Raw genomic sequence first — 121,896 nt, 5'->3', positions numbered from 1 at the left:
CATCATTTAAAAACTGCATTTTGTTTTAACTTCGGTTATCTTTCACTAATATTACATTTTTTGATGATGTGAGACATGAGTGACAAATATTTAAATGTAGAAATCATCCATGGCTGCTTTGGAGTTTTCCTATCCAGTGTCCATCATCACCAAGTGTAACCAAAGAATCAGTGATAAAACGAGTCAGCAACATGTGATACAACTATGCAAAAACAAAGATGAAGAAGAAAAGCACTGTGTCGCGCCATAGTTCTACTTGAACCCAATTCCACTTGCCTTTCAAACTTCAAGTGCTTCTGGGCTTAGATAATCCCATTCTGCTTCTCTAAAGTTCAAGCAGTAGCTAATTTATAGCGCTGTATTGAAAAGGAGATGAAGTGTCCTTTAGGTCTATTTTATCATCTCTTTGTTTCTATTGACTTTAACCCATCAGTGTTTCTTCACTCTTGAATTAACCATTATCGGGAGGATGTTTTAATCTTGGGAAAGTGGGTGTAATGACCACTAATGATTTAATTTTCTGTAACATTTATTCCTTTTTTGCAAGTTGAAAATGAATTCCTTTTCATGTCTTGGCCCCCTAGATGGAACGTAACAAGGGGAAATTGATTGTAAGCTCCTATTGTAGTACCAAGCTCTAAACGTGTCTGTTTCTGCTGTGATTTGGGGAATTTTAACAAAACATTTTATGGGAACTGACTTGCTTTTGTTGCCGTGGAACTCTGAGGAACTGCAGCTTTCAACACTGACTTTTTTTAGCATACCAGCCAAAACACCAGTGAACTCTAGCCACTGTGAGGTGCCCATTGTGTTTCCATCCTACTGTCCATCTAATCACATTTCACAAGAATCACTACTGCATCTACAGAAATGGTCAGATTACAGCAAGCGTTACAAATAAATGTATACAATCACCTTATGATCTTCAACAAAAATGATTTGAAGGGGACTTTTTCACATTTTCACAGGATAACCTTCATGCATAGTACTTACAAATTTCACCAAAACTTGCATGTGCAATATGATAAAGAACGGACTTCACGAAACACCAAGTTATAAGATAGCTTGAAATATATCTTTGCCATATGTTGTAACCACTTGTTGCCTGTTGGCAGTAGTCCTGTTGGTTGATTTGCAGATCACCAAGGTATGGTTGGTTGGGGCCATTCTATCACCATTATATTAGCATCATGCTGATGTGTCAACATATTTTCATGCTTTTAATGGTCATGGTTACGACTGACCATGTGATCATAATACTGCTGAACTTGAACACTTTTGGTCCTGGACATGACACATTTGGGGAGCCTCTTTGACTTATTTGTAGATTTAAATTCTACTTAGACTGTGAAACACAGCCAGGCAATGACAAGAAAGCCTTTTACTTTGTTCCTGCACTTCACACATTGCAATAAGTCATGAACTGTGATGGATTGAACTGGATGAGCAATACATCATTAACATTTTGACTCATCCCTGGAGGTTGGGTAATATGTCAGGATAGGGAGATTCATCAGATTAACTTTTATTGTCTGGTCAGAGCCAAACTTCAACACATCATTTGTCAACATGCTCTGTGAAATAGGGGAAGCCACACCTTTTCAATTCCTTTCTTTCTTTGCTTATGCCGTCAAACCATACAAAGACATATGCACGCATTTGTCCAGATTCCCCATTGGTAGTGGCTGAATTACCTTGCTTTCCACCAGTGTTTTTAGTTCAAAGAGGACACCTCTGGGTAAGCATCTAGTTCAAAGCATTTTCAGCTTCATTAGACAGAAGTGAAACAATTTGAGTGGACGGATGCTACTTAGAGAGTTTTCACATTTTCCTTTATTGTGTTTTTTTAAACTAGGGGTAAAAGCTAATGAGAGAGTTAAAGATAACTACTCAGTAGAGATGTTGACCTCTCAACAGAGGACAGAAATAAATATCTTGTAGATGTGAGCACAGTCCTCTACCTATTCTTCCATACCATCTGAAGGGAGGTACGCATAAATCAAAAGACAAAGTGATATTTATCTGCCTCCTGAACTATTTACTTATTGACAATAAAGGTGGAATTTATGTGGCTGTTAGGACTGGTGTTTCTGGATGGTCAGGGGCTCCAACCGAGGCCACTTTATGGATTGGATGCAATAAAAGTGAGTGATAAAACAATATGGAAGCTGTGGATGTGGCCTTCAATCATAAGTAAGTATGATAAGTAAGTTCATTAATTTTAATGGAGTAAATTCCTCTCCATAATGCACCAACCAGGAGAGCCTAATCTGCATTTCTTTTCCTAATACAGTGCTTTAACCCAGGCAGAATAGAAAGTCTGTTTTTCTGGTATGTCATGAATCAAATAGTAAGAGGTGAGGGGGAGATGGAGGTAAGATGATGGGGTAGAGGGTAAAGAGAGGGTAGAGAGGCCTGGAACAGCTTGCCAAAAAGATTAGAGAGATGCCCAGGGCTTATTTTCCAGCCTTGTGGACAAGTTGATGTCACCACATGTTTGAGAGAGATCTCCCAAAGAGAGAGGGAGAGAGCAGGGAGAAAGAGGAGAGGAGAGGAGAGGTAAAGGGGGGGTGTTGGAGGGAGACTGGAAGAGAGACAGGCTGGAGGAATAGACAGAGACCAAGGGGAGGAAAAAGTAATAAGAAACCGAGAGACAGACAACAGAGAGAGCAAAGAGGAGGCGAGAGAGGGAGAAAGACACTTGGGATCAGCAGAGAGGGGAGGGGGAAAAAGTTGGACACGGCTAATCTTGCTGTAACTTTTTTTCCCTCTTTCCTTTCTCTGTGGAAGAAGACTCAAGAAAAAAAAAGGCAAGGGGACAAAAACTAGGCTGGATTACATTTGTCTGCATTTGCATCGCCCTGCAGGATTCCCAAGCCGGACCTTGGATCTATACACGCACAACAGCGGATTAATGTGGTCGCAAACTTGTGGATTTATCAGAAATTGAAGGTAAGGATTTTACATGCTCTCTGTCGTTTTAACTTTTCGTTTAAAAGGCGATGCTTTTTTTTTTTTTTGCCACATCCGCCGGAGATTTAAAGACAAGTTAGTGAAGTGCAGCGGAACTTTAGTGATGGAAGTGTTGTAGCAGCAAAGACTGCTTACAGTGGGCAACGTCACATGGGGATACCATACTGCGGGGTGTACCACACACCAACAATCTGGGATACTGAGCAAAAGTACTCTAAAGTTGCTTTCTCTCAGCGGAGATCATTAAAGTTGTATGTTCTCGGCCGCTCTGACTCGTGTAGTTGTAGTAAGCTAGTATTCCGTTATTGGATTTTGCAAGAAAACGACTAGCTCCTGGCAAAAGTGATGCTGATTTTTCCTTCACATCTAATAAGCCAGGCATGGGCACAGAACGGCTGAGGTGTTGCTGTTTTGTTTGGATGGCATCCAACCCCCTGTGGCATGGAAAAGCCTCCTAAGTACACTGGGGTTTTTTCCCCACTACATGCATATCATTCGAAAAAAGTAATCAGCTTTGGAATGATCTCGGATCGGTCTCTAAAACTTATTTTCACTTCTTGGGAAAGAAAATGAACGCCAGAGGAGTGGGGGCTTGAATACCGCAGTAACATCTGCTTTCCTAATTACTCAGCTATCCCCCATGTTTGCTGGATTTTGCATCCTGTCTGCACCCCACGACTCACATTAAAAAATAAATCCTCCTACTCTTTTTTTGTTTTCACCCTCCTCCTTCAAAATGTGGAACATTTTCCACACCTCCACGTTGTCCAAGTAGGATTCTGGTTTCATTTAAGGGTCATTTTAACTAAAAGAAACTTGCACATGTAAGCTTGGAAACCCTGGTATGTAACAGAACTCTCCTACCACCAGTAGTCTCCTCATAGCCCTGTTACAAACGTTACAAATCTATGCCCATTAAGTGTTGCTCACTTAACCTGCTGGAGGCTGTCTGTGCAATGCATAGCTGTAGGCCACAGGGCGGTATGTTCTCCCACGTATATCTTCCATACCAGCTTTTGTTGGGCCTACAGGAAATTGTATCATCTCCTTGACTCCTTGCTCATTCAGTTCAGCTGTGAAGTGAACATTAGGCGGAAATGTAAAGTCAAGCTGAAGAAAATCGGCAAGTCATCTGCTCTCTCCAGGCTGACTTCATCCACAACATAGGCTAGGAGCCAACCGGGTCATGTCATCAGATTAGGACTAACTTTGCTTCGTTGCGTTTGCAAAAGGGCCGTAGGTGTCCGTGGCATTGGAACTTCCAGGTAGCCCTGAGCAATCACAGGAAAGAGTTTTATGTATTTAGTGCTCAGTTCCTTTCCTGGTCTGATTCACACTAGCAAATATTCAAATAAAGCCCTTGAACACTGCCCAGAATGTAAGACTAGTAAAAACTTGCCTCAGTCTCTTTTCAGTGTTACACAGGTTTGGATATTACCTTCGCTAGTTTGAAGGTTTTTGCTCGGAGTCAGTTGATATTTGGAGTGTTAAGCCCTCGGGGCCCACTTCAGCTACTTTTATTTAAAGTTAAAACAAGTTTGTGAAAAGGTCAAAACTTTCAGATACAGAGTGTGCACGTTCATGTCTTCAAAGCAAAATGCATTTTGGGAAACAGCATGTTGACCGACGTCGACATCCAGCAGTAGTGTAACTAGTATTGTTTGAACCTATGAGTGTACTTAGAACTGCATTCAGGTCAGAAACATTGAGAGAAATGTAAACCTTACTTAGAGGGTGAATCCCAGACTTTGATGACTTTGCCTTTTTCCGCTTTTGCTTCAGCATAAGGTTCAGATTTGTGGTTTGGAGTCTCAAAAACCACCAGATGGATTTCCATGACTGATCCATGACTGGTCTGATCTACACACTCATGTTCCCCTCAGAAGTAACTTATTGTAAACTGCGAACCCTCTGATCCATCTGACCATAAATGACCATCATAGGGTCCAAGTTAAAGTTTTCCTGTTGTGTATTTCTACTTGCATGCATTTGTGTTTAGTTCTAAATCTCACTGGTACACGCTAAATGAAGATATTGAATGTAGTAAGCATCAATATTTAAATCAGCATTTTAGCATAACATCTGTATTACAGCTATGCAGAACTGCTATAGACGCTCTAGGCAAGTAGACTCTAGTTTTTTTCAGCCATGCATTCTCTGGAGGAATGCAGGGCTCACAGCAGCCCAACAATTATTTTAGTTTTCTCACAATAAGAATTGACCAACCTTACTCACACTAACAATTAGCAGAGCTGATTTTGAAGCACCTCGTAAACAGAAATTGAGTTTGTGATTGTGTTGTTGAACGGTAGCTTCTGGAGCATGGTGTTAAATGGCTTGAGTCACTGTGTGTGTGCTCATCTGCATAAATGAGCCTCTGTTGACTTCCTATTCAGTATGTCTGTCCACTCTGTATGGCAGCCCCTTTCGCCTTCTGTAGAACACATGTTGTACTTTACACGAATGCACACAGGCGGGCTACCTGACCGATAAGGCAGGGCTTCTGTTTGATGGCTGAATTCCATGTACAGCCTCTTCTCAGAGAGAACTTCCCTTGAGGATTTTGAGCCAGGGTGACAAACTGGCGGCCAATCAGGAAGTTGCTTTCACAACTCAGCAGCAATACCACTCTTGGATGTTTTCTTGTGTGATAGCCTAGAGTAGATTGGAAGCAGACTAGATTGTAAACTGCCCCTATCAGTCTTCTTGCTTCTGGATGCTGTGAGAGACAGCTGGAAAAGCAATGAACCCTCAGATAGTGAATGACAGACACATTTACACCGGGTTCTTCAATCTAAACAGATGCAAACTATTCTAAACAGTGGGCTGTTGGATCACTGTTATTTAATCATCCATGTCTGGGTGGCTAATAAGCAATAAAAGCAATTCTCTTGTCAGGCCATAAAGTGGACATGTTTCATTTAACTCTGTCAGAATGTGTTCCTCTAAACAGGCTTGTGCTAGAGATGTTGTTCCATCTGTAAACAGTGGCAATTGTGATGAAATGCAGGACAGTGAAAATTGCTAAGCCCTGAGCACAAGAGCCTCGGTTATTATGTGAGACTGTGTCAGTGGCTCATTCTGTATGTGTATTCAAATCCATAAAAAGTACTGGTACTACTGGGCTGGGCTGTGATTGTGGATGCTGGTCATTACTTCTGTCTGTCACTCCTTGTCTTTCGGCTTTTAGAGCTATAACAGTAAGACATCTGCTCCTGTTTTCCTTCCTGTGTCTTATCCATAACCAGTGACCCAATCACTCACAGGCCTGCTCACCGAGTCATGGCCGGGCCTGCGGCAAGCCCAGTGGCATAACCCCATCCTGGCTTTACTGTATCTGTTATTGCAAGCTATGAATGCAGTGCAGAGACAGAAATGGAAAGAGACACATCCATAGCAACTTATATCAGGAAACCTATTAAACTGTTTTGGATTATGGCCAGATAATAATAGCAATGAGCTGTAACTTTTCCCCCAGCTTGTGTTCTGTGGACTGTGATGCATTATGCATTATGTACTGTGTGAACTTTCTTATTATTGTGATCATGTGGCATGAAGCCTATAATAATGGCTGTAGCTTCAGACTGCTCAAACATAGCTGTCTAAGGCTTTGATTAACTTCCCACCCATCCGGCTGCAGGAGAAAACACGTTTTTTAACGTATTCTTCTTGTCGTTTAGCTAACTAGATAGTTTCACCTTAACAGTACTCATACTGGCAACAGTAGTGCCGACAGATCATTTGTGGCTTAGCATAATTGTACAGGATCTTGCAAAGACCTTGGTTCTTAAATAAACCGGTAACCTAAAATAAAAAATATGGAAGAAAAAGCAACCACGCCTGTGCTGTCTCAGGGTACTTGAATTTGTAATATTTCATGCATAATAGTGTTCCTATCATCATGGCTAAATGAATTGCTCCAGGAGCACGATGGTGTACGCAGAATGGGCCAAAAAGTTAAGAGCAAATTGTGTTCACTCTTACCGTCTTGACTACTAAACTATTTTTAGTCAACAAAACCATCATATGATATCACTATTAATGATGACGTCAGTGCTAGCTTAGCAAGCTAACAGCAGCAGCAGTTTAAAAAAAGAATTATAGGAAATACATTATGTTAATTTATTATGATATTGTTTGGTATTTATGTGCCTAATAGTGCCATCGTCCCTGCTGAAAAATGTAGTATTATGTGGGACCAAATTTAATATAACGTAGGTTCCGATAGTTACGAAAATGGAGCAGCTAGCATGACGTCGAAGTCTAATATTTCAAACATCGTCTTTTTCTTACTACACTGATTGTAGCGTATGTATTCTCAACAATAGTTAGCAATTTTTAACATATATATGTTTTTTAAAAGCATTTCTTACAAATGAAAATCTTTGGGATTTTCGTATTCGTTATTCCCAAAACAATGTTAGGTTCCCTGTTTGTTTTGCATGTTTTGTTCAGCTTACATTACCTGTGCATCACCTAACGGTCACCAAAATTAGTATCTGCAGCAGAATTTTGTTTGACTCACTAGTTAATATGAAATAAAGAAAAAGCACCACAGGCCTGGCAACACCCCTGTTGGCTATAGTTGACAGTGTTCGTATTCTTAGTTCCAAGTTTACAGTGTTTAATGTAGCTAACCTGTCAAAATTTCTTCGCAGTAAACTGTGCATACCAGCACATTGTGTACATATTATGGTACATGAAAATATACGAAGTGGAGTATTTGAACTGAGCCACACTACTTAAGTCAACGGCTCCCAAAGTGGACTGCATACTTCAAATGAAAGTCTGGGGCAGGTCAGGCTGTCTCTGTTTCTCCAGAACATAATTTGAAGCACCGTCCTCCACCATATTGTCTTTTAACAGCTTGCTACAGAAGTCAGGTCAAGCTGGATAGTATTCACACGCCACATTGTGTAGCCCCAGGGGAGTGTGGGGGTCATTTCTCCTGGCAGACAGCACAGGTGTGTGTTCAGAGATACAGTCTGCTTGCCTGCCTGCCTTGAGGGCCCTGCTGAACCTGTAAACACTACAGAATTATGGGGTCCTAGCACATGCCGAGGGCAAGTCCAGGTCAGCTGGGATGTGTTTACCCGGGTTATATGCAAGTGGGCGGGATTAGCATGTTTATGCACGTACATTCTTGTGTGCGTTTATAAATGAGCTACTGTAGTAAGGGAGAGAGACTGCGCAGCCAAGATATAATGATTATTTCTACGTGGCGTGCATTTTAATCTATGCATGCCTTTGTGTGTGTGTCTGTGTGCCTGTTGTTTGGCCACGTGGAAGCATCTGGTACAGCAGAACAATGGCTCCAGTGGAATAGTCTCCAGATGTGTTTGTGTGTTTTGGCCCCTCTGTCTGTTTGACTCTAGACCAACCGTCCTGCATGTAAATCATTTTGCTTTCATGTCCATCTTCTGCTTTGTTGTCTTGCATTTGCTGCTTTGTTTGCGTCAATAATGTGCTTAATGTGCGCATGTGCTCATGGTCAAATGTGGCTATATATATATATATATATATATATATGTATGTATGTATATATATATATATATATATATATATATATATATATATATATATATATATATATATATGTACACACACATATATATATATATATATATATATGTACACACACATATATATATATATATATATATATATATATATATATATATATATATATATATATATATATATATATATATATATATGTATATTAGTTATATTCACATGTATGTGTCAGAGTGTGTGTAGCAGCTGCCCAGTCGAAGGCCAACCAGATGGACAGGATAATGACTATGATCAGACATTATAGAGTTACACAACTTAATGAGGACCATTCTGGTTAATTCATATGCCACTAACAAAGCCCGCATCATACTACATAATTAACACATCAACTGTGACTGACTCATAAATATACATCAACGTCTATTTAGGAGTCAAGCATAATGCACAGCTGTCGGCAGAGTAAGCAAACTGGGTGGCATGTTGACAGAATGAAGGAGGGATTTGACTTTTTTGACTTTCCCTTTTTCTCTGTGTTTATCCATCAGCTGGTGGCTGGAGTGAGGTGAGGTGGTGTTTTTTGGAGGAGTGAAACCATGTGGCTTTTCTGCTCCTCTCTGGCTCTGCTGGCCATCAGCTTTGGATCGTGTGACCCTCTGGTGTCCGAACAAGGTGAGTCAAGCCTTTCCAAAAGATGTAAACCCTAGTTATTTATTTGCATAGGTAATGAAATGTAAATTTTTGAACAATGTTTTGTTTAACAAAAGGAATAATCTGATTTAAAAAAAAACCCCAAAACAATAATAATACTAAGAAAAATATCTAAAACAGGAGTGCGCCCTCTTGTGGCTGTGCATAAAAAAGCATGGACACTGTAAATCTAAGAAACAAACTGCTGTCTTATTTATGCTAACCTAAACCCTTTTTGTAATGATTTCTGCCTATTGTGCTTGACTCTAATGATGTTTCTCCTGTCTCTTCGTTACTTTTCAAATGAGCTTTTATGATTATAATTTAGTCTGCATATTAATTAAATTATTTTCATAATTTTCAGTCGATTTTTCATTGATGCTAACAGGTTTGCTAATAGCTAATATCGGCAGATAATATCGACCTGCCGATACATCAGTCAGGCTCTAATCATCAGGGATGATGAGATATTGTTGGGTAATGATTCACGGTTTGCTTAAATAAAAGTGGTTAGATAAAAGCTTACCTGTTACGTAAATAAATATTAAGCTAGTAAGTAAGCTTGCTGCTTTTGCAAAGATAAATTAAACTAACAAGATACTAGCTTTAGGCTCAGCTTGCATGGACAGAATGTCCCATTGAGCTCTAAGCAAAACAGTAAACGAGTGCACTGGAGAGTTTATTTTTCCAAATGGGTACTGACTGTACAAAAAGAAAATCAAGTGCATATCCTTTGTGGAGCTCTTTTTGTATCCTTCTTATTTATTAAGTTTTCCTGTTGTACAAGCTGTGAACAAAATGCTACTGAATATTAAAGGTCACAAAAAGGAACATGTTTAAATGTTAAAATGACAGTAAAGTTGCAAAGATGTGCCTTTATTGCCTAAAGCAAAAGTTCTAAACAGGATGTGTATCCTCTGACACGTGTCTGTCTGTGTGGGTATGTGCCCTGTAAGTATGAAGGCCCCAAGGCAACAAAGAAAAGAGCGTAATTACACCCTGCGTGTGCAACGCTGGTGGCTTTTGGTAGCTGTGTGGTCAGGCTGTGGCAAAGAGGCGTGTGTGTTTACCATGTGCGGTTTTGTTCCTCTTTATGATCCGTCAGTCATTTGAGGTTGTGTAGTTGTATAGAAGAAACATGTCTGCATGCATGATGAAACGCTAGCTTGACTGTTTGTCGGTGTCGGGGAGAACGTGCATGTGTTACCATGAGTATAAAGTGTGCGAGAAGGACACAGAAACCCCAGAAAACAAGCAAGAGTGAAGAAATGTATTTTCTTTCTTTCTTTCTTTCTTTCTTTCTTTCTTTCTTTCTTTCTTTCTTTCTTTCTTTCTTTCTTTCTTTCTTTCTTTCTTTCTTTCTTCCTTCCTTTCTTTCTTTTGCTTTCAACTGCCTTGCTCCCTTATCGCACTGCTAGTATTTTCTCGGGGCCGGATCTGCGATATCACTTGGGGGGCCGAGCAATCCTCCATAGTTGGCTGAGCTCTGAAGGGAACTTTGTGGAGGAGTGGGACCCCCTTGGGAGGCCCTAGTCGGAGCATTTTAGATGAGACTGAGTCAGCTCGCAGTTCCCCTGAGTCCTTCCTTCCAGTGGTTGAAAGAAAGTGCTTTTTCAAGTGCAGCAATAATACTTAGTCCCAGCAAGCGTCACATACGCACACACACAATTCCTCCGTGTCGTCCAAATCACTGCTTGCTGGTAATTTCCTGACATTGCAGCAGGAAAGCAGATTTAAGTAAAACTAGTGTTGAAGAGTCAAGCTGGAGTACTAGAGTCTAACCAGCTGTCTAGTCCACATAGTTAAAGTCAAAATGCTGACATTCTTCATCATAAAGTATTGACAGTATCCAGTCTGAAGCACATGAGTTATGTATGGATGGTTGTAGCTCCCTCTGTCTGTACCTGCATTGTGCTTTCTTGCTTGTGCCGTGCCTACGTACCGTGTTTTTAGTTGCTGCCTTTATCTCGTTTCCCTTCTTTGTGATTTTTACTGTGTTGGGATTATTTTGCTGGTTTACTGTAGGTCCTTAAAATCAGTGCTGAGATATTCTGAGTGGTCCCCTTAATCCTGTGATGCAAACTAATTTTTAGCACATAAATGTGAATGTGAACTGTATGCTTTGCACATTCAACAGATACTGGACACATAAGGAGGATTTTAAACAGATGTGTTATACACTGTACCATCATTAAAGCACCACATAAGGGAGTATCCATTGCTGATCACCTTATAAAATCGAGCCTGTTTGTGCATCCAGTGAACTTGAAGTTTCAAGGGGTCATTCAGAATGTGACTGCTGGCCTAGTTTGTAGTTCGAGCCCTGATTGTTTAACTGTGTTCTGCAAGGGGGAGTTAAGGAAGCAGTGGGATACTAGATTGCGTTCAAGCACTGAACAATGGATATGATCATAATAGTCATTATTTATCTTTCACACTTCTTTACGCACATGCACGTACAGGATGCCAAACGTTATTTAATCCGAATTGTCTGCGTTTATTGCTGTGCAGAGCTTGTAAATCTGCGTCATGATTCAGTTTATATCTGTGTGTGTGTGTGTGTGTGTACTTGTGAGAGCATATGAAGTTGAGCCAGAGGCCTACAAGGGGAAAATGAGTGAGCTCATCTCCCTGCAGTGCTGTGTTTTAAGTCTTTCCACTCCTCTGTACTGCAATTTTATCTCTGGAAAATAACCAGGAATGCTCTCTATCGTCTGGCTCGTTTGCCCGACAGGGCAAGTAAGACACACATCGTCTCCCTCTGTCATTGTTTGTTATATATTTTTTTTTATTACCACCATCATTTAGCTCTTTCCTTACAGGTTTACCTTACATTTATTGTGTTAGACTATCAAATGCATCACCCAGTATGTCTCTTTGCTTCCTATATGTTCCATGTCTTTAATCGACTGAGGAAGTGGAAGACTACCTCTGAGCCTGACTTTCTGCTGATCAGCAGCCTGGTCCAATTATCTTGCAATGCCACATTGTAAGGCACATTCAATAAGCACCACGCGATCTCTTATTCCAAACCACACAGCACATACTCTTGACACTGTGAGCAGACTTGTGACCTCCTTCCTCTGAAGAAAGTACCCTGCCAAGTCTCTGCTGCTCAGAAGACAAAACTAAAACACAGGCCTGACCACAATGAGGCACTGGTAGATAAGGCCACTGCTACTTTAACCTTTGAAAGTTTGTTAAATATCACACACAATGCAGAAAAAAAAGGTCAAATGCAACTTATTTTTACTGAAATATAATAGCAGGTCAGCGAAAGTCAAGTGAATAACTATGTACTTACGCATAGTTCCGTGTCATAATGAATGCCTCAAGGGTATGAGCCTAAACTTGCGTTTGAATTTTCTCCCTGTCTGTATATTTGGAACATTAAATCATCCAGGTGTGATCCTTGCCTGACACGTTTGTACTTTTTAAGCCTCCAAGCTAAATGTAAGCATGTATACATCAAAAAATAGAGTTTTACCTCACTAAAGACCTTTACATGTCTTGAATTTTTATTTTTGGCAATGCGGAGACCTGAGGGGAACACGCTCAGCAGTGTGCTCTGTGACTGCCAGTGTAGTATCATTACCTGCTTTGGCAAGGCTCAAACACAACCCATCAAAGAGGAAGTGAACTCAGCCAAGACCATCCAATCTCTTTAAGACTACATGCAGCTACTAGCAGGATCCTGGAGTGGCAGTCATACTCTGTGCTAATTAGCTTGTCAACAAGCAAATGCTTTCATTTGATCACAGCTTGAGAAGAAATGGGGTTCAACTTCCGTAGTGGGTCCACTGCCAAACTGCCTGAGTATGCTACAGTCCACTAAAAAATCATCGATCCTTTGAGTTATGTGGAAGTAGTTTGTTTCTTCCTTGAGTGAAAATACAGATCAAACAGTTTAAAAAGTATGCACAGCATTTATAGCAATAATGTTTAACTAGTTACCTCAAAATAACAGAATTCATTCCCACTCCTCATCCTTTTATCTGGAATACTGAATTTATTATTAGAGAGCTATCCATAAATTAGCCTATCCATTAGCCTAATAATCCCTCACTAGTAAATCAAAGAATTTCTGTATGTGTGTCTAACCGGTGATTTGATCTACTTGTTTAGGACCTATAGGGCGAGGTAGTGTTGCCAACTTAGCGACTTTGTTGCTATATTTAGCGAGTTTTCAGACCCCCATAGAGACTTTTTTTCTAAAAAGCGACTAGCGACAAATCTGGCGACTTTTTCTGGTGTTATTGGAGACTCATTTATGACAACTCGATAAAAGTTAACGTGAGTGTTCTCGGTGGTCAGGAACAAATGTAATTGCATGGCAGGATGCTGTAAAAGGACCAAACTTCAGCCAGGAGAACAACTGAGATAATCCATCCACAATACGAGGTTAGTCATTCATATACTGCTGCATGGGCTGGGCTGTAGTTACATCCTAAGGTTTTAAAAACTGAGCTTAAATAAATGATTAGCGGTAATAAAAGCCGAGGGAGGTCAACAGTGATCACTGACTGTTTTAGGAGCTTTTTGAGATCAAATAGAAGAAAATACATAACATTAAACATGTTAACAACACAAAAGTCATATTAAACGCAGACTACTTTAGACCTGGAAGTAGGATTCGTCACGTCATCACTGAACAACCGGATATTGGCCCTGTGCACGAGAAAATGTTAACTTCCTGGTTTGAGACCGGATGTAGGGTTGTACAGTTCTGGTAGCTTTACTTTGCGGTCAATCGCTACTGCGAAGATATACTCCAAAATCATGTCCAAAACTCGAAAACGGAAAGATCGCATTAAGTTACAAAGAGCAGAAGGTGGGAACACTCACTACTGTTGTGTCATAAAAAATCTAATGATCAATTTTGACGTTTAAAGAGTTTAGATCGATCAGTTGTTTACATCACTCAACACAAGCAGAACTGCATCACTGCATGCAGAAGACACATCGTCCACATTCAGAAGCACATCTCTGTATAGTGACTGGTCTTATGATTTAAACAGGCAAATGTTCAGCATTCAAACTACAGGTGAAGAATAGTCAAACCAGATGTTTCCCCCGTTAAGTCGATATCAGCTAGTCAAGTACACACCACACCTACACAGCATGTTAACAAACCGTGAAAAAAGCCACACAAAAAATGAACGATTGCTGGTAAGGGTTTCTATACATTAGTATTTACGAAGGGTATGTTGTGACTTACCTTCAAAATTACAGCGGTCCCTGACTATAACGCGGTTCACCTTTCACCTCGCTGTTTCGCGTTTTTTTTAGTGCAAGTTTGCATGCTTATTTTTTTTTTATGTCACATTGTGTCCTGTGTCCTGTGTCCTGATCGCTGCAGACGATCTCCTCCGTGACGTCTCTCCTGTACAGTACAGAATCGCTGCATCGATCGCTAGCAGTGTGACTCTGAAGTGCAGTGCTGTATGTCCACGATGTCCACGAAACGTTTTGCACCGTCCAAAAATAAAATTGGCTACTTGATTTCACCTATCGCTGGTTATTTTTAGAACATAACACCCACAATAAACGAGGGACAGCTGAGAAATCTAACATTTGAATCCCTTTTCTCTTTTGCTCTGAGGTGCGGGGAAAAATATTGACAAGTCGATGAACATCATTTGCAGATATATTGGGTAAATGCCCAAGACATCTATAGAAATGTAAATCGCCGCTTGATTCATTCATTTGCTTAACTTGTTTTGGACCGTAAACCAGGCGCGAATAGGACACCGGAAACAAAGCTCCCCACAGGAGTTTCCGCACCGGAAGTAGCATATGCTAACGTGCACATAGTCAATTTGCAGTATAGTGAAATGTCGATAATTCAGAAACCTGTCATGATAGTTGTTTGCAAGTGCCTTAGCCCTAGTTTGCTAACATATAAATAATATTAATTCATGCTAAGAAAGAACACTATGGATATGATGACTGATCAAAAAATACAGAGTTCATAAGGAGGTGCATTGTCTTTATGGCTCAAGGGGAACTTTGGTGGAGCATGAGGAAGTCAGAGGTGGTATAGAGGTATGTGAGGGTGGTACAGAATATAGATGAGGGCAACTAGACAGCAGTGATGTGTGCAGTAGGAGTGACAGGTTGAAGATGGGGATGGGATTATAGCAGGTATCAGCTCAGAGCTCTTTCTTATATGCAGAGGTGTTGGACATGTTAATAGATCAGGTAGGAGTCTCTGCAGACTTTAATGTTTGCAGATGGCATTGACATGACCTGTAGTGAGAGTAGGGGGAGCCTGGACAAGTGGAGGTATGCACTGGATAAAAGAGGAATGCGTGTGTGGGAGGGAAGCAGGGGAAATGGTGAAAAAAGGAGTAGAGGTAGTGAAAGTGGATGAGTTTAAATACCTAGCTTCAACTGTTCAAAGCAATTGACAGCACACAAGAGGGGTGAAGAAGAGAGTGCAGACAGGTTGGAGTGGGTGGAGATGAGTGTCGAGGTTGATTTGCGGCAGACGAATAGCAGAAAGAGTGAGAGAGAATTTGGAAGTGGTACTGACAAAAAGACAGAAGCTTGAGTGGAGGTGGCAGAGTTAAAGATGCTAAGATTTGTAGTGGGAGTCACCAGGAGGGACAGGGTTGGAAGCGAGCACGTTAAATCTATACATCTCTAATCTATATGCTCTACTTAAAGTTTCTTTTTACTCAAATTCTAAGTTGCTGAAGGCTGTTGTGCCCTAAGCATGCTGAAAGTTGAGCATGAACATGAAGCTTAGATATCCTAAAATTGTCACAGGAGAGATAAAAGCTTCTTTTTTTTAATCCTAAAAGATGCCTCTTCAAACTTGATTTCTTTATCTTGCAGTATAATGCAGTCAGCTATTCTTAGTCTTACCTCAGAATAAACAAACTATAGCCTGGGGAGTGCTGGTCTGGGTGTTGTGGGGTAAGTTGCTTTTCCTGAAGTGACACTTCACACCTTACATTACCTGTTATGTTTCCACTTTCTCTTTTTTTCTCTCTCTGCTCTCCTTTGTTCCTCCCTCCTCATCTCTCCACCTTCTCCTCTATTGTGCTGTTTAACTTTTTATTGTGCTGCCCGTTTGCCTGCAGCCAGGGTCTCTCCACTCCACACCTGACAAAGCCTTCATCTGTATTCCTTCTGATGGAACTGCGGCAGTGATGAAACCAACCCCCACGCAAAATGCAAAAGGGGTGGGGGGGAAGAAAGCAGCCTAAGCAGCAACAAAAAGCAGATCATACCATGTCTTGACTTAAAAAAAAAACTCTCAGTGGGAGATATAAAGATACACTCTTTCTGTGTGTGTGTGGATACGTGTGTGTGCGTGTGCGCTTGTGAGGCTGCACATTGCACTTTGTGCTGAGTTGGCAGATTAGGCTTCAGGATGGAGAATTCAAATTATGAATACAGCATGTGTGACTGTGCGAGTGAGAGAGGGCGCGAAGGCAGGATTTAAGATTGAGTGACAACATCAGAGGGCTGAGAAAACTCTAAAGCAGCGCTCGATACCTTCTCCACCGGATCCGTTGTTCGGAAGTCACGTCCAACACGTCTGATTTCTTTTACTTTTAATCTCAAGCCTCTCTTAGCGTGCCGCAACATTGCTGCATGACATCTCTTTTCCACGGCTTGATTTGTATTTGTTGACAGCAATAAGAAAATGACACACTGGTGGGGGCTCACGGGACAAAATGTGCTGCGCTTTGCAGTACAGTCATTTGTATTTTGGAACCAAAATTGGGCAAAAAACTGCACTGCGTAAAGTGATGATCTTGATAAAAAGTGATGAACAGCTAAAAGGGATTTAATTCTTTCCTCTTTTTTTTTTTAGCTGGCCTCCGTGAAATTAAATTCCAGGGTCTTGATTAAAGTTGGTTGGTTGTTATTATTCGAGGAATTATATTCCTCTATTTCACCCCGTTTTGCTGTGAGCCTTGATAAAACTGCATTTTGCTTGGAAACATACACAGTATCTTCAGATTGCACGCTTCAAGGCAATACTCCCTGAAGCGCTCTGCCCATTTCATCAAAAAGACATTCCCTAGGACTCCAGGGAGTAAAGCCCTATTTGCACAAGATTAGTATTCCTGTGTTGTTTAATGTGATTAAACTCTTACATCTGTGTTTGTTGTGCAGCTCTGGAAAATTGAACTTTGTGTTATATTAATGGTTGAGTTTCCTAAATGATAGCAAAAGGTTCCTTACCTACAAAGGAATAACGTATCCAACCTACACTGAATAAAAATTCTTCACTTTTAATAAGCATGAAGCAATAATTTTGAGATTTTTGAAAGCAATTCATTATTAAGGAACATATGCTTGGTCTAAATTGAGTACAAATCAAGTACATTTCATTTGACCAGATTTCAATACATCGAACATTTTTATGTAACAAAATAGCATGGAATATGTAAATGTAACTAAATTAGTTAAAAGTCAGGAATTTGGGGCACTTTTTTTAGACTGCTTTTGCAGTATATTTTAACTTGTTCTTTCTATGAATTTGCAAAACCAAAAGTCAACCAAAATTTCCTTTTTATATTTTCCATTGTAGACTCCATAACCTAATGGTGCATAAAGCACCAAAAAAGATTGCAAAAAGAAAAAAGAACACATGAGATCCTGATTCGCCCAAGACTAATATGATCCGAAGACCTTGAGGTTGGTGGTTCGATCCCTGGCTGCTCCAGTATGCATGCCAAAGTATCCTTGGTGAAGTTCCTGAACCCCAAAGCTCCCCCCAATGCAGTCAACAGAGAGTCTATGTTAAACAGAAGGCACTTAAAATGTAGAAAAAGTGCTTGTATGAATATATAAGTGAATGAGACGTTGTATAATGAGCTTTAAGTACCCAAGTAGAGTAGAAAAGCACTATATAAGAACCGGCAATGTAAGATCACCAGTTTCTAGAGGTCCCCAAGTAATAGTTTGTGGTGTTAACAGGGCTTTAGAAAAGGCAGCTTCTTCAATCCTCTACTCAGTCTTCTCTTTAGGTGATAGAAACAAAGACCAGTGTCCTCCAGTTAAACTCTTCCTCAAAAGAAGCACCTAGTCTTTAGTTATATGCTCCTACATACCATTAAACCATTTACAATTAAATAACTGTTGCCATAATCTGTACAAATTCAACTGTTTTTTGTGAAAGTGAAGATTTATTGGAGATCCTAAATGGCCTTGTTCTAGAGTTATTACATTCACAACTTGACCTCTGATACCGGGATTTCAACTTGTCCAAGATGTTTTGCATTCTTAAAGGCAGGGTGAAAACAATACACTGTCAGCAAGCGGCTACCTATATGCCTGTTCTGTTTGTGCCACACAGCGGATGGCGCTGCATGAATCAGGTGCAATATTACATTTTCAACCCTCCCTTTCACAATTTCCACATTTAACAACTTCTTCGTGCAGAAACTCGCCACAACACATTGACTTGCTGCACCATTTAGTGTTATAAATTGATGGATATATTGGACCATAACACCTCTGCAGTTTCTGCCTTGCAGTTGCTAGAATCTGTTGACAGTAAAAGTTAATTTTTTGAAGGCACCCAGGATTTGATGCTCCATTACAGGGTCAGCAGACAACTCTGGTTGTTCTTTAGGTAAAATGTATTTTTAGAATTACATTGCTAGATAACTCAATCTTTTCTAAAGTTGTTGGCATGTGTGGTGCAGACCAAAGAAGATCCTCATGCCAATTGCGAAGCATGGTGGTGGAAATGTTATGGCTTGGGGTTGTTTTTCTGCCTCAGAGACAAGGCCTGGGCCCGGTATATTAATGACGAGGTGAATTTTGAACTGGATTGTTGAACTGGACCTTTCAAAGAGTTAACAAGCCAACGAACATGAACAAATCCGTCAAGTAATTGGTCATATGAAGGCTTATTGAACGGTCTAGTCAACGCCACATCTGAAGGCTGCTAAAATGTTATGGAGTGATTTGCAAGTAGCATATATGCAAAGAAAAGAAACTCTTCAAACGTCTTGCAGCTGAAAGAATATTTTCAGCAAGGTGTCAGAGACTGGTGTGCAATTATGCAAATTGCCGCAGAGTTATTTCTACTGAAGTGGGCAATGCTAGCTTTTAAAGCCGGGGGGGGGTGTAATTACATTTGTAGAGAGTCTTACTTCTGTTGATGTTTTTCCCTGAATAAGCGATTGAAAAAGCACATCATCTTCTGAAGTCATTCACCTTTATCTCTACACGCGCTTTTAAATAGGGACTTACAAGATGTCCAGTTATATCAAAAAGGCAACATTTTAATGGAATACAGTTATTTTGTCACATAAAAATAGTCTTTAAGTTTGTCAAATATGACCATCCTTCTGATTGACGGGGCAGAAACTAAAATCTCTCATCCTGAGTTTCGGCACACGTGAATGATTTCGAAAACCAATCAGCAAAAGAGGTAGTTTTGTATTAATTCAGGGCCTCGCATTCATATTATCTGCAGTCATAATAAAAGAAAAATCTCAAAACTGAGCCCAGCAGTATGTCTTGCTCCTTGGCCCCAAAGAGATCAATTAAGGGTGGATCATAGCGTTTCACAGGGCCCACGTCTACCTGTGCTTGCCCGGTTTCACCCCCACCCCCACCCACCTCCCTGTAGTTAGGCAGTCCGCTCTGACAGGCAACACTTTTCTCTGCAACCTCCCCTGACAGGGTGAGAACACATCCATCAAACGGAGGCAACCGCGACAGACAAGCTTGGTGCGAGACAACCTGTCAGGCTGGCTTGTGTTCCACTCGGCATAGCTTTGCCCTCATTTCATCTTCTTCTCTGTGTTTTACACTGTATTTTTTTTTCTTTTTTCGTTCGGACTCTCTTTCACCCCCACCAACTCCCATTCTCCTTCCACCAGATCAATATTTCTGTTACTCTCAAATGTATATGTTTGAAGCTGCTGACTCTCTTTTTTTTAAAACAAAACTTCTGTCCGTTTCACTCAGTAATAAGTGTCAGAGGTTATATTTGACACAGCTTCTGAACCAACTTCTTTACATGCTTGTCTTACAGTACGTGTCGAGGTTTTTCACTTATTAGATACCCCCCTTTTTAATTTCTTTTTTTCCCCTTGCATTTCAGATGTGCAGTGCCCGTCCTTACAAGTGGAGGACTGGAAGTTTCCCCAGAGCGCCAGGACCAACATCACCGGTTAATAGATGAGCTCCAAACACACCAGCTGCTATGTGACTTTTATTTGGTGTGGCTGCTCACGAATGCCTTACCCTTTGCAGGTTTTAATCTGGTGAGGCGATTTTCCCTGCTCAAGAGCAAAGATGTCAAGAAGATCCGTAACCCTCGAGGAGCTGTCATCCTCCGCTTGGGCAAGACTGCGCTCTTACGACCCAGCGAGTAAGTCCGCTGTACATCTGTTTCATCTGTTTCATCTGTTTCTCCGCGCATCTGCGGACAAACCCGTGCACGAGCACGCAGCGTGGAGCTTTAGATCGTTGAAGATGTTTTACTGGGAAAGAATTAGTGAAGTTCTGCAGGTTTTCCAGCTTTCTAGAGGCCTGTGTGGACGGGCTCTCTGTTTCCATGTCATATCTGAACAAAGAGGATGGCAGAGAAACTGAAAACCCTCGGCTCTTCGGCCTCTGAACTCTCACTCAACATGTCAGCGCAGTGCAGTGTGTTTAAAAAAAAAAGGAAAAGGAGAAAAAAAAAAAGCAGAATCTTGGCGATCTGTATGTCGTGGGTCAAGCTGTGATTGCATTTCCAGAAATACCCATTCATTTCCCTCACCACCAACCCTGGCTTGTAAACTGGGCTGTAACAGCTTGTTGGTTTCCCACTTGCAACCGCATGTACTTATTATAACTAGCTTTCATAATGAAATGCATGACTTATTTGCCTGAACAGAAACTATAAGAGTGACGTCTTAATTAGAAGGTGGGCCACAGTTAGCTGGAAAGAGGGGAAAAAAAGACTTTAAAGGCCGTATTGGGCAGCTTGTTCTTAACTTGTTTCTACATGAAGAGACCCGCAGCCATAAAATGCAGCAACTCATGGCTTCACTCCCTTCCGTGCTTTTTGCAGCTTGACATGGTGTAATTATGCCTTCTCGGGGTGTTCACGTTGTTATTACACAGCAGTCGGGTGTAGACTGTGTTTGGAATTGTGTGAAAATTGCTTATTAGAGTTCTGTGCTGGCTGTTTTTCCGGCTGGATGAGCTTCTCTCTGCCCACCGATAAAGCAGTATTTCACAACGTGCCAATTGGGTCAGCGCGCAGTATTTTATCACTCTGTCCAGCGCTGCGAGCCGTGAGCTCCGCTCACTTGAAAGGCCCGATAAATCTGTCTACAAAACACTCTTTTCGGTTGAGACGTTTTGTTCTAAAAGTGTCACATATATTGTTTGTCACAGACTTGGAGAGTAGTCGTACTTATGAAAAAGGGGCGAGAAAAACTGAAAAAACAACTGTCACTTCTTGGGAAATCAGCATCTTAGGAGCCAAAGAGGAAATACCAAGATGTTTTTGTTTTGCCTCTAACCATACAAAGAAAGGATGGGAACGCCATCTCTTCCCTGCTGCTCGTTTGGGATTTTGTGATTATTGAAATTTCGATGCCACCGAGAGCTCCGCTGTCAGTTTTATCAGTGAAGAACGCTACCTGGGCGACTTCTTTTTAACTGAGACAGAAAATAATCAATGTTAGCACATCAGCTTTGCCTTCTGGGTACCTTTCACTTTGCTTGAATTGCTCTATACATAGAACTCACTGTCATTTATGGGGTTCTCTAAATAATTAAACCAAATCTGAGACAGGCAAATCAAATAAGGGCTATTGTCTAATGGCTATGAATGCTAATTTTCTTCTTTGTTATTTGGTTGTATAATTTTTTTACTCATGACTTTAATTTGCATCCATTTCAATTTTTGAACAGGTTACCAATATTTGAATAGAAGAGTGCAGGTGCACAAGACTTTAAAGGATGTAGTTAAGGGTTAAGTCCAGAAGAACAATGCAGAAGAACAGTATCTGAAAGTCAAATTATAGGAGAACTGGACTGAAACTCAGTGGAAACAGGTTACGTGGAGTTTTAAACCATCGTCTATAGCAGTGGTCCCCAACCTTTTTTGTGCCACGGACCAGTTTATGTCCGACAATATTTTCACGGACTGGCCTTTAAGATGTCGTGGATAAATACAACAAAATAAAACCAGTACCGGTTTGGGGCTGTATTGTAGCCAGTTGTCGAACTATGAATGCAGAAAAGTACAGTCATATTTGATCTGTCATGCAATTCCATCTAGAAAGTGTCTCTTTGGCAACAGCTTCATTTTTCAGTATGGTGATGATCACTAACACACTGCCACTACTGTAAAACCTGGATAGAAAAAACACAGTGGAACACTATCAGTCATGGATTAATCTCCCCCGAGCTCAGACTTCAACATTATTTAAGCAGTGTGGGATCATGTTGACAGGGAATGGAACAAAAGGCAGCCACCATCCAAAGAAGAGCTTTAAATGTCCTTTAAGAAGCCTGGAGAACTATTCTGAAGCCTTCTTAAAGAAATTACGAGAAAGCTTAAAGAGAGTTCAGGCTGTGTCGAAGGATGAAGGTGGCCATACCAAATATCAACTTTCAAACTTGTTAGAATTGTTCAAACACTGTTTTCTTCCTCATGTGCTCTATTTCCATCTTACTGAAGAAGTAGTTTAATACACAACTGCACCTATTTACCATTTTCCTGGCAAAATATGAAGAAATGAGGTTCGTCTCAAGACTTTTCGCAGTACAGTATTTGTGTGTCCCTGCAAGCATATGTGTGTGTTGCTCTGCATAGATGTGGCATCTTGCGTTAGATTTGACCCCTTTTTTCATGCAAGGTCAGGCTGCATGGGGTGTTTGTAAAACTAAGTAACAAACAACGCACATCCAGCTCCGACTCGCTGTCACTCACACGGCTTTTTAATTCATTTCCTGTGAGGCCGACTCAAGTGAAGGACGTGTGTTCTGTAATTGGAAAGTGGTGTTTTGCTTTGTATCCCAGGCTAATCCAAGCTAATGCAAATGAGTGACAGTCAGACGAAGCTACTCGTCTCCCGCCTCTCTCAGCTGTCTGCTGACAGTGAAATGGGCACCGGTCACAACTGGTCACACGCATTTTAATTTCAGAGAAATATAATGTGGTTGCTTCGAGCGTGTTTCTGTTATGCAGCTCCAGTGTATAGAAGTCCTGTAATGTTATGGAATGAGGCCATGGTGGAAGCTATTTAAGTCAGAAATGAGATGCGTTTAACGAATTTGAGACTCACTATCACCCAGCAGGAGTGGTACAATTTGTAGTTTAATTTAAAAATTGATGCTGCTCTTATTAAAAAGAAAGTAGTTACAAATTTATAGTATTAAGATCAAGAGATTGAAGTGGTGGGGGCTCATGAAAAAGCAAAAGAGCAAAGATAAGTTGCAGCTGTATTTTTGAAGAAAAAAGGCAGATTCGGGATAACTCGGTAAGGAGAGACATATATACTCCTAGCTATTGTTGTCTGTAACACTCTTACTGTGTAGGATTTGATCTTTTTTCTCTTCTCTAAATCAAACTTTCTGCAACAGCTTAAATGTCATTTTTCTAGATGGGGGCGGGGCTCTGGAACATCATTTATTAGCAGTGCTGTCACCTGCCTCTGGGGATGTCAGTATCGGTCAGATTGGTTGTTCCACTGCTTAGGTCTGAACCAGAACATCTCAGAAACTACAGGATGGATTGCTGTAACCCTTGGACTGATATTTGTGGTCTTCAGAGAATATATTGTAATTGCTCCACTGATCACCTTGGTTTACCCTCTAGCTCTGCCAGCAGGAAGACGTATTTTTGCTTTTAGTGAAATGTCTGGCAGCTGTCAAATTGACTGACATATCATCTGATACAAATTTGTAGAGGCAGCCAAGGTGCCCAGAGGATCAATCCTAAAGATGTTGGTAATCCCCTGGCGTTTCAGCTAGCACAAGACACTGACATTTGTGGTTCTGAAAGAAAACTCTCCACTCACGGATAGATGAAATTGATGAAATTTAAATCATACATTGACTGTCCTCTCAAGAAGGATTGTGATAGAATTTATTTTTTTTATTTTTTTCCTATCAGCTTCAGCTGTAAAATCAGCATGCAAGCATTGTCATTGTGGAAATCCAAGCATGCTAATGTTAGCATTAAAGGAAAAAGTATATGTCCGCTATAGCTTGAAATTGTGCTTTTTCCCTTTTTTTGTGTATGTGTCAGGTTCTAGCTGTTTAAAATTCCTTACGTTTAGTTGTGTATAAAACCATCAGGGATAGAAGTCCTCTCCACTGAAAGCAATTGATTCCAGCACAGTTAGAACCCAATATAAGGGTGTCTGTATTCCTCTCCAGGTGATATTCTCATCTTAAACTAGAGATCTGCTATTTCAACATTAGATTTCTTCTTCCCATCTTCCCCTGTGCCTCTCTGGCTCACAGAGACTTTCTTCTGCCGCCTTCCTCTTTCTCTCTCTCTCTTTTCTGTTTTTTTAACAAGTAACTTTCTCTCAGAGTTAGTCTAGATCTGAATCTGCTGGGCCCCGCAGTGAGTGATTTATCTCCCCGTTGCATGTTTGTGTGTATATGTCTGACCCTGAACATAATAGGCCAAGTTGCAGTACTTCCAACTTAAAAGTCAATAGTTTCCGTACTATGAGTGCTTTTGTGCCCTGCAGCTCATGTCACTAATCGACAGCAAAACAACTGTGTTCTCAACATTGGATTTTCTGTCTCTCCTCTCCATTTCCCTGTCTGTTTCTATTTCTTGCGTGTGCTTTTTCCATTTCATTTCCACAAGTTGTGTGAACCCCAGAGTTTCCTATATATTATCTCTACCTATGTGCGGATTAGTTAAAGGCAAATTCTCATGCATTTTCATATTGTACCAAGTTTTCTACTCTCTCATCTTTCACTTGCTTTCTTTCATGTGTTTTTCTTTATCACCCTTTTCTTCCACTCATCTTCGCTTTGTTTTGACATCCTGTAGTTGGCTGTTTTCCCTTGGATCTTTCCTCAGTTATAAATCACTGTCACCCCACTTCTAGGAAGGGGAAACCAGCTGCTCCTTCATCTCTCAATACATCTGCACACTTCCAAGCAGTGAATGCGTGTGTGTGCGTATGTGTATTATATTTATGTGCTTAGGTGCCCTTGACCAGCAACTGAGAGATGAGGCTTGCCGGACTGTATCTGCTATGAAAATTAATGCCAAAGGGTAACACACGGGCTTTGCATTGTACTGCAGTCACAAAACGTATAGTGCAAAAAAAAAAGAAAGAAAAAAATAGAAACGTAATGGGAACATGCATGGAAAAGAACAGGACTCACGCAGAAGTGTGTAAATACACAAACACACACAGGATTACTTTGTTACTCTGTGCTCATGAGGATGTGAAGGAAAGATATATGAGCCCAAAGATTTGTCCCTATGAGTAAAAGCCCAATTAAATGAGATGGCAACTCTCTGGTTACTCACTGTCTTCATGTGAAGACGTGGTTTGCAAATAACACACAATAACCATCAGTAGGTTGGTACATATATTCGTAACCCATAAATACACATAGTATACACACCTATAAAGATTTCTACACATGCAAATTATTTAGTGGTGCTGCAGTACAGTAACTACATTCCCTTTTCTGCTCTCCAAGCTAATTCCTTACTGGACTGGCCAATGATTTTAGGTCATTGGTCATACATATTCATATACAGAATATATTTACAGAGATCTGCTAAGACTTATTAGACCACTATCTCTTTTTGGGGCTGTCACATAGAGACTTTGAAAGGCTCTATGTGACGCATCACGTCACATGTTAGATTTTCAGTTCACTCAGAGGCCACATAGTACATAAGATGTGTTGGCTTGAAAAGGTTAAGCAGCAGATTTTCCCCTGAGAAGGCAGGTTTTGCATCACACATGAAGCCATTATTAGCTTATTTGTTGGACTGTTGCAGTTTTAAATGACTCAAGTAGTTTTCATGAACAATCACCCCCAACTGGTAGATGGCTGCCCCTCGCTAAGTCTGGTTGTGCCGGAGTTTTCTTCCTGTTAATATAGAGTTTTTTCTTCCCACTGTTGCCAAGTACTTGCTCATAGGGGTCATCTGATTGTTGGGGGTTCCTTTCTATTATTGTATGGTCTTTACCTTACAATATAAAGCACCTTGCAGGTGACTGACTGGAATGCCTTCTGGACGACCACTAAGTGAGGCGAGACTTCTGTCCTATTCTGAGGCAGATGCAGGATGCTGGAGAGATTATGACTCTCGGCTGGGTTGGGAACCACTCGGGTGAGCTAGAAGATTTGGGATGTGGGAAGTCTGGGCTTCTCTGCTTAGGCTGTTGCCCATACGACCGGAACTCGGATAAATGGTAGAAAAGGTGTGGATGCTACCCAAATGCCAATTTTAAAAAATGAGTTTTCAGCTGCCTTTGAATGCATACACAGATAAGCTCACAGAAAATAAACTGGATGGGAGAGAATTCTAGAGAGTGGGGGCCACTACTGCAATGTCTCCATCACCTTTAGTTTTTATTATACATTTCAGGATGGACGATTAGCCCTGATCAGAAGACCTGAGAGTCTTGCTGGTGACATATGGTATTAAAATTTGCCAATATAGGTGGGTACTTTATGCAGAACCCAAAAGGTGAACAGCACAACTTTGAATTAATTTCTAAATATGATGCAGAGCAATTGCAGTAGGATGAAAATGTATTATAGTTCTCTGATGATGAAAACAAGAACAAACTAGAGCCTTAACATTCAAATCCAACCTTAACATCTGGTTCTCATCAACAGTCATTCCCGGGTCTCTAATAGATAACATAAACAGGACATAACAGGAGAGGGAACCCAGATTTCTAAGGACCTGGGGGACTAGGCAGGCAGAGATGCACACAACGATCTTTGTTTTATTCTCAGTCAGCTGGAGAAAATTACATAACATCCAGGCTTTTATGCAGTTCAAAAGCTTTAAAACACATTGAGGCTTAAAAGTGATATAAAGCAGAAAATCATCAGCATAGAAATGATAAGAACTGTTTGTGTCTCAAAATCTGATATAAAGGAAGTTGAGACATCCAAACCTTTACTGGCTAATGAGCACCAAAAGCACTGGATACAAATCTATTTCCCAAAACAATGGAATGACTTCATAACACCTTTTGTTAGCAATCACTGGGAGAACTTATGACTGTAGTTTTAGTTTTCTATTCATTCTTCATAGACTCGTAAACCGTGAATATTCCAGTTTTTCTTTTCCTGTTTTTTCTGCCTTTTTCATTTCTCCTCCGATAAAGAGAGTAATGCTCCAAAGAAGCATCAAAAACACATTATAACTTTAAACTTCATGTTTTTAGTTTGTAGCACAAGCCCTTTGTAGTTTAGCTATTTTCTTATTTTTAAAAAATACTTTTGTTGCTTGTTCTCAGTGAATTCTCTAAAGTGTGAGAGGCTAGCACTCTCCATGAGCTTTTAGTATAAAACTGGAGAAGTCCCTCTTTAATCATTCTCTGTGTGCAGCTTCACAGTTTGCAGCTCCTGTGAATAGAGGAGTGTCTTGGATCTGACCCCTCTGAACTTCTGTGCTCCAGCCAGGTGTTCCCCTATGGCCTGCCAGAGGAGTTCACTCTGGTCTTCACCCTGGCGTTAAAGAAGGCTGCCTTGAGAGACACCATCTACCTCTTTCAGATATCGGATGCGCAGGGATATCCACAGGTGCGGCTCCCTCATCATTTCCTCAGTTTTACACTTTCTCCCCCTCCCCCTCACTACTCTCTTTCCTTCTGTTCTCTCATTACTTGCTTCTCCCTTGAGCTTTCACCTTTTTATCCCTCTCACTTTTTTGTCTTTTCATTCTCTCCGCCGCTCATCTCTCTCTTGCATAGTCATCCACTTTCCCTTTCGATTTCTTTTCTCTTGTGACATCTTTTCAATTTTCTCCCCCCTCTTTCATTCCATACGGCTTTTGTCCCCTCGTATTTTTCATCCGATACCCTCTCTTTTGCTCCCTGTCTCTTTGTCAGTCTTCTTTCGATCATCTCCGACTCTCCTCTTTCATTCACCTTCATTGTTATTCACTTGTGTTCCATGATGAAGCACTGGAGTCCCTCGGAGTCCCGATAATCACTAAGAGTTGGAGGCCAGATTTAAATACTTGGCGTGTATGATGGATGGAGGCCAAGTCGCCTCATTAGCAGTGATTGATTGGCTGTACTGCTTGTGTGTGTAATTAATATGTCTTTCCCCTTTGCTAGTCAATTGTACAGGTTTGTTAGGTGGTAATCACGTGTACGTACTGTATTAAAGTTTGTTGAAACCACTGCCAGTCAAACACTTTGAGATATACTTCTTTTTGTTTTACCTATTTGCATTATTTTGAGTTTAACTGGTACAATGCCACCTCATTTATCCTGTTCTTTGCCTCCAACTAAAACCCAGCTCTCCGTAGACGTCAGCGGCCCAGATCGCACCCTGTCCTTTCGAGCCAAAGGGGCAAACCCTTCAGCGGACCTGGTGGGTTGTGTTTTCACTGGAGAGGGAGTGGAAGCCTTGATGGATCTGCACTGGCACAAGTTGGCCCTCAGTGTCCAACACGGAGCTGCTTCCCTCCATGTGGATTGCAGCTCAATTGAGACCAAACCCCTGGAGCGCAGAGGAGCCCTTCCCTCTGATGGACACACTCTGCTGGGTATTCGGGCGTCAGATGCTGGGGCTGTGCAAGTATGAGATTAATAAAAAAATAATAATTTTATTTTTATAGTGTCAACAATAAACAACAATTAAAAAAAAATACAGAAAATCATAAACACACAGGATATAAAAAACTTACATGTATAGTTAACAGGAAAACCTCAGTAAAGACACTTCCTAGATAGTAGATACAGTTGGACCTAATCTGGCATTAGCAAATGGTGTGTGCGCCAGATGTGTCCCAAATGGTTGAAACATATCTAACATCTGGCCCCTATCAGATGGACTTTGGCAGAGTTAGACAATCTGAGTCAGCGTTATAAGTAAAGACTAAATGAGACCCATAAAATAGGGCCACATTTGGGCTAAACATTCAGTGCTCTTATGGTTTTACAGAGGGGAACCCTAAAAGCTGCTTTTGATTTACTTGGGATGCTCAGGAAGAAAGCTCCAATGCTGAGACACGAACAGCAAGGTCTCATTCACCCCGAGTAACAAAGTGAGTGGCTGGAAAAAACCAGGAGACTTCTACCAGAGGACTCTATAGGGATTAAAATATCAGCAACGTAACCGAGAGCCTGATTGTGGAAAGCCTTAGCCATATTTTAAAATCAGTCCTCAAACTCAGTTCATAAATATGCAGAAAATGGAGCGACGTGATCTGTTTTTTTTCTTCTGTGGCGTGACTTAGGTGCTCCCAATTTCAACAGTGAGGCTTCTTTCACAAAGCTGGGTGCAAAACAAATGGAAAGCGGTGCAATCTGCCGCCAGCACATTGATTAAAATAAAGTGGTCGACAGAACTCGAAGCCAGATTAAAACACACCAGTTACCAGAGTTTGCAGTTGTCCTTTTGAGCCTCCTGAGCATGTTTCAGTGTTGTGAATTAAGCAAGATTGGAACATTTTTTTTCCACCCAAAAAATTTAGTCTTGTTTTTTATAGACGGTATCAATCACAAGTTAAATTTAGTTTTTTTTAACTCCTCTAAAACATTCAATACAACTGCAAGCAAAGCCCAAGGTTTGCCAAGGGTAGACTTTTTTTAGCTAGTGCTTGGCCATTCCATGCTTTTAAAAATGGTCTACTGGGAAAATAGAGGGACATTAGGCAAAGAAATATCACACGCTTGACTTCACGGTCTTGACTGTTGAGGAGCTTTTGATTAAGATTAAGGTTTGCAATGTAAATGTCATCTCAAGTTACTATTTGAGCATATGGTGACCTTTAGTCTCTCTCTGTATGAGGAACAAACTGTTTCAGAGGTGTTATGAATGAGCCAGGTTGAGGTTAGTGCCACAGATGAGGGCATCCTAGAGCACAGTTGAGTAATATAACACAGTAGACCCCTGACATTTAGAATTTCACCACTTTATCGAAGCATTTATCCAGGAAAAAAGACATTCCCTACCATCCTCCCATAAATGCCTTTCAACTGAAATCATAGATATTTAAGCTTATATGTATGTGTATATGCGTCTGTTCTACACCCATAAGGTTTTCATTCCTTTAAGACAATCTCAATGAGTCCTGATTTAAAAACATAAGCGAATATATGTAGTGAATTGAGACTATTAGTGCTAAACAGATCCAGTAATCCGGACAATTAATTTAATGATCGGTTAACCGGCCTAGCTGGGAAAACAGCTAGGCCACTTTTGTCAGTTCAGGGGGGAACACACGCACACTCTCACACAACCGCAGACATTCACAGGAAGCATCTGATGAAGTGATTTTCCATTGCTTTACATTAATGAGAAATTAATTGACTCTCAGCCATGTTTACTGCCTCATTTACACTTGATGTTCTTAATAAAATAAACAAAGCAAAGTACCCTTAGACACCGCCATATCCAGCACTGTATTTACTATCCTCTCTCTGTCTGTCTGTTTTTTGCAGATGGATATTCAGCAGGCAATGCTGTATTGTGACCCCTCACTTGCCATGCACGAGGCCTGCTGTGAAATACCTGGGGCACGGGTGAGAGTGGAAACCCTTACTGTCTTTACCAGCAACTATAACTTTGTCTGGAGCAGAGGCTAATAGCAAAGAGTTTAAATGAAAACTTTAGCTTTTTGGGAAAATCGTTGCTTTCTTTCTGCGTCTACGTGCACTTTACAGCATGCCCTACTTTAGCATAAAAAAAAAAGCTGCTTAGCACACAAAAGAGCTAGCTTAACGCTGTTGGAACACAAAAGAAATCTACTTACTGACATCTCCAAACACTATCAAATTAGACCAGTGTTGGGGCACAAAAACTTTAAAGCAATCACCACAGAAATGGAGGCTGCAAGCCTGACTGTTCATCACTGCTTTTGTTACCTGTTGAAGATGAGGATCTGGCTGCTGGGCTGGTGTTAGCATACACTCAGCTTCAACAGAATTCTGGCTTCTTGGCTAGCTTTGAGTTGTGTTAGCAGTAATGCTGTTATTTCTGTTTGAAGATCTTTGGCTTGTTTAAACCCGAAGTTCATTAAAAATTCAAATAAAGTAAAAAAGAGTTGTTTTGTAAACCTGACTGAATGTAAATTTGGGGCAGACTCTTACTTTTGTTGAACCAAAGCTGAGCTGAACTGAGCCCCGGTGACTGTAACTCAGCACTTGTCGCAGCTCCATGACAGTAAAAGTAATCTGTTGGATGGCTTTTACTGTTAAACAGCTGCAAGAAAAGCTGAGTCTGCATTATCCAAATTAAATACCATAAAAAAAGTCTCTGCAATTTCTCTTGAGACTTTATGGGTTTTTTTGTTAATCAGCAATGCTTTGTCTTTATAATGCTCTATTCTGTTTTTCCCCCTCCACTTATTTTTGGTGGTCAGAAAGGAAGAAAAAAACTTGGCTGCAGATCATGGTATGCAGGAAGCCCATATTTTTATAGGACTCCATCAGCTGTTTGACTAAGATTATTGTCTTAATTCTGCTCCAGAAACTTTGTTTGAATCTATAATATGTTAATCCACAAGAATTTAATTTGGTTATTTGCACATAAAATGTGATTTGCCAATATTATTAGCTTAAGGCGTGACTAAAAGCCATTTTCGAACATTCACGTTCCTTGTCGCACCTTCCAGAAGCCATTTTCTATTCTGTTTCATTGTTTTTATAGTTCGTTGTCTTTCTCTTGCCTGTCTACCTCTTTTCTTCTGTGTTTTTGAGCGGTTATTGTTTGCAAACTTCAGACAAGCACCTTATCAAATAGAAAACAGATGCATTGGACTGAAAACCCCATAAAAGTGTGTTGAGCAAGCAGTTGTTCATGGGAAGAATTGTAAACAGCCAGTTCAGAGTTTATTTTTAAGCTGAAGGTATTTCATGAATTCACCCAACTTTTTGTAGCAATTCTCCAGGGTTGTCTTTGCTTGCGTGTCGTTTCGTGCATGCATATGTGCCTTTTTCATTACCAGATGAATTCATGGGAGGGATACAAACAGGGTGAGAAGCTCCTTCAGAAGTTTGAAAATGCAGAGGCCTCTGGAGGAGGGATTGGATCCTGTAAAATTGATTAGAGGGTTTGAAGACGAAAACCTCTTCTCCTTTGCTCATGGCGTGTGTGCTGCAGGGCCTCCTCCAAGCGGCGTTTAAATTTGAAATGAGAAGTGGAGGAGCACATACATATGTGTATACGCACACCCATGAAAGTTGCAGCGTCTTGAAACGCAACTACATAAGAGCAGATTTTGTTTCTACACACAAAGTCAGCCACTATTATGTTATTTGAATGTGAGCGCTTCTTATCAGAAGGGACTTATCCCAAGCATCTCTTAAAGTTGGTAAAACATGATTTTAACCAAATTTTACATCCTACCCAAAGCAGAAATTTGACCTTAGTGATCTAAATCTTGTCTTTGCTCTCTTGCAGTGCCCTCCTGATGCTCCCAAGAGCCGCCGTGCTGCTGAAAACGACCTGTTGGACAACACATTTAACCAGGTAAGACTACCGATGCACAACACATGTACAAACACAAAGCGAGAAATTTCTAGTTGCTTAGAGATAAAAATAATAATAATAATAATTACACAATAATCACAGAACAGCAGCACACACTTGGCAATTATAAACCATGTGGACACCACTACTAAAGATCAATAGGACGTCAGTGGTATTTCAACTGATGTAAGCATAGCAAGTTACTGATAATACTTCAAAATGTTGTACTACTTGTACAAATGTATTTAATTTATTAAATCAACATTAGTTTAAAATAAGTTTTAGTGGATTCACTCCTACACTGTCTGTCAAGGAGAATTCTCAGACTGTCACTGCCTCCATTTGTAATCACCACATCTACAAAAGACATCACAAAACCATAAAGTGAATAAAACATATGAAAAAAGTATGAAAGGAGCATACTTTGTTCAGATTTTGATTTTTTTTTTTTTTACTTAATGTATGTTAATGTGAGTCTGTCTTCCTCTTGCTCTCTCTCTTGAGATCTGGTGTACATAATCGTGACATCAAAGTTATATTGGCAAGAAAAAGTCAGTTAGTGACACTTTAGAAGAGTCTAATAATCACCACTGTCAAACTCACACATCTCCAGTATGTGTCACTACGCGCCCCGCAGGGGACATTGGAGAAAAAAAAATAAAGCTGAAGTCTTGCGAGATCTCGCGAATGTTTTTTCTTCTCAGCTCGAAGCCGACCGGGAGGTCGAGGCACGATGTGCTGGGAGTGCGATGATAAACCGAGCAGAGTTACTTTTGCGTGAGTCCTTATCCGATGTATTTATAGAGGACATGCAGAAATGTTCTTTCCCATGGTTTTTTAAATACTATTTACCAGTCAACTATAAATCAATGACTTTTCAATAGTGGACAAATGGGATGCACCATTGGGAGAGGGGTGAAATGGAATAGTCCAAACGATAATAGCTTTATTTTTTTTAGATCAACTGTAACTTTATGACTTTTCAACCTTTTTGTTGCCACCTACTCTACACTTACTACTCTATACTATATTTTCTAACGTTAGTTCAAGATTTATTTAACTTTAACCCAACCATACCCATATGGAAAAGAAATAGTAAAAACTTATATGTGATTACTCATGAAAGTGGCCACTTTCTCATTACTTTCATACATTGTTTTAGTAAGTATCAAAAACATACAAGTTTCATTTTATAATTTTTCAAGGGATCTTATATCTGTTTTCACTCTTGTATGCTTTTCATACAAGTTTCACACAAGACAGATACAAACTTTATAAGATTTATATATATCTTTTCCATATGGGTAATGATGATTTAGATGAACAGCCAGCATTGATTTAATATCGTCTTACTGTCCAGAAAATATTGTAATCACCTCTCAGAAGAAGAAAAAGCCAAAAAAAAAACCCCCAGAGTCAACAAGATATTCCTGCTTGAAGTCCACTTGAACGTATCTCATGGAAAAGGAATATCCCTCCTCTTATTCTCCTACCTATGTAAGTTATTTGTCGAGCATCAGTTTAAATGACCCACCAAAGAAAACATGTTTGGCTACTGAAGAACTATGGCAGAGTAAATGGAGGAAAGCATCTTTTTTTACCCTCCAGGTGGACATTAGGATAATGAATCGATGTCATGCGGAAACTACGAGGAGACACACATGCACCAATTACCGTACACAGCAGATTCGCTTCTTATGCCCAAGTATTTCTAATACCAATGACAAACACTTTACTCTAGGAACAAAATGAAGGGGGGGGGGGGGAAAACAAACCCTTGTCTCTTGGATCGTGAATTATCTCCCCCCCGCCTCTCATCAGGCATAGAAATAACACAGACAAACACAGACATACACTTGGCCACAACTTTGTTCTTCAGGCAGTTTGAGCTGTCTGAGATGCTCCTGCTGGCAAGCAAACGCCGGCCAGCAGGACTTGTACCAAATGGCTTTGTTGTTCTCCGTTGAAGCTCCACCATGGACAACATGTTTTCTGCTCTGCAGTAGTTTTTATCATTTTGTCATTTTCTGTGACTTCTGTTCAGTAAAGTCTGCTGGTAGCAATTGTTCAAAGTGTCTGTGAGCAGGGTCCAACGCATGACAAATAGAGCCTTATGCAGCACATGGGAGACATTTTTTCCACAAATTGTCACAATACTTTTCAAAATTTATTTTTTGTTCTTGCTTTAATATCGCTTGGTATGTGGAAGTTCTTCCAGTAACATACAGGCAATTTATTTTTGTTTTCACAGCTGCCTGTTTTATTATTCATATTAATGGGACATGTATCTAATTATCTCTTCATTAGGGCCTGGTGTTTGTCCTGTGGGGTGCTAACTTAAAACTCTGGCAGATTCTAAGACAGTAATCAGTCCCATAGATGGTTTCCTCACCTTTCACTCTTTCTCGCCTTTTCTGCTATTATAAGTTCTAGTAGACTGACTGCTTTTAGGTAACAAGACATTTAGTCTTATTATGATTAATGTTTTTATCTCTACTGTACCCGTTCTCTCTCTCTCTCTTTTTGTTTTTTAAAATAGCATAGCGCTCAAAGACTGGTAATTCTAATTTCATCTGTGTATCACTTTTGTACACCCTAAATAAACTGTGAAATCCAAGATTCCAGTGTGTGAGCCAGATGTTATTGATGCATACCAGAGCAACCATTAATCTTGGATTAACAGAGAGACAGCAAGTTAACCATGTCATATGTGAAGAGACTCGAAAAACAACTTCTCTAGACGTGGATTCCTTTCTTTTTCATCTACAAATAGCCTTCTACTACTTCTAAACATGAAAGTTGTTTTAGAGTGGCTGGAGTAAAAGTTGTACACCGTGGCTCTAGAGGGACCTGCGAAGTTATGTCACTTAGCACTTAGCATGGTTCAACACTTGGTGACAAAACCCGTTGATGGACGAATTGCTTTCTGTGTAGCTTTTGGGCTATTTTTTGTTGTGTTTATGTGCTTTTTAAGGATAAAGACTGAACCTGAAGATTTCAGGTAACAGAGGCATAATATGAATATAAAGCTATTGAAAGAAACTCAGCTTAGGTCATCAAAGTGAGCATTTTTTATGATCATTATGTTTTTTAAGCAAAACTTAAATTAAAAAAAAATTGTAAAATATTCTGTTCCTTCCCTACCTCACATCTGATTTATGCATACACCTGCTTTAGCTCAGCTTGTTCCAACTCTTCATGCATGTGGAAAGAAATATTCAACACAAAACTCATCCAAGAACTGTTCAAATCTATATACTGGAATGCCTCTTTCATTATGTATTAAAAAATAATATAGCTCTTAAGATTAGTTAAATACAGCGTGAAATAAACAACAACAGTATTGCACATGTCATTGTTTATTTAACAAAAACTAAGCCAAAATGCAGACGCAGCGCATGAAAAACTAAGTACACCCCTGATTCTGTACCTTCTAGAACCACATTTAGCAGTATGGTATAGTATAGTATATTGAACTAATCAGCTTTTTGTATAACTTAACACAATGCTGTGGAATTTAGGCCCACTCTTCTTTACAATCTTGATTTCGTTCATCAACATTTGTAGGCATTTTTTATGTACAGCTCTCTTAACATCTCACCACAACATTTCAATCAGGTTGAAGTCTAGACTTTGACTGGACCATTGCAACACCTTGATTCTTTTCTTTTTCAACCATTCTGTTCTAATTTCAGCACAGCTTTAGCTGACTCACTGACTGTAAGGTGTCTAGAGCCAAAATCGTCACGCCTCCATCACCATGCTTGACAGTTGGTAAGAGGTGTTAGTACTGACGTTTGACTTTCACCAAACAAAAGTACTTTGCATTATGGCCAAACATGTCCACTTTGTTCTCATCTATCCAAAGGACAATAATCCAAAGGTCTTGTGGTTGTTTTAGATGCAACTTTGCAACCTAAGCCATGTTGATACGCTCCTGTAAGAGAGATGCTTTCTCCTTGCAACCCTTCCAAGCAAGCCATACTTGTTAAGTCTTTTTCGAACTTTAACATTACGCATGCTAACTGAGGCCTGTGGACTGTAGCTCTTTGGATTTTGGAGCTTCGTTGAGCAATGCCTGACTTTGGGGTGAAGTTAGTGTGATGATCACTCCTTGGAATATGGGAATTTCTTTCACTTGGGAATGCTCTCTCACTTTAGAATCATGGATGTCAAATTGCTTGGAAGTTTGCTTATAACCCTTTAAAGACTGGCGCCCAGCAATTGTTGCTTCTATAACATTATTGTAGATTATTGTTTATTTTCATAAAATAATAATGACATGGTGTAATATGTCATTTGGTTTTGTATTTACCCACCTTTCAGATCTTGTAATCACTAGAGATGGACCGATCCGATATTACGTATCGGTATCGGTCCGATACTGACCTAAATTACTGGATCGGATATCGGAGAAAAATAAAAAATGTAATCCGATCCATTAAATATCACGAAAGCACCTCACAAAACTTGCAACGCGCCTTAACTCGCCTCAGAACGTTAGCACGTCGGAGCAGTATGCACCACGTGATAGAGCGGCTGTGGCATGCGGGACCTGTCGGTGGTCTGGATAGCATGTGGAGCTTCGCTAGCAACCCGGCATTTCATCTCCGACAAAGTTATCCCCGAGAGAAGTAAAGCAAGTGTGTAAGTCCATCTCTGAATGTTTGTCAAGCATTCCTGCGTTAAGCTTAACAAGCGATATATGGAGCGACTGCCTCCTCTTGCTGCTACTTCAATCATGAAACTGCTTAACGATCAGCTGATCGGCTTTTCTGTCGCGAGTCCGTCTCTCTTGTTTGTTTTTGGCCCACTTTGCACCAGAAAGAGGAAACCAGTGGATAAACAACAGCAGCACGTTTAAGCTTGATAAGCTGTTGTTAGAATTTATTTAATATTACTTTCTACACGAGGATCTTTTTCTACGCAGCTGACGGCTGTAACTGTGCAGGGGCGGATCTAGCAAAGTTTAGCCAGGGGGGCCGATAGGGCATGAACAGGGAAAAGGGGCACAAAGACAGACTTTTCTTTATTCTCATTTAAAATGTCTAGCTTTTAATAAATAATTATCCGAATCTTACACCCAAAGTTTTAATTTGATGTAAAAGGAATAGAAGTCCATTACTGTATATAGTAACTGTTGAGTCTACGGTAATAAATATACCCTAGTAAGCTATAGTAGTTTTTCCTTTGGGAAGGTACCATCTGTGCAGTCTGCAATTTTGTTGAAGAAAGATGTTGAATCTATTTAATATTTCTTGAAAAATAATTGATTTCTGTGCATTTTTTTTCACACTGCATCAAATTAAGGTTGATTACGTCGATTAAGCATCATGAGGTGGAGCGTGAGGGGTGGTTCCCTATTTTTTATTTATTTATTTTTGTTGTTGCTGGGAGTTGGAACCCTATTAGTTAGGTTGCTTAATATTTACGCTAAGTACTCTTTAAAATACCAGAATAGGGAGGATGGTGTAGGTTTAAGTTTATTAGATTGATCAGTATTGCTGAACTATGAAACATTTTTTTTTGCATACAGGTATAACAGAATAGCTTTAGTGTAGTTGTTGTTTTAAACTTGAGTATGAACTTATACAAAATTCAGCAAGATATTTAAAAAAAACAGTTTTGTTGATTAAAAAACACTATATCGGATTCATATCGGTATCGGCAGATATCCAAATTTATGATATCGGTATCGGTATCGGACATAAAAAAGTGGTATCGTGCCATCTCTAGTAATCACCAGTTCATTTTTTTCTTTATTATATCCTGATTTTGTCCTTTATCATATCCTGAAATCTCAGTTGCATAACCTCCCCTTACCCTGGTGATATGCTAGACAGGCTGCCAGGCTGTCGGGGCTAAGAAAGAGCGACCATTCACACTCACATTCACACCTACGCCAAATGTAAAATCACCACTTAACCTTCAGTATAATGCATATCTTTGGACTGTGAAAGGAAGCCAGAGTGCCTGGAGTGAACCCACACAGGCATGTGGTCACAGCAGGTACTGCCTTTCTGAAGTATAACAAATCTCACCCTCAGTGTTTCTTATCTTTGACCACTGGAAACCTCTTTTTCTTGCTTTCAACCCAGCACCCCCAAAAGGTCGTCTAGTCCTCAATAGACTCAATAGTCCTTTGTGTTTCGTTTCCCCATCGTGTATCTCTTGGACTTTTTATGATGAGGTCTAACACCAGCCATAAAAATGACTTCTCCCCTCTTCCCTTTACTGACATGCTTTCTTATTGTTCACTTCCCAACTTTCCATCTTGGAACAGGTTGTTTCCGCTCAGCGTTCTGTGCTTCCTCTATCCCTCTTGTTGTTGGCTGTTTTTACTTATTTATTTATTTTGTCTGATTTTTTTTTTTTTTATACTGTGCACAGCAGGGTCCATCTCTTTACTTACCCCAGGGCTCCAGAGTTACAGCGTTTGGTTTCTCTCTCACTTTACTCATCTTCTTTCATCTCTTTTTCTTTTTCATGAAAACCAAAAATAAAGAATAAAGGATAATGACCCATGTGTGCAACCATGATGGCCCTTATTTCATCCTCCTTTGTTCTTCTTCTGATGCAACGAATTGTAATGGTAACATAAATTTACGGGGATGCGCCGGACAAGCAATAGGAAAACAGAAGCTTCTCTATGCCACTCCTAAAAAGAAAAAATGTCATGTGATGTAGAGCCCTGTGATTTTTTTGAGGGCATTTGGTTACTTATAGGAACAAAGCACAGAAATTAAAAGGAACTAGAAACATACCATAATAATAATGTAGATTAAACAAATTTGAGAAGGAAATCAGACTCTGGTAAGAGTGTTATCACACCAGCACCAAAATGCTAATCTATTTGAGTCAATATGGCCGAATATTAGCTAATCAAGTCATTAAGGTGAAAATCATGGTGGTCATGGTCATGCTCAAATATGAGTTGAAGAAAACAAAAGTGCCTGACGTTTTCTTTCTTTGCTTTCTTTTCTTCTTTTCTGCCAACAGGAGATTTTTGCATCCAAGGATCTTGCAGAAAAAGTAAGTCTCGCATACACACAAAGCACATGTGGTTCTATGGTTTTACGGTACTGAATTTCTAACCACATTGCGCACTTGTTGCATAAGATGGTCGCCTCAACGGAAGAGAGCTCTGGGTTCAAAAAGTGAAGCTGACATGTTCTGCGTTTGTATTCTGGCGTTCTTTAGGAATTCATTAAAAGAAAAAAAATCAGGTTAGGGAGGAATCGCTAAGAACTTATTTGCAGCCTAGGATGTACCCTTCCTTTGACCCCAGTGCATTCTGCAATCTGAACCGGAAATATCAGCCATATGCATGGATAACAACTCTTTCGGCATTTATATGCTGTTGAAACAGAAACCCGAAAACAATATGCAGGCCATGTGTGTGTGTCTGTGTATACGTGTGTGCAGGCTGCGTATATGTGTGTTGTGCATGGGACTGTTTCCTCCTGCCTCCACACATTCTCACAGCTTGCTGACTGACTGAAGACTGATTTACACCTCATTATTCGCTGGGTCTCAGTTGGGAGTTGCTTCTGCCTATTAATTTTGTCATTCACCTACAATAGGCATGTTCTGTTCACAAATAGAATACAAAACTCCAGACGCTTCATTATGTTGCTCCGGTGTGTGCTTACTAATGTGGGCTGCCGCCTCCGCTGACTTCCTCAATGTAGGTTATTACCTGGGTTGGAACATGCAGCTTGCCCTGCCGCTGGGGGCACACACACACACACACACACACACACACACACACACACACACACTTTCAAGGAAACAAAAGTGAGTTTTTCGTTTGTGCTACCAATGTAATTTGGTCAAATTATACAGGCAGCTGTTTTATTCAAAAGTAAAAAAATGGTTGTGCGACCCATAGGAATCTATTGATAATACGAGGAGATATTATGCATCGCTGATGCCAACAAATGCACCAAACAGGCATATGAATTAGTATGATTATTGTCATAAATGATGTGAATAAAGGGTTGATTTGACTTGTGCGTCACAATCCCAAAGCTCAGTTAGAAACTCGTTTTCGTCGCAATCTTGATGTCATTCTTTTTCATCTATTCTTTTATAGTTTGTTCGTCTTATACGAGTGCATTCTTGGGCATGTCAGTCAAAATGCTCAGCATCGCCAAGCTGCATGTTTTCATGAAAGATTCCTTTATGATAGGGGGTGTCAAACGTAAGGCTCAGGGGCCAGAATTGGCCTGGTGAAGACTCCAATCTGGCCCACTGGATGGTTTTGGAAACTGTGAAGGAGAACATAACTTTTAACATGTTTTACAGGTTTTCCTACAGACAAAGGCCTCTCCCATAGCCATTCATATTACACCACAGTAATTAAACTATAGATTTCTATACTTTTACACATTTATGTTTTATAATTTAAGCCCAATTAGTCATGCTGAGAGATTTCTTTTATTTTCTACAGCTGCATTTCTTTATCGTGTAGAAAAACTCTGACATACTGTTGAAATTGCTCTTCTTTTTCTTATATTAGGATTTTCCATTGATTTAAGGTATACTTTTATACATTTCTGTACATTGACAGAAAGGGGAGGTTTCACTGATCTGGTCCATATAAGATCAAAATGGGCTGTATGTGGCCCACGATATGAAATTAGTTTGAAATCCCTGCACTTTGAATAAAACCTTCTTGTTCCTGTTTTAAGATTTGTCAGTGAAAGTTTTAATGCACTACAATAATTCAGTGAATTGCATTAGAGGAGATTATGATTTTTTTTATTTACACTTGTAGATTTGCATTAGTGTCCGCTGGCTTGAGACCTGGCAGATGGAGAGAAGGATTGCCAAAAAGTGTTACCAGAAGGCTCCCTGACAGAATGTTGGTGCCTGTGTTCTCAGATGTTTAAGCTCATAGATTATGATCTGTGCTGGTTAGCGTAATGAGTAGTGAGCGCCTTTGTTTTGGGATGGCGATGTCAAAAATAGAGTGTGCTTTGTGTGGGATATCGAAACCTTTGACTAAGGTATTAATCGAAATATTTTGACGGAAAGGCTCATACAGTCAGTTTCTTCAAAACACAAGTGTAGGAGGAAATATTCATAGGCAAGAGAAGACAAAACGCCTGTGTAATGTACTTTTACTTGTAATACTTAACTCTACTGGAAATTCAACTTTCTGGCCTCACCCGAGGAAGTGCTGACCATATGTATCTGGCAGTCTCATAGTCTCTCAGATACCCGACAAAGGTCTAAGGGCCAAAACATTGTTCTTCCAGTAAAGTTTATATGCAAGTAACAGGACAGTGAGTGGGAGTTGTTTCTTTCCTTGCAATGATTATCCAGTTATCCAGAGCATTTTAGCTAGAAGACAAAGTTGGCCATAAGTTGGTGAAAATAGAGAAATCTTCAGCAGCTAAAAAATACTGAGCCAAGGGTTAGCAGAGCCCAACATCAAGAAAACAGAAACATGACTACAAAGTAATGCCAATGTTGCCCTGTGCAGTGTTTCCTAAACTCGACTTTGAAAAGTACTTGAAGATACACGAGACTCCTGCCATTTAAAAGTAATCCTTTATTTCATATCATTACGTGTTGCGAAAAGTAACTCATTAGAGTACAACCCCCAATACCTCAAAAGTTGGAATGGTGTGTGAAGTGTCAGTAAAAACTGAAAATAAGGATTTGAAAAATCTCATAAACACATCATTTATTCACAATAAAACACAGAAAACACATCAAATGTTTAAGCTGAGAAAATGTGCCGTTTCAAGAAAAAAATAAGGCCATTCTGAATTTGAGGACAGCTACTACTCAAAGAAGTTGGGGCGGGTCTATGTATCTTTAACAGTCCTGGGTCTTCTTTGCATTTTTGACACATTTTTTCAGTTGGTCAGAGGTGTTTACTTTGAATCTTTTACTACAAAGGTGTGTAAGAGATGCAGCTTAGCATCTTAGCATTGTCTTGCTGAAATATGTATGACATTCCCTGAAAAAGATATTTCCTGGTTGGGGGAATATGTTGCTCTAAAACCTGTATATTCCTTTCAGCATCAATGATGCCTTTCCAGATGTGCAAGCTGCCAACTGCTTAGCCAATTGCACAGTGCACCCTCCATACCATCAGAGATGCAGGTTTTTGAACTTAGGGCTGGTAACAAGCCAGATCCTCTTTAGTCCTGAGGCCTACTGGATGGGCATAGATGTCCATGTTTTCCAAAACCAATTTAAAATAGGGGTTTTTCTCAGCTTAAAACAGATTCCCACTTTGACTTAGTCCATTTCAAATGATCTGTGGCCCAGAAAAGATGGCAGTGTTTCTGGGTGATGTTTACATATGGCTTCTTCTTCATATGTTAGAGCCTGAACCTGCATTTGTGGATGGCACAGTGAACTGTGTTCACAGACAAAATTGGGCCTGTTTGTAATACAGAGCCACCTGAGTACCCAAAGATCCTGACCATCTAATTTTGTTTTTCGGCCCTGTGCACAGAGATTTCTACAAATTCTCTGAATCTTTTGATGATATTAAGTAAGTACGTAAGTAAGTAAAGTTTATTTATATAGCACCTTTCAGAGACATATGTCACAAAGTGCTTTACAAGGTAAAAACATAATACAGTCATAAAATACATCATAAAAACCCTGGTCTAATTAAAAGCTTTTTGAAATAAAAATGTATTTAGCTGCTTTTTGAAGGTCTGAGTCCAAACCCCATAGAAATAGGGGAAGTGCATTCCACAGTCTGGGTGCAACAGCTTGGAAAGATCGGTCCCCTCGGGTTTTAAAACGAGTGTGGGGGACCACTAAAAGGTTTTGGTTTGATGACCTCAGGTTACGAGTGGAGGTATGTGCACGAATCAGATCAGCAATGTAGGGGGGGGGGGGGGGGGGGGGGCTATATTACATACAATTTTATGCGGAGGAGCATTATTCTGAAATCATTCCACAATTTGCTGAAGCAGCTTTCTGCTATTGGTGAACCTCTGTGCATTTTACATGTGAGAAACTCTGCCAATTTCAGTTTCTCAGTTTAAACATGTGATATATTTTCTGTTCTGTTGTGACAAAATGAGGCTTCATGAGCTTTCCAAATCACTGCATCCTATTTAGTATTTACATTTCATATTTCACACTGCTAACACATTTAGCTTCTACATGGTATAGAGCCTAGTGTACATTCTCATTCTCATTACATAGTGAGCTGATAACAGTAGCTTTCCACCACATAACAAGCAACGGGCATGCTAATTTTCATTTAAGTTGCATTTTTAGCTAAAAGCTAGCCATTGCAGTTTTTGAGCTGAACTTTCTCAACTAGCCACATCTACAGAGATGTCCTTAGCCTGCATGTGCATCTTCAAAATGTGAAGTAGCACCTAGCAAACACTTGATATCAAACCTGCACACAATAAAGTGTGAATACTTCCACAATGCAAAAGCTGTCCTCTCTGCCAACATGTTAGCTGACTGACTGACACAGGATTGGACCCATTCCACAAGCACACAGCTGCATGCCAAGTAGTTGGAGGGAGGCAGACACATTGCAGATGCGTCAGGGATTTTCTTTTTTTCCCCTCCCTCAACAAACAAAAGAAACATTTTAACAGTATTTGGTTGCTTATTTGCGAAACGAAGCTAAAAAAAAATCCAGCAACTTCAATTAGGGAAATTGCCTTTGCCATTAAAAGTATAGAAATGCCAATGCGGAGCATAGTATACATGCCAAAGCTTTGATTTCAAAGTTTTGGATTTGACAGCAAATCCAGCAAAGTGATGTGAATTAAAGCGATATTCAGTAGTACATTTTGCTCTTACACTTTTCTTTCCAACTTTGAGAAATGTGGAGAACAAACAACAAAAAGCAGGCTGCTGACGGTTTAAGTAGATGTATAAGAGGTCTTGACTAAGCCCACAGTCACAGAAGAGAGCTTGGAAAGAGTGACTCGTCACTGCAGCTGGTCTAGCCAGCCATTGATAGATTTGTAGCTGCTAAGAGTGAGCGAGTGAGTGCGTGAGGGTGGAAAAACAAAAAAGGGAAGAAAAAAAAGAGAGAAGTGGGAGAATTACACATTGTCTCTGTGCTGTTACAGCCCTCTTCACAGCACAGTCACAGCTTCAGCTTATATGCAAACCTTCTGTTAATATGAAGGCAAGGCTCCCAGAAACACAGGACTGGGGATTTGGCTTTAATTACTCGCTTCTGCTAAAAATGCTTCAGTTATTTATAATGGTAATCCTTATTTTCCTATGCATGTGCCTGTGAGTGTGCACGCGAGTGTTTGTGCGCAGGCGTGTGTGTACCCTCCTGTGATGAGCAGCTGGTCTGCTCACTCCTGTGCTGAGGGAATCAGACATTCCTATTGATCTCCATCTCCCATGGGAGGTGTGTGTGTGTTTGTGTGTGTGTGTACACGTGTGTGTCCACCTCTGCTTCCCTTTGACTGCATACTGTAGAGCAGAATTCGATTTGTTTTTGTGCAACAGTGCCACTGCCAGGGGACAAATTGAACTGCAACGTTCATGTCTTATTCAGGCACACAGCAGGTCCTTCAGTGGATGTTAAACTCATATAATAATAAATCTCTGTTTCTCTGTGTCTGTAGTGTGGGGGGTGTTTACTCCTGAATAGGGAAGAAAATGTAAGGATCTCTGATCTTTACTTTCTCTTTCTTTCTATTTAAAGTGGTATAAAATCAGGCTGGTGGGTAACTGAGCGTTTTTGTGTTTTGCAGGTTGTAAACTTTGGCGGGGTTGCTGGGGTGAAAGGTGAAAAAGGGGACCGGGTGAGTATGAAGGATTACAACAAAGAATACTGACATTCATTTTGGGGGAGGGGGCGTAGTAAGACTAATATCAGAGGTATGAGCAATACAATCGCTTGTGCCTGGACATGTCTGCTTCGGCGCTTTGATATTGCTGTAGTCCAATACGATGTAGGCTGTTGACCAATTACCATCTAGGTGGTACGCATTGTTCGGTGCTCACTGATTCTATTCATCACCCACATCATTGTTCATTGCCATCATTGTTCTTTCTCTACCTCTCTCTATTTTCAGGGTGATGACTGTTCTGGCTCCCATTCAGGTCCAGTAAGTTACTTTTCCATTGTGTGTCACACTCACCCCACGCCACGCTTTGTGGAAAGGCATTGTTTTTTGGGTTGGTCCTTTTAGTTATTTGGCATGCAGTGCAGTGAGCCTGAAATTTTGGCCAATAGTGGTCTGTGATTATACATGCCAACCAAGTGTCTCTAACCTCAGTGCACAGAAGGACCCAAGGGGCAGAAGGGAGAGAAAGGCGAGTCGGTGAGTGCCAATACTGCCAAGGTTACAGCAGCACCTTCCACTGCCCTGCTAACCCCCTAGCTGTTTAGTTTGAGCTTTATTTGAAACCTCATTTTCCAGCATCCTTTTCCCAGTATTAATTATGCAGTGGGAATGATGGTGTGCTTTGTATGTTTATTTACTTGGTGAGTGACTCACCGAATTTGCATGAAAGTATATATGCAGGGCTTGGTTTCTCAAAGGATAGATTTGACTGGTTTAAAGAGTTAGATCAGCTTTAAATTTTATCCTCGATTGCTCTGAAGCAGGTCAGACCCATCAATCCATTTTCTACCGCTTAGTTGGCTTTGTGTCAAGGGGGCAGTATTCTAATCAGAATCGCCCAGACCTCCCTTCTCCACGGCCACTGCCTCCACCTCTCATAGAGATATAGAAAGGCATTACCAAGCCAGCTGAAAGACATAATCTCTCCATCTTGTCCCAGGTCTGCCCTGGGGTTTCCTCCTGGGTGGTCATGCCTGAAATCCAGGCGGCATCCTGGCCAGATGCCTGAACCACCTGGACCGGTTCCTTTCAATGCAGAGGAGAAGTGGCTCTATTTTGAGCAGCCCCCCAGGATGACTGAGTTCCTCACCCCTCCTCCGAGGTTGAGGCCAGGAACCCCCGTAGGAAACTAATTTCTGACATTTGTCTCTCACTCTTGACATTTGTGGGCTCACTCTTTCGGTCACTAGCCGCAATTCGTGGCCACATGTGAATGAAGAAAGTTAGAGCGTTGCACAAACATAAAGACTGACTTGACCGCCTACCTTTAGGCTAGCAAACCTTAAGACTCAGACTATCAGCAGCACCCAACAGGGCAGAAGAGAATAAAATAAAACCGGGTGTATTTCAGGTTTAAGAAACATAAACACTAGTAACCCTACTTTTACATTTATTCACACATATGTTGCCAGTGCCTTCTCTGCAAATCACATCATGAATTCACGAGATTAGGCAGGAAGTAGACTGTTTCATTCTGATCTGATGTCACATTTTCCACTGATTATCTCTCAAAAAGCACAATTTTTTTTTCTTCTTAGTTCCATCTGTGTTACTTGGTTGGGTGTGATCACTCAGTCAGGACTTTTTTTTTTTATGTTGTTGTTGAGAAGTCTTAATTGATCCAATATTTATTACAACACATTCCTGCTTAAGATAGTCAAGGTCTAACGTGTTTTGTGCAGCAGATGAAGAATTGGAATTAGTTTGATCTAATCCATCCACAAAATCCATCTTTGCTTTGTGAAACCAACCCCGGGGTCTCTGTTTCTATATTAAATTTAGATTCTCAGCAATGAGTTGCGTCTGATTAATATGCAGCATGTAAAGCCATTCGGACTGCTGCTCTATAATGTGCTCCTGTTTCTCAAGTTGTTTGTTTGTGTGTGTCCAAATGGGGCATATGGCCCCTGCTGGTAGCCCTTACCGGTTGCCAACTGGTCACTGTGGTGTTGTTTTGCTATGCTCCAGTGGTGTGTGTGGCTGTTTAGAGTTTCTTTAGAGCCAGGTCATTGATCTGGGCCTTGTCTCCATTCACTCTCTCCACAGGCGACCCCTGCCAACTGGGGCGAAGCAGCTGGGTACAAGGTGAAGAGCTTAAGAAACTTTTGGTGATGAATAATAAAGATATGACTTTTTAATGATCATCTAATTAAAGTCTAACCTCTTGCTTTTTCATTCCTCACCCCCCTCTGATTCTCCAGGGAGACAAAGGTCAGAAGGGTGAGAGGGGTCCACAGGGTCTGACAGGCACCCCAGGAAAGGATGTAGGTGTTTTTGTGTTTGTTGGTTTTACTTCTTTTTGCTTTCAAATTAGAGCGTTAGATTCAACCAAAGTACCTTTCAGGCTTGAAATTTAGAGTTTAGCTTTCAATCTACATTTCAATAGCACAAACATGAGTGCACACTCACAAACATACTAATTCATTCACGCACATCCACTTATGCAGCCACTTTTATCAAGCTGGAGCGGATATTCAGTAAACTCATACGGTATTACTATTTAAGCTCAGGCGCCCCTTGATATTTATTCCCCCCTCCTCTCTCTCTCCCATTGCGTTAAGTCGGCCTGTTAATGCCTGTTAGATTAGGCTAGAGCAACAAAGCTTGCACAATCAATGCTGCCTCATTGACTGTGCTGTTCGTCTCTCACACAGGCGGGCGTCTATTCAGGAAGACTTAAACCTTTTAATCTTCCCTGTTCAGTGCAGTGATCCTGTAGACGCATGAAAAGTTTTGAGGAACAAATTACGACATGTGTGTGCTCTGAGATATTCCCCTGGTTTCAGCGTCAGGCGCGCACTCACACTCACGTTCACCGGGCTAAGTGCTTGTTGTGGCCAGATGGATTTGGTGGAGGATAGATTTTCTTAAGTCTCCCATCCATCTGACATTGTGAATATGAATGTGCTGTTGATGTGACTTGAATCAGACAAGGAGAAAATATTACGTATGCACCACTGAAGACGATACATCTTACAGTCTCTACATTTCTCCCGTTTTTTTTCTTATTTCTCAGACGAGGAACATCAGACAAATGGGGGAAAACAAGTGTCTTTAACAATTTATGAAGATATTTTGAAGATAAATTTCAACACAGTTTGTTTGATTATTTGGAGTTGGCACTGATGATGGCAATTCTCCTTTTTTGTCTGTCACCTTTTCCCAGGGTCGAGCGGGATCGGTCTGTGTGGTCGGCCCCAAGGGACAGAAGGTCTGTCTGCATCACGTCTACAATTAACCTGTCACATTCTTGCAGTCCAGTTTGCATTTAATAGATATGTTTTGAAATTGTTTCCCAGGGTGTCCCTGGTATGGTAGGTCCGGAAGGATTGGCAGGAGAGCCGGGAAGGCCGGGACTTCCAGGCCTACCAGGGGTCGGAAAACCAGGTCCTCCAGTGAGTGCGCTTTTTAATTAAAGAACTGGTCACAGAAAGCAGAAGAATGATATACACAATTACTGGACAATGTCCTTGCACTGATTATCTTAATGTCCTTATCCTCATTTTAGAAATGGCTTCTATTTGACCAAAGTGTGTGTTTCTTTGTGGGGGGGTTAGCCACAGCTCTCAAAAATACATGGCAGGATGTGGCAGAATGCTTTCTTTTGATCAGATTGCTCCTGATTAAAGTCTAAAAGCATCTTAGGATGGCATTTTAAAAGATTCATTTCCTTTTTTTCCTTCCCAGGGCCCTCCTGGTGAACCCAGCGGTGCAAAAGGAGAAAAGGTAAACTTACATTTTGACTTATGATTGTTATAATAATGCTCTTAGGCATATTATAATAAAGATGTCCTTTTTGCTTTAATATATGAAGCATTCAAGGCCATGGCACTCGAGTGCCTTTGTATCTCGGAAGGTACCACTGCAGCTACTATTACCATTAGCATTAGCATTCACTAACTTGAAAAAGATATGTGCATATATTTGTTAAGAAGATACTTGTTAAGAAGGGAGGAGGATTGTTAGTAAGGAGTTTGAAAAGCTGAGAGTAACTTAAAGTTGTTGAAAAAACTAAACAAATAAGTACTAGTTAGCTAACTAAATAGTTCAAATAGTTAGCTAAAAGTAAGGTATAAATGTTTAACTAAAAAGAACAAATATCAAAAATGTGTGACATATCTACCTAATTAATAAATGAACAGTTGAAACAGTTGAAAGTTAATATACAGATAGTTGAAATGGCGACTTTTTAAGCAAGCGATATAAAAGTTTGCTTAAATTAATGGACAAACAACTGAAATGGTTGAAACCATGATACCTGACTAAGTATCATGGCGTTAAATAGGCTAGTTAGCAGAAAAGTAATTGAAAATGCAATGTTTTTTGCAACGTAATAATGTAAATGCAGTGGTTTTGAGGATACTCAAGGTCCTGTCCCACTGTAAATGCTTATTGCAAATCCTGCTTGCAAGTTGTTAGTTGATTGTTTGCACATCAAGAACCAGCAAAGGCAAAAAGAAATGTCTTATTACTAAAAAAAAAAGCTTTCTGTAAAACAGCTGTTGTATTTACAGGGCGATAAAGGAACTTCTGGAGAAGATGGATTCCCTGGAGAACCAGTGAGAGACTTTTTTAAACATCGATTAGTATTCTGTAATGTATGGATGGGCTTCCAGGTTATGGACATGATTTGAACTTTGATCCGATATGTCAGTGTTTGAATGAGATTGTGCTGTTTTCAAAGGGTCCAAGAGGACCACCTGGATATAAAGGAGAGAAGGTATATCTTGTAAACACTATATTTAATCTCTATATGCATTTTGTCTGAGTTCTCTCTCATCATCACATTGTACGTCTAACTTGCGTTAAATCTTCAGGGTGACCCATGCGAAGTGTGTCCAGTGCTGCCTGCAGACATAGGCAACAAAGTGGCTTTGCAAGGGAAACCTGGCCCTAAAGGAGAGCCCGGATTACCAGGGATAGGAGAGAGAGGACCGTCTGTAAGTAGCGCGCTTGACCGGAATGTCATCTGCGCCTGACCGGAATGTTAAGTTTGCCATTTTTTTACGATCTTGCTACATTTCTTTGTTATGGAGTTGTAGACACGGTCAGAGTTGTAGCTGACAATTGAACCTTGAGCACACTTTTTTTTTTTTTTTGATAACGCATATTTTTTTATTTTTCTTATCATTCAGAGGGAAAGTGTGGCATTTATGTCTACCTTGGGCTTTTATTTGCCCTTGTAATTCTCACAGTATTGCAGCAGCTCAAGGGGAGAAGGCGTGATATGCTGTCAAAAGTTTATCCTCCAAGGCAAAGGGCTTTTTCTTAATGTAATCTTAACTCGTCTCTCTGTTTCTCTAGTGAGTCAGGACTCGGCACCCTGTGCATTGTGTTTCTCTTTCTGTTCATTCCGCATCTTCCCACTTACCCCAGCAGGTGAAATAGAGAATGATTTGTGGTGGGGGAAAAAAGAATATAAATCTCAAGCCTTATGAGATTCACTGTGCAACGATTTCCAATAGTGCCAGTATCCATCTGTCATACCTGGTTAGGGCAGAAGGAGAACGAGGTAGAGCAGCAGAGAGGGAGAGGGGAGATATGACCTTACTCTCACAAAGTTGAACTAACATTCTTGCTTCTAGATAATTCCTGTTCTTCCCACCTCTTCCCTTTTCTCTGTATTTAACAGGGTCTTCGAGGTGCAGATGGCAAGGAAGGACGGAAGGTATTGAGCCCCCCCCCCCCCCCCCCCCCCCCCCATGCATTTACAGCTTATGGTTCATTCATATTCTGTGGAAGCGTGGCCTATTCATCTGCATTCCTACACATTCAGATATGCTAACATCAGCACTGTAGACGACTCCCTCCTAAAGCAGAAGCAAGCCAACCAGCAGTACAGACGAAAGTCAGCGCGCACACACTTTCAACACTCCTTCACATGGCTATCTAAGTGGGTCGATTCCCAATGCATGTATGTGCAGGACTGACATACTCCCATATCTGCCTAATTGTTATAGCCAGAATGCTTCCAATGCCATGCTGAGACATGACATGACAAAGCAAGCCTGCTTGTCAGGATGCGCTCGGTCTAATATGCCTTCTTGACTGTTGTCTTTTTGTATGTTTTGGCAGGGAGAACCAGGATCTGATGGTACCAAAGGTGAAAAGGTCAGCTCTGTGTCTTTTTTATGTTTGAGGCTAAACAGTTACCTGTTTCCACAAGTCTTGCAGCACCAGAATGTTTCTAACCTTATTAATGTGATTTCTTTTTTTCCATGACTGGCAACTTGTTTGACCGGGTCAAAGAACCAAATGAGTCTGTTCTGATTATTCGTTCAAGGCAGTCTGTGACCCACTCTGAACTTCCCTGCTCCGTCTGTGTGTTTTAGGGAGAGTCGTGTTCTGCGTGCCCCACTCTCGGAGAGTTTTCTAACTCTGTCCCCGGTGTCATGACCCAAACCCAACAGCAAAAAGGCGAGAAGGGAGAAGCTGGAATTGGGCAGAAAGGAGAGAGGGTAAGCTTGTTTACGAGGGATTAATGTGATTCTGGTGATCAATAGGAAGCAAATTGCACACAAAGTTAAAAACAACAACCAAAAAAAGACTTTGGACCTACTAAGGGGAAGCAGTGATATTTAAACTGAGTGGATAATTGGGTTGTTTGACTATACTCCTATTGGTGATTTTGTTACTATATTTGCTCGCATGTGTGTGCATTGATAAGTACCTTAATTAAAATGATATATTGTCCACTTTTTCTCCTACACAGGGGCAGCCGGGAGATGTAGGGCCGGCTGGTCTTAGAGGAGAGCAGGTAAGTCGCACAAAAAGAAACATGAACAGTGTAGGTGACCTCAATAGCAGACAAGGCTTACATAAAGGGAACTCACTCAGTAGGTTTCTGAGTGAAGCTCTTAATAGACTTCATGAGGAAGATAATCACAGCAGTGCACTAATTTTAGTGCCCCAGACTGTTTGCCATTGGGATTTTCCCCAGTGGGAAACTTATTAGTGAAGAGCTTAGGTAGTCAAAAGCCAATTTTTTATTTCTTATTTATTTTTTATTTTTTTAGATGGCTGCCTGTAGGGTCTGTACTATCAAATGTGAATTACCAATTGAAAAGACCCATCCATTTTTATTAATTCTTAAAATTTAGATTGTGATTTTTTTTTTTTCTTCCACTCCACTGCAGGGTAATCCAGGCAGCAGAGGAGCTGATGGAAAGACCGTAAGTTCAGATTCAGTTCTTTTTAAACATCATTTTTTGGATGACATCCCGATTTACTGAAATCATAAAATGTGCCCACGAGACAGGGAAAACCTGGATCAAGGGGACCAAGTGGCAAGGATGGACAGAAAGGTGAAAAGGTAGGAAAATATGTCAAAAGGTTTTGGATCCCTTTTGATGGCCAAGATTTAAAAACCAGACTTATCTTTTTATTCAATATAATCCAAAGTGAGTGACTGAGCCCATTAACCCATCAGGAAAGTGTTTACAGAGGTTAATACAGAAAGTATAGACTCTTCTGCATTGGCTTAATCTTTCCACCTCAGAAGATTAGAAGATTAATGTTTTCTCCTGTCTATGTGTACCACTTTGGTGCTTTTCCTAGCTCTCTTAAGTAACACCTTGGTACTCTTTTTAGTTTGTTGAATTAACACGTTTGCACCCTTTCTATCTCGTCACATTAACACGTTTGTACTTTCTCAAGCTCACCAAAGTAACACCCTGGTACTCTTTTTGGCTCACTAACACAACATTACCACACTTTTCATCTTGCTAAATTAAAACCCCAGTACCCCTGCTAGCATGCTAAAATAGCACATGAAATTGACATGAAAGCTCTAGTGGTGATAATAACTGCCAAGAATATGAAAATATATACTAAATATAAATATGTACTTCCCACAATCTAATGAGCGAGAACTGTGCCCTAACCTGTGAATGTTTAGCATGAGTTAAATGTAATACATCACAGCTGCAGAAGTTAGCGATTTAGATTAAAAGTAGCATTAGCATATAAACTCCCAATGTTTCCTGGCACAAGATAAGAGTATGGAATCTTCATTCTCTATGTTCACCATCCAAGTTTGTTAATGTCAGCATGCATGCTATTAAAAGAAGAACGACACTATATTCCATGTCTCCTACTGAGACAAAAAACCTTTCAAGTCTACCTTCCAAGCTTTGTATCTCATAAAAAATATCTCAAGTTCTACTTTAACAAGTGGTATTGTTTTCAGCTAGAGGTTCTTCACTCCGAAATCCTCTCCATTTCTTACTACTGAGTGTTTTATATGTTATGTTATTCCAAGGTTTTTAAATTTTTACGTTTATACATTCTAAGGGAGAACAAGGGCAGCCTGGTGTTAGTTCTCCGGGCCAAAAGGGTGAGAAGGTAAGTGCGGATGTATTTGTTGGTTTTGTATCCTTTAATATTTTTATTATGCAAACTCATCTTGTTGACTCCCTTGCTTTCCCTAGGGCGAGTGTGGTGTGTGTGAATCATCAGAGGTTGGCCGGATACCTGCTAATATCAAAATGCCAGTGGGAGCAAAAGGCAGTCAAGGTGAACCAGGCCCTCAGGGGCCACCAGGACCTCCAGGTCTTGGGGCTGAAGGCAAACAGGTGCGTATCCATCACACTGATTCGAAGCATCTTTTTGGAATCCAAAAACAGCTTCACCTTAGATTATTCTAATATGTTCATGTATGGTTGTCTTCTTTTCAGTTAGGAAAAAATTACAGAAATGGTGCAGCGTATTTTACTGTATTGCTGCTAAAATAACTGTATCTCAAAGAAACATGTAGATGGAAGTGCTAATGACAGGGTAGCACCTTTTAAGACCTTCTTGGCTTTGCTTGTAGAGAGCACAACGGTATGAAAGAAGGAATAAAATATTTATTTATATAGTGGCAAATCACAACAGCAGTTGCTTCAGGGTGCTTTATATTTTTAAGGTAAAGCCCCGACAGAGAAAACCCAACAATCAGATGACCCCCTTATGAGCAAGAACTTGGCGACAGTGGGACAGAAAAACTCCCTTTTAACAGAACGAAACCTCTATAAATCCTTAAAAAGAAACAATGCCACTTGGCTAAATTAGCATGTAACAGTGACATAGCTTGCAACCAAACCCAAGAACAAACAAAAATGGAAACAGCACTGCACACACCATTACTTCCATAAGTGATCTTCATCAGAATTAGTAACTCAAATCGCATTATGCAAATTCCAAAAAACCAATGCAGCTTCTTTCCGATCCTTGCAGAGTAAAAAGGATTAAGCATTATCTTGATGAGTGAGACTTTTAAGGTACTGAAAGATTGTGCCTCAAGGGTGCGTCAACCCATAATACTTATTGTACAAATCGGCTATACAGCAAATCTCCTCTTACCACAGAAGTGCTACTAAGTATAATAAATCTCTTTTGGCTTGTGTCATCCCCCCAATTACATGCTGTTTGCTTCTGTGGTTAGCTCTGTGTCAACAGTTTTTATTTTATCTGAATGGATAGAGGCTCCCACAGTATTTGCAGATGACTGCACATGTGTTTTGAAAGTGCACGTGCATGTTTGTGTTTCTACCTGTGTGCATGCATTTTTTTTTACATTTTTACATCCTCTTTTTTTTTTTTTACTTTACAGGGCCCATCAGGGCTGCCTGGTGCCAAAGGAGAAAAGGTAAATTACTCAGTAATGTCTCCTATGGTTTGACCTAGTAAGTTAAGAAATTAAACCCCACATATGAAATCTACAACCATTCTGTGACATTTACCCAGTGCCCACATAACCAAAGCAGTATGCTGACAAAATGAGACTATTTGGAGTTTTTGGTGGCCTTTAGAGGCAGCCAGGCGTTCTCACATAAGCACAGGCCGAGGATGTCTGGAGGAATCCCACGCCGCGTATTAAATATTGTGCTTATTTTAGATCACAGAATCCATGTGCTGGAACATTCGCATCACTTTACCTATAAAACCGAGAAATAAATCTCCCAATAACAGAGCCAAGCTGCCTTAAATTACCTTGAAAGTCATCCACAGGAATCACTCTGCTTCAACTTCAAAGTGAAGGAAGATAGTTACTGGAATACTGAGATTGATTTTTTTTCCCCACATAAACATAGATCAGACAAAAATACTGGCCTGGTTGATGTTGGGGAGGGAATTCTTAGCTACCCTGTGGAGCTGCCTTGTAAATACTCAAAGGTTTCCAATTAGTGTAAAACTGCATTGTGGGTATTGGTGGCATCCACCATACGTGTACATTTTCTTTCTCATAAGATCGCAAAACCTTTTTAATTAATATCATGCATTATTCACGTCTGTGTTTGCTCACTAGAAATCTTCTTCTCCACTACCTTTGATGATACAATTCATGCTGCAGCCAGCTGTCAATAAGTATCATAGCATGAAACCATCAGAAAGGTTGCATCACTCACAGTCTTTTAGTTGTTCTTGGTGGAAAAAAAAAAGAAGCCTGCCTAGAATTCATTTTGAGCATTGTGCACACTAAATACAGGTCACTGCCTCTCCTTTTAACAATGAATTTCAATTTAACCAGGGTGAGCAAGGAGATCGAGGAGAGAATGGATTAGATGGAGCTACTGGAGCCCCAGGACTGCCTGGAGACCATGGTCGGGATGGCCAACGGGGCTTGAAGGGAGAAAAGGTAGTTTAGCATTCCTGGACCTTTACCTTCCATCCTCTGATGCCAGTGCCAGTATAAAATGTGTCAGTCGTGTCTCTGTACCTTAGAGATCTAATTTGTTTTTTTTAAATGGACTTAGATTTGTCTCTCCATCCATTGAGAGCATCTATTGCATCTATTACATATTAGGAAATAGGAGTTAGAATTGATGCTGATTAGCTAAATGGAGACACAGAAGTTGGAATGAAGTTTGATTCGTCCTGAGCTACTTGGATTGTGATTTTGGATTTGCTGATTTGCTTTTATTTTATTATTTTATTTGTTTATTTTTTACAGGGGGATGTGTGTACCAGCTGCCCTTCTGCTGGTGCTGTTGTGGGTGACGGTGTAGCTGTGCCAGGCCCCAAAGGAGAGAAAGGAGACCCCGGCCCCCCAGGAGAAGGAAAGTCTGGCAAAAATGTAAAGGCACTTGTTTATAAGTGGATATACTTTAAGTTCTGTGCTGTGAGAATTGCACATGATGAGCTTGTTTTTTTTTGGGGGTTTTTTGTCATTTCAGGGAAAGCCAGGTTTGCCTGGTGTGCAGGGCCCCGTCGGTCCCAAAGGAATCAAGGTGTGAATTCCCATTTATTATATTATCATGTTTATAAATAAATATGGATGACTGATTCACTGTCAATGTATTTTGTCGTCTATAGGGAGAAGTCGGAGTCCCAGGAATTGGCCTTCCAGGACCACAAGTAAGGCTGACGTCTCCTGAGGGAAAAAAAAAAGAAACCATCTGGATCAAGTTTGATGTTGACATTTGAAACAGCTGTTAGACACAACACTCACGCAGCTCCTAGGTGGATGCTGTTTTAATCTCACTGCACCAAATTCCCCCATGACATCAGCGATTAGAGTTTTACGGTCTCGCAGGTCTGACAGTGGAGTTGTAAATAACCACCATAAAGTAATTTGGGAGTTTCTTCTCTCTCAAATCCTTTGACCTCTCGCGGAATAACAGCTCATTGATTTGTCAGTCTTTGTCCATATCTTTGGTCTTTTCTCCCCAGACTTCGTTAACCTTCAGATTCTTTTTTTTTGTTGTTGTTGTTTGTGTTTCCATCATAGGGTGAAGAGGGACCAAGAGGACTCCCAGGACTTGTAGTAGGCTTCTCCTATTTTTAAAGTGCTTTGTTATTTCTTTACACTGCATACGTAGACTTTAGTCTAATCTCTGCTTTTTGTACAGGGACCTGCTGGTGCCAGAGGATCACCTGGGCCTGCTGGCCCTGCAGGGGAGAAGGTAGCAGAAAAAACAAGTGACTTAAACTCTAAATTGCCTTTGTACAGTTACATGAACCCTCTTTAAACTTATGTGTTGGGTTTTTACTGTTCGCAGGGCTTCAAAGGTGACTCTGGGCTTCCTGGACCACCTGGTCCCCTGGGCGTTGGAGTAACAGGCCCCCCGGTATGACGTAAATATGTCTTTCTGCCTCTCCATATGATGTAATGCTTATATGTTTTCAAACACCCTCTCCTATTTCCTTTTTTGACCCACAGGGTAGAGATGGAGCCCGCGGCTCCACGGGACTGCCGGGAGCTGATGGAAGACCTGTGAGTTGTTCATTTAAAGTCTGTTTCAATCACATGTTTTTCACATGTTTTTGTTACTTATGAATCTGCAATTCAGAGAGTTGTCAGAGAAATTCAAGTGGCAAACTCGAGTTGTCGCCCGTGCGTTAGCGTCTTTTCAGACTTTTAATTTTCTTTGAGCTTCTTTGGGAATTGTCCTTGATTTAGGCATCATTTGTAACCAAGGATGTCTGCCTCGATCCATAACAGAGGCGATGTCTGCTCCCATCTCATCCTCCGTCCCCTGATCTGCTCTCAGCTCACTGCCCCGTGAGCTTTCTTCTGAAACAACAAAGCAAGAGTAACTAAGTGTTTGTCTTTGTGTGTGCGTGTGTGTGTGTGTCTGTTCGTGTGTGTGTGTGTGTGTCTGTGTGTGTGTGTTTGCTCTGTCTCCTACTCTTGCAGGGGCTTGATGGAGCTAAAGGGGACAAGGTAAGTCTACCGTTTTGCTTGGATGAAGGAAACTGGAGGGGTTTTAATATAAAGAGGGTGGAACAGATGGTAATCACAAGAGATGGCTCAACACCCCACTACCACACCAGCCTTGCCCAATCCCTTGTCTCACACACACACACACACGCATACACACACACACACACATGTACGTGCACACACCGGCCTCAGGGCACATATAGAGTAGCAGTGGAGGTGACAAGTGTACTGTTGCTGGCAGACAAGAGGAGTTTTGGGGGCCTTAAGAGAGAGCGTGTGCGAGACTATTAATTACTGAATTCATCAGAGCCACTGGTCCAGACTGTCACCGAGCGGGTGGGAGAGATGAAGACGTGGCAGAGGCAGAGTTTAAGGGTCGGGAGGGGTATACGATGTGGGGGCAGAGTTGTTTGTGAGGGCTGAGGTGAAAAGAAGAATAAAGTTAAGAAAGAATAAGAAGTTGGAAAAAAAAATCCGAAAACAGAAAAAATGTGCAAGTGGTAACTTAGCCTTTATTCTGTGGATTTATTAAGACTCTGTGGCTCATGCATACTCTGAAAAAAATGATTTTGGTTGGACTATAGTGAGAACAGATGCATATGAAGAGATATTATGTGGTTTCCTCTTATGTTAGCTGTATTTGTGTAATTGTACAATTGCATGTTCATTGTATATATGCAAAAGTTAAAGCTTTTTGGGCAGTTTTGTGTATTGCTGCACTTCATATTCCTGACACAGTATGAATAATAAAAAAAAAACAGCAACTTTAAATCCCTGCCAGTTACAAGTGTCTTTGTAACACATCAAGATTTAACAAAACGGAACAAAAGTGCCACGAAAGCTGAAAGAGTTCTGGCTTTCTTCCTGTAACAAGAGCAGTTTTAATCTTGAATGAGGGCTCGTTTTTGCAGCCTGTGCTTAAAATCGTGCCCAGTTTCACTTTACTGTTTGATTCTTTTTTTAAAGATCTGCTTTTTGGGGTCTTTTTTATGTATATTTCAGGGTGAACCTGGAGAGTGCGGCTGCCTAATGCCGCACACGGGCGTAGGCGGACCTGTAAGTACACCCATGCTGGAATCGCTACACGTGGACAGGCAAATTCATCTAAAGTAGAGAGAGCATTGCTGCTCAGTGTATGTTTTAAGAGCACAGGTCGGATGATTTGGTGCGAGTTCAAAGGTAACATGTTGAGAAAAAAGAAACTGCTGAGTTTTTTTTTTTAAATTTATTTTTCTCTCTTCTTTTTTGCTCTTCCACAGTTTTCTGTAGTTTGACATCTGTTGTGCAATTCTTAACATCACACTGTGTGCTTTCTGTATATCCTGCGAGCAAAGGTGCATCTCTGATTTTGACTATTCTTGCCTTGCAGGGAGCTCCAGGAACTCCAATAAACACGTGGCAGCCCGGGCCTCAGGTCTGATCTGTCAGCCGAGCCGTCCTGTATGACAGCTTAGGCTTTGTGTGAACGCTGTGTGTCTGTTGTTACCTTGCAAACTTTGTTTGGAAAATCGCAGCGCTCGTCTCCTTTTTTGGGGGGTTTCACTGTCAGACTATAATGTAATAATTTGTGGTCCTCCCTTCATATGTTGCAGGGTCCCCCAGGACCTCCTGGCCCACCTGGACCCCCTGGGCCTCAGGGAGTTATTGGAAGCCAAGGACCTCAGGTATAAGCGAGAGTGCAAGTAGGATGGTCAGGGGGGAGGGGTTATGTCTTTGCTTCAATTCAGAAGCTGCTTCATTATGCTGAATTGAAAAAAAGAAGCTACTTATGTAGGCTTTGAGCTTGGGCAATTTGGGTTCATAAATAAGGCTTTAACGTGCTTTGCATTTTCATGGGTGAATTAAATCCATATTATGCATGTAGGAAATGAACTGTCATTATATAAAGTATGTGTGCAGTAGCTTGGACACAAGCAGGTTAAGGATCAAATCAAGTTTAAACTTCAAAAACGCACTAACCCATCTGGTGCTTCGAGCTTTAACCCATGTGGGAAGCAACTGAGCAAGCTTTCTGAATGTCAGTCAAGACATGAACAGTTATTTGAAGGTCTGGCTTTAAATACACCAAATGATGCAAAGCTTACTCAAAGTATGAATTTGGCTCATTTGAGAAGTTTTTTCTTTTTTTTTCATTTAAACAGACCTTCAAATAAAGTGATGCTCTGATCTGTGCTGCAAGAGTCAAAGGCGTAAGAAACTTTAGAAGTGACTGGGTTGGAGATATCATGTCTTTGAAAAGAGTGCATTTGTTTTTTGTTTTTTTAAATTCAGTAGTGTTCCGAGATTTTTTTTTTCCAAGTTTCATAAGACATGGCCGGAGAGGGAAGAGGTTTCGTCATTTTGGCACTGCCCCTTTGACTCTGCCTTTACCATTGGTGCCGATGGGAGTGGCTAGCCCTCGATTGGCAACAAACTAGTTCAACCTCAGTTCCTTCTTTCAGGGTATCCCTGGAAACGACGGGCTACCGGGGAAACCGGGTTTGCCTGGAAACATCGTAAGTAATAATAGAGAAAAAGGAGGAGAGGCGGCTCTTATCTGCTGATTTGAGATCTGGGGCCTTGTGTATAAATGATGCAAAAGCACGAAATAAATACATATGGCAGGAAGTGGAATTATATATAAGATATTCCCAAGAAGGGAAGACTCATGAGTTTATTTTCTAAACATTTAGTTTTTCACAAACTTTATTACATCATGATTAAAGTGGTTTATATACTCTGCCCCAAAATGTGCTGTGTTTACTTTTGTTAAATTCTGTATTTGAAGCACAAATCCTGCTTTTCTGCTTTTAATTTGAAACCGCTGATGCGAGAGGAAGGAAGTTTGTTTTTTTGTTGGACAAAATTAAAAGGTGGCATGTAGGTATCTGGCTCGTACAGTACAAAGTGGAGAAAATAATTATTTGAGCACTTGCTGAATTCACAAGTAAATGGACTGATGCTTATAGAGCGCTTTTCTACTCTCTCGGAGTACTCGAGGCGCTCTATACAACATGCCACATTCACCCATTCTCACAAGCACTTTATCTATACTTAGTGTTATCTAACTACATTCACACTCTGATGGAGAGCAACTTGGGGTTAGTATCTTGCCCAAGGATACTTGACATGCAAACTGGAGGAGCCAAGGATTGAACCATCAACCTTCCGATCAGTAGGTGACCTGCTCTACCTCCTGAGCTACAGCCACCCCTAAAGAAGTTGCTCACTTACAAAGGAATTATAATTTTGTAATTTTTTGCTAGTTTCATTTTACTGGAGAGACGGAATATAAACGGAAAATCCATAAAAACACATTAAATAAAAGTTATACATTGATTTGCATGTCACTGAATGAAATAAGTATTCGATCCCCAAGGAAGACCAAAGACATTTCTTGTAGTTGGTCACCAGGTGTTTTTTGGTCCACTCCTCTTTATGGAGACCCTCAAAATCCTTAAAGTTTCTTGGCTGCTGTTTGGTAACTTGAAGCTTCAGCTCCCTCCACAAAATTTCTCTAGCACTGAGGTCTGGAGACTGTCTAGGCTTCCATGACCTTAACCTGCTTCTTCTTTAGCCACTTCTTTGTTGCTTCTGTGGTTTGTTTTGGGTCATTGTGATGGTAGAAGACCCATCTTCAGTGTTCTGCTTGAGGGAAGACTTGTGCTTGTGCTTCAAGATTTCAGTCCATTACAGCAAAGTGTGTTACTAAACGGTGTTCTTGGTCACTGTGGTCCCATCTGGATTCAGATTACTAATATGCTCCTCCCGTGTAGTTTTGGAATGATCCACCACCTTTCTCATGACCATCCACACCCCAAGGAGCTCTAGACCCAGGGCTGTTGACAGTTATTTTATATTTCTTCTATTTATGAAGAATTGTAAATGAAACAGGTGACATTGATTTTATGGACAGGTGTATTATTTATTTATTTATTTATTTATTTATTTATTAACCTTTATTTAACCAGGAAGATCCCATTGAGATTAAAAACCTCTTTTTCAAGGGAGACCTGGCCAAGATAGGCAGCAGCAGATGTCTCACAGTTACAGAAATTACTCAAACACAGGCAGCAACAACACACATGCAACAATAAGTGAAAGAATACAAATAAAATAAAAAATAAAATTCAAATAAAAATAAAAATAAAAAAGTCAGTTAAAATGACAATCAATCTAATTGAAACAGTTACATGTTATGGACTGGGCTCAAGGATTCGTAGTTTAGATTTAAAAGCACTTAATGAAATGAATTCAGTCATTTTCCATTCCTTCTGCAGTTTGTTCCAGGCCAAGGGTGCTAAATGGACAAAAGCTCTTTTACCAAGTTCAGTTCGGGCAAATGGAACAGAAAGCAACAAGTAGCCATGCGGATGAAGAGAATACCGACCAGCATGTTTCATTACAAGCAGGGAACATATATAAGAAGGCAGCAACCCAAGTATCGCCTTATATATAAAACTGTATAAATGAGAGTTCCTCCGACTTACCAAAGCAGGCCGTCCTACCTGAGAGTTTAACTCACAGTGGTGAGTCTGAAATTTACAGTTAGTGATGAACCTCAGAGAAGCATGATACACAGAATCAACCATTCGAAGACATTGAGCAGAAGCATTCATATATAGAATATCACCATAATCCAGCACAGGCAAGAATGTTGCAGCAACAAGCCGCTTCTTTGTATTAAAAGAGAAACACAACTTATTTTGAAAATAAAATCTCAGTTTTAACTTCAGGTTTTTCACAAGATTCTCTACATGTGGTTTGAAGGTAAACGAGTCATCAATTAAGATTCCCAGATATTTATAGGTGTGAACCAACTCTATTTTATTACCTTCAAGAGTGGTTACTGATGGGATTGTTTGGGCTCGTCTCCTTGATTTAGAAAACAACATGAGCTTTGTTTTGTCTGCGTTGAGAACAAGTTTAAGCTGAAGTGTGTACTTTATAAATATAATATGCTGAAAGCTGGAGTCTCTGTAACTGATTGGCTGATTGATTGATTGATTGTAATCTACAATCGATCTGTGGGAGCCAGAATTGTGACTGGGTTGTTGGGGATCAAATACTTATTTCATTTTCTGGATTTTTGGTTTATATTCCGTCTGTCTCCATGAAAATGAAACTACCACAAGAATAAGAGACTGTTCATTTCTTTGTAAGCGAGCAAATATAAATGCAGCAGGGGATGAAATAATTATTTCCCCCACTGTGTATGCCTGCATGCTTCAAGATGACTGACTGAGTGCTAGGCTGTTCCTTTTCTAGCCTCAGGTGTGTTTGAAAATCTCTGAAGGTAATTTCTTTTCTCATGACAGTAAGTGCAAGGACAAAGACAAAGTGGTGAAATAAGGTGTTGCGAACTAATCTGTGCTTTCTGATTCTTCTGCATATGCTGTCAGTATTGCTTTCTTTCAAGTCTGTTTATAACTTAATTTAATTTTAGGAACATCGATGATGATCTCCAGCCAGCTCTCAAGGGCAACTTAACCTTCAATGCAGTATTTCAACAAGTAGTTCAGTGAAGAAAACAAATATCCTACTTTTTAAAAAAAAAGATCTTATAGAAACTGCAGACAAGTGTTGAGTACGAGCACATAAAGCACCGTCTGTGCGTACACGCAGTCACAGTCTGCTTGGAAATCGGGGAGGGAAGAGTTGTAGCATAAGCCTCCAGTGGAAAAGTTTGAACTCTGTCCTCCACGCGCTCACCTTTGCACAACACATTTGTCCAAATTTGCAATTTGGCACATGCCTTTGCAGCGTGGCAGAAGTAAACATTATTCCTATAACTGACGTAAAATTATACATGCAAAAATTATAGAGAACTTTCTTTTGAGCGAGCCTGTTAATGCACGAGGCCTCGTTTTAGCTCAAATAATCACCAATAGCGTGCGGCATAAAATAGCCTTCACAGCTATTAGCTCCAGTTTGAACAATGTCAAATGGGTTTGTAATGACTTTGAAACCAGGCCAGGTGCTATTGACAGACTCACTCAGTGGAAAGGGTCCCACTGCTTTGATAGGGTGCTGACCGCCTTTCACAGTAGATGCGATGGGTGTGTGTAATGAGCAGTTGTGTTTCAGGATTTATAATAACTGGAGATTGTCACTCTGTTGTGGCATTTGTTTATCTCTCTGAGTTTGAAGTTTTTCTCTTTTGGACTTGATTTAATAGAAAGAAAAAAATGAGTTTTTGTTCTCTCTCTCGGTGTCTCTTTTTTAATATTGCATCCCGGCTTCATCCCGGCTTTCTTCCACAGTCCAAAAACAAGCATGTTCTAAAGTGACCTGTCCAGGGCGTACCCCCATCTCTTGCCCAGCAAAAAGCTCTCCAAGGCTCCAACCCCCCCCCATTGGAGTTTATAGAATGCAATGATTGAGCTCACGTACTGTGATAGGAACAAAAATTTAGTTCTCAGCTTGGATGTGTCTCTCGCTTGAAATGCCTTCAGTTCTGGAGCCTCGGTAATTTGTTTTGTTGTGACATTGTGCGGAATGAGATAGTCATACACAGACATATTGCTTGAAAAGGTTGTGACAGTTTGTACCAGGTTTCTGCAGCTTTGGGTGATAAAGCAGCCCTCGGTGATAAAGTGAAGTGTACCCCATCAAGTGTGGAATTTCAACAACTCTGTGAAATCGTATTTGTTCAGCAAAATAGCAAGACAAATACTAGAAAATGACAGTGACAACAAGACTATGTTTGGTCGGCTAGCAGACACAGTTGCCACCGGAAAGTTTGTGTCTTAAGCTAAACCTTTACCGCAGCAAAATGTTGACTTGCCTAACTGCGATCTGCCAGCTTAGACATTTTTAGTAAATGTTTGCAACTTTCTTACTTTGACAAACCAATTTTTTTTTTTTTTGTATGAGAATGACCCTCCTATGTGGGTCTGTTTTTTCTGGCAGAATTAAAATGCGATACTCAACTGGTACCAGGCTACTGCGTTCAATTTCTAGTACAAGTCTGTACAATAAACATCTAAACAATAGACAGTCATTGTACAGACTGTCTATACGATAAATGTTACTATACCTTACCAAAGGGATTTTGCATTGTACTCTTGCATTATTAAGAAATAATGGTATTATGACATTATTTAATTGTTAAAGTAACTTGGCTTAGTTACAACATTGTCCTTGAACTGTGCTTGGAGAACATAAAGTATTTTTGTTTTCTCTCAAATAAGCCAGAGCAGAGTCGGTGGCTGTAATGTGAGTGGTCATTTTTAAGTTTAATGTTTAAAATCACATTCATGGAATTTCCATCTCCATGCCTATTCTGCAGCCTTACATCGGACCAAACCAACTGCCTCGAGACTCCCCGGGAAGTCAGGATGTAAGTTTATCATTAAAACTTTCATGCAATGGAAATGGCACGGCGTGTTTGGGTATACACATGTGTGCTTGTTTCATTGTGTGTGACACAGGATGACTGCGAAGGGGGATGTTCCCAAGGGTTGCCAGGGGTGCCGGGGATGGTTGGTGCCAAGGGAGAAAAGGGAGACCAGGGCAGGCCTGGCGTAACTCCCTTGGACAGCTGTGACTTGGTGAGGCTCGCATGTACTCTGTGATTCTCCAGATTCAGAATCATAGGAAATAATAGACCAGCTGCAATACGTTTGCTAAATGCAAAATGGCAATGGCGTTTTGCATTAAATTCTACTGTGCATGGCTTAATGTGGTTGGCTCTCAGTGTGACAGTAAGGCATTGGTCTGATAAGCTGTCGCCCTGTCTGCTTGCAGTGTTTGGAGAGACTGCAGACGGAGCAGGCAACACAACCAAGGGTTAGTTGAAGTCAGTGCCTGTGTGTTTACAATGACAGAGACTTGCGTGCTCACTTCCTGGTATTTTATTTCTTCATCTCACAGGGCGATCAGCCTTGTGTGGGAACACCTGGAATCCCAGGAATGCCTGGATCACCGGGAACAAAAGGAGATCCAGTGAGTCAGAGTGTCTTCATGTGCATAATATCATTTTCTTATGTTTTTCTTTGCCGATCTGTTTTTGTTGTAGTATGTATATGCAAATTACTTTACAGAGATCTTTATTCTTCATGTTTACTTCAGGGTCCATCCGGAGAAAGAGGCCAAGCGGGAATGCCCGGAAACATGGTAAGAGTTTTAGCTACATTTCAGCTTTAGTTCAGCTTCATCAGAAGTTGATTTGCAGCAGGGTGAACCTACTGTGTTCTGGCTGGTTTTCTTTAATAAAAATCATAACACTAGGAAGCTGTAACAGTGGGCTCTTACTCTGGAATCTTAATCTTTCATGTATATGTATGAGCCTGCATCTCCCATTTTAAGATACTAAGAAAAAGTTTTCCACTACTTTGATGACATCTTTCTCCAACTTACCACTCTGAAAAATCTGTTATCAACAGAAAAATGTTCAAAAACTATAAAGTGCATTTTAATCACTGCCTTACATTAGTTTGCTGGTACTTCTGTGAGTGGGGAAAAAAAATCTTTTTTTTCCCCTTTTTTCTTGTTATGATTATTGTAGGACAGCACCGTTGGGTTTTTGTCTCAAAGCTTGCAATTGAAGTGACTTGGTGGAGGTTTATTCCTTCCACTTTCCATGAAATCACAGAGCCCCCTGCTGGCCCCAGTGAAAATGTTGCGCACTGGGTGCCATAACACTAAACTCTGAAAGGCTGACTCACACAAACCCACACTAGAGCTCTCTGTTGGCATGCCTGGTGCAGCATTCACCTAATTGTCAGGAACAAATTGAAACCAGCTTAAACAAAAGGGATAAATTGTTTTTTTTCCTGTGTGTATTCTTGTTACTTTTATGTCTCAGGTGTTTTAAAGTGTTCCTTTCATTATTTTCTATCTGCAGGGACCTCCTGGATTTCCAGGTTCTCAGGGCCCACCTGGTTTACCTGTAAGTTTCATTTAAATTCTCAGACTTCAGTTATTTTCCCATTTTATTTAGCAAAGGCAAAATTTATCAGCCGCACACCCATGGTGAATCTTTGATTCCTCTACATCCCAAAGGTCTTTATTGGATTGAGATGTGGTTGCTGTGAAGGCCATTTGAGCACAGAGGACTTGTCCTCATGTTTAGGAAACCAGTTTGAGATGATTTGAGCTTTGGGCGATGTAGCATGTAGCATGTTGGTGGGGTGGTTAGCACTGTTGCTTCGAAGAAAGAAGGTACTGAGTTCAAATCCATCATCTGTGTGGGGTTTGTTCCCCTCTGTGTCTGTGTGGGTTCTTTCCCACGGTTTAAAGACATGCAGTTAGTGAGGCAGGTTAAGTGGCCATTCTAAATTGGACCTGGATGTGAATGGTTGTCTGTTTTTCTTTGTGAGCCCTGCAACAGACTGGTGACATGTCCTACCGTTCACCCTATGACAACTAAGATAGCCTCTAGCCCTCCTCTGCAACTCTGAATTGGATAAATGAAAGAAAATGGAGCATTATCCTGCTAGAAGGAGTCATCAGAAGATGGGAATACTGTGTGCTAAGGAAACATCTCCCACACCATTATGACACTTGCAGCAGACTCATCAGGCCATTTAGCATTTTTTTCCAATCATCTATTGTCCAATTTTGCTGAGCCCGTGCCTTGGCTAAAAGACGTGGCACCTGGTGTAGTCTTCTGCTTCAAGGTTTGACATGATACTCTTCTGCATACTTTGGGTGTAATGAGTGGTTATTTGAGTGACTATTTCCTTTCTGTCATCTCTCAAAGCAATCTGGCATTTCTCTGACCTCTGGCATCGCCAAGGCATTTTCTCACAGAGAGCTGCCACTCTCTGGATATTTTCTCTTTTTTGGATCACTCTCTGTAAACGGTTGTGTGGGAAAGCCCAAGCAGATCAGCAGTTTCTAAAATAGTCAGAAACAGCCAGGCACCCAAAGTCACTTAACTGGTATTTCTTGCGCATTCTGATCAGTTTGAGCTTCAGCAGATCGTCTTGACTACATCTGCATGACCACAGTCGTAGCCGGCAGTTTTGGCAAATGCACAGTTGTTTGGTTTTGTTCATGCACTTTGTTTCAGTATCACTATACAGTGAAGAATAATTAAAATGATTTTAAAGACTTTTCTTGGCAAAGAAATGAAAAAATCTGGTTTTGACGCAACTTTTGGCCACGACTGTAAATCCACCGAGTTGCTGACACATGATCAGCTGTTCAGATATTTGCATTAATGAGCAGTTGAGCAGGTATACCTAAAAATGTGGCCAGTGAGAGTGTGTGTGTGTGTGTGTGTGTGTGTGTGTGTGTGTGTATATGTATGTATATATATATATACACATATATGTATATATATATATATGTATATATATATATATATATGTATATGTATGTGCTGGATTATTTGACCACATAGGCCACTTAAGGGGGAATTAAGAGGAAGAAAAGAAGATAGAGCTTTTTTATTTTCTTAATCCTTTGCTTTTTTTTCTGTAAAATCAGATCAACACTACAGTTTTACGTTTTGCCTTTAAGCTGTTATTTTATTTCCCTTTCCAGTGGACAAGTTCAGAAGGAGAACTGCTTGTAATTTCAAATGACTCGCACGAATCTGATAAATGTCCGAAGGCCTAAGTACCCTCTTGCTTATTTGCAATAAGAGGTTATGCAATGGATTTGTTTTGTCTGTTTGTTTGACGGAATGCTCAAAAGGTTATGGATCAAATTGCATAACAGTTTTACTAGAGCTGATGCTTGGCCCAGCTTAAACGGGATAACATTTTGCAGGAAAGTTCACATCATACCTTTACAAACTTTACATATAATGTTCACTCCTTAATAAAGGTAAAATTGATTACATCTTCTGTGCAAAAGTGGAGGAGTAGGAGTACAAGTACCTCAAAACTGTACTTAAGTCGAGCTGCTTCCCAACACTGTCCTAAAGCTGCGAACCAATTTTCTATTTATTTACTTATTGGTCTTTTCCTCTGAATTGTGGATCTTCCCACTTTTAAATCAAAGCCACCCTTGTTTATTCCATCTTGCGCCATCTCCCCATCCCCGTGTCCTTTTCTGTGTGGCTCTTTAATGAAAGTTATGTCAGATGAGGAAACGATTTGGTTCTCTCTCTCTCTCCAGTTGTTCAATTATTCCCCCATCTAAGTGATGGAGAGTTGCACTGCTGTGCGGACGCAGCCCTCCCCTTCCCCTTTTCTCCTCATACAGATTTATTGCTTTAGGAGAATAGAGATGCTAAATGAGTGAGCCGTGTGAGCACTGCATGGAGTCCATTTGTGGTGTAGTATCGCTTTATAGCAGGTGTTAGCCTCTGCTGTGTGCAGCAGTGTGTCTGTTTGTGTTGTTTGTGAGAGGGAGGGAGAGTAGTGTTACCCTGCTGTTGAAAACGCTGCTTTTATTCAGTAGTTAAGAAGTTCCTGACAATGACGGGAAACCAATCACAGGGTTTCGTCTTGGCTCGATGTAGGCTTTTGCAGGTGTAGATTATGAACAGCGGTAAACACGATCAGCGTATAAAATAAAGGTAATCAGGCAGTTGCCTAATTGGGAGGTAGTTTTCTCTCATTTCTGACCATTTGCTTTACAAACTGTCTATTTTGCCAAGGTAAAGGAAATCCCAGCTGGCGAACTGTCAGACACTGTGTAATAACCGATCATAAGTTCTCTCATATTAAATGTACAGTAAGTAATGAGAGCAGTGTGTATTCATGAATCACACTGAGGCAAAAGTACCGACTTGAGACTCTGGAGTCTTCTGTTGGATCTGTGTGATGTCAAAGAGGCGGTCGTCTCAGGCATGCAGCTTGACCCCACAGCTCGACCCCACATATAGGGTAGCCAATCAAAAGAAAGTTAGCTTAAAGAAAGAAATACTAATAGAACTTGTTTCTGATGGAAAATGAGCTTAGTGGGCTGCACAAGCTATAAGATAAATATGGGTTATTTTTAGAGCCCAACTGATAAATGGTTTTTAAGACCAATACCGATATTAGATCATTTCAAATCGATATATCGGCTGATATTTTTAACATGAATTTTCTAAATAATCTTGTTTTACTGTCACAACAAGTTGTGGATTACTCCTTTATGCGCAACTGGCATCAGCTGGTTGTTGTGTTTGTGACGTTCCAACCATACATACAGGGAAGGTGGAGAGTAACCTCTGGTGGACAAAATATGCAACATCATAACTAATACCATGGTTGAAGAGTGTTTAGTTTGTCTTTACTTTTTAATTTTTATTTGTCAGTCTTGATATTGATATTGATATTAGCAAATCGCTAATATCGGCTAGTATATCAGTCTGAATGTCATTATTTTGAATAGATTATTGCGAGTCATGTAAACCTGTACTGATAGAGAATAAAACGACCAAGAAATACTTTGATTTCAAATGTCAACAGATAACGAAATATAGCTTTTCTATGATTTCCTGTTGTTCATAACATGTCATTTTATTGTTGCTGGTGTCAGCTATTTGTTTGTTTTTTTAATGTGCTACAGCTGGTGTCTAAAAGCTTTTGTAAGTTCAAATTTCCACCTGAAACATGGAGGATGGGATTTAAAGGCAAGTGTCTGGATAATATGTTGAGTAAATTTTAAAAAGTTCCAAAGAAATCTCTTTATATATGTATTTATAATGATTTGATTTTCTCCCGGGTGTCACCACCTCAGAGCTAAAGCCTCATGGAGGTATAGAGCCGAGGACAAAATCAAATAGGGAGTCTCATGGGGATGTGATCCAAGCTAGTTAGCCTTTTCCACTCTTTGATATTGACTTACCCTGTCACTTTTATTTCTGCCAGGGGAGCCTCTCTCGCAGACGTACATATCACATCCTCTTCTTCATTTTCTAATCCTTCTTCCCTCCTGTCACATTCAGGGTCAACAGGGTGAGCGAGGGTCAGATGGCCTCCCGGGAATGAAGGGTGATCAGGCAAGTATCACACAATCATTCTGTCTCACATTATAGCATGGAGAAAAAATAAGTGCTGTCCATATTTGATTGATTCTGTGATCTCTACTTTAGGGTCCTTCAGGGACGCCTGGGTACCCAGGAACCATGGGCCCTCCTGGACTGCCTGTAAGTCACTCTGCCTGCTTGATTATGAAGAAACGGTAGCACTGACATCATCCTGACAGCTGGGGGGTGATACTGACATGTCAGCAGACACTAATTTTCTGCCTTTATTTATTTATCAGGGACTCAAGGGCGAACGTGGAAGCCCAGGAACTGCTGGCCTAAAAGGAGAATCAGTAAGGGATTGCATCAACACTGTCCTGGATGCTTGTGTTGGATATATTTGGGCTAAAACTTTCCTCCCTTTTGCAGGGGCCTCCTGGTAACCCTGGATATCAAGGACAAGCTGGATTGCCGGTCAGCATTTCATCGTAAATTTAGCTTGTCAATATTTAGGATCCGGCTTTTTCATTTATGATTTCTAAGTTTAATAACTGGGTGAACATTGTGCGTCTGTAGGGCATTAAAGGAGACAGTGGACCAGCAGGGCCTGCTGGTGCTAAGGGGGATCAGGTATGCACTATAAAACACAAAGACACATAGACCTAACAGACAGATCCAGTACTACCGATTACCAGTGTGTTTCTCTTTATATTTTAAGGGCTTCCAAGGACAACCAGGCTTCCCAGGACCACCTGTATGTAAATGCTTTCAGTCCACTAAAGCAGCCATTTGTTCTTGATGTTACTGTTGAGACTTTCTGTATCACTGTGTGTGAATTTAGGGACCACCAGGTCCTGCCGGCAAAACTGGAAGGGAAGGGCTTCCTGGGCTCAAAGGGGAAAAAGTGAGTACAAAACACACATTTAGCTGTTTCAGTTTTTGTTCGCACTTCAAATTGGACTGAAAATCTCTACTTCTAGGGCAACGACGGCACTCAAGGCCCTCAAGGATCAAGTGGACCACCCGGTTCAACCGGGTCGCCAGGGTTGATGGTATGTGCATTATTTCTTTTTTATTTTTTGCACTCTATAATCTAAGTATGACCCTTTCTGACCTACCTGTGAACTCTATGCTGTTATGAGTACTTATCTGTCCTCTCTTATCTTGCAATATTAAAAGGGGCCCCGTGGCATTGACGGAATTGACGGAAAAGATGGGAAACCAGGACTGCGGGTAGGTCACATGCATGAATCAGATGGGTGGTCTGCCCACACATGCAACGTACACACAAACACACAGTATATAATGAAAAAAAAAGCAGTGATGAGTAAAGATGTGGCTGTAATAGCTGATCTTTGGCACTGGCTCTTTTTATTTTTTTCTCATCAGGGAGAAACAGGGCCTCCAGGCCCAGCAGGACCCCGGGGAATGCCCGTGAGTATTCCCTCCTCTAATCAGAATGAACAGTATCTTTTCATATTGTACAAAAATCATGTTGTTATTAATAAAATCTTGCATCAACTTGATCTTGGTTGTTCAGATTTAAAACACTGAAACAGTTGCAGAGAATGAATTCTTTAATGTAACTGTGCAGAGAATTAAGGCTGGCTCATTATTAATGTTCAAATTTATGTGGCTTTCATTTTTTAATAAGAAAGATTGTAATTTATGACCCATCAGTTATTCATGAATTGCCCTCCTTACTGGTACACTCTTTCATGGATTGTAATTGGATTACAATTATATTGTTTAACATTAAAAAACCCTTCAATTTACTATTTACTATAAAATGTTACCTTGAGATTCATTTTTATACAGATAGAATATCCATCCTGGTAACATCGCTTGAAGTTAATGGTTGTGTTTTATGTCTTTTTTCCACACACGTGCATTTTCTACAATATGTTTTATTTTGTCCGTACTCGAACTGACTATATCCCAAAACTACCTGGAATATTGTTTCCTTAATTCAGTTCACATCAAGTCACAAGTCATTTCAGTGTGCTTAGCAGGTACCAGACAGCGTGTGCAGTGTCCCCCCTTAAAGGACAACGGAGAGAGAAAAGTTCAATAGGCTACTGCTAATTAGCAAATTAGCAGTAGGTGATTTAGTGAGTTAAAGTTGTCAGCTAAGCTGTGTCAGCAGCAATATCTAAGTGCACAAGTGCTCATTAAGTGATGCTGTAAATGTAAATGCCTTTTTCCTCTCAGCGTTAACATCAGAAATTAATCTAATTATTTCTTCAGCATATAAGCAGCCATCAGAAGATACAGTAGGCACACTGTGGTCTTTAAAGGATAGATGTGATCAACAATTATCAGGCTGTGGTGTTTAAAAGATGCTCAGTTGGGGTGCTAAGAGCTCCGGAGTTTACCAAGAAAATATCTCCCACCACTGAACCACCGTTATAAGACAGGATGGATCAATGCTTTTATTTTGTTTTTGCCAAATTTCGACCCTAACAAACAAATGTCATGACTGTCTTCTTCTATTGTCCAAATTTGGTGAGCCTGTGTGAATTATAGACTCGGTTTCCTGTTCTTAGCTGACAGGAGTGGCAGCCAGTGTAACCGATCTGTTTCAGTGTTGTGCTTTCAGAGATGTCCTCCTGCAAGCCTTGGTTGTAACAAGTTTTTTTGTTTTGCTTTTTTTCTTCTCGTTACTGTTGCCTTCCAATCACGCTCTCTGACCGTTCATCTCTGACCTCTGGCATCAACCAAGCATTTTTGCCGCTCACTGATTATTTTCTCTTTTCTTTCAACCGTTCTCTGTAAACGCTAGAGATGGTTGTGTGGGTGAAAATCCAAGAAGATCAGCAGTTTTTGAAATACGCAGGGCCAGCCTGTCTGGCACCAATAACCGCGCCACGTTCAGTCGTGCTCGGTTTGAACTTTAAATGCACTGAGTTTCTATCATGTGATTGGAACAGATGTACCTAATAAAGTGACCAAGTTGCTCTGGGTTTGCCCTATGCAAATTAACTGACAGCGTGACTCGCGATATTTTGCTTCCCCTCAGCCATGTTGGAGCAGCAGTCTTTACCGACTCTTGTTAAGGATGTAGATGTTACTCGTAATGTAACCAAATCTAAAACCTCTAACCTTCGTACCTCCTCCTAAGATCTCCCTAACTTTCTGTCTTGTATAGCAGCGCAGCTTCGCTCCACTGGAGACATGACTAGCTGTCTGTCTCCCTCCAGTTCTCCTTTTTTTTTTATTCCTCTCTCACCATATCACAGTTTGTGTTCTACCCAAGAGCAGGTGTTCAGGATTTTCAAAGACATGCCTGTCTCTTCTTTTGGCTGCTTTGACTTTGTGAATTTTTATACTGTACCAATCTCATTCTCTTTGATGTCTCTCCTCAGGGATTCAAAGGGAAAACCGGCCACGTTGGCTTTCCCGGACAGAAGGTTAGCCAGCGACTCGCTGCTTTACCGTGTCTGCCACATTTACACCATCTTTCTTCTGCATGAATCCAAATTGCTTTTATCAAGCTGATCATTACAATGAAAGTCTGTTTTTTGGGGAGTTTTTTGTTGGTTTGCTAACTTATTCTTTTGAATCTCCCAAAATCAGAGTCCTGCATTCTTATCGTGCTTCCTTTAGTTCATATTCATAAGTTTCTTATCCCTGCAGGGTGAAGCCGGACCCACAGGTCCACCAGGGCCACCTGGCAGACCGGGACATGAGGTGACTATTTTGCTTTACATCTTTCCTCCAACTTGATTATAAAGCACATCAGTAATCTATGCATGGAAGCTGAAAGCGCGAGTTGGCATACATCACAGTCAGTTTGTGGCCTTTCCAGGGTGATCCAGGTACGCCAGGACCTCAGGGGAGACCTGGACCTCCGGGCCACCTTGTAAGTTCACTTCTATGTCAAACATATACATTCATCATATTGCAATATTTCAGTGTGTTAACAAGCTAGACGTCACAAATCTATTTGCTTTCCTCATCAGGGCTCTACAGGTCCATCTGGACCTCCAGGACCTCCAGGCCCATCAGGAGTGGTGAGAGAGAGAATCTCTCAAATATCATGATAACTATTTAGTTAAACAAGAGCTGAATGATTGAGTGTGAATAAATGCATCTTTAACAATCCCATACAGGAGAATGGGTCAACAGTATAGTCAGACAAATATAAACAAGTGAGCAAAGCGAGTAATATTTACACTGACTGTGATCGTGGAAAATAACTGCAGAAAAGAGAAGTAAAAAAACATAAAGTAGAGTAGTATCTTATTTTCCACAACTGTTAATTAATGCGTCAGTAGAAAGTGGGAACGTTATGTGTTGGTGGGTCTGTATTGTTGGCGTATGCCTGCGTGAGGGAAGTGGAAATGAGGCACTATTGAAATTCTGTCCTGCTGCCAAACATGCAAATAATAGAAGAGAATCTTCTCCATTTTTTTCTCCCTGGTTAACTAGGGTATAAAAGGAGATAAGGGCCAGGATGGAGAGAGGGGTCTCCCAGGGATGCCAGGATCTCCAGGGCCACCGGGGCACCCGGGGCCTATGGTTGGTACTTTTCTAAAATGACCCTATCTACATTTAATTAAACATAATTCAGACTGCCAACATTTCCCACTTAAATTGTTTTTTTTTCCCTTGCTTTGACCCTGTCTTCAGGGTGAGCCAGGAAGCGATGGTTCTCCTGGAAAAGATGTGAGTAATGTCTGGGTGTGGTGTTGGCCCTCTTTTTAAAGTATAATGGAGGCAGACTGACAGATTATGTTGCGCATATTTCTTTCCTTGATTGATACTTGTTTTTCTGTTTTGTTTTCTTTTGACAGGGAGTGGCAGGTGTGCCAGGGGACAATGGGCAGTCAGGGCAAAAGGTAAGAGACGACTCTTCAGTGCAGTATTCTAGAAATGTGTGTGTTTGTGTGTGTGTGCCTCCTCAAGGTGAAGCTCAGCCATCCGTCTCCTCTGCGGACCATCTGAACGCAGTGAGATCCACCCTTTTCCTGTTCCCTTTAGCCCACGGAGACTAATACCGGCACACTACAGTGCTGAACATGCTCGCTGCCCCCCTCCCACATCTCTGCTCAGTCAGCACTCGCACTTAACACAGTCATCAGATCACTAACCCTCCGACCCCTCTGCTGAAACTCTCATTCCTTCTCCCTTCACTTCACCCTTCTCCAAACTGGCAGATGGCTGCCCGCTAACCTTCTGTAGCTGCAGTACTGAGCCTGTTGGATGTAGCCTGAGACGCAGGCTTTACAGTAGGTGGGTACAGTGATAAAGTTATTCTTCTGCCGCTGGGATAATGCTATTAAGCATGAGGGGAGATGCTAGATGAGGCTATTTGTCACGCTGACAGGACGGCATTGTCAGGGTTTTTAGCCGCACAGAAAAGGAGAACAGAGGAGAAAGACAAGAACGGACTCTTCTATTCTTCTCGCTCCTCTCTGTTTCAAGAGCCGCCTGTCTGCCGCTGATGTGTAAACATTAGACGTCCATTATGGGCTGCTTTGTCCTCGATAAATCACTGTCGCTAATGTAGTGGGCCTGTTTTTGAGTGTATTTACACAACCTGAGTGCTGAGCACCACAGTGTGGAAAGTGATATAGATGTAGTCAAAAGCCGTCTTACAGGGCTTAATTCAGTTATTAATATTGTCTGTATTTGTACAGTAGGCTTCCTAAATTGGCGAAATAGTTATATTCAGCAGCACGGTGGAACGGTGGTTAGCACTGTTGCCGCACAGAAAGGAGGTCCTGAGTTCAATTCCACCATCAGGCTGTGGTCTTTCTGTTTGGCATTTGCATGTTCTCTCAGTGTTTGAGTGGGTTTTCCTTGGATACTCCGGCTTCCTCCCACAGTCCAAAGACATGCAGTTAGTGGGGATAGGTTAATTGATCAATCTAAATTGCCTGTAGGTGTGAATGTGGGAGTGAATGTGAGCGCGAATGTTGTCTGTCTCTGTGTGTTAGCCCTGAGACAGACTGGCGACCTGTCCATGGTGTACCCTGCCTCTCGCCCAATGACAGCTGGGATAGGCTCCAGCGCCCCCCGCGACCCTGAAAAGGATAAGCGGAAGCGAATGGACGGATGGATCGTTATATTCTTAATGAATACTGTATATAGATAGCAAGTAACACGTTACAGTAAGGCCTGCAACTAAGGGTGTATTTCCTGTGTTTCTAAATGGATTTTCAATGTATTTTATTTTGAAATTACAATGTTAGGTAATGATATTAGGTAAGTACACTGGAATAAAAGGGTAACAAGTCAGTAAATTTTAATATGTAAATAATTTTAAGTACTTCACAAGTAATATTTGAGTACCACATAATTTCTTGGCATTTCTGTGGCAAAACAAACAATATTTCCATATGTTACATTGCAAGTACAGTGAACCTTTCAAGACTCTCGTCGTATAAGCTCCACTCTCGTGGAGTGGCTTAACTTTGCCTAACTTCCAGGTACTTAACAGGAAAGGAAACACTCCTTTGGAAGGTTGGGTTTAAAGAGTGAAAATAAAAATAAAATAAAATTAATGGCTCCATCGTGATAAGATCACACAGTTCTGTATATTTTGATGCTATTGAGTTGGTAACAGTCCTTATCACATTACTCTTGGTAAAATAAAAGGACAGTACAGTTATAGAACATCCATCATGCACATCAACATAGTGAATATTAAATAAAGGTGTAAAAAGACGTGCATAACCTTTATTTGTCTCTGTGTCTCAGGGTGAGGCAGGGACTCCTGGCCAGAGGGGTCCTCCAGGAGAAAGAGGTAGGCCAGGGCCCCCTGGTGGAGGAGCATATAGTTCCAAGGATGCACAGCCCATGATTGGCCCAGTCGGCCCCAGAGGGGAAAGGGGAAGTCCAGGCTCAGCAGGTGCCCCCGGCCCCCCTGGTCTTCCAGGATCGCCAGGAAATGACGTGAGATGCAGCTTCATTGCACTTTTGTTTTTGGTTTGATTTTTTTGTCTTTCCTCCAACATTTAATCAGCTCCAAATCATGCTATAACCAGGCTGGTTGTGAGAAAAATGAGGAGACTGGCCACAGGCGCTCGCTAGCTCCATCTGTTCTTGTAAATAATGAATTTTTTAATTATCTACCTTGATTAATGTGTGCTCGTCTGGTTTTTGTTTTGGGTTTTTTTCCCCCTCTCTGTCTGTCTTCTCAAACAGGCTGTTGTCAATTACGATGAAGTCAAGAACTTCATTCGCCAACAGGTCATTAAGATCTTTGACGGTAAGGACATGTGCAAATGCACTTTGTGTGAATATTTAGTGGGCAAAAAACCACTTTGTACACTAGAGTAGTATTATCTCACGAGATGCATATCTGTGTTTCAAGAATGGTTCTATTTGTCCTTTGGGAAACAGCTGCTCCTTCCTCTGTGGACTTCTTTTATTCACAATGTTTTCTTCTTCTCCCCAGAGAGAATGGCCTATTACATGTCTCGCATGCAGATGCCAGTAGAGATGGTGGCGTCCCCGGGTCGGCCTGGGCCTCCAGGGAAAGATGGAACTCCTGGTAGTCCCGGAACCCCAGGTGCCCCCGGTCTTCCAGGACAGATTGGCCGACAAGGCCGGCCAGGAGGACAAGGACTCCCAGGTGAGGGTGACAGTAATGTCACGTTATCATAAGCAGACAGTAAGCAGCTTTGTTGCCATATGGTCATGTGTTACTTTCTTGCCCTAGGACCACGAGGACCGTCTGGAGAAAAAGGAGACAAGGGTGTTGGAGAGATGGGAGATGTAGGCCCTCCTGGAGCACCGGGTAATATACCCCACTCATTCATCATTCATCGTATAGTTCAGTGGCAGCTATTTGCCTCATTAGATTTCTTTCTTCCTTTGCTCACGTTGTGTGACAGCATTTCCATCTGCGCACGCTTTATGTTTATTCTACTGGATGAAATAGCATAAAGGCTGCTAATTCCTTAGAACTTGCTGTTGATTAGTAAATTGCCAGCACGATGAGGTAATTTTTCATCGTTCTTAAATGGCCTTAATTAAAATCACCAGTCTGATTCTTTCAAGCCAAATTCGCATCTGAGAATCCCTAATCATGATGGAGTTCACTTAGCATGGTGTAAATTAGCAAATTAGCATCTGTGCTCACATTACATGGAGCAGGACGTTGAGCATGGGCTGAAAAAGATGCCGTGCTACTCATGAAGTGATCAAAGTGGGAGTTTAATATCCGTTCATGTTTAATTCAAGTTCCCCCGACAACTGGCACGGAAATAACGTCATCTGTTCGAGATGATGCTTCGTGTTGTGTGCTTGTTTTGTATATTTTTCTGATATGGCGTGCAGATGATATTTGATGACATTACTGATGATTAAATTCATTCGTCTTGTATCCACGCTTTTTTATTTTGGAAGTGTTGTACTTACGGATTTTATATTCTAATATTATACGTCCAATAAATCTTTAAAGGGGGATAGCGTTGCATTTAGGAACTCATGTTTTTGCTATTACTGACAAAGCTGATGCCACTCTAATGCTATCTCGCTGGCACTTCTTTTTACAGTACTGTCAATTTGTTGTTTTTCTATAAACCAGTTTAAGTATCTTTAAAAATATCTTTAGTAAACCAATCTACATTTTTTAAGGAGACGGGGTAAAATCTGGGGTGTTTTGTGCTCCTGGGCAGTTATGTGCTTTGCTCAGCTTGTATAACAGCCTGTGAGGTGTTGACATGATGAATATATTCTCTGTTTTTCCTTTCATGCTGAAGGTGTTCCAGGCCCCCCAGGCTATGGTAAGATGGGACCCCCTGGTCCCGTTGGCCAGCAGGGTGTCCCTGGGATCCCAGGCCCTCCTGGACAACAGGGTTCCAAAGGAAAAGATGGCCGCTGTAATCCCGCAGACTGTATGAGCCATCCAGTAGAATACAGCCCCAAGGGCCCATCTGTCAAGGGCCCCTGGTAAAGGGCTACAGGGGATGGAGGAAAGGGGCAGGGGGGCTGAAGCAAAAAGACTACAAGGAGAAGAAAGAAAGCCAAACACCGTGACCCAAAGTTATTAAGTCTGACCACAAGATGGAATATAGGCACTGCCTTTGTTGTTGAATAGCTAGATTTACCCTCACCGATTTCTTCTATAGTTCTGAGCAAACATCTGCGATTTCTTTCTAAGGGCCTCGCTGGAACTGAGACCTGCAAAGATACACCGGCAGCACATTTTTATTGCATCATTGTTGTTCCCCCACGAAAGCCAATTCGTTGCTTTTATTTCCTGCTCTTATTTTTGGTCTTGGCTCATTTTTTTACATTTTCCTCGCTGTGTTTTATTCCTTTTGTATATTTTAAAACAACCCAGGAGAGGTGACAAGAATCACAAACTGCAGTTTCTTCTTCTTCTTTTCTTTAAGATTCTGGTCTCGGCTGTTGTTTTTCTTTTTTTTTCTACTCTTTTTTCTACCTTTTGTTTGTATAAATCTGTAGGAAGAGAATACACACAATTATGTTAGCACTGCTGCCATCTCTCATATCTCTGTTCCTTTCTGACACAATCCCATTCTGAGTGCATCCCATGCATTTCTAATATCCTGTCCCTGTGCTTGAGGTGTGAAGAAACATATTTGAATTTGACTTTTAAGAGAAAATCCCCTGGAAATGTTTTCCAGTTCTATAGAAACAGATGTCAAAAACTTACATTCAAGGAGTATCTGATGGATTGACTGTTTTGTATATATTTATTTTTTATATATATATATGGTGGCTTTTTATACACTTTCAAATGTTTTGATAAAAAGTATGGCTAGCCCCTTGTCTTTTTTTATTGTCAATGGTTATCCAGCAATAAAAAGTGCCAAAAAAAGGGATTTTTTTTAAGGTCGATAAGCTTTCAAAATGGAATGATGTGTGCAGAAAAAACAGCTTATTTATAAAAAAAATACTTTTACACAGAACACACATTGGATTTTGTAATTATGTTGGTAAAGTTCATTTTGTGTCCTCTTTTAATGCCATTATGTTTGGAAATGCAACCACTTTAAAACATTTCCTTCCATTTTGTACTTCAAAGTAGCGGCAAAAGCCATCTGTGTGCTTCACTCTGCCCAGATTTAAGAAGAAGCAGAAAACATGAGCAGCAATTGGGCCCATTTACCACAGGTACTGTAATCCAAGCACAACCACCAAACCCTCACAATCACATAAGGATAACAACATATTCTGAAAAAGCCTCACAAAGTGCTTTTGCAGTGCTACATGTTACTGTATTTTGGGGCTTTATCTGTTATTTTATCATTTTTTTGGTTTTGTTTTTTTTTATATCTGGAACTCTGTGAAGCTGTGGTCAGACTTTAGTTTTCCACAAAATAACCCAAGGGGAATGTTAAACTGAATTAAATTGCTTTTCAAAAAAAAAGCGTGGTATCATGTGGTCATCATTGTCAACCCTTGTGTTGAGGTGTATTGAGTGACTCCGTGCAGTTGTTTGGTGTCTTTTTGTTCTGTTTGTTCCAGTGGTGTATTTCAACACCACTGGTTGAAATACAGTCTCAAACCATGACAGCGCCATATTTTACTGATAGAAATGTAGATACTTGTTGTACCTCTCTTGTCATCTGCTCCTCTCCTGACCCTGCTCTTTTGACCAGCTTGTCCAGTTTCCCTAGATTATTATTATTATTATTACTACACACAACACACTATGCCGAGATATGACAATTTTTTTGGCTAATAGCTATTTGGGAACTGAGCTATTTTATGCATCTCAAATGGTGCTATTTTTTTTTTTGTTTTTTTGTTTTTTACCTTTTTCAGCTACAAAAATGGGTATGTGTTTTGCTACAGGTTGCTAGTAATAAGGTGCTAAAAAATATATATTGTTCATACAGTGGCTTGAGTTAGCTGTCTTTTTTATGCTCGAATATTTATAGGTCAGTGTTAAGTAGCTTAACAAGTGAAATAGACTGAAGATGAGGGAGGAAACAGCCAACGTCCAAAGGAAAACTTTCAGAAAACCTGGAGAAATATTGGTCAAGACCACTTAAAAACTACCAGAAAGTCTGGCTGTTTTAGATCAAAATGGAAGCAAACCGAGGGATCATTCAAGACTTTTGCACGGTACTGTAGCAACTGTGGCGTTGCCCGCCGTTTTCGGACGCACTTGCCACCATGTTGGTTTTGGGCTCAGAAGCAACCAGAACTAAAAAGAAAAAAAAAGAAAGAAAAGGGTGGGTTGCTATGCTAACAGCTAACACTAATAGCAACGCACAGACACGCATCTGTTATTATAACTAGTAAAATACTAGAACGTCATTCAGCAGAAGTGAAGCTTAGAATTGTTGGATGTGTGACAGGTGAGACCTGGAGATTGGGATCCAGGTCTCACCTGTCACAGATGGTTCATACTATCAGCAAGTCAAATTAGTCAGAAAATTCACTAAAAGAGCACCAAATGGTTCACTTCAGTTATCGAATTAGTGGATTAAGAATACAATAGCAATCACTAACTGGCTATAGCTGCAGGAGTTGAAGCACTTGTCAGCCTACAGCGTCACCATCCAGCTGGATGGACAAAAAAACCCCCACCACACACTATCATGTTGAGGTACAAGTTGACACAAAGCAGAACAATATAAAAAAAGACAAAAGTTGTTCTTTTTTTCTTTTTGTTTTGTTTTTTTATTGGGTTTATGTATAATGCTACAAAGTTGAGCATTTAAACACGTAAGTCTGTGGAGATTTCAGTCCATTTTTTTAGCCAGCCACAAGAGGAACTTGTTTGCAACTTCTGTTGGCTTTTTTGTTTTTAACTTTAGAGGCTGTACCTTGATCTAACACAAGACTTTCAATAGAGAAACTGAGGTTCGTGCACTCTGTCATACTGAACTGTCGATAATGTTGAATTATTATTCCTAAGACTTTAGAAAAAAATAGACCAACTCATAATGTTAAAATGTTAGACATCCCTGAATGCTTCTCACAGTTCTTGCTATCTTTTCCCCCAGGCACAAAGCTATGACATCGCAAAAGCAACTGACCTGTCAGTTGCAAATACTGCCCTTGAGCAATTTAGAATCTGATGTGCGCAGTCTAGTAGTGCTGAATGGTTGCAACTTTTTGCCTCGGTAGTGCAAGATTATTAAAAGATGCTGAGCGTATGCAGCTTAGGACGCATGGGAGTTTATTTACATGCATACATGGGTGCTCTTAAAGATTTGGACGAGGACAAATATCAAGAAAAACGAATTGAAATAGATCATTTTCCATTCCCAACATGATACAGAAGAACATTGGCTCTTAGAAAAGGTTCCTCTTTATTAGTCTAGGATTGCCTGAACAGCCAGCAAACAACTTTATTTATTTTTTTACAGATGATTATATATAAAGAACAATAAATAGCTTCTTTTGATGAAAATAAGTTGTCGTTAAAGCACCGACCTCCCATGGAAAGTTGACAGTGGCACAGAAAGCACATTAGGACCGTTAACTGATTTGCTCTGAGGAGGAGTCATTATTTCTGTAGGAACTCCTTATTACTCACTGATTTCATTAACACAGGATTTTTGTTGGTGCATATCGTAACCCATTCCTTTTCCTCTACATAATAATCAACACACATTTACAAAGATTTACAGCACTGCATTGTGGGAGATGGGAGTGCCCATCGGGATATGCTGTTGCCAGGCAACAAGAAGAAGAGATAAAGCTAGTTGTTAGTTTCTAAAACGAGACTTGGGTTGAAAGCGGGGGATTGGGAAGGGAAGGCAGTGTACACATGAGGTAAATCAGGGATCTCACTCAAGCCTACAAATGAAAAAGACTACATTTTACAATGCGGTACAGTACTGAGTGGAAACTGGGGCTGCAATCATTTATTAGTCAGGTTTTCGGGGTACACGTTTAAGGCAACGGGTGTGATGTTGGAAAAGAGGCAGGGCGTTAAAACTTCAAAACATTCCTCTGACAAAATATTGCATATGGAAAAAAAAAAAAACATTGAAAGTGACCAAACAAGGAAAAAAGCATCCTTCACCACATTTGGTTTAGCTTCTTTCAGCTCATAGATGCTTTGACTTGGTGAGAGACCAAAAAAAAAAGAGGGATGTAATATAAAATCTGTTCCTCTTTCACTGCTTGAGCAGGACTGGGATATTTGGACGGCGCTGACACCGACATCCAAAAAAAACCACTTGAGATTTCAGACGGAGGTGGGTGGCTGTGAGCTGCTGTTGTCATGGTGATGTGGAGGATTAAGATCATGATGTCCCACCAGTCAAAACTTCAGGTTGTCAGTTCTAGGAAGGAGCGGTGGGGGGGGGCTACACATGCAGTCAATGTACTATTATTGTCCCCCCCCCACCTCTCGTTCTTGATGTTGAGAAGAGTGGTCTCTCGCCTTTTTTTTTTCCTTGCCTTGCTCCCTCTCTCCCAGGTGCTGTGATCTGCTTATGGGGAGACGGGGCCTCTAAACATTGGGTCCTTTGATCGTTCCCGCCTCCTGTAGTCTCGGTGAGGTGTAAGCAGACGCGGCCAGGCACATCGCTGCCTCGCAGAATCCCGGGAGACCCGGCGGGCCCGACTTACCGGGGCGACCGGCCTCTCCAGGTGTTCCCTGAGGTCCTCTCTCTCCGGGCCTACCGTCCCGAGCCACTCCATCGATACCGGGGGGGCCTGCAGAGTGACAGAGTTTAACATCAAATGGGATTTAACTGATTTCGAGGGGTCAAAAAGATTAACTGCACCAAATTTCATTCTAAGGGTTGGAAACCCCATTCTGGACTTGGATTACATGTGTGTACTGTATGCATGCATATATTTAAGTTGTGTGCATGTGTGCACACAGAAGTGTGAGTGTGTTTCCCTGTATTTGAATTAGCGTGTGCTGTTGCAAGCCTATTACATTCTCATTCAAGAGCATCTGTTAAATTACTGGAGTTAATGATGCCTTTAAAATGCCTTTCAGCAGGCTCTCCTGTGGCGAGAGCAGTAATGTCAGGTCCTTCAGTTGCTTGCAGTACCTTTCTTCTTCCTCTTCTTATCTGTGTTCATGAAAAAAACTTTGTGGAAGGACTACTACAGTGCCCCAAGAAAAGATTGTTACACTCGACTGAGGTATAAAAGCTAGGTTGAATGTAGGCGAAGTGCAATTGAGACACACTTTGTGAGTACACGTTGATGTACATGTGACTTAAATGTCCACTGAAGCTTCTCTGCTTCTTTAGAGACCAACAAAATCCATGTGAAGGGATGAAGAGACACATTTGAGCTCATACACAGGTTCTGACTTTACTGCATTTGATTGTATTGCTGTGTCACACGCACACTGCACTTTTTTTTAAAGGCTGTCCAGAATCTTAAAATTTCTTGATTTCACAAGTGAATCCATTGTAAGTTACGTTTATGCAGCAGCTGTGTTGACTTTTGGCCCAGTCACCAGAATATTACTATTCAAAAATTCTCCATCCCTCTGGCACTCCCATTTGCATCTTAAAATTTGAAAATGAGAGTATGCTGTAAACAAGAAGGTTTTTTTTTTGTTTTTTATAACAAAGTTTTAGGTGGCAATGTCACTAGATTTTGTGGTTCTGCCCTCAGATTGCAGTGACAGTGAGTACTGTGTGATTTGCACAGTTTTTAGTGGCATTCTGCTGAGGCCCAGCCATGATGGAGGTGGAATTACACAGATTTGACAGATCCTGTGATATCATGTAATTTACATCAGCTTAACACAACTTAACTCCTTATAAAAGTGTGTTTTTCCTCCCCACTGTCGCCAAGTGCATGTTCATGGTGGGTTGTCTGATTGCCAGGGTTTTCTCTGTATTATTGGAGGGTCTTTAACCCTATAATATAAAGTGCCCTGAGCTGACAGTGTTTGTTAAAACGTCATGAAATAAACTGAATTGAATCAAATTGAACTGAATTGCCTAGGAATATGCACAAAATCTTACCTTACAGGTTCATTTAGAAGGCTTCAGGTCTTACCTTGTATTCCTGGAGCTCCTGGTGGACCTGAGTGAGGTCTACCTGGATCACCTCTCACTCCCTTTGGACCTCTTTTTCCTGAGGTAGATGAAAGAAAAAAAACACGTTTAAAAAAACACGTTTAATGCCTGAGAAGTTCAACAATATGCAAAAGTACTAATGTTTAGTTTTACCCTTAAGCCCTGTGTTTCCAATTTGCCCAGGTGCTCCAATAATGCCGGGGATGCCGCGGGCACCAGGTAAGCCATGTGGTCCCTGAGGCCCAGATGCCCCTGGAGGTCCAGGCGGTCCGGGAGACCCCATTACACCTGCACCACCAAGCACAGCCCTCTTGGCGCTTACTGCCACGGCCGCTAGCCTCTCTGTAACAGAAGAGAGGACATCATCATTTTGATTAACTGATCTTTGATGTTTCCTCAGGAGATTAAAGCAGGTCTAGATGCTCACCCTGCATCATCTTCAGCACAACCTCAACAATATGCTGGTCAGATGCATCACGTCCCTGGAGAGAGGAGGAGAACACTGAGCACTGACTAAACACTGATTGGTGTTCTGTCTGTATGTGTCTGTGATTAAGAGTGGAACTGGACTCACTGCTGGTCCCTGAATGCCCGGCATACCAGGTACTCCTCGTTCTCCATTAAGCCCCCTAGGACCGGGCAGCCCCAGTGGTCCCTGGTCTCCTGGTTTGCCAGGATCTCCAGTGGGTCCATTGTGTCCAGTGTCACCCCTGATTCCTTGCTGTGAAGAAAAAGAGAATCAACCCAGTGAGGCCCAGCACATCATGAATAATGAGAATTAACTCTTATAATTAATACCATAGGCTTTGGGTTACAGAGTTAAAGGTCAGGGTTGACTTATAGAAAGGTGGATATGACTAAGGAAAGAATAAAGCAAAACAAGTCCATCCCTGCAGTCAGATTTCTACTCGTTGTAACTCTCACCTGTCCTTTGGGCCCAGGTTCGCCAGACAAACCCTGTCACAGCAAAGACAGAAAGTCATTTTCCCCATTCATCATTTCCATCCATCATTTGCGCCTCGGAGACACTCACTGAGCAATAATTCAAGGATGAATATTGTAAATGAACATCTAAAAATGCAGCTTCAAAGACCCAAATGTGCATCATTGCCTCACTGTCATGTAAATAGCTTATTTGCCATCTGGATTATAATGGGGATTTGTATGCAAATTTGAAAAAAAACAGACATCCTCTTCTTCTTCTTAACTTTGGTAATGCTTCCAACATTTTCTTGTATACAACTCTCTGCTTTGATGCCTCCAGAACCAAATGTTTAAACCTTTTTTTTTTTTTAATCTAAAGCCTAAAAGTTGCATTTATTTATTTCCTTTTTCTTTTCAAACTTGGAAACTTTTTGTGGTCCTTATGGCAACAAAAACCACCAACTACTTTAAAGCAGCTTAAGTCTGTGCTGGAACAAATGTCCACGTTTTTACCTTTTCGCCTTTTTCGCCGGCCAATCCCTCGACTCCGGGGTCACCCTAAAAGCGACAGAGAGGTAACGAAGAATAAGGGGAATGAAAAAGGCTCTTGAAAGTATTCTTAAGTACGGAGCCAGTGGTGCAGTTTAAAAGAGGTGCTACTCACAATGCCCCCCTTTGACCCGACTTTTCCTTGGAAGCCCTGGCAGGAGAGACGGAGTAAATGTAAATGTGGACAAATGTAAACTGGATTATCCTCAGAAAAACAAGGATTCAGTACTGATTGAAACCAGCGACACCAGAGACCACAAACTAAGAAAGATGTTGCCTCATTTCTAAAACAAGGAACATGATTATGCCTAGATTATCATTTATATTGCTTCACTCATTCAAGGGTTTCACTGTGAGTAAACACTGCCCCCAATATGCAGCTTTGTGTAACTGCATTATCACAAAGTCCACAGACCTTGTCTCCCTTTGTTCCACTGAGACCCTGGGCGCCAGGCACACCGATGGGCCCTCTCTCTCCTTTGCTTCCCTGTGAGGGGAAAACAGAAGCTCTGCTGCATGATGTGTTTGAAGTAAAGAGCGCGTTATGATGTCTGAAAAAGACACGGTGCAGCTTACAGGCTTGCCGGCTGCTCCCTGTGGCCCAACTGGTCCTCGCTCCCCTCTGTCGCCCTGCGGACATCAGGTGAGGTGAGTAAGCAGCAGCTGCCGCTAGTGTTTTATTGTGATATTCAGGTTTGTACCTTAGGTCCAGGGATTCCTTGCATACCAGGCTCACCAGGAATACCAGGCTCACCCTGAGAAAGGGAGAAAGTACAATTATTCACTATATGCTATAGCTTTTAACGGTTTTTCTACTTTGCTATGAATGCCATCCAGAGTAAGCATCTGGGTAGACACTAACCAGATCCTTACTTTTCATTCCCTCTGTTGCCAAGTGCTTGCTCATAGGGAGTCATCTGATTGTTATCTATTACCACAGTCTTTATATTACAATATAAAGACTGTTGAGGTGCCTGTTGTTGCGATTTGGTGCTATATTAAAAAAACCCTGAAATTCAAGTTGACCACAAAGAAGAGAAACAATCATATATTTACCAAAGGTCCAGAGGGCCCAGGCAAGCCAACATGACCTCTAGGTCCAGGTTCCCCCTAGAAAAAGAATATTATAAGAAGAATATTAAAAGAAAGGCACACATTACACACATTACAAGAACATGAAAACCTGTTATGCTCATTTCCACATCATTTTTATTCATGGACTCTATTAGAGAAAATGTACACGATTCACAGTCCAACATAGAGTGGGGGGGTTAAATCTTCTTAGTTCATCAAGAGTCTGAAACAAGTTGTTGTAGTTCCCCTCCCTTTACGCATCTCTCAGACAAAAGGTTTAAAAAGCAGGTGGCTGGGGCTTCTCTTCTCACTGCCAGAGCTGTGTGTGTCTAAAATGGCAATGTTAGCAATATCCACTCTCACTGACATATGGAGACGAGAGTGGAAGCACTGTCTGGAAACTTGGTGTTTAGAGGAGTCTGAAGCCTAAGCTTTGGCTCACAGGGAATTCATGTACATACCCCGGGCTGCATTATCTCAAACTTGCAGTATGAACATGTAGAAGGCATACCTTTGCTCCAGGTCCACCTTTAGCTCCTGGGCTGCCAGGTAATCCCTGAAGATGGAATAAACAATGCTGAAAACAGTCCTAATCAAAGCTACATATCTGCACATCAGACACGTTTCAGGAACGCAAGCGTGAAATGCACATGGCTACGTAGGCGTCGGCAGTTGGCGGTAATAATGCAGTTTGATATAATGATAATGGTAAAAATAGGCTTGTGGTGTGATTGCCACAGTTGTAGACCTTGCAGTGATGTTATGTGTGTGTGTGTGTGTGTGTGTGGTTGCTGTATCACAGTTTGACATAAAGCAGGCTAAGTTGCAGTGTATGAGTTTTAGGGAGTGTTAGTGTCACTGCAGTGACCGCGCAGCATCTCATGCAGTGCACATCTCATGCTCCATTACCCGTTAGTCAGAACGGCGCGCGCACAAACACACACTTATGTCTACCCACTGGTCTGATTGTGATAAATTGCTTGCGGTTGAAGAGAGAATGCTATTTTCAAGGTGCTTTTTATTCTAAAGCAGCATGGGTCACGGGGTCACTGTTAACCTGGATGACTGCCCAGAAAACAAAACACACCGAAATTTTACACACCGCTTCAAGCTGGTTTCCCTTGTCTGTGTTCTGGCTTTGTTGAATTCAAGAGAAGAACAGATTGCGCTTCTACGTGGTCTGAGTGACAATGACTGTTTATTTGCATGTGCTTTTTTTTTTGGCGGCGTTGTCGAACAGTTCTCCGACAAAACACGCACGCCCCCGTCGAATGATCACTCACCGCTGCTCCCTGAGGACCAGGAGGACCGGGCATCCCGGCCTGACCGGGGCCACCCTGCATAAATGAGAGCAGAAGAAGAATAAATTAATGTTTTTGTTTTTTTCACCTCCGATTGAAGTTACTCATCATTATCACTGCTGGCACACACTTACCTTGATTCCAGGAATGCCAGGTGTGCCATCTTTCCCATCAATACCCGGCAGACCCTGAAAAAGCAGGCAGATGAGTCAGTGGACTTCATTTGGCACACCTTGCCAAGCACCTCCACAACTGTGGCCTGAAAAAACAAAAGTGCGTTCACTCACATTCTCTCCCTTTTTGCCAACTGCACCCTGTGGGCCTTGGATACCTCGGCTGCCCTGCAGAAGATAAAGAAATCAGCCTCAGTAGAGCCACGGCGCACATCAGTATCGCTGCCTCCATTCAAGCTCTGAAATAGCTTCTTCTTTTTTTTTTTTTTTTACACACACCACTGCCTTGACAAAAAAAAAAAAAAAAAACTTTCAGGGAAACCACTACAAGAGTCACCCACTTTGTCTCCTTTATCGCCTGGCTCTCCAGGTGGTCCACGAGGTCCTTCTTCACCCTGAAAAGAAAAGAGCAGACTCACAGTTGCCTTAGTGAATTCAGTGTATGAATATACCTCTTTATATGAGTAGCTGAATTTGTATTTGCGTGTCTTTAAGTGTGTGCGTTCTTACAGGTGGCCCAGGAGGTCCTACTGGTCCGCCGATGCCCTTGTACCCACCAGGGCCCTGAGGGAAAACAACAAAGTGCCATCAATCTGTTCGGATCAGAGAGGGAGCTAAGTCGCGGTAGCCTACCACTCATTGTGATAAAGGGATAATTAGAGCTTAACTCACTTCTTTAATGGGAGCTACACAGAGAGCCAGGCACTCTTGCTTTGGCACTAAGCCGGGGTGCTAACTTGGCTAACGTGGCTAATGTTAACAGTAAGACGGATGGCTACAGCGGATCATTAACTACAGATGGAGGCACCGTGGACCCAGACAACCCCAACTCATTAGAGAGGGAGAGAGATTTGTGTTAGCATCATTTCCATATGTCCCCATTGCTGGTAATGGATGATGTTTGTAGAGTGGGGGCAAGTCTGGCTGTGCCTCCTTGGTGCTCATCTAAGAATGAGAGCAGTACTGAGAGAGAGAGAAAGAGGGAGAAAAACAAAAAGCCAATATGCTTTTTATATGTGATAAACTGAGTGTAGTACTCACTGGTTCTCCTTTGGGACCCATCATTCCTGGATAACCACTCAGACCCATGGGACCCTTAGAAGAGAGGCAAACTATGGTAAGACAGACACCGTTGTCCACAAGAAATGGCTATTTGAGATGATACTATGTAGATTATAATATGAAAATTATAAATATTTAATTATCATCATACTGAAGGTCCTGGGATGCCCTGCTCCCCAGAGATGCCAACTTCTCCCTTGGGGCCCTGATGAAGAACAAAAAAAAAGATTATTAATAATAATAAGTATGTGCTTCGCCCTGTAGCATATGTGCCGGGAAGCAATTGTGAAACCTTGAAAAACGTTTAATCAAACCACAGATTTCATTTAGTTTTGTCTCTATATGTTTGACTTGCAAACATTTACCAAAAAATCTCATTGAAACCCGTTTCTGATATCTGCATGTATCGATGATCTGCAGCCTGCTCACACCATCCTCTGGTGGTCTTCAGCACCTGAAGCAGTTCAATCAGCGCATAATGGGTTTGCCAAGACTGTTAAAGGGGCGGAAACGAAGACTCGATGGCACTCTTGTGCCGGGATAAGTCGGGATAAGCTTAGCATAAAGACTGAAATCTTGGGCAAACCGGGAATAATAGTCAAAGCGCCAATTGTTACTCCCCGAAAGCACGACTTGTTCTTGCATATCCAGAAGGCCACGGATTAAACAAACATAATCAGGGAGATTTTCGCGTTACTGGGAGGATTTAGGAACTCAGTTAGATGCTCAGCTCAACAATAAGCTAAGCTGGCCTAATTGTTTCCCTGCTGAAGTTACACACTTTTCATCAACACTCAGTTTAGCCTGAGCAGTCTATTAGCCTGGCCTTTTAATGATGCGACCCCTGAACTGGACACTTCAAACCATTTGTTTATATGCCAATAAAGAAATATTATTTTTGCTGGGTTTCCAGAATCTTGCTCGCCATCCTCAGCAGGTTCATTAAGTTCTTGTTTTTTTTTCCGCACTTTAAAGATAAATCTGATAGTCTTACTCCATCTTTGGCATCACGTGGGCATCAGTGATACAGCAAACCCTGTTGGTATCCATTTAAACAACTGGTGAGGATGTAAACAGCTTTCATTGTGTTTTAGAAGAAAAGAGAGCCAGGCAGCTCCTTTAAAATACTGGTCGGCCTCGGAGGAGCGCTTGCTTGATGCGTTGAGTGTTTTGAGCATCTAAAGCAAGCGCTGCCAGAAAGCTCCTTGTGTGGGAAGATCAGAGGCTAATTCCTGGGGCTTGGCTAGCCGCTCCCTTGGAGCCCACAGTATGCTCATTAGCTCTGCTTAATACAGCGAGGTGAGAGGCCCGCGCTAACCCTGACTCTCTCATCCAACTCTTCATGTACCTGGCTCCTCACCACCCCTTTCATCTGGCTTGCTGCGTGCTGACTCCAGAGCCAGGGCCAGGCCTGACTAATCGCAGCCAGATTAATGCCAGTCATGTGCCTCAGGGGGCTTCATTAGAGCTAATCCTCGCCTCCCCTTGGTCCTGTACGGTGGGTGAGTGTGCAAAAGCAACTGTACGGCATGTACACGTATGGGTGTCTGAGTGCACGCGCATATCCTCTCAAGCGGAGATTGTAGCAGCTCACCGGTCTTCCAATGCTGCCAGGATCTCCGAGAGCACCGGCACGTCCTTTGTGTCCCTAGAGGGGAAACAATTAGGCAGGATGGTGTCATAATAATTTGGTAATGCGAAACGATCACTGATGCCTGAATCAGACAGATTACTCACCTTGACTCCCTGCAGTCCCTGTGGGCCTTTAGGTCCTGCTGGGCAGTTGAGAGGACACTGGGAAAAGATAGTGAGAAGGATATGCAGTGTATGGGTTATAAAATGTGAAGTTGTGTCAGAATAGATTTGCAAGAGAGGAGGAATCTTTAGATCTTACCTCGAAATCTGCACTACCCTCTTCTCCAACAATAAACTTGCCTGGAGGACCCTAAGCAGACAGACAGATACATGGATGAGCAAAGTCACCCAGTCACAGTTGGCAGTCAGTTGCGTCTACCACCCTCCCAAGCTGAGCCAGCACTCTCTCCCTCTTTCACTCCATCTATTTCTTCCTCCATTTTTCCCCCTCTCTGTTTATGGATTGAGTTAGAAAGTTAAAGTATCTCTACAGGTGCTGATGTATTTCTGCAACAGCCAGATGAGACAGCCCACTGATCTAATGGGGGTTTATTTACCCTAGGACAGCACTAAAGCTAAACAAATACACTCCCCTGGGCTGGGAACATCACTCTCAATGAAGCACCCCCCTCCCCTTCTTGGAATCACAGAGATGCACACAGGAGAGTTCATACGCCGCTGGAAAATGACTTAAAAGCATACCTCTTAAAACTGTTTTTAGTGCATCACCACTTAGTGTCTGTTGGGACTTGTTCAAGCAGCAGTCATCTCTGGCTGCGCTTGGTGTTTTGTTACCATTCGGCGCATTAAAAACACACACGCCAACATTAACTGTGTGCTGGATAGAGCACGCATTAAGCATGGCATCAGCAGTATGTCCTTGCCTGTGATCTCATTCAGTCATTTCAGTCAGCAACAATTAGACTGATGAAAATGTACGCCTGATTAAGCCTAATGAACTCCCGGTAGCTTATTTATTAAGTTTTTAAAGCCGATCTCACCAGTCTCAGTGCCTTCATGTATTGTTTACTGTGACATCCTTTCTGTGGATTAACTTTGGGTACATTCAAGCAGCGCTTTAGTGCTTATGTGTAATGGAATTGGGATGAGGCAGTGGCGTTGTGAATGTTTGTCCTCTAGAGCGCTATGAACTGTTCTGCAAGTAAACAATACAATTATAAAATATTTCATGTTCAAACAGGTATTATTTTTTATGTTAATGTAACATTTACTAATATCAGGCTAATTGTTCCATCTGCACTATTTATATTTGGAACCTCACCACACATGCTAAGGAGGCCTAACAGCATATAGCGTAGCATCAAGACCAGAGCAGACACCAACAACAGAGAACGTGACGCTGAATAAGTCAGAAAATAGCATAAAATAGAGGCGCTATTGTAGAAGTAGATGTTAGGCCCAATGCGGCTTGCAGAAGCAGCATGAACTTTATGCTGGTTGGAGCAGCTTGAATAGCATGCCCTACATCAGACTTGCTAATAGGATGCACAGGTGAGCATCAGCTGATGTGGCAGGCACTGAGACCAGCTGACATGCTGAGATTGCTGTCTTAAGCAATGCTTCAGTTAATGGCTGTTGCTTATGCTATCTTTCCAGATTTCTAATTGCTTAATGGATCTACAACAACAAGGAAACCTACATATGATACACTAGTGTATGGGTTTTTTTTTAAAAACAGGCTTTTCAAAAGGTGGTTTTGTGTTTAGCTCGAGGATCTTTGTGACATAGAGTCAGAAAGAAAGATGACAATTCATACGATTTTTCCTCGCAATTACCGGCTTGCCCGGAGGTCCAGGAAGTCCTGGAGGTCCCGGTGGTCCAAGGATACCCTAAATGTTTGTGAGGAGAGTAAGAAATTGTGACTAAGAGCTTCTGAGAAGTTACAAAGGCCCCCATAATAAACTGAAGCTGGAGTTTCCTTACCTTTGGTCCAGTTGGTCCGATCTCACCAGGGAGACCAATTGGGCCTGGAATACCCTATACAGGACAGTTATGTTAGTGAGCGTGACAAACAAGATGATATGTACTTATCCCACCAGAGACAAATTATTGCCACACTTTAAAGAGTTGAAGGCATAACTGCACAATACCAGAGAAGCTACTTACAGCCAGTCCTGGAAGGCCAGGTCCCTGTGTGGACAAAAGTGACAAGGGGTTAAATTACTGTGTAACAAGTGGAACCAATCCATCAGAGTATCAATTAATGTTTCCAAAAGCCAATTAAAAACAAATGCAGGAATTCAGTAATGTGTGTGTACAGTGTCAGTGCAGGTTAAATAGCGCTCAGGAACAAAGACACAGAACACAATCAGTCTGTGTTTGCTGTGTCTTTTGCTTGGAATTAATTATAAACAAAGTAATTAAGTAAGTAAGCCTTCTTGGAGGAAGAACAGCCCACAGGGCTGGATCTCCTGTCTGTGGAGCGTAAGACAGCTGGGTGTATGGCACAGCCCCCAGACAGTACGCCTGTTAACGCTAAATAACGGATTAACTAATAGTGTTGTGCTCAAGCATGACATTGAATGACGCTGGACTTACAAAGATGTGCAATAGATGGACATCGAGCACCACCTAGTGGCGAAAGACTGCTACAGCTGATGCTTCATGATCGCTTGTGTGGAATGGCTGAATCTAATGACAATATGGAGTGTGACTCCTTTATTAAGGATTGCATCAGGCTCGTGTCAGCTGCAGAAATCTTACAGCACATTTGGATAAACTGAACCCAAATTGAGGCACAGCTGGTCAGGCATTCATGCGTGACCTAAAAGGCACTAAGGAGGTTGCCTTAAAAAACCAGCTGTGTTGCAATATGTTTGTTAGAGAACTGAGCAGGCTCGCAAAGAATGCCTAATTCAGTCAATCATAACTCATTTCTTAAGTATCCCGAGAGCCCTATGAGATAATGTTAGCCAATTAGTCATTTTATATTAATATACAGAGAGCACAGTTACTCAAGCACTGAACTTCAATACAGCCTTACATGAATGTACTTGTATATTATGAAACTATTCTATTCTAATCTCTATCTGATAGTTATGTTCTCAGGGAATTTCTAGGTTTCAAACTGCTTACTGGATCTACAACAACAAGATCCAGTAAGCTGTTAGAGATCAGTTAGAAAGTCAGATATTGCACGTCTCTCGAATACATGCATAACAGATTAAATAGAGATATTAGAAAAAAGTGTTATCTAAACATTTTGACTGAAGGTCCCTGGCAGTAAATTGCATGGCTGCCTCATAAAATAATATAAGAGATGAGTTGTTTCCTTTCCATCACTGGGTAGTGTTTCGAATGGTGCCAATCATAATACATATTAAATACTGGGTATCACTTATTCATCACTCAGAGTAACTGAACAGAAAAAAATGAAATGAATGATATATAGGAGCCACACGAAAAGCCTTTTGGCTTTGCATATAAGTAGTGGAGAGCAACCTCTGAAGGCTGAAAATCTTTAGTGCCAAAAACTGCAGTTTCTCACACGACCACTTAAAGCAAGCCAGCCCTCGTGGACTGTTAAATATTTCTGTACATAATCTGCAACATAATCTGCAACCACTGTTGTGTCTTGTCTCGTCGATTGCTCCTGTGCATTTCTGGCTGCTTTTTCCAACACATTTTCTGAATGAATCAGTGAGAGTATAATAATAATTTTCCTCATTATAAGCAGTGTTGGGGAGTAACGGAATACATGTACCGCCGTTACGTATTTAAAATACAAAATATAAGTAGGGGAGACTGGGGATAGTTGTAACATTTTTGACATTTCTGTCTGTAAATTGGAGCTCTTTTAAGGTAGTGGATTCAAAATGTAATGCAAAGTATTTACATGTCTCTGCTATTAAAATAGTGCAACTATTTTCTCTGCAGCACAGTTACCCATTGCATGGTATGGTCTCAAACACAAAGAGTGAAATGTTACAATTAACCCCATAGTCTGGGTTAGTTGTAACATATCCTGGGGTGAAATGTAACACAATGAAATAAGGGTACTAACAAAACATTAACATGTAATCTTTGTTTATTCAACACATGAATGCACTTAGAGCCATTTATGTAGCTATGTGTGTGTGTGACAGAATGCAGAAATCTAGCTTTTGAGCATATTCCAACCCCCCAAAAAAGACAAATTATGGAATTTTCTGCAAATGAATATTTCATTAATTTTGGTTGGTCTTCCTTGAGTTTGGCCTCATTGGCTCAGTGGGCATTATAACCTACAGCTCTTGCACCAATTTTAAACATAACAATGAAGCTGAAAAAATGTAGTTGTTCACCAGCATCGCAATTCCATTATTTTTTTCAGGGTTTACCTTGGTGTGGTTTGCAAAGTGCTTCAGAAAGATGAGGAAATCTGTTTCTTGCACCCATCCTGACTTATTTCCACTACCAGTGCTTCCTACTGGTCCATCTCTGACACAGAGGTCTTCATAATGTATGTGTGGGAACACAAACAGTGGAGGAATTGTGTTGCCAATGGCATTAACCGCATATACAAATGTGACCAGTGAACCTCTCTCTGCTGATGTTGTTGCCCCAACTTGTTTAATATAAGTTAAAGTAATAGTGTGGTAAGTTGTAACATCTGCATTATTGTTACAACTAACCCAGACTGTTGCTGTTACAACTGACCCAGACTCCTATAGCCATGAACTAGCTTACATTACAGCCAACGGCTAAAACATTAGCACTAAAGACCTACACAGAATATATCCCCATAGACATACAAATAACATAATTCAAGTTTGATGAGTTTAACTGCAAAGCAGATAATGCTATTAGAAATTGAAATAAAGTAGAAAAACTTACTTTTTGGCATACAAATTACTTTTTTTGGTGTTAAATTGTCTGTTTTTGACAAAATGTGCTGATTTTTCACATGTGATAGCAGAACTGAATTGGGCATGCACAGGATGAGTCACATCATTTGAAACTTAGCCCTGATTGGAGAAATTGGAAGTGTTACAACTGACCCATGTTACAACTATCCCCGGTCTCCCCTAACTGTATTCCGTTACAGTTACCGTTTAAAAAGGTGGTATTCAGAATACAGTTACTTTGTTGAAATAAATGGATTACACTGCGGTACTTTCCTGTTTCATTTTGTCGCGGGTCAGGACTGTTTCGGTTTTGTTTGACAGCTACGTTCTGTTGTTCCAGGGGGCAGCGTTACGGTTGCCATGGTTACAGGGCGACGCTCTCTCTCTGGACTGTGTGTTTCCTGGGTGAGAGAGCGCCTTTTCGTTGTTGTTGTGCTAAGGCAGAATGCTACAGGCATAGCCCTAAAGAATGTAGCATCATGGGCAGTGTAGTCCGTGCTGCAGGGAGAATGGACTGCCATACACGTTATGGGTCTGTGAGCGCGAGGAGGGAGAAAAAAGGATAATGGAAAGGTACGAGTTGTCATTGAGAAAAAACGGGAGCTGGAAGCATGTAAATATAATAATAACCACTGCAGCCAAGAAGAGTGCCTGACGAGCCCAGTTGTAAGTAAGCTATTAAGACTCGACTGTACACCGTGTTCGTGTTTTCCTCCGAAAACAATAAGTTCCGTTGGAGCAGTCTTTCAACGCCTCTCTCTGTCTCTCGCAAGAAAAGTTGACCCACACAACAAAGTAAAGCTATTTTTCGGCTACGAGCCGACAGGGACCCCGCCGTATTAGTCAGAGGTCCCTTTACTACAGTTCGGAGTCGCGGACCTTCAGTAATAGTAATAAATCACACAGCAATAGTACATTCATGTTGTTGTAAAAAGCATGATAATATATTAAGTAATCCAAAGTATTCAGAATACGTTACTGTCATTGAGTAACGTAACGGAATACGTTACAGAATACATTTTGGGGCATGTATTCTGTATTCTGTAATGGAATACATTTTAAAAGTAACCTTCCCAACACTGATTATAAGATGATGATGATAGCCTCCATATGCGGAATTACAGATGTAAACAAATCCTAAAGGGAGATCGCTAAAATTGTTGGAATCAATGTGAAGAATCGGAAAAACACGACGACCACAACAAAGATCAGGAACCCATGAAGGGGGAAAAAAAACACCAAGATGTGATCACAAGTTAATTAATATATAATGCCCAATGGTGCAAGCTGGCAATGGCCACTTAAGCAGATTATATCTGCTTTACAAAGATTTCCCACAGCAATATAAATAAGCTTCAAGGGGTAAGCTATTCAGCTTCTCTTTGAATAGGCTGTGTCTTAATACCTGGAACTGGCATTCTGTTTTCCCACAGTGAATTAGAAATGCACCTGTTAACTACACCGAGTCATGAGTCCCTATCTGCTACTCTCTCTGTCTAAAACAAAAAGGAGAAATGGTTTCATAGGATGGGAAAGTCAAAACCTCAGGGTTGTAAAATGCAAAGAAATAAGTGATGGTGTCTGTTTGTTGTGTACAGTTTATGATGCTACATTGTAACTGCAGTTGTCAGAAAACTAGAGTTGACATTTTGTATATTAAGTTCTTTTAAAATGTTTGCAAAAACCAAAAAAAGTGACAGTTAAAAATTGATTTACTCACAGGAGTTCCGGGCTCACCAGTTGGACCTGGTTGACCCTGCAAACAACAGAAATCAGTAACATATCTGTGATGGTTAACTGTGGTATTATTACACATATAGATGACAATGACAATATCTTTTTGAAATGAAAACAGCACACCAGGATGAATGAAAGAAAGTCCTTAACAACACAGCGATTCTCACGCTTTCCCCTGCAAGCAGGAGTTCGACGTCATTCTCAACATCACAGTGACAGGGCATAGGGAACATTACCCAGAGATTTTATATTTCTATAAATCTGAACCTTTCAGAGTATTCCACCAGCAGCACAAACAGATTTCACACAGAACAGCAGCACAATTGTGATTTTGCACTAATAATCTTTTTAGGTTAAGGTTTAGACACTTGCCTTTGGTCCAGGTCTCCCGATAGGACCTCGGTCACCCTTTGCTCCAATCAAACCCTGGAGGCAAACAGAAAGAAATGAAATCGGGTAGATGTGCTATGCAGTATATACTGAAAACCGTCACAAATGAAACATAATTAACATCACAGGAGGGTTAACCTCACATTTAATCAAAGTTGACTTGGTTCAGGTAAGTAATTGGGAAATAAACCTGAGACTGAGATTCCGGGGCAGATTACTGGCTTAACCTCTGAGGAATGCCTGGTTTTGTGTGTGTGTGTGTGTGTGTGTGTGTGTGTGTGTGTGTGTTTGTGCTTCTGTTAGCATGTGACCGTTTGGCACTGATGCTCAAGTTCCATCTGAAGCAGCAACTCAAATTGAAAAAGCTAGGACACAGTTATATACGAGTCTCTGTCTCTGCACAGTGGCAGTAGTTAGGACTTGCAATGCCATAATAATATGGCTCTTATTTTATAGTTAAAACAAACATACATGAGCAAAACAAGTAATGTGTAGTATATAGACCAGATTAACGTCATCAACACCTACTAATATTCTAAGCTCTTATGTAAACTGATCTATTCCAATGACAATTGGACAAACTCCACTCTCGATAGGTTTCATGTTCTCTGTGGAAAGCTGGGGAAAAACCTGGTGTAAATATGTAGGAAAAAAATAATAATATTAACCAGCCCCTTTCAGCACTGTTAAAACAGATACCTCGATAAAAAAATGAATAATCTGTGAGGTACAACAAAATCAAGCTTTCTGGTTTCTTTTTACAGACCACTTGTAGTGCGTATTTTATTATCTAGTCATATTTTAGCGTGATGTGGTTGCATGGAGGTAAACATATTAAAAGCAAAGAAGAGGGATTGAGTTTGTGAAATGTAGTCCTAAAACTTCTGGTAGTAGCTTTGAACCTGATATCCTGGCTACAAAACACTGACCTGTGGGTGCTCAGACTGTGCTATCACAAACATAGCATGTTGTAAAGATCATCCAGGATATAGGACAACAAACAAGACTGAGCCTCTAGTGCAGGGATGTTAAACTTATTTTACATCGCAGGCCACAAACAACCCGTTTTGCTCTTACATCAGTGAAGCTACCCTTTCTGTCAATGTAGAGAAATCTAACTACACATTTAATCAATGGATATCTTAATATATGAAAAAGAAGCACAATTTCAACAGTATGTCTCATTTTTTCTTCATGATAAAGAAACGCTGCTGTAGTAAATGAAAAAACCCTGTCAGCATGACTCTTTGGCCTTGAGTTGTAACAAGTAAATGCACAAAATTACAGAAATCTATCATTTAATTACTTTGGCATCGTATGAATGGCCATGGAGGAGGTGTTTGTCTGAAGGAAAAGCTGTAAAACTTGTGAAAATACGTTTCAAAATTGAAGTTCAAAATCTGGAAGCAATATTTTTAAAAGTTTTTCTCCTTTTTTCATTCTCTCTTGCACACAGTTTACTTACATCAATGCCATTCTCCCCGGGTGATCCGTCAGGACCTGGCTCTCCTGGCTCTCCCTTCTGCCCCTACAGCAAAATCCACACCGTAAAAACCGTGTTCAAGTAAATCACAAGTTAAAGTTGCTGCAAAATTAAACTGGCACCGTGACAGTACAGACTTACTGGTGGGCCAGGTGACCCGGGACGCCCTTTCTCTCCCTGCAGATAGACAAAGGGCATGTGTTAACCCAACTAAACATACAGTACACGCCATGGTTACACCTTTGTGTTCACAACTGTATCATATTCATCACCTAAATGCCTTTCATTGCTACGCATCGCCTCATAGAAATGAATTTAGGAAGATTTATCACGTCGCAAATTTCACGAGACAGCATGAGAAAAATGTGCCACATAAATATATACTGTACTGAGCACAGAGAGGTGCACGGGCAGATGTTAATCAGTTGCTCCAGTGTTGATATTATAAGCAATCTTTAGATGGACTCTGAAGTGTAAGCGTCAGCCACACTGGCTGCGTTTTCTATCAGGCTTTGATCCCACTGTTAAGCCTTTGGATGAGTGAGCAAAGAGTGACAGGTTTAATAACATGCTAAACTGACACCATTTATTGATAGATAAAGAGCCTTTTAAAAATAGTTTTTTGGCTAAAATGCTAATAAAAAAAGAGACTTTTTACATTTGATTTGGTATTGAGCCATAAAGCATGCTATCTCCACACTGCTCTAGAGCAGCTTCTGTTTCCAACACATTTACACAACTTTGCCTGTTGTTAACCCTTTGAGTAACTCGCACATATCACGTTACTGTGACCCAAACTCGGGTCTGAGGCAAGGATCTCTTCTCAAAGACCCCTCTCTCTGCTGGGAACAGAGCTCTTTTGTGCCGGTGTTTTCATTTGCAGCGCTCTCTGCTGGTATGAATTCAGTACTGCGCCACACCTCCTGATTTGGTATTTCTCCAGCACAATGAGGAGCTTTGTGGGAAAACCTATTTGGCAAACCTGTGTGGATACTCACATCAATGCCATCTGACCCAGGAGTGCCAGAGGGGCCGGGTGGGCCTGGCGGGCCCGGAGGTCCAGGTGGACCCCTCTGAAACACAGACAGAGAGGAAAAAAGGTCAAACAGCAACATTTACTAATTCACTCTGTGCAGTAGCCTGTAGCAACAATCAGGATGCAGTATCATTGTGGAATATATAACTAACAGATGTTAAATATATATTGTAATATCATAGTGGATATTAATTTTCATGGATTTTTATAAAAATGAAAACACATTTGATGTATGTTTTATTTTCCCAAATAAGGAAATATAACCTAACCCTCCATCATAGAACCAAATATCGGAGTGGTTACTGCAGGTTAAGGTGGGCAACTCTGAAAGCCGAGTGAGTTTAACATGGAGCATTGCAACAAAAATAACATGATAAAACTGGCATCTTTGAGGAGGTAAACACAAAGGATCGAGGAGGAATGTGGGAGGAAGGGCTAAAAGACTGGCACTGTTTACCCCCACCCAACCCACCCCCCTCCTTCTCCATCCTACTGCCTGTCTTGAACAACATTTTATTGCAAGGGTCAGTCCATCAAGTGATAAAAGAATAAATCCCACTTTGAATTCTTCAGGTGTTAAAACCCCCAAAACAAAACACAGAATGATCCTTGAAAGTGAAAACTCCTGTAAGTCCAGAAGATAACGTGTAGGTGTCTGTTTGAATAACAGCTTTCACGCTCAGTGGACAAAGTTTGTGTGTCGGTGTCAGTGCACACTGACTTTTCCCCCCCTTAAATCTGGCATGGCTGCAAAGATTTGACCCCCAAAAAACTGAAAAAATAAATCCCATCATTCTTGGTTAAATAGTGCTCCTCTTGGCCCCTGTAAAGGTAGCCTAGGTAATGATGAATCCGTGCCTTAAAAAAGAGGGGGCGCCGTGGTTAGAAAGACCTAAGAGTCCGTGTACGATAAGGGTGATCCATGAAAGATCCACAAGATAGCTTCCACCCCTGAAAATCATTTTCTTCTACATTCATTCTATAAAGCTGGGTACTCATCACACTTATATCCTTGCTTCCATGCTGTGGTTATTTAATCCCTTCATCCAGCCCAAGATGGCACGAAACCTACAAGATCACCTGAAGATATCCATAGCCGACTGGACCCTTACCGAGGGCCCTTACCCCCTGAACCCTTGAGCCCCGATCAAGTTTTGAGCTCTTCTGTGCCACTCACCACTTGAGCCAAAACCAGGCACAAGGTCTGCAGAATAACCCAGGTCTTCAGCAAGGCAGAGAGAGCAGCCATGGTCCCTCTCCCCTGTCCGTCTCTCCTCGGTTGAGCAAATCCTCTCTTCTAGTGCCTCTTTCTGCTCCCTTACTCCTCTCAAGGCCGGCACAGTGCAGAGCTGGTGGAGCAAAGCTGTCAGAGAAGAAGGAGGAGGAGGGGAGGTCGGGGGTGCTGTGTGCACAGCCCACAGGATGGATGGCAAGTTGAAGAGGGTGGGGAGGGAGTAGGGCAAAGAGAGTAAGAGAGGTGTTGTCCAGCCCCCAGTGCTGGCCCCTGGAAGCAGAAGAAAAATTCTCTGTCTCAGGCTCAACAGTGTAAAAACACACACATACACACGTGTAGTTTCTAAATCCTGTTGGGCAGGATTTGCCAAACTTCCCAAATTTGGGGGGATCTGAGCAGTTAATGACACTGGAGTGTAATCACAAGCATTTCATCAAATTCCTCCCTTATTCACATCTTGCCTTTTGTTTTGTTTTCTCGCACTGTACTAAAATAACCTCAGAAAAAAATGTAAATGGATGTGATTCAGTGAGTGAGGAGGCACTGGTGACTTTCAAGCTTGTTCACAAAAATGGGTGTCTGCATCTTCTTTGCTAACAGAGGGGATGAGCGAGCACTTCCAAATAATGCACCTGATCACCAAGCAAAGTCACTTACTGACATCTAGTGGTCATTAAGCAAAGAGCACGTTCGCTCCCACACTAATCCAAAGTGGCCTCTAAAAACTAGCAAAACAGTGAAAAATGACCTCACAGTGACCCCTATAGTACCGAAATTTTATTACACCGGCGTTAGCCTCTGTGGCCACTAGATGGCAGCAAAGACACATCAAGAGATGCCAGTGGGCCTCTAAGATCTCCATCAACGGGGCATTTGCTGTCCTCTGTGATAATAAAGACAGTACTGAGTATGTTGAGAGGAAATGCATTTATTAGTGAATTGAGATCCATTACACTTTGCAGGGGATCTCAACACACCCCCACGAACAATAAATTAGGGAAAACATCTCAGTGGTGGCTTTTGTGCTGGATTTGTTTTTCCCCATTTCCATTTGCAAATCTATCACTCGCTAAATCAAAATTAATTGGTATTACATTTTTCATACTTTACTCAAAGGATTAACTCTAAACTACGTCATGCTGAAAAAACCCCCCACCAAAAAAAAGTATTAACAAGAATAATTAAAACGCAACATGCAGAAAGCCATTTGAGTGTTTATGTATAATACATTTTACACTTGTCTTTTGTGTCAAAACAACGTCAATGTCAGCTTTTTTCTTTTAGAATATAAAGTATTCAATACAAGAGAAAAAAGGGTTCAACTGGCTTCTTAAGTCAGAAAAGGATTGCAAAATATTACGCAGTTTTCCTCTTTCTGCATTTCATTTGATGCCAATACTGTACATTCATGAAATAAGCCAAATTATTATGAAGATATAATATAAGGCGTGTGCTTTGTGTAGTCATATCTAAAAAGAGTGCACCGAATCTTCCTTTTTTCAGGGGCCATGAGCAGGCATTGTGGAGGCAGCAGCCCTCTGCTTTATTATGCCTTTGCGAAGTGTTAACTTCAGTGGCACCTCTCCCACAAATATCTTTAAAAAGTCAATGTCAGCGAAGTTCTGCAAATGAGAAATAGTACTTTCTTGTAATTCCCATGAGTCATTTCCTTCAAGCCGTTGACTGTTGCAACATCAAGTAGGAACTCATTTTAGATGCAATTAATCTGAGAAATACAAAAAGTGATTCAAAAGAAGCTCAAATGCAGAGTTCAGAGCTTTAGGCTGTAAGAGAGTCAAACTTAGTTTAATGAAAAAGAACCTTATGTATTGTTCCTTTTATGTCTCACATGCTTTTATAAATGGATATAGTGCATATACGTGTACAGTTATGTTGGTATTTTGCTGGTAAGTCTGTGGGTTGTGTGATGAGCTGTGAGAAAGAGGACAACTCTTTTTTTCTCTAATATCTACAATCATATGAAAAAGAAAGTTTTCGTATGACTCTTTATAATCCTGTTCAAAACGAACTAGACTGCATGATTCAGTAGCTTGTAGAACCACCTTTAGGAGCAATGACTCAAAGCAATCATTTTCTTTATGACTTTATCAGCGTTTCACATTGATGTGGATGAATTTTGGGGCACTTTTCTTTAAATGGCTTCAGTTCATTGAGGTGTGTGTGAGCATTTCAATGAGGTTGAAGTCTGGACTTTGACTGGGCCATTGCAAAACACTTTGATACTTTTCTTTTTCAGCCATTCTGTTATAGAGTCCCTTCTGTGCTTCGGATGTTGCATGATTCGATTTCAGTCAAGCTTTAGCGTTAGGACAGATGGTCTTACATTCGACTGTACTATGCGTTGGCACACAGAGAAGTTGATGGTCAATTAGGCAAGGCACCCAGGTCTAGTGGCTGCAAAACAAGCCAAAATCATCACCCCTCCACCACCACCATGCTTGACAGTTAGTATGAGATGCTTGTGCTGATATACTGTGTTTGGTTTTTGCTAAATGTGGTGCTGTATATTTTGGCCAAACATTTTTATTTAGGTCTTGTTGTTCCAGAACTTGCGTTCAAATGCAACTTTGCAAACCTGAGCTTTGCAGCCATGATCTTGTAGAGGAGAGACTTTCTCCTGGCAACTCTTCCACAGAAGCAGTACTTTGTTCAGTTTTTTGTTCTAATTATAATCATTAACTTTAACATTTAACAGACCAACTGAAGCTTGTAGAATCTGAGATCTAGCTCGTTGTTTTGTTGCAATTCTCTGAGCATCACATGTTCTGACCTCAGAGTGAATGTGCTGAGACAGCGACTCCTGGGAAGATTGTGGCATTGTGTTAACACACACCTGAATGCTTCACACCAGCAAGCTGCTAAAACTTCCATTTTTATAGAGGTGCTCACGCTTGCTGATGATCAGTCATTTAATTATCAACACCTGGCTGCTACTTACCTACTTACATCATATGGGAGCAGTAAGTGAGCAACTTGGATGTTCACAGGATTGGATACAGTCATGTGAAAACTTTCTTTTTCACATGACTGTAACATTCAAATAGAAACAACACACGGGCAAAATGCTGCATTGAGAATGGGTTCTGTATGAAATAACAATTCATATAAACACATTTGTTTCTTTTATTGCTCAGAGCTGTATGAGAAAACCAAGTGCTGGGAAAATCCATAATCTCTACAGTAAGCAAACTGCTAGCTCGAGGTTCATTGTGAACAGAAAAGCACGAGTGGTCAACATGTTTAATCAAAATTCAGACATCAGCATCATATCATCACATTATATGATCTCACATAAAATGATGCCACTCTGCCAGAACCTGCTTAGGCTCTTGACTCGCTGCCCACTGCAATACTGGATGCCAAAAGGTAACAGCCACTTTTTAAAAGCCAGAAGAGTTGTCTGTTGTTTGCCTTTGTTTCATTTTGTTTTCACTTGCTGATTAATTTTAGGATAATATTTCATTATGATTAAGAAACGGTTGCAGTTTTAGTGAAAATTTGCCCCATTCTCACTAAGCTTAATCATGCCAAAAAATATAGGCTTACTTTGTGCATTTTAAATGTGATGGATCCTTTGGGACCTTTAAAGATATCCATCTCATCTGACTATTGCCAGAACTCTGTCTGTCACAAATGATACCATTTGAGTTAGATGGCTTTGTTAAAATGCCAACAACAGACATACAACACTGAAAAAGGGGCTGGAATAACACACAGTGAATGAGCCTGGCAAATCAGTTTAGCAGACAAGCTCCCACGGTGCACCAGCATTTATCCGAGTTTGCATTTTCCCATCAAAATCTCGAAAGCTTATAAAACATTGCTACGACACACAGGCGCATCAAATTTCATGCAAAAAAAAACTGGGTGTAGCAAATGCATGGAGATGCATCTGCATCCAAAAATCCCGCTGTGCTGATCTTTTCATGGGTGAAAGCTGAGAAGAATCATGATCCAGTTGTTGTCTTTCTCATTACAAATGACTCCCAAGCCTTCTCAAAGTTTGAAAACAGAGACTGAAAACACTGGCGTCTCCCTCCGTTCTCTCACTCCACCCTTTGCCTCTTTTCCCCCTCTTTCTGTTTAAACTCTCAAGGGGTGTGTGTGTGTGTGTGCGTGTGTGTGAGTGACTTAACTCTTGTTTTTCCAAATGCAAGTGATCACACTGTGGCTCACAACAAGATCAGTGCAGCATGCCACCCAAATTCATCACACGTCCCCACCCACAGCACCGACTCAGTTATTAACTGATCTCAACTCATACACACACACACACACACACACACACACACACACACACACACACACTTGTTTTTATATCTTAGGGAGGACATATATTTGACATAATGCTTTCTGTTGCCACTAACCCTAACCCTTGCCCTGAACCTAACCATAACCTAATTGTAACCCTGATACTAAAACCACATTTTGAGGCTCAAAAATGCCTTCAAACTCATGGGGATGGGCATTTTGTCCCCATAGGGACTGTTGGTCCCCACAAGTACAGTAGCAATCCAATTTTTAGTCCTCACAAACACACATAAACACACACACACAGAAAGGGCATGCTTTTGCATTCAAGTTGTGTCTAATTGATATATTATGACTGACCAGGGAGCTTTGGGTTTTTTGCCGGTATTCAGCCCTCTGCTCCCACTTTTCCTGAGAAAGACCTATTTCACACAGACAGAGCGTGTCTACTCCCCTCTCTAATAAGACGCCTGAGAGAAGCGGAGAATGGTAGTCATCATTAGACCCTGACACAAAGGCAGGAAGACACACATCCACCGTGTGATGATGACAGACAGGGTAAATATTATTCTTGAGTGCAGGTGTGAAGAGTAGTGGTGGAGTGATAATAAAAGAGGTCATTAAGAACTGGTTAGGGTTTTTTTCTAAGCAAAACCCAGAAGACAGTACAACTTCTGGCCGTCTGCTAAAATGGCATAGTTTACTGTCAGAGCACAGGGGAGTAGAGGTACACACTGACAGGCTGATGATATGCAGGCAGAGGATGTTAGTTTATATCGCTGTGAAGCGTATTCATTTAGGGTGTTTTGCGGTTGTTCTCTTGGTGTGAAAAACTCCACTCAGTTGGAGGTCGAGGCTCAGCTCATATGTAAAATTACTGAAGATTTCCGTGAGCAAAGGTATTTTAAGTAAAGGCATTTTGCGGAGTCAGTTGTGGAGCTGGCTCCGCAGTAGGGGTGTGCGTATGTGTGTGAGAGAACTAAATGTTCACAGGACAGAGCATTCATATGTTTTTTTCCGTTCCATGTTCAAAAGCTTTACTGGTCCTAGAATAAAAATAGTCATATCTATGCACACTTTGCACTGCAAGCCACTTTGAAAGCACCGGTCACCGAGAGGGTCACCCAGCTTCTCACTGAGCCTGGTACTCGAGCTGAACCTGATGTAGTGGCAAGACCCAGCTGCACTGTGAGAACTGGCCCAGACACATTGGCTGACTAAGTCGTGACTGCAGCACAGATTTGATGTGTGTGTGTGTGAGTGTGTGTATGTGTGCAGGGGGGATAAATAAATAAAACACCCTGATTAGCAGAAGTTGACCCTAGTCTGAGCAAGGTGAGGGGTTTCTAGGCAACAGAGCATGGCACATGTAGTATGTCGGACCAAAGCCCAGACCTGTGCTTCACCACCAAACATAGATAAGGGATAAAAAAGGGGGATCAAGGATTGTCTCATGCTGTGGTTTCTTACTATTGTTTTTATACTGCGCTAGCTTTAGCCAACACATACAAATATTTCATGATGTGACATTATTATAGTAGCGAGATATTGTAGTTGTATCCCCTACAATTTTTCTCAACCTCTTGTGAAATTGATTTAAGTATTTGGATGATGAAATGCTGTTCTCAGCAAACATAATTGGTGAAATATATTGGCCTGTGGAGGTGGTCTGGCACAAATCGATGTGGTCTTTAAATCCTTTTTGGGCTCTCGGTGTGAGATTTCCAAACTTCAAACATTATAAATACCAACCAGTGAATCCACATTATCACAATAAATTTGTTGCAGATGTAAAGTAGGAACAAAGAGATTATGTTTAAAGTCTTCAGGCTTATTATGGATTAGAGTACCGCATGCGCTTTACACATAGAGCATATACAAAGGATGGACGCAGCAATCATGATGTCACACATTTTTTTTGGAGGGGGTGAAGTCGTGTTGTGAAGCCTTGCCATTTTGGTGTTTTGAAACCAAGGCACTCTCCACATTCACATGCTAGCCATTTGTCAATCACGATACAGGCCAGCACAACAGCATGCCCCGCTTCGATCTACTGTTTGATTTTAATGGGGACCAAATTTTTTAAATGAGTGTCACGTTGAGTTCCTTGAAACTCGATGCTAGCGGTTAAGACCATAAACAGCAGGAAGTCAGCATGAAAGTGTTTATGGAGGTGACACACCCAGGAAGCTGAAGACTTGTGTCCATCTGGATGTTTCAGTGCAGACAGAAAAGTTGCCCCCTGCTGGTCATTAAATTAGATTTCAAGAAATGCTAAGAGTTACGATACTTAGTTTTATCGCTCTGTAGTAGAAAAAAAGGCTATTGCACAACTAGATTCAATCTGAATTCCAGCACTTTGGAATTTGTTGTTGCAGTTCCTGGAGGTGCCGCTGTTGATGTTTTACTAGTAGTTCAATCCATTGCTTCTCCAGTCTGCATGCCTAAGTATCCTTGGGTAAGATACTGAGCCCCACGTTGCTCTCTGGAGTGTTCATCAGAGTAAGAATGTGTCTGAATGTTAGATTTAAAGCATTTAGGTGTAGAAAAAGTGATTGTATGAGTGGGTGTAAATGGGCGAATGAGGAAGAGTAGAGTAGAAGAGCACTATGTAAGAACCCGTCCATTTACCGTTAATTTAATAGAATTTATTTTATTTTATTTTACTTTAGTTGAAACTGTTGATTGATCCAAGTTTGACTTTTTGCACTGATAACACACCTAGCCTAGATATTACAGCACTGATCCTCTTCTTTACCCAAGTGTTGCATTCATTCCTTTCAATCAAAAAGCCCATTGTCTTTGAGGTTACTTTTTGTTGGACTATTGCTTCTCCTTTCTTCGGCCTTTGCAGCTACATCTCTTCTTACAATCCTTTAATCCTCAAGATTTAACATGGAAAGTCATTTATTAGGCTTTTGAAAAATGTTATGTATATTTATCAAAATCCGATTTAGCAAAAATAAACTAACCTTAAATCCCCTCTGCCCTGCTTCCAGCATAAACCCTGCTGTGTGCCATCAAGGTATCCATCTCATCCAAGAACAAAACCAGGGATACAGGTTGGGGTTATTTTGGACTACCGGCATATTCTACTTGAAAAAAAAAAAAAAGAGTGACATATGTTTTGTTAGGCTGATAGCTGTGTAGAACATCAAATAAATCACAATAAATCCATAATGCAGCAATGTCCAATTTGGTCTGAAAAAGCACTTCAGCAACACAATGGTCTCATACAACCGGCTCTGTGCTCCCTGGATGATCGAAATGAATGTCTCAAAGATTCAGCTGTATCAGCTAACTCTAACTGTATGCTTGTTCAACAGAAAGGAGGTGTGTAACCACACTGCAAAATGCGTGTCTTTCTTTAAAATTAAGATGTTTTTTAAAAAAAAAACAAAAACAAAAAATGTATCTTCATTTACAACAATATTCAACATGCAGGTTGTTTAAACGATCTCATGAATTTGTTACTGCATATATGATAAATGTGCTTTTTAACATAAAGATAAGTAAGATCTTGACATTGTAAGTTCTTTTTTTAATGGGGGGGGGGGGGGGGGGTTCCATCTTTTGTCTTCTGCTTATTAATATGCATATGAAACGAAATTAACCTCCTAGGACCTGACGTCCACATATGTGGACGTCACATTTTGGGTTATTTAGACCAAAATACTCAATTTTCCTCTACAAGGGCCTGATATTCACTTTCGAGGACATTATACTGCTACTGTTCTATCAAAATTTTAAACCAATATCCTCATATGTGGCTCTTATTTTTCTTACAAACAGAAATCAGGTAAAAGAAAATTCATTTTATATTCATCGGGTCCCAATATCAAAGAGAAATTAAAAATGCATGCCGTGGAAGACTTTGGGTCTTAGGAGGTTAATAAAGAAAAAACAGTAGTAATAGCACGATTCAGCAAGCTAGCCAAAAAGATTTGCACAACAAGAGTGATGAGAAAAACATTGTACTACACAGATGTAGCATTAATTTAGCAAACTGCTCAACAGTAACAAAGAGCACTGACTGGTCACCAAGTTCAGTTGCTGATTGTTTTTTTGTGTGTATGAGTGGAAGCGACTGAGGCAAGTCATTCCTATGTGTTGCATTGGGAGTGACTAACAAAACTGCTGTGAGGAAGCTGAGGAACACACACACAGACACACGCACACACACACACGCACACACACAAAGAAAAGAAATAAATTGGAATTGAGTTTGGAAGTCTTATGAAACCAAGCTTTCCTTATTTATCACTGCTTATCTGTCTCATAACATTGCTTGCAAATCATTTACGCATAAAACAAGTAAAAAAAAACAACCAACAAACAAACAAGAATTAACTTCTAAATTACAGTTACAAAGTATGAAGCTGTGTAAACATGTTTCATAATTACAGTATTAACACTGAATGGAATGCACACAGGGATTATTAACAAAGGCACATTTAAACTGTTAAAGAGAGCTGTAATTAAATCTTATGCCTGCTGTGACAGTCCAGCATAAGCTCTGAATTGATTTCAGCAAAGAATAAAGCAGAGCAGTCAATGCTTTTTTTAAAAATCTATATCTGCTTTATGAAATAGCCCGTGTAATATTTTAATAGGCCCATGATGACAGATAAAAGCCTACACATTTCCTTGAAAATATACACAATATTACTCTGAAACCCGTCCCAAAACAATAAATATGTAATCCCTGGCACGGTTCAGAACCACACCTAACCTCTAAGCTCCCCGAAACATTAAAGCTCAACAGCCTCCACACGCCTCTTATCTGAGTGTGTTTGCCGCAACAAGAAATGTCTCTATACAACTGCTTTTCATATCAACTTTAAAGCTACGCTATTTCTTAATATATATTTATGAGCTAGACAGTGACACTATTTTCCGTCTCTGTCCTAGTGCCCAAAAATCACTTGCCTTGTCAATCACCAGTTAAGTCAGGAGAACATTTAAGGTACTGTAAGAAAAAGAGCCACAACCGGAACAAGTGAATTACACAATGACATGTGCTATGTTGAAACATGTTAAACTGCATTACAGACACAACAGAGTATTTTACAATATTGTATTAACTAAACAACATGAATTTAAATTATATACTTAAATTGCATTTACATAAATTGTACGACTTATTTAGTTAATCGTCAGCTCTGTTTTTGTTTAAAGGATTAAATTAAGCACAATCCAATGTGTTTAGGCATTTTTGTCAAACTTGCCAACAGTGCAGACTCCACTGAGACAGAGGGTTCTCGTTTAGTGATCTGGACCTACTATAACTGCTTTGGTGTACTTGGGCTAGCTAACAAGTTAGAAATAATTTCTCTGTAATTCGTGACAGAAAGCATTACGGACAAATAAACCACATTTGGGTATCATTAAGTTCAAATCCCAAATATTTTTCGCTCTAAACTTATAACCACAGATGTATACATGTTGACAGAAAAACGACACCTGGCTGAAAACGCATAAATTCACCTTCACACTTTCAACGAATTGCAACGGATCCTTTGCAGATATTGTCTTACATGTATTTTCAAAGTAGAAACATTTAAACTGGCGCCAACCAAAGTTCTCCAAACAGCACACTCGCACCAGTAATTTGAATCAACTTCTTGAGTAACACCAGATGGTACACGATCAGCTCGATATCGCACAGCATTTAGGTCTCGGTTTAGAGTTTTCCTGGGGTTTATGGCAATGTGCACTACAAATTGAGCAACGGGTCCTCTCAAGAAGCATACAACTGCATTCTTTTTCTTACTTCAAACATACAAATTTGGTAATAAGTAACAGGAAGTAATCTTTGCCTGCTGCTGCTTAGGGATGGACAAAGTGGGCCAGGATGGGCATATGGTTTGCTGCATCTTCAATCTTTTATTTTTTCCATCTTTTTCTCCGAGCAGGTTTGTTTGAAAAAGCACATCTGTAAACTGAAATCATCTTTCCTCCCTCAAACCTCACTGTGAAGAATTCTTACTTCACCTCCCGTGGTGATCACTTAAGATAAGACTTGTTAGTTTTAAGTTTGAACCGCAACCTACAAAAAAGCAAAAGCGACTTCTTCTCCTTCCTTCAAATTCCTATTTTTCTTCATTTGCGTTATCTCCCTCCCCTACTGCCTCGCATCCAGCCTCATCCATCTCTTTATCTTTCACTCTTTCAATCCTTGTCATTCCTCCCACCTCTCCCAATAACATGCAACCTTCAGAGCTCCTGCACCGCGCATTTGTCAATGACATTTTGGACAGAGTTGCCATGTCTTTTCCCTTCATATTGCATGGTTGATTGAAACCCTCTGTGGCCAGTGATCCATATCACTGACAACATTTTACTTTAACACCTCCATCTGAGCTGATATTTCCTCAACAGAAACAACCCGGGTGGCCCGGCATTCGGCACACTGGATGGAAAAGCAATGACCAATCACTGGAGGTCAGCGGAGCCACGGTTGCATAATGGAGTTAAGGCAATCAAAAGTTGAATAACAAGGTTTCTAGATTTAAAAAGTGCAGCTAAAAAGGGGATGAAGGTAAAACAGAGACGCTGCCGTGGAAATGCAATTTCCTTGGGCGCTGCCAGATTGCCAGGCAAACAAACACAATGGAGTGAGATTTAGTTTTCTTTAAACAAGAAAATTACAAGGTCTAGCATCAAGGATGTTTGGAAGTAATAGCTGTTTGCAGGAGTAAAATTTGTATTCACTGCAAAACCTCTACAAGTATTTGTCCCTGATCTGACAACAGGGACATGGAAATGGAAATGGAAAATGTTTAACATGACGGAGGCATGCAGTCAGACAAGCTTATGCGAATCAATATTCAATCGCTGCTGATAAGCTACGACACAGTTAATACCACGTTGGGTAGATGGGCCGGCGCCAATTTCATAGAACAAGTCACTATAATAAGCTGGCATTACGGAACACATTTTTGCATAATTGTGTGTTTCAGCGTACAATTACTGGCTTTAATAGTACATTTTATCCCTTTTCTCTAATCTCCCCCAAATGCAAACAGACGGAAACAACTAGTGACCTGCAAAAACCAGCCTCTGAATTCACAGGCTGAGCTAAAATTGATAGTTTAGATCATGCAAGTCTAAACAGCCTAGTGCTGTGTTTTGGTTCCCACCTGGTGTCAAGGCCACTTTTCTAAAGCCCGTATTGCAGGGGACAATACAATGAGCAAACGAGGAAACGCACAGACGCGCGCGTACAGAAACAAACACGGACCCATTTTTGTCAGACAGAGCAGTCGTGAGTAGCTATCAGTATTGGAGGGATCTCAAGCCTTCCCTCATCACCATCAATCTGTCTAAATGACCCCTTTTCTCGGCTCTGTCTCCGCACCGCTGCTGTTGCTCGTCCATTTTGTCCTCGCATTTTATCTCCTTTCAGGTCACTTCAACATCCCCCTCTCTTTCTTTAATCCTTTCATTTCCCACCGCTTATTTGCATGACACCCCTCTCACCCCCCCCCCACGCACACCTTCCTCCCCCCCGTCTTATTTCTTTCTCTCAACCCTTTGCTCTGTGGTTTTCGTGCTCTTACATGTGCACACCTCCTCCTGTCTCCCCTTGCGCTTCTCCCCCCTCGATGAAACCGCTCCATGACTAAGTGAGCACCGGCGTGATGGATAGCCTAATGGGAACAGATGAAGCATTAAAACCATAATTCACAGGGACATAATGTTCAGAGGTTTTCTGTAAAATTTGCACTTGAGGTGTTCCTGCAGCCTATGTGTATTTGTGTCAGATTGTTAGATTAGCTACATTTATGCACTCATCTATGATTGGGATTTAGTGCCCATTTGTATGTGCAGACATGCACTGACTTAATGTTTTGCTAAAGTCTTGCTTTAGTGTTTTCTTTGGCGGTTTTGTTCAGCATTCTTTTGAAGGAATACATATTGATGATCATCGTTTCAGTCTTTCCCAAATGCACTGCAGCAAAACGCTTTGTCAGAGTGAGCTGGAAATGTTCCATTCTCCACTTCACGGGAAATCACATTAAATTTAGTCATATTAATAAAAAAGACTAAAATCTATTTTGTTGTCTGCTTTTCTCAGAGACTGCAGGTGTTACTATGCGCTCACTGTTCTATTGTAAGCGGGGTTGCCAACTTTCAGATAACAGCAGGAGTGAGATTTAGAGACAGTATTTGAGATTGGGGCTACATTTGTAAAAGTCACAATTTCAGTTTAAGTTGCCATAATATTATTTAGAATTATTATAACTTATTATTAAAGTTATTTCATATTTGGGGAAACGTATAACAGCTCACCTATCTGAAGCAAAGAAAAACACAGTGTCATTTATTATTACTATTACTGGCTTTTTCAAGTAATTACGGGTCCTATGCGTAGAGTTGCTTATATGAATCATGCTGCTGCCTAATACTGCTGCGTAGCATAACATTATGACCACCTGTCTAATATTTTGTCTGAGGCATGGATTCCACTAGACCCCTGAAGGTGTGCTGTGGTATCTGGCAACAGATCCTTCTGCATGTTACGAGGTGGGGCCTCTGTGGATCATATTTGTTTGACCAGCACATCCCACGATGCTTGACTGGATTGAGATCTGGGGAATTTGGAGGCCAAGTCAACACCTCAAACTTATTGTTGTGCTCCTCAAACCATTCCTGAACCATTTTTGCTTTGTGGTTTCTATCCTCTGTTGGACTGGACCACATGGACCAGCATTGCCTCCTCACGTGCATCACTAAACCTTAGCCACCCAAGGTCCTACCAGTGGTTCACCACTATTATGTGATCATTTTTTGATAAATACTGACCACTGCAGGCTGGAAGCGTCCCACAAGAGCTGCAAAAAAAAAAAAAAAAATCCAAAAGACCACATCATCTGCAAGGTCCTGAGACCACCCTCCACCCCTTGACTGTGTCAGATGTTATGTCCTTAAAAGTTATGAAAAGAATCATAGACAAAGGGCAGCCCTGATTGAGTCCAAATCCCACCTGGAATGAGTCTCACTTAGTGTCAGGAATGTTCTCACTGCTTTTGTGCAGGAACCGGGGAGCCTGCAGGCCTAATACCCCACACTCCCAAAGCACTCCCCACAGGACGCTCTAAGGAATGCAGTTGAATGTCTACTCCAGGTCCAGAAAAAACATATAGACTGGTTAGACAAACTTCCACTCAACCTTGAATATGCTGAGGAGGATAAGGAGCGAGTCCAGTGTTCAGCAACCAGGACAATCTGGATTGTTCTTCACTAATCTCCTCTCCTCCCCAGTACCCTGGAACAGAACTTCACAAGGAGGCCAAGAAGTCTGATCCACATGAGGTTTAAAGCCCCACAACATCCAAAGAATTATAGAACTCAGGGTAAACCTCACCCACCACAGGGGGCCCAGCTACCACCACCATTTTTTAAACTACATTGTTGACCAAAATTCAAATTCAGCTATCTACACTGAAAAGGTTTTGTAGTCTAGGATTATGCTTAATCCATGTCTGGGAAACTAAGCCTTAATGTTTTCTCAGTATCTGGATGCATTCACTGAGACTTGCTCATCTCACTTATCACAGGCTCAAGTCTTTTTCTTGACTTTCTAAAAGTTTATTTACAAGTGTCATGAACTGGCTTAAAATAGGGAGAGGCCATCACACATGGACATTTCAGTTTATATTCCATGTGAACTTGTAGAAATAGAAACTATTCAAAATGTGTTTGTTATGTAGAGGTCTTTGCTTTTCTCCTTATTTTAACAGAAGTACCATCATTATATCTGTTACACTGTGTGACATGTTAACTCTGTAGTGATGCTATGTAGGGTGGAAAAAACATGGTGTACAGCTTTTGTCCTATGCATTCGCCCATGAATGAGGGAGTTCAAAGCTTCCTCTTATTTACAGTGAAATGTATTTGGGCAACATGAGAGCGTGAGACAGAGAGAGAAAAAGTGGACGTGTCAAGCTAAAAACATGAGAGTTGGAAACCCTGACATAAGGCAGCACTGCCAAGCTAAAACCATCTGGGCACGGTGCCACGACTAGCTTTATCTGAATTTACTCTCCTTTTCATCTTACACTTCTGAGTGAAAATTCTAATTTCTGATTAACATTTAACACAGATGTGAAGTTCATCATCTTTTCCAGCTTAGCGATGCTGTTTAAGAAGTTCTGCTAAAATGGGATTAGCTTAACAGGTAGCTTTAGGCTAACTAGCACATTAGCTTTTAATTAACTCTTAATCACATATCTTAACGTCACAGAGGTGTGGTCACACTCTGTTGGTATTTTTTTTTTTTTTGGCATATTTCACCCCTTCCCATCTATTATGTGTAAGATAAGCAAATAAAGCTGTAGCTCACTGTGACAAGCTAACACACATCTAAAGTCCTCTGAAAAGGAAGCTAATGAACTCCAATTAGCGAACCCGTTACCGCCTCCATAGCCAGACACTGAAAGCATTTACTCTGTATGCACATGCTCAGACATACACACATAGATATGTGCATACTCACACACAAAGCACCCCCCAGATTAAAAAGTGTAAAGTTGAAAAGTGGACCCGGGTGCACAGTGTCAGGTAAAGGAAACAGACTACTGAGAGTGTGCAAGGTCAGAAGTCATACTGCATGTGTTCCACGTGAAATCTAATGTAAGTACAGGCACGCAAAGCCATATGTAGGGCATGCTGGACTGTTGACATGTTCTTGATACTCAACACACAACACAGTCAATCCTGAGAAAAGCAGCTGCTTTCAATATGTGTTTCATCTATAAACTGCTTTGCATTACCTAATCTCGCTGCAAAACAAGAGAGGTGCCTCCCAATCACACACACACACACACACACACACACACACACTACCTCGCTCACACACTGCAGTTAGAAGCCTCTAGAGCAGGATCATGTGTGAAGCCACTGAAGGCTTGTCTAACCAGAGACAGTGAATGGAAACAGACCAGTTAAAGGTGACAGTAAACTTGATGAAAGAAATAATTTTTATTATTATTTAATATGTGCATTAGCTCATTCATTGCCATTGTCACATCCTTGCCAAGATTCACAAACCGATTCTGTAAAGATTTTTGCACAGGTCATCAATGGGCAGGAAGCAGCAGTGGTTAAAAACAGACCGCATCACGCTATTCATCTGCCCGTTTCTCGAAGTAATTGCGTGTTTTACAAGAGACAGCTTGCTACAAAAATGCTCTCTGGGCTGTGCATCAGGCATCGTTCTCATAACAGACTGCGTGTGTCACAGGTGAATCGAAATGCAATGTACATTAAGAAATTTATAAAAGGCAGAGCTGCAGGAGAGCCAAGTCGGGATGTTTTTGATTAGGAGAGAAGTGGTTCGCAAGCAAAGGATGGACAAGGAAGTTCAATGAGAGACATACGTGGATCTGGACATGCTTTGCCTAATGTTCCTGTTTTTACGAGCGCTGTTAAATTGTCTGTGTAGACTATTTGGCAGGTTTGAACACAGACTGAGCACCGCATTCTCACAACTCTTTACCTGTATGTGTTAAGATTTAGAGTTAAAGGGAGAAATTGCTCATTTGTCAACACCTTTTTTTTTTATCTCCATAAGCCATGATCAGTTACAGAAAACTGTTTGTCTTTCTTTCTTTTTTTTTTCTTTTTTTTTAAATTGCAGTATGGTTGAGTTTTATTGTCAATAATAGATTGTTTTTTGGGGTTTTTGGCAAGTGTAAGAATTTCCTCTTTGGAATAGCCTATTTGCTTTGATAGGCAAGTGAGCAGAGGTAAAAACTCTCTCGTATCGAGAAAGAGGAACACCGACCGCTCTATTTGTTTAGTCTCCATGGAAATGAAGGCATATCATTGTGTACACAATCAAAGGGTCCACGGGTGAATCACTCTCTATGGCATTTGGCTTTCTATTCAGTCTCCGGCTCTGAATGTGGAGCTGTGTTTTTGCTGGACCTAACAGTTTGTGATTATGTCATCTTCAAGCACCTTTACAACGAGGGATTTGAACCACAAACGAATGAATACATAAGGAGTTTTTTAAATTTTAGCCGCACAGCATATGTTAAATGAGCGCTGAGCAGAAAGACCTTTCTCACTCTTTGGCTTGTCAGATGTGGTTCATTTGAGTTCACATTACTTCCAGTTTAAATTAGCTGAGCTAAACTTTGTTTTCTCTTCAGAGCAGTTCCCCTGGGCTTGCTGTTGCCTGGTTGCCTTGTTCTCCCAGAAACAGCACGACGGGAGACAGCAAAGCTATGCTACCATCGTCATCACTGTTTAACTTGCTTTAAATACCTGCTTTAGGTGCTTTTTAAAATGTGTCACATTTAACAAACAAATCTGTGGACATCTCTGAGTGACAGCTGGTGTAGAGGATGGTGTTTTTGCAGTAAAAATTATTTTAGAAGAATATATATTTAAAGGGAATCTGGTGCAGTTCTGCTCTTGCTCTCTGGTCCTTCCATCCTGCCCAGATGGAAGGTTTAGTTTGCTGTGTGGAGTGATGGGGCCCACAGCGCAAAGCTGTACCATGGGGCAGATAACTCCCCACTGCTCCACTAGAATAACAAAATGGAAGTGAATGGCCATAAGTTTTCAGCAAGTTGGGATTCGGTGAAATAATCTAAAATTAATTTACATTTTTTTTCCTTGTGAATGTAATTTAACCAAAAATAAATACATTTAAAAAATTGTCGCTTGACATTTCTGTCACTTTCACAGGACATGGTGATGAGTGGGGCAGATTAGGAAAAAACCCAGCAGCTAGACCCAGATCAGGGAGGAGGGGACGCTGAATGTGACCTTCAAATCCAGCAGGCGGATTGATTCAGGTCCTTTGGGGAGCAGTGGGAAATACCTCGGCCTGACAGGAGACACTGAACTAAGCAACCAGGGCTCCCTTGGGAGAGCACTCGACTATAGGATCCCATGAATTCCAGACTCTGGGAAATTTCTTTCCACACCAAAACTTTGTTTGATAAAACAGAAAATGTGAGAATGTGTGACATTTCAGTATGAACAATATCTAAAAAATATTGCTGTACGGTGACTGATCAAAGGAGATATGCACTTGTGCTGTGTATGTACTGTGGTCGGATGAGGGACAAGGCTACATGACTTTTATGATTTAATTGAAATTCACTGTACTGCTATTTCTTTTAAATATTTCGTTTTGGCCTTTTGAGCATCATAAAGGGAAGTACCCGCCATTATATATGCAAAATTGAAGACATCTTTATGCCATTTGACAGACTTGTTCCTGTTTGACTCAGAAGTGGTGGTCCATTACGACCATTTAAACATTAATGGGACACTATTAAATTAATAAAATAATCTGATCGACTTCGCATTGCTTTGTTTAATAAACGTAAAAAAACATGCAGAAAAAACAACACTGCTCCTAAGCTCATTAATGAACTTAAAAGTTTGACAGTGAAAGTATTATTTCTTGTGTTTTATTTTGATAGTGTTTCCTATCCTCCTAGTGGAGCAAACCTGAGATTGGAGTTTGCATCAGCAGAATTGATGTCTGCAGGGAGAAAGATAGATATGGAGTATCCAAACAGTGGATGCATTCTGCATTATGACCACTTATAATTATTGCTCGTTAAGAGCATTTAAAATCTATGAATAATTTAAAAGACTTAAGCTAGCTTTTGGCTAAAGAGTTCCAAATTTAGCTTGCGTTGGCATTTGATTCAAATAGTCTTTTAGTTTCACAGCACCTACTATTTTATCATTCTATAAGAGGCAATGTTGTTTCTTCTGATTTCACTGGTTATATTTAAAAGTAGGAAGAAATCTTTTCAGCCATTCTTTCCGATACATCCAAACAATCTAGATTTACGAAAAGCGTGACACTCCAGAGGGAAAAGTATGCAAATCTGATTTTGGAGCAAACCATTTCTTTAAGTCTTCCAATTGTATCTGATTTCACAGATAAAATTAAGTGTGATAATATTAGCGTTATAGAAATGGATGTAAGGTTGGATGTAGGTTTATAAGCAGTTATTTATTTTATGAAAGAACACTGGACCGCGTTCAAACTCCTCTCAACGCACAGCAACAGTCACTTTTCACTTCGACTCATATCCAGTTGCTTAACTGAAAGCAGACTCTGTTAAATGTTACATATTAAATATTTAC

At 40.9% G+C, this 121,896-nt stretch overlaps 2 protein-coding genes across 6 annotated transcripts; one reads left to right on the top strand and one right to left on the bottom strand.

The window, feature by feature from the left end:
- The first annotated feature begins 2,565 nt into the window (after positions 1 to 2,565).
- Positions 2,566 to 81,935, top strand: col16a1 (collagen, type XVI, alpha 1). 5 transcript variants are annotated; one of them, XM_082521467.1, is made up of 71 exons: positions 2,567 to 2,952; positions 9,036 to 9,159; positions 20,261 to 20,329; positions 20,413 to 20,530; positions 27,792 to 27,915; positions 28,639 to 28,920; positions 30,789 to 30,869; positions 32,749 to 32,817; positions 39,817 to 39,849; positions 45,408 to 45,443; positions 45,537 to 45,587; positions 45,861 to 45,893; positions 46,065 to 46,109; positions 47,679 to 47,717; positions 47,834 to 47,896; positions 48,799 to 48,843; positions 48,932 to 49,027; positions 49,320 to 49,358; positions 50,147 to 50,191; positions 50,317 to 50,352; positions 50,450 to 50,572; positions 51,265 to 51,300; positions 51,708 to 51,743; positions 51,965 to 52,090; positions 52,345 to 52,389; positions 52,769 to 52,804; positions 52,891 to 52,944; positions 53,925 to 53,975; positions 54,062 to 54,205; positions 55,225 to 55,260; positions 56,143 to 56,250; positions 56,566 to 56,688; positions 56,789 to 56,842; positions 56,928 to 56,969; positions 57,343 to 57,378; positions 57,464 to 57,517; positions 57,614 to 57,682; positions 57,775 to 57,828; positions 58,252 to 58,278; positions 59,281 to 59,334; positions 59,648 to 59,692; positions 59,871 to 59,942; positions 60,720 to 60,773; positions 65,549 to 65,599; positions 65,691 to 65,810; positions 66,007 to 66,048; positions 66,133 to 66,204; positions 66,331 to 66,375; positions 67,106 to 67,150; positions 71,093 to 71,146; positions 71,240 to 71,293; positions 71,413 to 71,466; positions 71,543 to 71,587; positions 71,690 to 71,743; positions 71,832 to 71,867; positions 71,955 to 72,017; positions 72,094 to 72,165; positions 72,293 to 72,346; positions 72,503 to 72,547; positions 74,479 to 74,523; positions 74,750 to 74,803; positions 74,922 to 74,975; positions 75,076 to 75,126; positions 75,545 to 75,634; positions 75,746 to 75,781; positions 75,910 to 75,954; positions 77,819 to 78,013; positions 78,266 to 78,329; positions 78,519 to 78,695; positions 78,783 to 78,860; positions 79,828 to 81,935. In XM_082521467.1, the coding sequence occupies exons 2-71, from the start codon at positions 9,084 to 9,086 to the stop codon at positions 80,019 to 80,021; spliced, it is 4,848 nt and encodes a 1,615-aa protein (XP_082377593.1). In that variant the 5' UTR covers positions 2,567 to 2,952; positions 9,036 to 9,083; the 3' UTR covers positions 80,022 to 81,935. The 5 variants fall into 5 exon arrangements, with proteins under 5 accessions (XP_082377595.1, XP_082377593.1, XP_082377594.1 ...); XM_082521469.1 differs by lacking the exon at positions 46,065 to 46,109 and having other exon boundaries at positions 2,566 to 2,952; XM_082521468.1 differs by lacking the exon at positions 45,408 to 45,443.
- Positions 81,936 to 83,207: 1,272 nt separating this feature from the next.
- Positions 83,208 to 103,748, bottom strand: col9a2 (procollagen, type IX, alpha 2). Its single transcript, XM_082521972.1, has 32 exons — positions 103,441 to 103,748; positions 102,226 to 102,300; positions 101,369 to 101,404; positions 101,210 to 101,272; positions 99,727 to 99,780; positions 99,338 to 99,373; positions 94,898 to 94,921; positions 94,715 to 94,768; positions 94,567 to 94,620; positions 93,030 to 93,080; positions 92,873 to 92,929; positions 92,730 to 92,783; positions 91,287 to 91,340; positions 91,115 to 91,168; positions 90,584 to 90,637; positions 90,415 to 90,468; positions 90,188 to 90,241; positions 90,035 to 90,088; positions 89,883 to 89,936; positions 89,111 to 89,155; positions 88,582 to 88,635; positions 88,227 to 88,280; positions 88,102 to 88,155; positions 87,941 to 88,012; positions 87,641 to 87,676; positions 87,490 to 87,534; positions 86,977 to 87,009; positions 86,627 to 86,773; positions 86,480 to 86,534; positions 86,206 to 86,394; positions 86,033 to 86,110; positions 83,208 to 84,718 (listed from the first exon to the last, which is right to left on the bottom strand). The coding sequence occupies exons 1-32, from the start codon at positions 103,510 to 103,512 to the stop codon at positions 84,513 to 84,515; spliced, it is 2,076 nt and encodes a 691-aa protein (XP_082378098.1). The 5' UTR covers positions 103,513 to 103,748; the 3' UTR covers positions 83,208 to 84,512.
- Between the last annotated feature and the right edge of the window lie 18,148 nt (positions 103,749 to 121,896).

This window comes from Aulonocara stuartgranti (genome assembly GCF_965226115.1).
Source record: "Aulonocara stuartgranti genome assembly, chromosome: 22".
Lineage (NCBI taxonomy): Eukaryota > Metazoa > Chordata > Actinopteri > Cichliformes > Cichlidae > Aulonocara > Aulonocara stuartgranti.
The sequence above is the reverse complement of the archived record's forward strand: the minus strand, read 5'-3'. Positions and strand labels throughout refer to the sequence as shown.

Bases quoted from the DNA above. Each gene is read 5' to 3' on its own strand.
- col16a1 (XM_082521467.1), top strand. From the start codon at position 9,084: ATGTGGCTTTTCTGCTCCTCTCTGGCTCTGCTGGCCATCAGCTTTGGA. The intron at 20,330-20,412 runs GTTAATAGATGA...TACCCTTTGCAG, and splicing joins CGCCAGGACCAACATCACCG to GTTTTAATCTGGTGAGGCGA. The intron at 52,805-52,890 runs GTAAGTTCAGAT...CCCACGAGACAG, and splicing joins GAGGAGCTGATGGAAAGACC to GGAAAACCTGGATCAAGGGG.
- col9a2 (XM_082521972.1), bottom strand. From the start codon at position 103,512: ATGGCTGCTCTCTCTGCCTTGCTGAAGACCTGGGTTATTCTGCAGACC. The intron at 99,781-101,209 runs GTAAGTAAACTG...GTTTGCCTCCAG, and splicing joins CCGGGGAGAATGGCATTGAT to GGTTTGATTGGAGCAAAGGG. The intron at 88,636-89,110 runs GTATGCCTTCTA...TTCTTTTTCTAG, and splicing joins AAGGTGGACCTGGAGCAAAG to GGGGAACCTGGACCTAGAGG.